The 130349-nt window shown below is 35.6% G+C and overlaps 1 protein-coding gene across 1 annotated transcript; it reads left to right on the top strand.

The window, feature by feature from the left end:
• Positions 1-25830: 25830 nt before the first annotated feature.
• Positions 25831-83134, top strand: LOC149772577 (uncharacterized). Its single transcript, XM_089947631.1, has 29 exons — positions 25831-25891; positions 29003-29138; positions 31694-31817; positions 32806-32931; positions 33543-33681; positions 37949-38056; positions 41560-42974; positions 47534-48791; positions 49276-49374; positions 50119-50322; positions 50935-51376; positions 51756-51829; positions 54898-54996; positions 57300-57829; positions 58413-58631; positions 58877-59184; positions 62225-62345; positions 66092-66899; positions 68025-68242; positions 69222-69389; positions 70171-70405; positions 71966-72147; positions 72662-72783; positions 73691-73837; positions 74783-74952; positions 75545-75663; positions 76701-76775; positions 77617-77815; positions 78723-83134. The coding sequence occupies exons 1-29, from the start codon at positions 25831-25833 to the stop codon at positions 80813-80815; spliced, it is 9999 nt and encodes a 3332-aa protein (XP_089803757.1). The 3' UTR covers positions 80816-83134.
• The last annotated feature ends 47215 nt before the right edge of the window (positions 83135-130349 follow it).

Genomic DNA, 130349 nt, shown 5'->3' with positions numbered 1-130349 from the left:
CGAAAATCTCCTGTAAAGGTAAGACCTTCACCAGATGATGGAACCGGTTGAGACAGAGAGACAGACAGACAGATGAGCTTAGCGCGTTTAAGAGTGATGGGTCACAAATGATCTTCAGTACATGACATAGTCGAAATAATAAAGTAAAAAGTGTAACAGAGGGAGCCACCATAGATTTATTAGTAGAGCATCGGATTCATAATTCATGGGTAGCGAGTTGGACACCAAATCATACCAGCCAAGATGCCCCACTATGTCATTTCAATCGGTACATATATCATATTTCCTGTGCATGATCTAGACAATAATGTGATGCAAATGACCATATAAACCAAGTAAAGGTATTACAGAATTAAATCCAACAGCAAAACAAATACACCAAACTCGGTAACCAAAACGCCAAATAGATAGGATCAAAACAAATCGCTATAGTTCAGGGTCACAACTAAAAGATGAAGAAAAACATGTACATCATTCATTTTATTATTTAATTGGCTCCTAAATGATACATTGTATTCCTTATTTTAAATTATAGCAATGGGGTTGAGTTAGTATTGAGTCTCCTCGCCATTACAGTTTCTCTGCTCTAAGGCACCATACTTCATGGCATACTTTATTACAAAATATTACTACAAATTTTGGTTGCCGGTTGATCATAATGAATATGGTTTGTTTGAGACCGAAACGCATGTAATGGAGAGAAAGTGAGAGATTAAGAAGTTTTCATTTCCTTTTATCTGTCACAGTGACGACGGACTATCATTCCATTGAGATACTCATTAGGTGTAACATTTAAGAGGTCTGAGAGGTAACCAGGTTAACAAAATCTGTTTTAAATATGTCAGCAACTCAGAATGTTGCTAGGTGTGGGTTTGCTAACCATTACGTCTTCTCTACTACGTGTAGAATAAAAACAATGCGTCTACTCGGTTTCCAAATAAGAAGACAGGTTTTGAATAAATGTCCTAGCTGACAGATCGCTACACAAAATATTCGATGCTGTAATGATAACATGTTGGGCGAAATCGAACCTATCCGGATAGAAGATGTTACTTAACTGACGGACCTTACATCGCAATTGAATCTGCTCACATGTACATATGTAGAACACAAGAAGGACAAATGATGTAATACAGATAACCATGTAAATAAAATTTATATTATGATGACAAAATCTTATTGCTATAATCATGTGACACACAGACGGACAATGCTATTAATAGTACTATTAGGTACCAAATCAACTGTATATTTTATGCAATCAAGTATTGCCTTTGTGAAAAAACTATTCGTGATCATTTGAAGACAATTCGTCTGTACAGTTTATTAAATACAAGTATCACCTGATACGGGTTGAAAAAACAAAACGATCGCAAGGACTTGATATGGGATTATGTTAACACAATTTCAATTTTGTTCAAACGTGTCTCTTCAAATAACATATTCAGTACAATAATATCATTGTCAACAATAAGTGTTTTCGTTTGTAGAAAAGATGAAACAAATCTAACACATCGATGTCGTTATTGTTCACATGAGACGATCTGTTGGAAATATATTTTGCTATTGATTGAGACCAAAAGTACACATACACATCATAACAAAATTACACGTAAAGAAATACGAGTGGAGTAAAACATTCAATACAAACAGACTTAGAACTGAATGTAGTTTTCTTTTTTGCCAAGAAATACATATATTGATGTGGAAACCTTGAATCGTAGCCTTTCTTAAATATAGCATAGTAAATTCACCATAAATTAGGTTTGTAGACATTATTTTCTTGCTTGTTTTACACTAGCTAACCTTAAATAATTACCAACAAGTATCATCGTTGCAAACTATATTTTCTGCTATTTGAGAAATATCTTTGCATCATCGAATATTTTAACTGCTGTTCTCTTTCATGAGCTTCTCTATATATTCACAGAACACACTGTTGTTCATTAATATGAAACTTTGAAAGAATCTTTGAAAGAATCGTTTGTAGCGGGTTTCGTAAATAACAAAGTACAGGGAACACTATTAACCTGACCTTGTGTTGGCTGTCTAACATTGTCAGGCAATCTTCGTTAACTACACATTTGGACAGCTTTTTGATTGGTTGCCCTTGTTGTTTATTTCCTTTGTTTGTTAAAGCCATGAGCTCTGACAGTATGCTATGTGAATTTCTCGTCGCTGTTCTGTACGATCTTCAAATCTTCGTCCGAATAGTTCTTACAAGGGTCTTGATGAGTATGTGATTATCGTAACCGGACAAGATGTTGATGAGAAATGTGTATATAATCATTATGTTTTGTGTATTATTTGCTGAAAACCTATGATGGCTATTTAGTAAAAATGACGGCAAGCGTCGGATTTAACTGCGTTTGTTTTTTGTTCTTTATTTCATTTAAAAAACAATGACATATAATAGATTACTCACACTCGTTTTTTACTTTTGTATATGAAAACATCTGGTATTGAATTTTCGTTCTTAATTATGTATTTGCTAGCTTTTCATTTTAAGTCTTCCGAATATTATTTTGTACACAAGAGTTGCACGTTGGTGTTAAGAAGTCATTTTTATACCACCTAACACACAATAACTAATTCATGCAAAAATGATGTCAAGTTCTGTATATGACAAAATACTTTGAAACAATAATGTATCGAATTCATCGATGATGATGCAAAAGTGCCTGAATGAACAAAACAAAAAAGATATCCTGCTTATTTTACATATTAATTCCTACACGTTAACCATTTTACATCATATTAATTAGAACATTTGATATATACATGAAATTGTGATCCACCCATGGCGCAATAATAAGTATGCATATACAATCTTGGAATTGTGTGCTGTCGGGTCTATTCATATGGATCAATGATGCATTTCCATTGGTATTCATTTGTGATGTATGAAAATGACGATAAAATGTAATAATAACCCCCGTTTTCTAAATGAATGGTACGCAATTTAGTCTCTATTCATTTTTTTTACCGTTTTCCCTTCCCCTCTGATGAACAAGGGACAAACTACACATAGATTTGGAGTGAGAGAGGAAAATAAATTGGGTTGGCTATACAACCTCGAAACTGAACAAGTACGAAATAACCTACAATATCGTTCTTCATAATAGTATGTTTACACTTCCCTTGGAAACTATAAAAAGTGTTTATATAATCAATGATACAACGATGCAATTGCAGGTCGACATAGTAAGGTAAATGTCTTGGTTACGGGTTACAAATATGTAATGCTTTTAAAGCTTTGCTGATCTTGTTGTTTCTTGAACATATTATAAGATTCTACAAATCGATTATTATGAATTAAATATGAAAATATCCAAAGGCCGCCCCCCCCCCCCGTTGAGTGAGAGAGAGAAGCGAATTTATGGACGGTATTAATGTTAACTAAAGCAGAATGATGACTTAAATCAACTTTAAACATATTAAATATTTTAATTACCTCTTGTTGGTTTGTCGTTTTGCCTAAATTATATTCCACGTCAATTTCCTTGCGCCAGTACGTCAATTCATTAGTGAGCGTTTAATATTCAAGAATCAGTATGTATGTAGGACTAGTGCTATACTTCCTTCATCAAAACCATCTTGAATGTATAAATCATAAGTGTAACTTATATTGATTTAATCAATGTGAATAATATTAGAAACTCAAAACTAAAAACCAGTCAACTTGCCAATATGAAAATATGAATGTTAATAGGCACAATAGGACATAACTACATTTTGAAGCGGACACAGTCGACAGGGATGTGAGTTCAATCACTCAGTCAATACACATTTCGCTCTCGTTAATCTAACTCCCTTCAAATGGCAAATATATGTATTTATATGTGATATTCATAAAATATATGTACAGTATGTACGCTGTATCAGTGATATACCACTCGTTGTATAAATGTTACATAAAATAAAATCTCGGCAATTTAAAAAAATGTATAATCTCGTGGTATATCACTGATACAGCGCACATACTATACACATATTCTCTCTCTCTCTCTCTCTCTCTCTCTCTCTCTCTCTCTCTATATATATATATATATATATATATATATATATATATATATATATATATATATATATATATATATCTGTATATATATATATATATATATATATATATATATATATATATATATATATATATATATATATATATAATGTATTTTCTTACGCTAAAATAAATTGTTATATTCACCATTTAGGAAATTATATGTATGGGATTCTTCTGAGTGATTGAGGCTAATTGATGTGCAAGGTTAAGTACTCAATGATGCCAAAACCAGAACTAATGATAGCTTTTCTAAGTATGTCCCCTTTTTTCCCGACAATGGCGTGCTTGTATATTACTTGGCAAATATTGATCTGGTCAGTAATTATTTGCGGAAGAAAATCGTAGCAGGTAAATAGGTAAATGTATTGTTAATGTAAATGTTTTATGAATTCGAAGACAAAACATTAAAACATCCATGTCAGTGGGGCTGGCTTTAAGGTGGCCTTGTGAAGTTTCAACTATGCCAAAGTCAGTGACCTCAGACGTTCAAAACATTTTAATATTATTGAGTTGATTCTGACTTTTTGTCCTTATATTTTGATCATGTTGGAGGCCTTTCCATTCAGAATGCAAGAATGGGATGCATATAAAACGAGATCTTGAGAATTCAGGAATCAAGGAAAGAAGATCTCAAGAGCATCACAAAGAATATGCAGGCAAAAAAGAAACCTTATCAGTACTATGAACAGTACAAAAGATATGAGTAGAAATGTCTCAAGCTATAAACCCTTGCCTTATATTCTTATAGTATAGTTGCATGCAGCGATACCAAAGCTTTCTAATGATAAAGAGTTTCGCTATTGCATACATAAGTAATCTACCCAGTCAAGGTCAGTCGGCATATGGACCAAGTACAATGGAAAGGCAAGGACGGAAAATATTACACAATGTTTCCAATGTTCATTGCTATGATTTATAAACTGGACTCCTTCATCAGCATACATTTTTATTCGAGTGTAAAAATTGGTATCAGCTGCATCACAACAGGTTGATACATTTCTTTAGTATGTGTTTTCGAACAGCTAACTCATTGGCATGCATGCGAACTGTGCTTCAGATGCGTTCTTGGAGGATGGTTTGCGGCTTCTTGCATCTTCATTAGCTTTCCTTACCTGTGGCGAATTTACTGTTATGTAACCACTAATATGGAGAACATGTTTATCCTTGACCTAGTCATTGCATTACTTAAGTCTAGTGGTATTTTGATTCCGAGGGCATCAAAGCCTCATCCATATCGATATGGGGTGCAGATTAGAATTTTCCCCAGTGGACTACTGTCCTTGACCTTTGAGTGCTATAAACAATTTTCTAGCTATCCGCATACGTTTGGTTTGTGTTAGGCCTTCTGATGCGCCATTCACCGCAGACGGTAGTGATTCGCCTTCAATATTGGTGTTTCTGTAGAGGTTATTTATGATTCTACATGTTCTAGGGTATACAGACATCGCACGCTGAAATTCTGCAATTGCTACAGACCATGTGTAGATCCAAATATTTAGGGTTAGCGTATGGTGGATATGCAGTGTATTTCGTTTTGATGTGATCATTGCATATTGTTTGGATATGATAACGCAGATTTGTTGCATGGTCACCGCAGAATTATTTCGGAAGTAATTATGCAGATTATGTGGATGTGACCATGCATATTTTTGCACGGTGGTCAGTGTACGCTTTTGGATGAGATCATTCAGATTTTATGGAATGATGGATTCCACTGTCGCGAGTAAGCTAATTCCGTCTACAGTACCAATTAATTCAGTGTTCTTTGGATGTTTTCATCTCTTTCGATAGAGCGATGCTATTCATTTTTATCTGGAGATGGGATGTTTTATGAGCTAGTCCTTTTTCACCCCGTCTGTGCACCATATTTTGTTCTTATTACGCAGTCATCACTCGTATGTATTAATGACGTTAAATCCTTGCTGCTGAAAGGTTTGGAGTGTATACAGTCCTCTTTATGCTCATAAAATACGCCGTTTTATGCATAGACCCGGAACATGACTAAAGTTGCGAACATTTTTGTAGTTCAGAACGTGTATGCTAATTTGTGTTGCTGTGATTTATGACTGTTTTTCAGGTTATTGAGTAACATCAGTACTTCCAATAGCTACTTAAACGCACATAGTGATTATAGTCGGCTAACACCCAAACAGCGATATGAAGTATGCGTGGACCTCGAACAATGACCGCACAGATAAAAGCGGCATCGTCCTATTAATTATTGCTGTGTGGTATAATATGTACCAGTCATGTATTTATAACATGTGTACACCTTATATTGGTTTTATTTTGTAGTTAAGCATCCGCTACTCGTATTTCTTATTGCTCATTTCTTTGATGCTCACAAAATATGCCGTTTTAGGCATAGACCCCAACTGACAGTAAACAGTGCGAACCACTTTTTAGTGCCAAATGTGCATGCGTTGCTGTCATTTATTACTCTATTAAATTATTGCGTCAAATCACTGCATCTAGCCACTACTTAATGAGATAGTGTTTATACTGTCGTTCTCACACACACACAATGTCACGAGTTATGCCTGGTCACTGAACAGTAAACACCCAGTGAATATTATGTTACGTTTCTTAATAGCACTAATATTGTAATGTCATTCGTAATTGTTCTTATTTATTCCTAAATAGGCAACTACTTCACCTTTCCAAATGTGCTTATAATGTGTGTCATTGTTCTGGTGATATTAAAGTAACTGCGAACAGGATTCCTCACATGCAAATCTTTTTTTTTCTTTTTTTTTTTTTTTTTTTTTTTGGGTGCTTACTGTAGTATACTAATGTGGTTATTTCCCCAAAATTTGTAGCATCGTTTGGGCATACTTCTTCTATTATCTCAACTTACATATATAACAAATTACGGCCACTCATCCTCAACATAGCTGCTATGCTGTCTTAACGGTTAAGACAGTCAGTGATGTAGGCGAGTCAGCCTCAAATATTGGCAATCCTGCCTTGACAAATATGTAATTTTGATCTCATAGATAGCCCATGTCACACACTCTGCCTTTACATTTACGTCATTCCATAGCACTGTCGATTCCGCCTCTAGTTCGTGTCGACTATTTATCCATGACAATTTGTCATCCAATACTAAACGTGATTCCTTCTCATAGATACTTAAGCGGAAGGTGAGATCCAATGATTGCTAAGGATACATCAGCATTGTAACAGGATGGACCTGAATGGATGCCTGGATCAAACGACAACACAACTCAAGGTGATGAATGATAATTTATATAAAATGAATTAATAAAGATAATATATAATCAATATAGCGATTATTTTATGCTTCAAATATATGTCTCATTTACATACTCTATCCAAACATTCACCAGTAGTAAAACAAAACATGATTCAAATGAAAGTGAGATTCAAATAATCTCATGTAATCAAACTAAAGATTAAAATAATCTTGTGTAAACCAAATGTACAATAGACCAATTAAAACAAACATGACTTAGTCATTTATACAGCCGTATGATTTATATATATATATATATATATATATATATATATATATATATATATATATGTATCTATCTATCTATCTATCTATCTATATATATATACAACTTTAACACATACTGTATGGCTGGAGAACGTTCTCTCCTGGACAATATCCATAGACCAGTGTGCCAGTTAGAACCGGACCTTGCCTTAAATCAACAGGAGAGTGAGTTATATTCAAGATAAAATACCCGTGCTTACCGTGCATTTAGTGAATATCGCCGCTATTTTATTTAAGACGAGGTTCATGTTAGTTGAGTTGCTTACCCAAGAAAACAATTAATCACCCTAGGTAATGTTGGATGCATGTACGACGAAACTGATCCAATCGTACTAAGGCGAAACCAAGTTATTCTTGCCTTATTCTGTGACAAATATAAAAGGTTTTATAAACGTATAAATGATGTTGAATTGAATGATTTTATATACTATTTCTCCTTTATTTCTGGATATGTACAGTTCGCATGTCCGTCAGTCCATCTAGCTGTAATGGATATTGAATAAATTGGCGGTTTTAGTTTACAGCCCACCTATTCAACACCCCATCTATTGTATATTGTATAAATAATAATAATAATAATAATAATAATGATAATGAGGACTTTGCATAGCGCCTAATCTTTAGAAGCTCTAAGCCCTTTACAAAATTAGACAACACCTATAACATAAAACACATATGTAATGATACGATTACCAAATAAAAAATCCATGAAATTAAAAAAAACAAAAAACATGCTGAAAATATTTAAGGTAGGAAACATTATTAGGTCTTTAAGTTTGTTCTTGCAGTCGAAATGAGTGAATTTTAAGAGCACTCCTGAATTTGATCACTGTACCTTTGTGTGTAAGTTCAGTGGGCGATTCATTCCAGGAATCTGGTATTCAAAAGAATGTAATCCATATGACTTCTTTTTCATAGTGGCAATGATGAGTATACGATTGTCAGAAGAGGAGAGTAAGTATCATGCTGCTGTTTACACATGGGCGAGGTCGGATAGGTATGTTGGACTAGAGTCCGACAGTCAAACGTAGCACAGAGAACAAATTTTATGTTTGATTCTGGATCGAATGGATAGCCAGTGTGGTGTACAGAGCAGCGGGGAGGTGTGCTCTGATCGTGGTACTCTAAGTATGATCCGAGCAGCTGTGTTTTCAACATTTTGAACTTTCTGGAGTAGATATTGAGATGAACCAGATATAATAGAGTTACAATAGTCCAGTCTTGAACGTACTAATGAACACACAAGTGTTTTAGTGACATCGACTGAAAGATATTTGCGAATTGAGCTGATGCATTTCAGCTCAAGATATGCAGCCTTGCATATGTTCATGACATGTTGGTGCAATGTGAGAGAACTGTCCAGAGTAACACCTAGGTTTCGTACAGATTGTGTGAATTTAATGTTGGTGTTGCTGATATTTATTGTTTGAGGTAAAGGATGTGAATGAGAAAGTCTTTGTGTTGTGATCAGAATTACCTCAGTTTTATCGTCATTCATCTGCAGCTTGTAACATGTCATCCATGACTTCAGATCAGAAATGAACCTCTCTACACCTTGGATGGTAACATCAACTTCTGTTGGGTGGCTAGATTTGTATATTTGGGTGTCATCAGCGTACATTTAGCGAGACACTGGATGAAGATCTATGACACTTGAGACGGACTGAGTGTACAGAATGAAGAGAACAGGTCTAAGAACAGACCCCTCTGGAACACCACAACATAGATCAACTGGGATGAAGTGTATTCCATTTGCAGATACAAGTTGTGTCCTGTTGACCAAGTGGGACTTGAACTACAGTAAAGCTGTATCATGAATGCCAAATACATGCTGGAGATGGCGAAGTAACATATCATGATGGCGACGAGTCAGTTGAAATTGAGTTGTCAAACTTATCTCTAATGGTTTGTACTTTGACACGGCAGAAATCTGCAGTCAGGTCCGGAAGGTCGACATGAGAGAAGGTAGATGGAAGTGGTGTACATTTGTTCCTTGACATTAGCTTGTTAGTAATCTCGAGGAGCTCTTTACAGCTGAAACTTTCCATGATCTTAGTACTGTAGTGGGCTGATTTCGCTGCATGGACTATATGTATGACATTCTTCTTAGCTGCTTCAATAATTTGCTTATGAACAGTGAGTCTGGTTAAAAGCCAAAGCCGTTCAGCTTTACGGGGGTCTCTTTAAGCAGTGCGAAGCTGGTCCCTAACACTGATATACCATGGAAAACACTTTTGAATTGATACTCTGCACTTGGTAGCTGGGAAATGTTTGTCGAGCAATGAACGCAGGCAATTATCGAGTTATTCTGCTGTAGGATGAAAGCAAGTTGTTAGGTTTGCTTGGATGTCATGCATTAGTTTGATTATATTTATCATACGGAGGTTTCTCGTAGTAGCAGATAAAGGTGGACGTTATATCACGGAATAGATCTATTCTGGCGATTATGTTGAGACTGAAATTATTTCCCATTTGAGTGTAGTATTCACGATAAGGAGACCTTAGTAGATTAAGGTAATTAGGTCCACGTATGCTGCGCTAACTTTGAAGTATTTGGAGGAGAATTGCAATGATGGTAGCCCGCTACACATGCATAACTGATGAGTCATATCACGTTACTTCTAACTGGTCGCTGGGCAGAGTCTCGTGGATGGAAGACGGTTGAGGTCGAGTGAAGAGACATTTCTTGTAAAATTAGACCCCACAATGGGCAGCGTGCGCATGAACTGTTTTGAGGCATCATGGGGGCATGCTAGATCTATGAAGGTGTCTATATAATATTTGCATCCTCCACAGGAAGTGTCTAGCAGGATTGTGTTGTTCTGCTGGTCCAAGTGTTTTTCTGAATAGATTGTGTGTCGTCCACAGTAGGTGTCAATACATTAACATCTGGACAGCACTATGCGACTTGTGAATCTGAGCAATTTCGATTTTGGCTGATACTCTATGATCACTTGTGGCTATAGTCCATTGCGATCAGAGTTTTATGGCCACGACAGGTCGCGGAGGAACATTGCTATCTTGGCTGGCACGACAATGCCCATATATTGAGATTGGGGCAGGGTTGGAGATATTGATCCACATATCCGATCTATAAATCTGATATGAATCTGTGATACTTGTTGCTGCTCTACATCTCGCTGCCTTTGCATGCAAACATATATTTTCGTCCCGCCAAGTTATGATTGAGTTATGTCCGTAATATGCACGTCAGATATATATTATAAAGGTGACAACGAGAGAAGCTGCACATGTTGATTGGTTGTTAGACATGTCCTGCGTATGGCCGAAGTCTGTAAATCAATCTCATAGGACCCTGTATATAAGTAGTGTAGTGAGTGTCCCTTCTAATGAATAATTGAGTATACGTGCAGGGTTACCTACTATGATTACTAACAGTAAAGAGGCACACATGATGTATAGCTGTGAATATTTAGAAAATGGACGCTAAATAATAAACTATTTCTACAATAGCCCGTAGGCATGTCAAGTTTCCTGCATATACAATTAGAATCAATGGAACTTCGCTCATTGGATTGCACAGCTTTTCCGTAGGATGGCCCATTTATTGCATATACAGATAAACATCACATAAACGTCGTTTATAGTAATATGCATGAGCTAGACGTTGCTATCAAAACCATGTACCAAAAACACTAACCTATACGTATCCGTGCTGAACGGAAGCTAGACAGTGTTGTAAAAAAAAGGTATTATATTGCACACACAAACTCACATGTAAAAAGGAATTGGTGCATCGTCATTACAACGGTGGTGCGCCAATATCCATTAGGATTTTTTTACGTGTACGGAAAAGCCCAATGACGTCCTATACAGGTAACATCACCGCTCCGGTGACTTAAATCGGTTAGAGCATCCTCCTCGGTACTCTTGGCGCTGAGCATTACGAAGTTATTGTTTGGACTGGTTGGCCTGGTTTCAGGATAATGTGACTCGGTGGGACAGACTGTTACATGTCTGAGGCATGATGCCCAAGTGCTAGAGATCATTATGAACTGCTGAACTGTAGACATCGTAGAGATATGATTAAATGTTTAAAGCTATAAAAAAAAAACAATCACGCACACGCATTCAGATAAAATCAATAACTTGTCACGAAGACGACCTCTAATTATATCTAGCAGACAATGTAATAAAGGCAATCAAGCGTCAATATCATATCATTCAAAATACTACCCGTATAAAGGCTTGAAAATGATATGTACAGATTAATTCGGTTTACCTGTCTTTTCTAACACAGCGTGGGTGCAAAGCAATTCCATATGATGTGTTATTTGGAATCTAGTGATAGCAGACAGTCTAATAAAGAAATTAAGCATCCCGGTATAATATAAATTACAATTCTACCCGTAGGAAGGCTCCAAGATGGCCTATACTGGACCAAATCTTCCTGCTGAGTTTGCAAATGCTAAGAATACGTTGGCATAGAAAGCTCACATATCGTAACGGTATCATACAGATACAAATAGTCTTACATAGGCATAGAGACTTGCACCCATATAAAAACATATTATTGATCAAATGTAATGTAAAGTCGCATAGACTACAGGTGTAAGTGCTGTTAAATGTGAAAAGACGACAACGTGTTAGGAAAATGTAAAGACAGACTTCTGTCAGCACAGGTAAAGGGGAAAATGGAAATATAGATGGATTTTAATTTCCTTTGAAGCGAAGAGGCTCATCCAGCTTGTAATGGTAATGGTATATCTTGCTAAAGCTGATTCTGGCTTTTGCGATGTCTTTTTTGGTGAGACCTTACTTCTTACGACAAGCGGAAGTAGTAACTGATATATTCACGAGATTCGATGTCAATCATTATTTATAATGGGATATCATTCTACCCAACGCCACCTAGGTGGACAGATAACGTTTAGCTTCTTTTAGGTGAAGGTGTTATATGTTAGGACTGTATTAGCAAGGCAGTAGTAATGCTCTTTAGGTATTGTAATTGGGTAGATTATTCAACGACGATACGGACCAGATAAATGTTTTGTTGCTGTCCGTCTGAAGTTATGTATCAACAGTGAAGCAGCATGACTGGTTAATGACGCCAGGATATTTAAATGAAAACCAGAATAATTAAAATGCACAATTATCATTTTTAAACGCGAATAGATTTAATGACAATTCTGCAGAGAAACGTAACATTTTCAAATGTGTGTGTGTGTGAGAGAGAGAGAGAGAGAGAGATTTAAAAGGTGGCTCTTTCTAATTGGGACAGATTTACAGATTCATATATTACTGAACCTCGTTTGTGTGGCGCGGGCGACCCACCTTGCGCGCGCTTAAACATTTTCTCGACTACACTCCAACTAAAACTAAAATATATAAGCTTTACCTCTATACTGATGTGTGTTTTTCATGCTCTTGGCTCAAAGTGAGCGAATTTCGCTAGAAATCATTCACTGAAATCAAACGTTTTTTAAAATTATTTTTGTCTTTGTTTTCATTTGAGGGTTTATATTGCATTTTTTGGGTGGGGAGGTATTTTGCTGTTGTTTTGGTGGTTTGTTTTCTTATTTTCTGTTATCAACGTTTGGCGAATACCTAGGCGTACGTAGATTCCAAATAGAACACGTGTGATCGCTGTTTTTACGTATAAATACACATTAAATGCCATTTAAATTTTCATATAAAATTGGTAAAGGCGCCAGTCAGGTACACTTGACTAACTAAACTCTTTACCTGGGAGACCCTGATATAAAACGATCCATGTATATGGGCGTCTCGCAAAGGAGCAATTATCGAAGATCTGTTGAGAAGTAACCAATAATGGGGATTATATGTATAATGTTTAAGGAATAAAGTAACTATATTATTTTATGTATATAAATATTCAAATTACAGGCATATAAATAAATGAAATTACACAGATTCTTTACCATATTTTCATTGACATACAAATGCCAGTACAGACACAGTTGAATCTAACGTTTGAGTCTCTCGTTATGTCTATCCCTGAGTTACTACGCTATAATAAAACAATAAAATACACTTTATATTCCCACTGAGAAAAACAAAACATCTACTTTGCGGCTACAGAACGTAACAAAATTACATTTTTCAGCCGATTCGGAATGCAAATATTTTTTTCCGGGTGCTATCTCGGTAAAAGTATAACAACACATAAGTGTATCAGTCCGGCGTGTAATACGATATAGATGCATATGTATAGTACTATACTGATACACCTCGTGCAATAATACTACGTACGCATTAGTGCTAGATTTTGTTTCTTATTTGTTCGAATAATTCCTATTCTTACTATCAATATGAACTTTTGTAAATAAAACCATCGAGCTTTACTGCGCAGGTGAATACAGATTATTTTTAATGCGATTTAGTGTTGATTTATAATGTGTTTGTTTGCTGCTGTGTTGCCTTAGTTGGACATAATTTATTAAACTATAATTATGTTGGTGTTAACGACTGGCTTCTGTGAACACGTATCTTGCTGCGCCGCATTAGTTACTCGTACATAACGAGCACAGATTCACATTATGGGAAGTTAACGCAGAGATACATTTCCCAAACATTTTAAACTATTTCATTAAGATAAGGTATTTAATATTATACGGCCTTTTTCTGGTTAATGAAAGACATATTCATTAACTTTTCAGTATCCCTAGTTCTGTCTTCTCTTGTTACAAATACGACCTACGTCCAAATGTTATTGTTCCATCTGGGTGGTTTGTACTGCTTCATTGGAAGAGACCTAGTCTTAGATCTAGCTGATTTTCCATCATCACTTCACACCACGACACACCTCCATCGCATCCACGGTTGAGGTCAAATAGGAGATAATCATCAAGGCGGTCCATAAGTGCATATTTACAACTAAGAGATTTTCTTCTTCACTAATTATTTCTTTGCTTAAAGCGGTTATTTCTCCGGAAAAAGTTTGGTTCATTATACATCTGTACCACTCGAGCGTACATTAAATCATAAGTACTTTTCACGATGAAATCTGTTAATAAATTCTGCTTAAGTTAAATCTATTTAAAATCTATTGATTTAACTTCTTAGTAGGAAACGAAATCGACATGATTTAATAAGGTAACAGTTATTATGATATTTTTACAACAATTAGAAAACTCGTGCTACGCATACATTATATAAAGGATATTTATGTATCTAATTCAATGATTATATTATATATCATACCTTTTATTCCATCACGGGGACTAAAGACAAATCCGTGGGCAATGGATCATAGATTTCACTTAGGACCATCAATAATGCCGCATTACTAACTGTATTGCCAATATATACAGAGGCAAGCACACCACACTGCTTAAATAATAAATGATGAGCAATCACGTTTAAATCAGTACTAAGGATGTGTACATTTATCTCTTTGTGTCAACATCTAAATGAGAAACGACAAAAATGCTTCAAAAATAGACCCGATCTACATTCGTGAATAATAAACCGGATGTAATAAATCAGACCCGAGTTCGTTTACCGCTACATGAGCTGAATAATACATGAGATTTAAATCTCTACACCAATCAACAAAGTGACTTAAACAGTGGCTATTTTCATTCATTGATGAAGATTACAAAATTATATTTTACCCCTCAGGTAGGCGACAAACCAGCAAAATGTAACGAACTATACACAACCTCTGTTATTAAGATATGCTTGTTGTCGTTGAATAGATTTAGAAGGTTTGATTGTGCTTCAACTGATCCATGAAAGACATACACTAAACGAAGTGTCTGCTATTTATAGTTCTTAAATGCTGCACAACCGATAAGAGGGAGAAGAGTGGTATGGCGCACAATTTACTATGTCAGAGGATCAAGACCATCTTCGTCAACAAATAACTTAAATGCAAATTCCATGTATATAATCACCCCATATAAACGGCCATTCACTTCTATCACCGTAACAAGAGGGTGAAATGTACATAGTGTACACTAGACCATTTCTAGTTACATTTATTGACATGTGCACTCACATGTATTTGACATTTCATAGCAGAGTATGAAATTATTAGAACATTTTCCGAAAAGAAAGGTGAATTTTAAACAGAAATTTTCTTCTGTGTTTGTTTTTCTTTAATATTCTAATATGTATTACTGCATGAAATTAAAGGTACCGATATTACAAAATATACAAAATCTTACTAAACAGCCGGTTTATAGAAAGCTCTATGCAAAACGTTTACATACCTCATAAATGAAAAGTAATACAAGGAGAGAAGGAATATTTCTCTCAAGATAAATAAGTGCCTGGATAACTATTTTAAACTAGAGACATATGAACATCATTGATAAGGCGAAACTGATCGTTTATACAAATTGTGTGTTTGGATTAACCTAGGTTTCCATTATTTAAAATCAGTATTTATATTAATCAATACTAGTAGCAGCATTACCGAACTGGTACATTGTGTGCGCTTATGAGGTCGGGTACCCTACCTTTACTACACTACATCGGAGAAACACTGATTCCACTGAAGATAGTTAATAGATGTGTAGACCAGTCTGGGAATAGTGACACAACCCTCAGAGGCATCCTGATAGCCTGGGTCTTCGGTTAGCACTTGGTTGTTATGTCGCCATTTCTAAAAATGATGGCGATGACAAAGAAAACAGAAAAGGATGAAGATCACGACGGAAAATGACAGTGACCACAAATTTGACGCTGACGTTGATTGCGATAACATTATTGAACAGTGAACAAAGTTGAGCTTCTCGCATACATAGGATATGTTATGGTCTTAAAGCATGACGTTTGCACAGATAAAGTTGTGGTGCTAAATACAGTTAATCTTTTCTTTTTAAATATTTTATATAATCTGCAGTGAAGAGAATAGTGTTAGGATTGGTCGGCCTGGTGTCAGGATACTGTGACTGCGTGGGACATGATACCACATGTCTGCAGCATGATGCTTAGGTGCTAGAAATCAGTATAAGCTGCCACACTGCAGACGTCGCAACGATATGACCAAAAGAGAGTTAAAGCTACGTTACAAATCCAAATCACGCACATACATTGTTTCTATGGTATTTCTTTTTGTTTCTAAATATTCTGATATATGCAGACTAAGTTGACAAAAGTCTATACAATTGTGACTAATAGTCTATACATAAATCATTTTATTTGGTGTCGGATTCACAGAAAGTGCTATGCGAAAAGCAATATCACATACGTGAAAACTAAACAAAGAAAAATAAACAATTACCCACCCCTGGTAGAAACCAGTGTCTTCCGATACTAAATATTTTAAGTGTGTAAATTTACCAGTAGAGGGAAATGCTGTGGCATTGATATTGCAGTCTTGAATACAAATTTTTATAGTGTTTATCGAATAGATTAAAATTAAGTTCTGCATTTTAATGCAACAGTTGGTAATCCCGTCTTCACACAAGGGTTGTTGGTGACATGCAGAATATTATAACGTGCTACCTTTAACATTTAAAGGGGTTTACAAAATATTGCAATCACTTTCTAGCCAGACATATTTCATGACTATAAAGTAGGTGTGGCTCTTCGGAGTTTTAATATTTAATTTTATACTATGTCCCAAGATTATGTACAGAACATTGTTATGAAGCTATAAAAAAGTCGACGCGCAACAGTGTACTTTTGATCAGGCACATATTTACAATGACTGTCACGGATATGAGACACACATTGTGCCTCATTCTTGTTAATCATCGTTCGTCGGAAACTTGGACCAATTTTCTGGTACTTATTTTAAGAGCATATACTAGAAACGTTCCTCACGTATCTGACCAGCGACCTCACCGTAGTATCTCTTGTATGTATTGTGCAAATGTCTAGCAGATAATTAATCTATATTGTTATGAAACCAAATACTATACGCACTGCTACGTTCCATTAGAGCTACTTATTATGTCGCGGTTTTATCTCCAACCTGCGTAATAGGCAAGTTCAAGTAATTTAGCATTCTACGCAGATCGACTTAGCCAGCAGTTAGTGTTAGCTTTAGTTGTATTGTTTATCACGAAATTGTCCTTGTAACTCATAACACAGCACTCTTCCAATGCTATGAGGAAGACGACATATTTATGTCTCTAATCTATTTTTCTATATCGGTTATTGAATATCCAGTGGTGACCTGTCCAGTACGAATACCCTGTAACTTTAAGTTCCAGTGAAGCATGCAATATCATGCCAGAAGATGTATGCCGAAAAGCGTCTCTGGTCTTTCTTGATCTTTACCTGGTTTTCTTGGATGTACAGTAGTAGAGCAGGTGAGTATTAAACTATTACCTTTGATATATCAATAAATAAAAAATAAACAAATAATGTATCTTTAAAAGTAGCTCTCAAAAGAAAAATCAAAACAAACATGCAAATGGAGACATTCCGACGGAGAATTTGTTTTGACGATGCGACCCTATGATTGTTTCACTACTCAGTTATTGTTCGGGTTTGATACTTACCTAGTAATGTAATGAAACCTAATTCATACTAAATATTCAGGAGACACAAGGAATCCAGAATATCGTAGTGGTGATTAAGCTTGACTTCTATTACTAAAAGAACAAAACGGCACCATTGACCTGTCATCTGTGTCTAATTTAACAGGATGACACAGCTGACAATGCAGTCTTTTCTATATCCTGGTATACGGACACGTATAAAATACGATTGCATAATTCTGTCCGTGGTGGCGTTGAATGGCCGTCACAGACGGTAGGTTCAGCCTTACCCATGCCAGATTTCAAATATAAAAATAAAAGTGTTCTACATTTTAACATTAAGAACAGTAAATGTATTTGCCTGTTTGATTCATCTCCATCGCGTTCTTCTTATATAAACAATGTTACCGAGACTAATACACATGTTTGTATACTGTCTTTGTAACGCACACATCTCATATTTCTTCGTCGAGTCAAGAAACACGCGTTAATCTTAATAAAATGATGGCTCATCGCTGATAGGGTGCAAGGGGGACTTAACAGTTGCATCCGTGATTCTTATTTTATGCATGTGATGCTTTTTTTTACCAACAAGTAGATGAGACACAAGCTATAGAAACATGCAGTGTCTATACTATGCCTAAAATATTGTGTTTTGCTTCAATTGATCCATTAGGTATTACCACAACAATTCTGATACATACCGGCTTTGCACAGTTAGACATGGACTATAATGTATCGGCGCAGATTTTGTTACAAATAATTTTGTGTTAGCTTGTTTTAAAATGTCTTTGTTTCCTGCTTAATCATCCTAACTCTAAATGCATTCAGGTTAATAGCAGGTAATTAAACTCTGTGTCTGGGCATATTCGAAGTATTTGCATCAATCAACCCAGATGAAATGTAAACATACTTCATTATTCATTGTAAACAGTCGCTCGTATCTATCATACCAACAAGATAATTCAATACTGCATCATTATTCTATATCTTTTCCATTTAGGTTAATTGACGAATGCACTGCTTATACTGCACTACATGCCTTTAGATATTTTAGTGCAGAATATGAAAATATTAAACTTTTCTTCAAGTGGGTGGTGGTGGAGGGGAGAAAATGCGTTTATCCTCGGTGCTTTTCTTTTTCATTCAATATTATATTAACTTCAAAGTATATTCGAAAACTTGTGAAGAGTTGAGACTGATCGGACGTAAGTAAACAATTTGTTTTGTAAAAGGATTTTGAGACAGTATCAAGCGAAAATTACAAATATACAAGTGAGGAATACGAAAGAGCTAAAGAAGTTTGCCCCTCCATACAAAATGAGTATCTGGATATGTATGTCACACATGAGATATGTTAAAAGCAGTTCATATGTCTATTAATGCTAAAATGGTGACGTTACAACTGTGTGGTTCTTTTTTCATACCAAGAGTGTCATTATTTACAAAATATACACTCCTTAAATTCAAGAATTATATTATGAATATTACCCGCATTATCAGACTGTTTAAGTTTGCAATATTTGTTTCAGCTGGTAAGGGTAGGAGGAAAAGCAAGCTCCCATTCAACGTTGTCTTCTCTGCTTCGTTCAAACTATTTGTGCAAGTGTGAATATGTGTGTGATTTCGAGCGCAGTGTCGTTTAACTCCTCCATTACTGTAAATGAAGACCAAACTAAATTCATTCATTTGAAGGTGGTTGACTGATATGTACACCCGTCTAGGAATAGGACAAAACCTTCAATGGTAGGGCTTTTTTGACCCTATTGATGATGGCGATGACAAAGAAAAGAATAAAACATTAAAGATAAAGACAGAACACGACGAACATGGCTGTGACAACATATGCTATGTTGTTCTTAATCATGATATTTTATTTAATCACTGTATAAGTTTATAATGTTTACATGCGCAGTATGATATTGAGTATCAAGCATAAACTTTTCATCGATAAAGCTCTGATACTAAATATTGCATTCTTATTACTTTAAAATAATTGAATCACATGCATGGACCCGATTTTTGCATTTTAATATTTACTTCACAAGAAACTATTTAGTGTCATGCGGCAAGTTGTGATAAAGTCTGGAAAGTGAGTCATGGTTTCTGATAAATTTTACGCATGCATTAGTTATAACCTGGACTGGAGTAAATGCACAGAATTTCAAAATAACGGCAAACACTTTCTTGCCAAAAATGTTTAATGATTATCCAAGGTGTGATCCTCGTCTAATAGATATAGAGTGATTTTATCTTAAACTTTGCTCCAAGAAAATTTGCAAGTATTGTTCAGCAGCGATGAAGTCTCTGGGGCCGTAAGATATTAACAATAATAGCCATATATTACATACATACATACATACATACATACATACATACATACATACATACATACATACGCTCTAACCGCTCCGGTGGCCTAGTGGTTTTAACGTCCGCCTTGGAAGCGGGAGGTAGTGGGTTCGAACCCCGGCCGAGTCATACCAAAGACTTACAAAAATGGTACTAGCAGCTGCCTCGCTATGCACTCAGCATTAAAAGGTTAGTGTTAGGTCTGGTCGGCCTGTTGTCAAGATAATGTGACTGGTTGAATCATCATGCTACATGTCTGCGGCATGATGTATCTGTGTTAGACATCACTATAAAAGGTCACACTGCATACATGGTAGCGTTAGGAATGAATCTTTTTAAAAGCTACGTTAAACGTCCTAATCACACACACACACACGATTAAAGTGAAACGGTTTATTCTTCCTTGAACATATTTTAACAACGTCTTCGCAAAATCCATTATGTTGGCCTTCACATTTCATTGTCCTGTTAGCTGTAACATTTGTTATGACAGCGTAGATGGAAGTACCGCCAGATATTTCAGATGGCTAAGCCGGATGAAATGGTCTTAAAATATATTCGTCGTGGTTATGCTCATGTACGTAGCATTCGGGATGCAATCGCAAGATAGACAGGCAGAACGACAGACATACAGACAGAGATATGGATTATAACAAAACAAGGTTACAAAGTATGGCATTCACTCCGGCATTTCCACTTACTTTATGATTTATACGCACCATCTATATTCGCAAACGCACATTCAATTGACTTCTTATGAGTCAAGTATAAAATCAATATAATAATTGGGGGTGCCGGACACTTGAAAGATTATACATAATTTTCCTCTTTCTAATTTGTTTTATAAAGAACATTTTAATATGTCCTTTTTTGAATGTATGCAATTATTAAGACAGTACACGAATACATAGTTTTGCTGGAAAATAAATTTATTGAAGGAAAAAGGAAAATGTATCTTAATATGTATAGAAAACCTGAGGGATACGAATGTTATTGTCATAATCGCAACTCAGTTATTTACAAGTTTGTGTGCCTTTATATACCCAGGTTTCTATTATCTAGCAACTAAATGTCCTTAAATCAACATTGTCTCAATTAAAAAACACCTACCCTCATTATCGAACTTACATGATTATGTTTACATGCAGATTGGCGATAAAGCAAGCCCCCTACCCACCTTACTTATGTATCTATTGTGCAAATGCAATGTGCGTACCTTCACTAGTACTAACACTTATATCCTTTGATTCCGTAATAGAAAAACGGTCCATGCAAACATTTGAGGGCGATTTCAAACATGTACGAACACGTCTTCGCAGAGAGATTAAACTTTCAGAGGCTAGCCTATTTTGTTCGGTATTTCCGACGATGATGGCGGTGATAAAGTAAACAATCACGAAATTGATTACTATGACGGAGATGAAAGCTATCATGGTGATGACAATTGCGATGTCAACTTTGATCGTGATGATTTATTTGAACACTAAACAGAGTTGAAATGTTTGAGCGCGCAGTTTAATCTTATTATCAACGTCGACTTTCGCGTCGATAAAACTTAGCAATAAATAATGTATGCGTATTACATTAAACGATGTTGCACATACTGAAGCGTTTTGAAAGCAAATCGATTAAAAGTTGGGACATATAATGTTTAAAATGTTATTAAGTCAATTTAAATGCTACGTTTTAATAAAGTTTTCTCTATTTCACTCATGCAAGTCTCCATATCCTGTACCATTCCCGCCGCTATGTACGTTTAAAATCCAAATCACACACAGATACACACAAACAGGAATTTAGTGAAATAGCCACACAAAACAAGGACTGTTAAATTTAGTCTGTCCACTTCCAACACTGCAAATTGTGTTAAAGGTGGTTTTAATTACATATTAGATTAGCTTTTAGTCTATTACCAACAACTAAATGTTTATACCACCCACATATATCATTGGAAGGAGTGGTTGCATCTTTATGTTTGGCAATGTTCTGCTAGCCGATTGCGATTTTGCATCATGTGTTTGCCCTGGGTTAGGCAACCATGCTGCATTTATGCATACTAACCTTTTAAGACTAAGTCACTATTGTATATAATAATACTTTTTTGAGTCGTAGCTTATGTGTTTATATTTTTATTCTTTCTTCCTCTCTAAATACAGTTTATTAAAATATGATCTTATATTTTAAGACTTGTACCTTGGTTGCCATTAGTTATCATTAAATAAATAACACCCTTGCTTGTATGTTCTATCCTGCAGGAGTCACATTTTCATGGTTCAAAGAGATAATCAACGTTAAACATTTGACAACATTTGAATCAGTTAGCTGTATACAAGCTCTTTAATTGGTATTATATATTTATGATTGTGCGATGTGACATCAGACTCAATATTTCCATACATATATGCGTACCGCATTTTGTACAAATTCTAGACAAGCTGACTTGTGTGTAGATTGGCTAATTTGTAATATGATTTTGTACAATTTTCCTACGTAAGTTCCTTATGATCGGTATACTTTACATGCGACATGTCATTGAGAAAGTGATGGTAGATTATATCTTATCCTCTTTGCCTCTTATGTTTGAATAGCGCTGTAGCGTCATGTGCCATACATTAGGCACTTTATTGAAGTTTACATTTGCTTATCGTATAAGTAATTGAGTGGGCGAAATCACAAAGGCATAACATACATTCTATTGAATCTAAGCATGCAATGCGCCCTTGGGGTTTGATAGCATCTGTATGACTGATATGCGTAGAACTTTGTATCTGATTGCTCGCCAACTACTTGTGATATCTTACAATATCTGATTTAATGTACAGATTACATTGGCGTGTGTTGGTGTGTTAAATATACACCCTGAGGCAAATATATGTTTACTTGGTCCAGATATGCAACATGTACTGTCTCGTCTTACAATGACACAGCAAATACATTGTGCTTGTCCATGAGATCTTGGTGGAAAACCATGTCATGAAAGTATAAATGAAAGTACGTTTAAACATTATGTTGCAGTCAAATATGTTATTTACTGATCCGTTGTCATCTGTTGGACGAACATCTTGTGGTTTTGATAGGTATGGAACATATTTAGTTTATAGGCATTATACGTTTGTAGTTAGTTTCGGCTACGTGTCAAGTACTAACTGACTAGTGACATTATTTTCAGATCGACCGATTTAATTCTTCGGATAATGGTGTAAGACATCCGTTGTTTGGTTGCTGGTTTATACACATAAGGTCATCGACACAGAAAACATTTTTCGAATATATAATTTCATAAACAAAGCATCGATCTTTACCATGTCAAAGCCATTGCCTTCCTTCATTGTTGGTAATGAATGTTCATATCATTTGGCGTATAGATAATATAATAGAAAATCAGCATTGTTTGAGATAGTAGTTTTGTCGTTCTTGTAGTGCAAACATCTGTTTGGAAACCTCTACAGCCACATACTATTCTTCCCAAATCTTTGAGAAGACTCCATATTTTCTTAATGTCGCTAACCAGTACGTATGTACTTTTCCAAGACCGGTTTCTTGTCCACGTCAGTTGCATGTATCGATAAACAATACATTTTTAAATGCCTGCTTCGTGGAAAAGTACAATTCTTAAAATATATTTTTTCCTGGAGAATTATAACCCTAACAGTGTTTAGTTGTTCGTATTCGTAAAGAACTGAAATAAGCAAAGAGACTCCATCTGTGGACATGATACTTTAGTCCAAATTCATGTTTGTTCTATCAGAACATTATACATAATTGTAGTTAGACGATGGAGCGGTCTTGTTTATATGTCATGTAAAAGATACATGATCTAAACATAGACACTGATTTCATAGTAACGAAATTGGAAAACAATCCTTACGTGAAACAATGTCCCTGAATAACCTTCAGCGTCTCATAAGTCCTTTCAACACAATGTAGTCTTTAAATAAGGATGACCTAAAAATGTATGTGGAGTACTTCTACGACGCTGGAACAAAAGTGTTAAACCCTGAATGGAAAAGAAAGAGAAAGATTAGATATGATCGAATATAGCTCCCCAGGTCGTTAATTATTATTCTGTATCAAATGGAATGCGGGTTTGTCTTCGAGGTACTTGATAATTACGTAGTAAATTCATTCTATTCGCAATTCTCTCAAGTTGGCAATCTCTGAACATTTCATGTTTATATTTGACGAGTTATATACAAAAATTGTATATGAATGTATCATAGATTAACCGGCAGATGCGCGTTGTATTAGCCGTCATAGAGATTTAGATTGTATACATATCTTTACCAACATTTGGATGCGTACACCTTGATATGGCGCACTTAACGGTTTTACTTCGTTTCAGAATTTTGCGACACTCCACTGGGATTAGAAAATGGGACTTTCAGATCTGACCAGTTCTCGGCATCATCTACATACGATAGCAATAATGTGCCTCATGCTGCTAGACTCAACGATGGAGGAGGTACTTTAATTGAGTTTTCGTTCTCTATTTTTTAATGTATCTATGTGCTATGTAACACAAGGCAAAGACAAATATCATGTAATAATTACCAAGAAATGGACTATGACAATTATTGTCCCAATGGTATTTATTAATTCGATGTGCAAATAAATGTTTTAAAGTATTTCATTATATATATATATATATATATATATATATATATATATATATATATATATATATATATATATATGCATTCACTATTAACTGCCTTATAGAGTAATGATACCATATATTAGCAGAATGTTTAAGCCAGTATAGTTATTTCTATATCTGCAACAATATATGTGATGACGATAGACCTAAAGCAGATTTTAAACTGCAGGGAGAAAATTATCAAGGGACGTAAAGAAAATATTTAAGCTGTGTAGAAGAAGAAAAAGAAGAACAATAAGAAGAAGAAGAAGAAGAAGAAGAAGAAGAAGAAGAAGATGATGATGATGATGATGATGGTGGTGATGATGATGATGATGATGATGATGATGATGATGATGATATAGGAAAAGAAAAGAAGTTCACAACTATTTTGTGCCCGGTGTGTTTCTCGGTGTAGTTTTCTTAATTCAGTCCATTATTTCTGAAATATCTGATAGTCACAATTGTAGACATATATAGCTAGTTCAAAGTGATAATATTGTTTTGTATATAAATTGTAACTGTTATATCCTTGGGACTTTTTAGTGTTATAAATATATATATCGATCATTTGCCATAATCGTTATTATGTGACACTATTTCGTTGTTTCTTTGACCAAACTTTATACACGTTTTTGTTAAATATTGTATCTTCTTTAAAACCAGCTTCGCTAGCCAAGGTTCCGATATGATAACCCTATCTACACCTTGGCGGATAGAACATATAATTTAGTGTCCTAGCTACATCTAATGGACTTAATGAACTGCATCTCTTAGTATGCTATGTCAACCGACCAACAGCGTGTAACATCAGAGAATTGTACACCGGCTGAAAATGGTGGAGGCAATTGACCTAAAAAGAATTTTTGTACGCTTAGCATCGAAAGTATTACTAGGTACCAAAGGGACGCTATTACAGATGTATTTGAGTGAAAGGTGTTTGTACAAAGACGGACTGAAAGTGGAAAAGTACTTATATATCGGTGGTTTTAAAATATGTGCTCCTCTTGTAACAATTTAATTTTGATTGGATATGGTGGCTTGCCGTCGCATCCAATAAAATTCACATACCCGAACAGCAATAGGTGTAGATAGGGTTACCATATCGTAACTATGGCTAGCTAAGATGGTTTCAACCTATCCTATTAATTTAGCGCTACATGTATTTGTTTAGTGCATTTCACAAATGTGCTATATTAATTATATTTTCTTACTTCATTAATCACGTTGAGAATGTAATTTCATACTAACCGATAATGACACGGTTACCAAAATACGAAGAGTTACCTGGAAATGGAACCACTGAAGATTAGTATATTCACAAAATTTCAGTTGCATGATAATAATCGTTTACATAGTTTGTCCTCATTTTTTAAACATTTGCCCACATTCCATTTAGTTAATGGGCTCCCATAGCTTTATGCTCACCTCTAGACAATACACGAAAGCTATTGTGCTACTCCTCAGTTATGCATTGGCGTCATCACTGTTGAGAGTTTATACGTAAGTATGTCCCCAGAAAGAACCATCGACCTACGGGAAGCTAATGGGAAGGTTTTACATTACTCGAGCCAAGACTCGACCTCACGCAGTCGGATATAAGATATGAGTCATCTGTCACGAAGGGGAGCCTTAAATCACGTGACTAGCAGGTACTAACCAGAATCATGAAACTTGGTGAATGGATTCATTTAGATAAGTACGTTTTCCTTATTTCAGACGTTATCAGTATGGTCGATATTGTTCGATTATATACACCATAACCTACATAATTCCAGTTTACATTTGACCAATTGACACTATTAATACCTTCGTAGCAGTGAGTTATGTAAATACATTTATTTTAATTAATTTTATTTGTTTAAAATTATATCGAAGTCTGGCAATAGCTCGACAAATCTACCTTACATTCCTAAGTGAGAATGTTAATCCATATCTTAGATTAACCTCAACGTTAAAACCTTTCTCTTTGCTAACTCATAATCGATTAAATATATGTCTTTCTTAATGCAGTCCTGAATATAACGGATTAATTTAACGGATTAATTTTATATGATTACCGATACTATGTTTTGTAGGTTCAGTTTTGAGAATATCCTTAAGGAATATTGACTCTCTTCAATACTTAAGATAAAATGTATTTTATCCATGTGTAACATGTTTTCTCCTTGCAGACAAATTGTTATCCAAAAATCATTTTTAAGTTTGTTTGCTAAATCTTTGACACATAACAGCAACAGGAACACCGAGAGAATTGAAAGAAAACTTCAAATGACAGGAACTACCACCTTATCGTATACAAACCACGTTATGTAACGAAATTGTCATTTAAAACGTTGACTATAGTTTATTATAGTTTCTGTTCCTCCTATCGATGATGAAAATTGTATCAAAACGGCCGAGTTTTACTGCAGTGGTCGAAACGCAATACTAGGGAGATGGTGTATAGGCCTACAAATGGGTCTCTATGCAAATAAGCAATGAAAGGCCTATCTAATGGAAAGCGCTTATGCGAGGTAATGTGTTAACTAAAGAATCAAGAAAAATACAATCTTCCGAAACGTTTGATGACTCAAAAACAGATGCTAGAAAGAAAAGAACGTATATAATTATTACATACGTTAAAGTTTATTGTGGAGAAGATAACTTCCTGATAATTGATATATGATATCGTGAAAATTGGTACTATAAATACAATTATGAGGCTGAAACCGCTGATACAGTCCATAGGTAATTGAACTCCTAAGTTTGCACGCGTTGCAATATATCAGTTTATATAACTAAATTATGCAAGATGGTTAATAATATGCATAGCAATGCGGCCCATACCAAATCTACGTATAGATGTTTGAATACAATGACAACTGTGTGCACACAATGTATGACATATACCCCATCTGGAGGGCATATAGAGTGATAAAGCATTATGCGCATGTATAATATTTGCAATTTGTGTCGAAAATCTATGTCGTTCATTTCATTACTAAAGAGAATTGTAGCAACCTTTATATATAAGATTTTGCATGTAATCATGAAACGGCGAGAGCATATCACCGTAACTGCAAAGGTAGGTCATATTAGCCATATTTCATGTTTAGCTAACTTATCTGCTTCAAGTACATGAACGCTTTATAACCGAATCACCAAACTTGACGATTTCTATGCAGTTTTGTATAGTAACACACACAAGAAAATATGACCACTGTTGCACATTTCATGTTTTGTTAGCTCAGGTTATGTTTTCACATGATTTGTACGTACTGTCCTGTTTGGAATCATAACACTTGGTGATGTGATGCATTTTGTGCTTTGAAACCTTATTTCAAACATAAGGAAATAGGGTTTTACAAACTTGGTTTATATTTTTAGTTTTATATTTATTTCTCAGGCATTAAAAATGTTAGATGCATAAAATATGAAATGGTATGCGTGTTTGGTAGCTGCTGTATCGTTGTGGGGTTTAATGTCATTTCCCATCGCAAGATAAGCTATGCCATGCATGGCGGCCAGTATAACTAGCGGAGGAATAGCCAGAAAGGCACGATACGAACAACCGACACTCCAAAAGCTGCTGGGAAGCTTTCCCACATACCCACATTGGCCAAACCAGAAAGACGAAACCCTATTGACAGAGATGAGATGGCATGTTTCGATAAATTCGAGTGCTGTATAATACTTGCCATTGTTAAGCATATATGTTAAGCCCATGACTGCACGAGTTTCTGACATCCCCCTTGCACATGATCTTATCTAGATATAATTTGTGGCGACTTGATGCGGAAGCTAAACAAAGTTTATATATATATATATATATATATATATATATATATATATATATATATATATATATATATATATATATAATCTTTAATAACAAATATTCATATTTTAATATAAAACATTTTTCAGCACCCGCTTCTAGCTGAAGTAAACTAGATGACACATAATCAATTTAAAGTTTTCATTATTGTAGAAATAGTTATCTATATATAAAGATATATCTTCAGCTGGATGGATAGCATCAGGATATGATTCCTACCAGTATCTCAAAATTGACCTGAGAGGGACATGGAACATCAGTGGATTTGCTGTACAGGGGGCTACAAATGGATGGTTTACAAGAGAATTGCGGATATCACACAGGTATATGCTTCCACGCAAACGCGGGGTTAATTTTTACGTGGGTGGGATGCATTTTTGTCTGGCATTTTTCACTAAACGTTTTCAGTTTTAGTCAATGGATTTAGGCACAAATATCAAGCAAATTAGGCATGTGAGTCTTTCTATATTTAGACATTTTTATATTCAGTCCTTTGATATACTTTCCATGCAGTAATTTTGAGGCTACTGTGAAGATGGAACAACAATGTGTCAGATAGAAACTGTGACTGTGGAACAGAGTTTAGTGGTAAATGTGGTATGCAAATTGATAATTCGTAATAATATCATACTTTGTATTTTATACAACTGCGAGTCCCGGGTATATGCTTTTCTAGATGATTACTGCTGTGAGTAACAGGTGATTTCCGCGCACTCAAAAATATACGTTTCATTGATGCTTCCAAATCGAAAGGTAAAGCACATTTGTAGATCTCGTTACACGTTTCTGCAGTCTTTGTATCATCCTTATTTTTACCTAACCTTTTTATATGTTGCCATGAAATAAAATATAATGTAATAGTATGAAATCTACGACTGGATAGTAGCAGCAGTGTTATACAAATTGATAGTTTGGATCAGAGTCTATTTGTACAAATCCTTATAAGGTATGTGTTGTGTGTTATCGTGTTCGAATAGGTGTTCAAATTCTACAATGAAATATTACAAAAACTCCCTCGAGTAGGACTTTTGAATAAATGATGTAAGCTGTGTTACGTTTTTGGTATGTTAATAAATGAATTATAAAATAACATAAATTACCTGCAGCGTCAGTAATAAATATGTTCGTTTGATAATCTGGAATGAAGATTCATCTTTCTTAAATGCAATTTAGATATATGTTTGATTTACGTATCTTCTCCAATATCATGGGTTGCTTGTTTGAACTTTGGACGATTTGAATAGCTAGAGGAGGGGAATGTATTATGAGTGTTCATAATATATGAATATCGTCTCCCAAATCAACCATATTTTGGCACTATGGCAGGACCTGAATCACCTTTCTCACATTTGAATTCGTCAGTATTGTATTGCTGTCAGGTTTGCCTCCTTAACATTTTTCTGGTCTGCTAACCTCTACTCCAAACGTTCTTCTAATCTGATTATGATTTGTTATAATGCATGATTGTCTTTGATGTTATAGTCGATTATTTGAACGAGGCCCCAGTGTGCGTGTTAAAACTGTTTGAAGTGTAAACTACATGATATTCAAACAACTAACAAATATATAAGCTCTGGTCCATTATGAAGCGGTAAAACATTACTAAAGGAAAGTAAAGGGTCTACATCAAATGTCCGCTGTGAGAAGGTGTCCTGAAACAGAATTAAACTGACGTGAAAAGTTAAGCAAAGGATCTATAAAAAGGTGGTCATGAAATGTTGTAATTTTTGGAAGGAGAAAGTTTCGGTATGCTTAAGAACATGTTATGGTGTTACAAATAAGGTCACTGCTTGCCGATGAGTGGAAACGATTAACCTCTTTTCCGCAAAATCCAGTAAATAATGTGTACAGAAAGAAAGTTTCCAAGGACAAATATTGTTGTTTTACATTTCCTTTTTTCATTTCTTGTTATAATTTATTATTTTCTTTTTATTTGCGCTGTATTGTTTCGAATATGATTAATTGATTGATAATACGACTTCTACGAGTCTTCTGGTGGATCTTTAGATTCCTATGTTACCGCTTGTTCACAAGGTAAATCAAGACTTTTCTTTGTTTGAGTTTCAACATGAGTACCACACTATTTCTCTTTAATGAATCATTCTGAAGACGATATCTATTATTTTTTTTTAAAAAAAATACCATGTTTTACACACTTAAGCTCTTCAAGCAATACAATCCACAAACAGTACAGGTAGCATGATCAACTACACGTAATGTCAAGAGGAACACTGAGGCGGGCTAAACATGAGAGATTGCAATATACAAATTGCTTCACATACGGAACATAAATTAGCAAACATTACTTTCAAGGTTCCATAACCTCGCTTGGATGGTGAAAGGGTCCTTATAACTTTACTCCCTTGCAGAGTTTTTTCGAAGTCCAGAGTTATCGGCATAATGATTATCGATATATATCTTTGAATGTGATGCATTGTCACATTTTGTATTTAAACAATAATGCAAGTTGTTATAAATACCCTTAATAGGTACACAATTTATATTAGGCAGTTTAACTGGCTTAACGTTAGAGTCAAACAAAGATTAGCAAAGGAAGGGAAAATAAAACAATGCTGACTTTAACTTAAGAAATATTTCTTTCTAAAATAAGTCTTTTCGTTTCGATCAAGTAGGTCATTTTACAAATATAGGCAAAGTTCTTATACAGATCGTCTAATTGATCGGGAACCATAAAGCTGATTTTTTCTCAAATCAATTTAGTTTGAATGACATACTTTATATACTTGAATACTTTTTATTTTTACTCCTCCAACAGCCTAGCTTTTATTAGTTGACCTTATTTCAATATGTGGATACTCTTGTTGCTACTTTACCGTTTGAGCCATCTGTCTAAATGTTATAATCATTTATAAAACAGCGACGACAACCTGGTTTGGTATCCATACAATTCCTATCTTTCTGAAGACATATTAGGCGAGGTCATGTCTACGAACGATCAATATAATGAAATAAAAAGAATTCAGCTAGATCCAACAATTACGGTAAGAACTAATATTGAAATATTTGTATCGTAAATTTACAGATGTAATTTGGCTGAAATTATTTTAGCATATCGATAAGTTGGCAACAGTTATTGACTACTGTTCAGTAGCTTTTTATTAAAAAGGAAGTTGTAATTAATACGAAAAAAATATCACTTATATTTAATCTTTCCTTCTGTTTGCTTGTTTGTTGTTTGTTTTGTTCTATCTTCTGAGGTTTTTTATTTTTTGCTTACATGACGCAAATTATAGAGTAATAAAAACTATAGTAGATTATAAACTGCCTCAAGTTAACTTCTGAAAGCGAGTAGTTGTTGTTGTAGTTGTTGTAGTGTTTAACGCCATTTTTCAGCACACGATAGGCTATACATGGCGGCCAGTATTAATGGTGGAGGAAGAACCCTGAAAAACCCAGGCAAGAACCACCGACCCACGAGAAGCTACTGGCAGGCTTTCCCACGTACCCACGCTAGCCGAGCCTTGGACTCGAACCCACGCAGACAGAGGTGAGATGGCAGTGGTCCGTAACGGAGAGCGCTTAAGACCACTCGGCCACTCGGGGCCCCTCTGAAAGCGAGTAAGAGAAATCATGTCCAGCACAACATAATTCAAGTAGCCAATGCGCTATTTATACCAATGAAACCATGATATATGTTGCGATATTATTATAATACGTCAATAAAATGTTACAGCTAAAGTCAGTATATTGCAAGCTATCAATCGCAAAGAAGACTCTACATGTCAGCTGCAATACTCTATTTGACAACAGCCTAAACCTATGCTTTTAGCAAACGTTGTGACAGATAGTTTTTTAAAAATACTTACTAATTGTGTTCACTGATGAATAAATTTACAGAAAGGTCCGAGAAGTCATGACATTGGGTTCTGTCTGGCTATATCATATATATATATATATATATATATATATATATATATATATATATATATATATATATATATATATATATATATATATATATATTTGCAGGCACGATTCATAGCTTTCAATCCAGTTTTGTTCGACGGAAGACCATCTCTGAGACTTGAGATGTACGGATGTATGATCGGAAACTACAGTAATCCCGTTTACACAACTATTGACAGGGATATCGAGGTAGTATTTCATGGAGGATTAATTAATTTAGTTCAATTCAATTCGATTCCATTCATTTCAGCTCGTTTTTGTTACGATAATGTTTAACGGATTTATCAAGTTTATGTCTCTCAAAATGTGTAGAATTGCCTTTTGAAGGATACTATTTCTCAATTAGTTATGATATAAGCAATTTCTTCCCAAAGCAAGTACTTATTTGCACAATATTGTAGTACTAGTAGACTACAAACTATTTGATTCGTAAGCTAATGTTTATTATTTTTCAAATAGGGTCAAATAATATGAGCATACCGTCTTGTCAGGTTCAACGATTGCATGTCAGACAGACACCAGTAACGACAGCAAATTAACGGTTTGAAACGTATCTCGCTGTCTGTAATTTTGACTTTTACTTGGTCATTTTCAATGTGCTGGGAAAGGATTAAAGTGGTGCGCGAAATATGATAAGCAGAATTATGAACTATTTAATATGTTGTCTCTAATTTAACTAGGCCCGTTCCAATCAACGTTATCTAAATAATGATACATACATACATACATACATACATACATACATATATATATATATATATATATATATATATATATATATATAATGAAATATCTTCTAGGACAACCGAACATGGATTCCAAGCCAAAGTCCAGTTGTCATTGATAGAAAGATAGCTATCAGACGTTCTGGAAGCTTATCAATTGAACCAGGCGTGACAGTGATATTCACTACTCCCGAAGCAGAACTTAGTGTATATGGTGAGTAGAGCTCTCTCTCTCTCTCTCTCTCTCAGTATGATGATATTCCCAATCCTAATCAGACCAACACAGGCGGTCTACCGTGTAGCGTACATGATCAAGCAATGTACTTCCCTTTATGCTTAAATACTTTACCCAGTCATAATACCTTAGAACAACTACTACCTACCAAAGTTCAGCCCTCTCTGACTCTACTTTTAGCTCAAGGAAGGTATGTACCGACATATGTTATGGTCGGACAGAGTGATATCCCCTTGGGTATAAAAATTGGTGGTGAATCATAATAACCTCTGTTACTATTTCCGCTTGTGCAAAGAAGCAGCCTCGCGTCACGAGAGCCACTTGAAAACCAGAATATACGTGGAACATTACAAGATGGAAGAATTTTTCACTTCTAAGGAAAGTATATTCCGACTATAATTCCAATATTTTTGTCTCTTCCTATGCAGACAAAACTCTGTCTGTACAATTTGCTACCACTTTGTCGTTATTATTTTGTGTGTGTGCAAGCTTCTAGCTCTCGAAATAATTATCCTGAGAATTGTGTAATTCTATTATGAACTAGTACATATCGATGAGTTTATATTCCAAAGCACTCGTTGCGTTTGGGCCCCAACATGAACGATTCTGCTGTATAGGCGGTATGTGGGCCTTTTCTCTACAGGTAATTGCCTAATAATATATATTGTCGCTCCTACTTTGTACGTATCTATAACATTCCTTCAGGTACCTTTCATGTGATTTTGTGTCTGTGTGTGTGTGTGTGTGTATTGTAAACACATGTACATTTCTGTATTGCTTTCGCTCTGGTTTGACATGGTTTGCTCTGTCGATTCTCGCTCATGCATGTTTCGATAAGCATTCAATGATATTTAAAGAGCACTTAGTCATTCGCACAGATAGCCTATCCTACTTTACAAGATAGAGTAGGACTACAATATTTATATACGTGCAGGTCTGTATGCTCTAATGAAACTATGTATGAAAACGTCCGATATATATGGTACACACAATTTAGTTACGTTTACCACGGCATCCCAAGCCCTGGAACGCCATGCTTCAGTGAATTTATCTGGTCATGCCAATGATGACTTTCCCTACTCTGTATTTAAATAACGCATGTGGAGGCCAATAGGTTGATACATCCTCTCCCTACAGGTAGTATTGTCATTATTTTTTATCTGTACACTCCATTGTTTTGTCTTACATATTAGAACTATAGGCAAAACGCAGAAATGCATAGCTAAGGTCGAAGACTGCACCAGTCTGCATGCGGACCTTACCTCAGTATGGGAATTTCAACTCTTACCCTTCATCTACGAAGTGTTGTACATCGGACATCTACACCCAAGTCACCACCACAGGACACATCATTATTGGCAACTCCCTCCACCTTACCTCTTCAGGGTTCGACTCAACTCATATTTCCTACATCGAGGAACAGTGCTAAACAAACAACCAATTTCCCTCTCACTCAGCAGACATACGGACGGTTTCAAGCGTCCCTTAACCCGTCACAAACTAATAATCCTGACAACATCCTCCCCACACAGATGGCCTATTTCCTTTGCGACCGAACTAGGCCATATATTATGGATCACGAAGGGCCAAAAAATCAATGTGACTGGCTCAATCACTAGCAGTCCAGCTTCCGGTAAATTAAACCCGACTGTTGCATACATGTGTAGGGACCAATCTAACCCACATACCGCCTCAAGACATTCATTCCGCACTATGCCAATAATAATTCCTCACGCTATAAAAGAGGTCGCGTCGCTTGGCAATCTCTCCACACTCTGCCACGAGTGATTTCTCTTTAATCGGGGACTGTATCGAGGCCTCAGTACCTAATTCAGGGCGTTTTATGAATTTAGGGAGTGGCAGACATTTTTTCTCCTCTCCAGCTAAGTCTCATTAATTTACAGGAGACTTTAGCAGCATCACCTCATGCAAACAAACCAATGTTGTTTGCTGTCAAGCGATGTCTTCACTTCTAGAGTATTTGATGACGAGGAAATATTCAGCCTTCCGAACCACAATTGAGAACGTTTTTCGCCTCGACCCTCGGAGTTCTGGCCTCCTCCTCCCACTATACCAGCAATCTGTATCCGAGCTCATGCAGCTGTTTATCTTGTGACAAAACGGAAGAGTCCAGGTTCAATTCATCAATTCGTCGGCGGTTCTAACTTGGCCATGCACCAGTCTTTAATTGGAATGGAGATCGGAGTCCACATTATCTAGCTTGTATATCCGAGATCTGGGATCGATCTGGTGGGACATATAATCCACAGCTCAATGGATCTCCCTTCCAGATCGATGGACAGCTTCTTAAGACACTGATTCAAGACTTCCGCTGGATTTGTGGGAGGACTGTTTCCCTATTTGAAACCGCGCCCGGATAGATGGAGTCGGGTTAGTTAGAATCTGCCTCACATACATCAGGAAACCGGAATAAGGGAATGTTCCTCACTCAGTGTCATACCTATTCTCCTAAATTGTTATGACTGGATACCGTATTTGAAAACGAAACAGGGTAAAGTACATATTGCTTCGAGAATACTTGCCCAATCATAATACACATACACCATTACGGACACCCGGCAATACACATACACCGTTACGGACACCCGGCAGTTATATCCATAGTGAGCAAGCCTTCATTTTTAGTAGTAATTGAGACATTCGTCGTAAACTTTAACGTCAATTCTTTTACCTAAGGGGAGACCACACTGCTCAACGGTCACTTAGGTCGGCAGACAACGTTTTGCTCCCTTTTGCTAGAAGTATTATCTAGGAGGGAAGGGCATGCGAGGTAGTAGTTGTTCTTCTAAGGTATTATGATTGGGTAAGTATTATCCAAGAAAAATATATTGCTAGGAAAAATTGGTTTCACTGCGAAATTGATAAACAGTCGTTTATGGGCTGATATCTATATAAATGTTAACAAAGCAGTATCTGAAATTATCTATTCATCAATCAGTCAATCAATATATTCCCATCTCCCCACTTATATATATATATATATATATATATATATATATATATATATATATATATATATATATATAGAGAGAGAGAGAGAGAGAGAGAGAGATAAACATTGATTAGCTGTACCAAAATGATCCATCCTTCATCTTGCCTTGAGAGATGTATGAGTGGACAACATATGAATAGTGTGAGCTGTCAAATCAATTTGCTTCACAATGAGCAATGAATTGAAATAGTTTTCTGTATCTTAAAGATTTGCACATTGTGGCATATCATTTCGTAACTTTTATTAATATGTTCTAAGATAACTGCATAAAGCAGATTAGTTTCTAATATACATCGTAGACTTTGCAGATGAGTTGTAGATTTTCGAACCGGTCAAAGTCGCATATACCATGAATGGAATATTACAGCTAGTTTGATATCAGATATGATAAAGAATGTATCATATGGGGCAAATTATGCATTTGAAGGTTCATAGAATTGGCTAAAGAGGCATATACTTTGCTCGGACACTAATATATATTTTAACGTGCTGCCCTTTCTTTAGGCTGTCACCGACTATATCATGATCACATTCTTTTTTATTTTTGCCAGACTAAATGCTTGTTGCTTTCCAAATTGTATAACACTATGATCGCAATAAAAAGACAGCAATGATTATTATATAGAGCTGAAATTAAATTGAGAAAAGCTGTATTCTTCTGTATGCATGTCTACTCATATTAAAACTGTTCTATGGGTGAAAAGTGAAATAGTACTGTAAATCAATGATCTTGCATGGCATCTCGATATACGCTCCAAATTGTAATTCGATTTAAAATAGATTTTACAATTCATTGTACAACTTGATCAAGCTCCATCAGATACACAGATGAAGCAAGTTACGGGTATTGAAACCATTCCAAGAAAAGTTATTTTCCTAATTTTTTAAAATGACTATTTTCAAAACTCATTGTTAACCTGCATTGAAAAAATTTGAAAACATTTTGCAGTCTATAATATTCGAATACTATTTAGGTAGCTCATTGTACAAAGGACACATTTCTTATTTAAAGCTTGTACACAACATTTGCTTGGTCAGAGAGCAAATGCTTTTCTTTTCGTCCATTTATAATGCAAAAATACAGGTAATTCTTTAAAAGAAAATACATTGTGCCGATCAGGTACAAATGGTGTATTTGAAAGAATTGCAATCTTATTCTGAAAATCTTTATATTCCATGTGATGCACATCAGTACAAATTTCTGTAAATTCTTGTAATATAATTTTATTACAGGCAGACTATCCTCAAATGGGGTCAATGGCGTTCCAGTTTTATTTAGTGGAAGTCATCCGGTCATGCCACCCATGCATCGATGGAGTGGAATAAAACTTCAGGCTGGAGGTAATGTATTAATTTTTTCATACAAGATAAAGTTCCTTGTATGTTAGATGAGAACTAAAAGCTCATACAATTGGCGAGGCAAATTTTCATGGTGTTTGTAACAACACCACGTTCATAAATTCATATAGCGTGCATATTCTAGAAATCATATGTGTTACTGCAAGAAGAGCCTCGATAGTCGCTGACCAGTTCTCCTAGCGAGAAGATTGTTTCTTTACTGTAACATACTTCGAATGGACGAGATTTCTACTTTAGATGGAGACCACAGAAGGTACCTCATAACATTGCTTTTTGCTATTTATCTACGTCTGTCAGAGTATGAAATAATCCTTCTTTCAAAGTAACCCTTACACAAGCATTTACCAGGGCAGGATCAAATATCCATCCATTGAATGGCTGGGCCAGTTACATCTATGACACATATACAAGATCACGTGCCCTCTCTTACTAACACACTATGTGGTCTATTTATTATGTTATTTAATAAATAAAAGCGTTCTCCTGGAATATAATACAGCTAATCCTATTTTCATCAATAATCAATGTGAAAATAAATATGTGGTCTTCTTGCGAAGGTTTCAATAACGTGCTGACATAGTCTTAATTACCTTTGTGTTATAGTGCAATTATAATAAGATAAGTATCACAATATGAAAATATTTGCCATAACGTATTGAAAATAAAATGTATTGGAAATAATTAATAAATACATGACTAGTAGCACTTTCGAAACAACATAAGCAGTATCATTGCGATGATGCGTGTTGGTTTCTTGTATTAACTTTCTGTGAATCCAGAGGGAACCTTTGGTGTCCCATCTAGAATAATTCGGTGAACGATAATATCACAAGAAACTATGTATTATCCACAACTTACATACAAACAAAACCTTTTGCATTTTCAAATGCAGCATACAAGATCCCTTGTAGTTATTTGTAGCATATTTGTACGATCAGCTACTTGAAATCTAAATAACATCTCGCAAGAGAAGTATGTAAAAAGGATCTAAATCGAAGTAATCGATTTAATGATAATATTAGTTTAACGAATATTATTCTGATAAATAAAGTAATAACCATAATTTTTGGACTGTGCAATCACTCAGATTATGAACGAAGCTTTCATTTTTACACATATGATAATATACATCTAATATTATTATGAAGTAGAAGAAGTTGAACAATAATTACCTGTACGTGGATCATTATTAACCGTGTTGTTAAAGCGCTGTATGCATGAGAACTCAGGTACAAGTAATAATTCACTTAACTGAAAATGTCTTTCTTTCTTTTCATTCTATTGTTACGTGATATTCTGTCTATATGCAGAAAATGCATCAATGCAGAATTGCTTGTTTTTGGTGCGACCCTGCTACAATAATGTAAGATTGGATTCTACAGCTATGTACCATTTTGTTTAGACATCATAAATGAATCTTATCAGATATCTTCATCAATGCGCGTTCTTTAGCGACTCTTAAGAGTAGACCTGAGCTGTAAAGTCTAATTCATATCATGACATTATGTACATGTACATATGGGGTTTATAACAAATACGGACATCAGGAAAACAAAACAACAACAACAACAACAATAATAATAATAATAATAGTCCCTGATATACTTGTTTATTTTAAAGTAAATAATACACAGAGCCCAACAGATAAAACATTTCTCTTCGATATTCTTTTAATACTAAAACTTTCTTTTAGAATGTATTTTATCGTATTTTGAACTATATCAATGTAAACAAGTGCTTTCTAAATGATAATAAAGGTTGTCAACTTATGATTAGATATATAAGCAGGTTAGCTATCAAAGTAAGTTCAAAATTGTGTAGCTTAAATAACTGCAACTACAAAAGTGGAAAAACAATAAATATCCCTGCATATTCAGTTGGCAGTAGCCCCTCCTCACGCTTTTTATCGAACGTTAATATTAAAATGCAATTCTTTTTGTCCCTTCAGGTTAAAATCAGTTTACAAATTTCAGACTGCTGTGCAATCTAATAGTGTCTGATTAACAGACAAATGTCAGTTTCAGACCCTGGAAATGTGTACATCAGCCAATTTGCAGAATAGTGGATCCTATTTGGACAAGTATCTATTCAATTTTATATTAAGATATTATTGTTTAATTGTTTTTTTATTTTATTTAAAATATTATTATATAGTCTGGTATTTTAATTTAAAATGACATTCTTGTATAGTTTATTATTACCCTGTTTATATATATATATATATATATATATATATATATATATATATATATATATATATATGTATATGTATATCGAGATTGTGAAATTCATCCACATTTGTCAACAGGAGAAAAATGTATGCATGATTTCAGTTTTAACGTTTGCTTAATATTTTATGGAAATATGTAATATCATGTTTCAAAGTGTTGTACTGTAGACCGACGTTAATTAATCATAGACACATTGCATCATGTGGTTGTAACATATAAATGATCACTGTAAACAATTGAAAATAGGACAAAAGGTGCCTTTTACCCAAGAGCCGAATTTGAAGTGCTGTAATAATGCCATGTATGAGAGCACATCACATCAATTCTAAAAGCAAAGTTACTACTGATCACAGTAATTTAAGAACTTTAAAGCGCGATTGTTCGTTGCAAACAAGGAGACGCATAGCTATGATCATGAGTATTATTAATATAACTTAGCAAATACATTGACACATCGGCCAAAAAATTTCCATAATAGAAATCCTAACCATTTCCTACTGTTATAAAAATTATGAAGATATATAGAACCAGACCGAAGTTTCTTTTGGGAGAGAGACTAGAGCATCAATGGCACAGTTACTCTCTCTCTCTCTCTCTCTTTATTCTTCCCCACATCAGGATTAAAAACCAACCTCTTTAACCGATGGATTATCGACTTGTGACTGGCTGATGGCGTGAATGACCTTACCTAGGTGGTAAAACAGACTAGATCAATATTCTAGGACAATCCCATTCCTTGAAAATACACAATACACAAATACACAAACCAGAAACAAATTCGTTATAAGTAAATAACTTCAAAAGTGTATACGATTGTACTAATACTCCTATATACATTTAGGATTGGCTTGTACAGTGCGCATTGGATATGTTTGTATTCTAAATGTTCGCAATATTGTATTATCTTATCTTCACTCTTTGAGTTTAGTTTGATTCTGTAAGTGTTCTATTAAATGAACTACCTTTTCGGTATTTATTTGCTGTCTTCAGCTAAGTCTCGATAGCGTAATTGATAAAATATAAAGATCCTTTTCCAACTCATCAGGATCAAGAACATTTCTTTTCGAAATACTTAAATACTTAACTTGAATAACAAAGTTGATATAATCACCTTCAATATCATCGTTTTCGTCGTCATCTTAATTGTTGTTGTTATCATGTTTATGTTGTCATCAGACGCGTAATTATTAATTATAATGTAGAAATGTGGAAATAAATTAAATAAAAAAGAAATGCTCACTCTTTATTTTTCAGGCTCCGTGTTAACTGTTGACACCCAAATAAGACATGCAACTGTAGGCATCGAGGGGGCTTTACAGGGGTTGACAATTGTGAATACGGTAATCCATTCATGTGGTGATGCTATTCGCCTATCTAACGGGGTGGAACATAACAACATTTCTGAAATAATTGAATCAAGGTTGGTTTTTAATGAAAGAGGGCTTGTGCTACATGGTAGTAATGCAGCTCCCTATATAACAATAGAGAAAACAGAAATTATGATGAACTCCAAAAGTGGAATTGCTGTGGAAAACTGGGACCGTACCCTGCCAGATTACGCTGCAACGACACAACTAAATATGATTAGCTGCAGACTAAACAGAAATTCACAACATGGACTTGAATCATCACAGACCATTCCAGGGCACATCTGGGTTGAAAACTGTTCTTTTGAAGAAAACTATCAGCACGGAATACATGTTTATCGGTGGAGCAGTTATGAGTATAACATGAACCTGACGGTGTCGACTTCAAACTTTTATGATAATGCTGTACGAGGAATTTATATGTATCAGTTTTACACAATTCCGATTGCCATCTCTTTAATAAACAATAGCTTCACTGGAAATGGAGTTCAAGCCGTGTATATGTATATTTATCCTGCATATGACCAAGCTGGGTTTGTTGAAATTATGGAAAATACATTTTCTTACAGCGACGGACTGAATTATCCCATTGAGTTTGAATGCACAAAAAGGATGAATTTTCAATTTCATCATAACATTTGTATGGATTCTCGTGGTTGTTTATTTCTTAAAAGCAGCTCAGGTACACAAGCATGCATCACAAGCAATACATTTAAGAACATATACGGGGTTTCTAGAAGTGTTGTAAGTTCAGATAATGCTGTATATAATTTCACTAATAATAAGGTAGAAAATTGCAGCACACCGACACTTCTTGAAATCGGAAATGGTTTCGACCATGTCATAAAGCACAATAACTTTACTTCAAACAGTGGCATATCGTGTCTTCTTAACATTCTGACCCTTTTTGATAAAGACAAGTTTATACTGGCCCCTGACAATTATTGGGGAGACAATAACATTACAACTATAAAGCAGAAAATATGTGACTTTTACTTAAACGTTGCGGTGGCACGTGTCAAATTGCAATACTATTTTGCAGACCCTTCCATGGAGAATAAGTCTTTCACATACATAGATAATGAGGATAAATTTGATGACTTCCCACGGTTGCTAGATGGTTTGTATATATATGGAGGCATACTTACAGAAACACTATCCTTGGCTGACCAAACAAATACCCCACTACTTGTAAATCGGAGTATTCTAATAGAAGAGGACGGAGTGCTATGGATACTGGGAACCAATGTATCATTTACAGAGAATAGAGGAATCGTTGTCAAAGGTTTAGAGAGTTATTTTGTATAAATAATTTTGAATTAACAGGAGCAGTTCTGAGGAAAACACTATTTCAGAATTTAGCTTCTTATCATAATAGTCAGTTATTTTTTCATGCCGGTTTTAATTTGTAACTATCATAATTGCATTTTAAGTAAAGTTTCGAGATAATATTACCTAACATTATATTTATTGTAATTTTTAAGCTATCAATGTTTTATTGACTTCAACCAGCATTGACCAGCTAAAATTAATATGCAGTAAATTCATTGTATCATCTAATCTTGTAATGTGTTTGCTTCTTCTCGTTAATCATTTTGTTAAAAATTAAAATTTTGAATACAAAGTTTTTTATCTCGTTTTACAAACCTATTTATTTATTTTCTTGTATTTATTATTATTATTATTATTATTATCTGTATTTTAGGCCAGTTATTCATTGGCAGTAACAGCAGCTTGTTCAATATTACAATTCTTCGATCAAATACATCTGGCCAAATCTGGAAGGGTATCACCTTGCACGGTGGGCGTAAGTAGAAATGGTCACATATTCGCATGCAAGATTAACGATAATACAATTCTGGCCACCTACAAATCTAACTTCTATTTGTAAAACATGCTTCAATTTTGTTCCATCTCTCAAAAGAAAACAGTATCTACTATGTGAAAAATATATGAGTCAATAATTCATTTATCATTTCAATTGTTATTCAAAAATGTTACCTTATAGTGAGTGGCTTCGTTTCGTTTTCTGAATCAATGAACGTTCTGCAGTGTTTTTGAAGCATCCACTGCCCTTCAAATAATGATTAAAGCAGCCGACATCATAATTGACTGTTGTAAAGTGTTATGTATTTAGATATAGCTGATATCTACGTTTGTAAAATGTAATATTACATGCGTTATGTACCAATATTACAGTGCTGTAATTGGCGAAGCTACGATCGAACATTCAATAGATGGTCACTTTACGAGTGAACTAGTTCCTTACATGTAGGAGAAAACGTATAATTTTTGTTATATAATTTTAAAATCAAAATCCACCGACTTTACGTCTTCTGTCCATGCTAGATACTATTACAAGATTATTTTTAGAATTAGTTTTGAAATGTTTCACCATGTTAGAAGAGTGACTTTATACAAATTCATCTCCTACATGTACTGTCTCAGACTTTGTAACTTGTTTTAGTAATGACAACAGTTAAGCGATTTCTTTTGTTTGTTTTTTTTTTTGTTTTTTGTATTGCTCTGATGGCTATAGCAATAATTGTTTTAAATGCTTTTTAAATATAATCGCAGAGCGGCAGGCCTGACACATTTTAAGGTGTAGGGTGTGTTAAATACACAGTTTAATAATTTGCGATTTTTCCTGAAATGACTTTGGTTATTGACCCTGTTTTAATCTTGAATTATATGGCATTGGAAAGCACGCAGTCTAGACCATAACAGACACTGCATGTGAACTTCAGTAGTCCCTTAATTTATGTTCGTAATAAACACTCATCCATCACTATTTCTCTATCATTTTCAAGCCATCATTATGATTGCAATTATAATACACATTGTTGAGAGAGAGAGAGAGAGAAAGAGTGCGAGACAGACAGAGACACAGCCAGACACACAGATGGGAAATAGAGAGAAGAGAGACAAGAATAATTAGTTCTAGTATATATATATATATATATATATATATATATATATATATATATATATATATATTAGAGATATTATCTCTACGATAGCAATATTTAAATGCACTTTGGAGTTATTTGTGTGTTCCCCGAATGCTGCAATTCAATGACGTTATGAAATATATTGTACATTCTTGTATTAAGAAAACATTTTAAGAACGATACGAAGAATCTGAAAGCCCTAAACCTTGGATAGTGTTTTTCTTTGGACATATATGATGATAAACTAACATATATATTTGCCGTCCCATGCTTTGGAAACAATATTTTACTAAAGTAGATGGAACTTTGAAGCAATCAGAGAGACGCGGTTTTCGATTCATTAAAGTTGTTGGAAAGAAGCTAAGCGATGGAGGTAACTTTGTATTTCATACTAGAAATATAGTATTGTTAGGTAAACCAATTGTTGTTCGTTTTCCTGTAAAGTATTAGAAATATTAGTAGATTTGCTTCCAGTTGCTATTCCCTACAGAAATTCATAATCGAAGATTGGTTTTAGTACAAAATAACGTGTGTTTATTGCAACTGTTACATAAACCAGTTAACCTCACGAATGCTGAATGAATCGTTTAGGTATAATGTGTTGAATGTGGAAGCAACATAAGTATAACCTTTGTCAAATAAAAAGTATTTGTTTATCATTCCGGGGTATAAAGATGAATTTGCATCGTTCAGATCGGAACAAAATTCAAAATTCACCAGAAAATATAAGTTGAAATGGAAGTCGAAGTACTGCTATTTCTAATGTTATGCATATATATGGCATGTACTTCATGTTTTATTCAATAGTGTAGATTGGCAGGATCATTTAATATGCAACAATGTACATAGATCGTTTTGTTAATTGTTTACATTATGGTTTGTGTTACGGGTGAGCTGATTTCTTTTGAGTCATCATACTATTGTGGCATTTTAACCTTCGAAGGTGGAGAATATATATTTTCTCAACGAATTCGAGTTCAGGTCTTAGATGTTCTTCTAGGAAAATGAAGTGACCTGTTTCTAGTTCGGTAGCTGCTAAAGGACCTGACCTTGTCGCTAGTTAGAATGACACAAAAATGGTTATTCCAACCGTATTTTGCTTCTGGAATTATATTTTTTTTATTTAATATAAGGAATGTTCATTTCTATCTTAAACACCAGGCTTCATGAAGTCTTTTAGTTATTTTAAGTCGAGAGGATTTATTTATTTATTAGAATTATTCATTGAATGTAAAGGTGTGCATACAATTTGGATTAAGTAAGTATTTTGGAAATAATGTGAATAAATTTAAATACACTAGGACTACATCATTGCGACGCGTCAAGGCTGCTGGCACATCAAACTAGTCCAGACTATTGGCACATCAGCACATTGGTTTTTGACATCTTTGGGAAAATACTTGAAATTCACTTAGTTCACATCTGAATTGTTATGTCTATTTAGGCTTATATTCACCACACTAAAAGTTACGTTTAATGTTTGTGTTGGTATTCAAGAGAAATAAATTATCTGTTGAGCTTCATATAACTTGTTTGTTTTCATTTTTTAAGACCACAGAGCCTTAAGAATATTAGTGTTACAAGTCAATGCTCTTAAAAAAAGTAATAGAAAAGGGCAAAAGTAAACACGTTTTCAAAAATGTAACAAATAATGTATTTTCCATGAACACAAACTGAAAATAATTAAACGGAATTACAGACACAAGTGATAATAATTTAAATTTCTGAATAAAATTCAGTAAAAGTAAAGAAGAAATCCAAAAACTGAAGTAGATAATGTGTCTGTGGTAGATACTAAAGTGGTCATGTGTCAACAGTTTTTCTTTGAATTAAAGATACAAATACAGTATAAATTCCAGTGAATCCCTTTATCCAAGTCATTTATAAGAGCACTTTTGTATTTAGAAAGAAAATATTCGAGCTAAAACTCTTACAGCCCAACAATACTGGCCACAACATATAATATATACCTTGAAAGTTCTAGCTATTAAAGCACAAATGACGAAGTGCTCACAATTAAAAGATTATATTGTTCTTTAATTGACCTTCGCCGACAATTAGCATTTAATAAACAAAAACATTACCTAATGGAAAATAACCTTCTAGAATGATCCAGATGTTTACAAAACAATATCCTGGGTTATATATAATTCATTAGGTAACTCCACAAATGTGGTTCTGATATCAGTCCCAGACACGGAGAGAACGATTTAGCTATGTATTAGCCGTTTACATAAAATGAGATAAAAAAAGTCAATTAGATCAAGCAGAAATGAATTCAGGTTTGGAAAAGGTCAAGCCCATCATACAATGTTACGTTACAATAGCATGTAATGAAATAAATGAATTTTAACACCTAGGAAGCAAACACTTGAATATACATAATACTGCCCCTCATAAGTAAAAACTTTTCTTACGCCTATAGAGGAAAACTCTTTCGCAATTAGAGGCATTATATGGATAAATGAATTGTTTTCTAAACAAAACTTCTAAATCATCTTTTAACAATCGAAACAACTTGACAGAATAAGTATTACTTACTGTGTTTATAAGCATGAACACGCTTTCTTTGCCAAATTATGTAATACGGTGATCTTAATTTTAACGAACATTATTATTTCAGGACTTATATTGACGAACACAAATATCAGCGGCGTAAGTGAAGCAGTCAATGTACAATCACTGAATATTCAATACCAAACAGGCATAAATGCATCAACCGATTTCATCACCACAAAATCTGTATTTCCCTCATTATCCCACTCCATAGAAGTTCGAGGGACACAATTAAGCAATTCTGGTACCTTTCTTTATGCACCGAGTCTAAATGGAGACCTATATATTCTAATAGATTCGTCAAATTTTAATTTGGAGAGACAGACAGTGCTAGTTGAGCTAAATGATTCACAGAATATTTCTATCCAACTCTGGAATAGCACATTGCAAAGTAGCACATCAAATGCCATACGCATCACTGAACTAAGACCCCAGCATAATCTGACACAAGTTAATGTAGACATACAGAATAGTAGATTAAGTTCTGGATCTAATACAACGATATATGCTTCTACCTGTTCTGGTCATTTTAGTCTTGGAACAGAAGGCAGTAGTTTCTCCAGTTTCTACTATAGCATTTACATTAATACACAGTCCTCTGACATCAATGCTACCCAGAACTCATTTACTGCTGGACAAAGAGCGTTTTCATTTCACTTCTGCAGCAGACAATTTGAAAATGTGAATGTTAGCCGTACTATAATTATTCAAAACAATACATTCGCAACATCTGCATATGGAGAGGATATTTACTATATCAACTGCAATACAAATGACGCACAATACGAATTCTATATTCTGGATAACATTTTTGCACAACCTGGAATCATTAATAAACAAGGCGTCGTGATCGACGGTTGTTATCTCTGGTACAACACAGGCGATAATTATGTCTTTAGACGCAATACATTCTATGGATATGGGACTGTTTTAAATTTTAATGGAAAGGCAAACGAAATTCAGATATCTCAGAATACGTTTGTGAATAATTCGTATGTTTTGAAACTAAACATCAGAGACTACAGTACAGGTTCTGTAAATATATATGAGAACTGTATAGGACATAACAGTGCTGAAGGAATCCTACAAATTCAGCCTTCTGTGTCTGATGAGAGCGTTCGAATTCATATCATTAACAACACATTTGAAAGTAATACTGGCTCGGTTATTACAGTGTCGGCTCCTTTTGTACTTCTTAGACATAATTTCTTTGCAAATCAAAATGCTAGTTACAACTTGAAAATCGTTCCTGACAGAGGAACATCTTTTGCAGGCAAAGTTATGAATGCGTCTTTAAATTATTGGGGAACCACTAATGTCTACTCCATTGGAAAACAAATATATGATGCAGCCTATGATGACTTGCTACTTGATGTCATTTTCCAGCCGTATCTCGGATCAATGAATCTGTCTAACATTCAAGATGAAGTCGCCGCTTTCGTAAATTCAAATGGTGAAATAGGAGGTATCGTAAATGAAAACATTTCATTGTCAATTGATAGAAGCCCTTACATGGTGACTTCAAATATTGAAATTAAAGAAGAGGGAATTCTTACACTGGATGCAGGTGTGACCTTAAAATTTCAAGCTAATCTTGGAATATATGTGTTTGGTAAGTAAACATGTCAATTATAACATTTCAGCTGCACATTGGTCACCTTAACATTCTACATGCTCCAGCATGCGATATTATTTGGTTTTCTTATCATAAGTGCAATTTCAAATTCACATTTATTTGTTCACTGTCAATAGGTTAATGTTTTGAGTGTTTACTTTAAAGGTTTAATGAATAGTCACAGTGTTACAGGGATGTGTGGGCTTTTGTTTCTATGTGGAGTTCCTTTTGATGATTTTGGCTTTGATATGGGGATATCAGAATCCGAGACCCCGCAGAAAAATGTATCAAATCATTAGCCGTGGATACTATTCTATTTTTGTATCTAAAATATGTTGTAATTACACTTGACATTAAATATAAATGTTCCGTTACATGCCTAATCCACTCAAGTTCACGCAATTTATACAATTTTTTAAGTATGTTATCGTTCTTCTCCTACTGTAAACCATCATCTTACCATGTTCAGTGTAAATTTCAGGTTCATTAATAGCTCTGGGTAATGCTTCACATCCAGTTCAGCTTTTCTCAGAAAGTCACGACCAAAAATGGCAAGGCTTGGAGTTCAAATCGAACAGAGGTATACTTACTGTTTGAATTTGTGTGGTATTTCTTCCGTGTAAGGTAACGAGATTATATGTAATATGTGGTAGATTGTTCATTGTCGTAATATGTAAGCTATGATTAGTATAACACCAACAGTTATACGTGCACAGAATGCACCTCGTTATCGAAATAAATAGTATGTCAGCTTAGAAAATGAAAAATGTCGCATAAAAAAATATATCTAAAAGGTAAAAAAGGCTTAATTATTGATTATTATTTACAGTGACGAATTAAAATAATGACAGTGACCTTTGATAAGTTTAAATGAAATTAAGATAGGTTCATGACAGCATATTGCAGCAGACCGTGTGTCTCGAACGTGCATTAAATACATCAGCATTCTAGCTGTCGTCGTTTGGTGCAAATATTATGCTCAAGTGTCATTGTAGGTACAGTTGCTGCAACACGTCGTAATTATATAGTTTTAAATACGTTCTGGGCAAAATGTCAGAAGTTGGTGGTGTACTGCATCACATGTTATATATATAGATATATATATATATATATATATATATATATATATATATATATATATATATATATATATATATATATATATATATATATATATATATGTATGTATATATATATATATATATATATGTATGTATATATATATATATCTTCTTTACATTTACAGGGAATATGATGTCAACTTTACGTAACACCCATCTGAATAATACATTAAAAGGGGTATATATCAATGGAACTTTTCCAGAGATAAATGGTGTTGTGTCCAACTTCTCACAAGAACATGGCTTTATCTTCACCATTACGAAGGATAACTCTTCTTACTATGATGTAAAGGTTGAAAATCTTATTGCTGCCAACAATACTAAAAGTGGCGTTCTCATCCGGTCAGAACAAATACCAATGAACTATCCGAAGATAGAGATTCAGACTTGTTTAGTACATGGGAACAGTGAATATGGGTTCAGTGTCGACGCAAATGCCACAGTAACAATTTCAAATTGTCATATTTTGGATAATCATATGAGTGGAGTCTACATAAACTCTGGGGGGAAAACACACGTTTTCTCATCCGTGTTGTCTCTGAACCGTCAGTATGCTTTAAATGCTTACAGGCCCTCTGAAATCCTCCTTGAATCGTGCGATGTGACTGATCATAATTATGGCAGGTACACTTACTGGGGAGGATGGAATACGCGACAATATATAGACATATATGTTGATCAATCATCCTTTTTCAACGTGACTATGAAACGCAATCGCTTCGTAAATAATACTGCGGACGGAATTCGTCTCAATAAAGATTACTATTATAACAGCGAGTACTTCTTTACTTTAGAAGACAATATATTTCAGAATGGCAATAGAACATTGTTAATTTTTGGACAATCGGATTGGAATGCAAACAACATCAGCCACTTTACGATTCGTAATAATACTTTTGAGAACATCACGGACTCTGTGTTTGAGTTAGCATATTTTGACATAGATAGAATGTCTGCGATTTTGATAATGAACAACACGTTCAAAAACACTGTTTCATCAAACTTAATTGTCTTTACAGGAAATGTTGACATTGTATCTAACGTTAATATTATGATTCACAAAAACAATTTTCTAGACAATAATGTACAGTCAACAATCGTGTTGGATACTTACTACGATAATATAACAATATCTGAAAATATTTTCAAAAATATAGGATCTGAATGTGAAGTTGTGGGACCAGACTTCAAAAGTACCTTTTCTCTTGATGCCAAATTCAACTTCTGGGGCGAATCAAAAGGGGAGAAAATTTTAGAAAAGGTGTGTGGCTTTGAAAAGAACATGACAAAATCTTTCATTTACTATATCCCATATTATATCGATGATACCCTGCAAACTAAACTTACACAGGAACAAGACACATTCAACCTCGATGGCGCCTTGGGAGGAGAAGTGACAGGAGATATTATTTTATCAAATCAGATGTCTCCGTACAGAATATCTCGATCAATTCTGTTGAGGTGAATATTTTTCACTTTCAGTACAATGTAAGGTTCAATGTATAATTTAATTTTTCTGTAGAATGATTGCATGGTGATCAGTTTATGTAACTTTGTTGTTCAAAGGGATATTATTTGAATTGCGGCATCCATGAGACATGGTGAATGTGCATTTAAAAGAAACTTTGTCTCCTAATGGTCATGATATTGTCTATTTCGTCATTTCAAAACCATATTTTGAATTGTTATTTGAGTTTTCCATCAGTGACGGTGAAAGTTAGATTGACTAGCCTTTTTCCAAGATGAAAATTTAAGAAGTTAATCAAGTCCTTCATAGATATATACCACTCCACAAAAGTGTCGCATTATATATGCTTAAAGAAGAATCTCTATATTTCAGACATGACTCAAGACTCGAAATTGAAGATGGAGTGAGGCTTCAGTTTGAACAGGATAGAGGGATTTATGCATTCGGTACTTTTCCAATCTTCTATTTGGTCGCAACTAATACGATAAATGTAACTGGATGGTTAAAGCTTCTTCTATTTCAAAAGTGTTCTAACAATGAAACAATGCATGCATGCATACATAAACATACATGTACTATATACACATGTATACATACATACATATGCATACATGCATACATACATACATATGGGTAGTCAGCCCAAGATTAAAATAAAACATTACGCTAATTTGATCCTTGTTTCTGCTCACCATTGCACACGTTGGACAATATTGGAAAAGTGGTAATGGTAGAAGTTTGCATGAAGTGTTTGAAGATAAATTAGTATCTGTAATGTCATTGGTAATGAAAGATGAGACGGTAAAATCCTGGAATTACTATACTTTAGATAAAATATGTATTTATGTCTTCATTTGCATCTCTATCTTTATCACCGCACCCCCAACCCAACTCCTCAAATGTCCCAATCAATTTTAATCGCTCATTCACTAATGCCTTAATTTTCGTATTAGTATTTCAAGATCAACAACTTTAAGATTAATCAAGGAACTTCTTTATACCTTAACAAATTGTGATTCCTTAGGAGAGTAAATACTTCCTCACAAGTCCATCCTCTAAGACTAAACCGTTCTGGATAAAAAATCTAGGTGGCAGAATAATACAATGATTTTCCCTTGTTACTGTGATTGTCGCTATATCCAGTGAATTAACCAGGTAATACATCCGCTAGTGCCGAGTGGCACTATCTCTAGAGGCAGACAGTGCTCGCAAATCCATACAAGCAGTTTCGAAGTTTTCTACCTCAACACAAGTTGGAGGAGTTTCATCTTCGAAAGGTAATATACTCTGTCTATAAATTTCCAGCGTTTCCATTCTTCCCGTCGCCGGTGACTATGTTGCCTTGCCTTCTATGTTAATACTTTGCCGACAACTCCGCTGGATTAAGTGTCTAGAGTGTCAGCCTTGCATGTAGGATGCTGCAGATTCGAACACGAGTCGAGCAATACGAAGCACATGTAAAACTGGTACTAGCATCTGCCTTGCTTGGCGTTCAGCATTAAGAGATTAGTGTTATTATTTTTCGGCCCGGTTGAAGGATGATATGACAGGGTTAGTCCTGATGCCACGTGTTTGGTGGGAAGATGCTCCAGTGATAGGTATCAATATAAGCTGCCACATTGCATCTAAGTTAAACGTCCAAACACATTCGCACACAGTAATTTGCCTTATTGACACATACAGTGTCCCCACACATTGTTAATACAGTATTATTAAGAGCATGTCTGTTGTGTGAGCTAGGAAACGCATTTAATATCGGTGCATAATTTCCGCTCAGTTTCTACACTATTTCGTCTTGGAGGGTTTAATTCATAACTTGCATGCGTGATGCTTTACTGATTTTGTCTGTGCCATTTTGGACTAACCTCATGAAACGCAGAAAATAAGCCCGTCATTCAAGATATTCCCACGTCTGCATCCAGCACTACAGAGTTACTGAAACTTTCAATATGGCTATTTGGTAATTCACTCTGAATAATAAATATTTTTCACGAAGGATATGGCCATCCATCTTAGAAGCGTACAAAGTCTTTAAAAATAATCTCAGTGGTTCGCATGAGAGCACTTTATAACAATATAACCTTTATAGCTAACTTGATAAGGATCTTCCTTGGGAAACAGCATAAACCAAAATTAAAACCACCCTTCCAACGTCACGGAAGAATGGATATCGCATAAATCAAATTACCAATATGATTTACTGTTAAATTTTGATTTTACCTGGCCAACGAAATTTATTCTGATCCAATTGGAATTTATATTGTATATTCCCCTAGATGACATTTTCAAACGTTCTCAGGTACCTAATTGTTTCACCGCTCATATACGTCCTTCCCCCTCACCTTTTGGGCGATCTGAATGCAAAATCAGCGAACACATTTCTTACTGCTGGAGCCATCTTGTGCAGTTCCGACAATACGGATCAATACCACTCAGGAAGCTCCCGGACGTCATTGCCAAGAAGAAAATAACGTCATATGTCTTCCGATATCTGTACTATTCCTGTCTATTCGGGACACTTCATCTCATGGTCATCTATTGGGCTCAGTGCGAGCTGTAAGTGTTACACAGAAAAACAGATCCCGTGATCGATGTAGATCACGCCTCAATTCTCACTGAACAAGTGGAAAGACGATATAGCAATAAGGACAACTTCAACCTGAATAATATAGAACATATATGCCGCATATCGGACTAAACGCACACTAAGGAATTTGATTCCTATATCGTCTCGCTAAGTTACAACTGTTATCACAAACATACCCTTTGAGAGAAACTGTTTTCTAGCTGTAATTATCTATGTTGTGGAATGGAATTCCTAGTACACTTCTCCAGTCTTATCAGATATATTTGACCCTAAAATACTTTTTCTAGATGTGGGGGAACGTATACCCGTTGTGCAAAAGGTTACCTTTCCGGGGTATTCGATAGTTTCAAAATGATATGACTTCAAGATTTCCTTTCGGTTTGAGGGGTAGAAACATTTTCATATTTCGTTCCCCTAAAAATAAAGTCTATTTTAGAGTTGCGTTGTCCCGATATCTTGCATACCTTACGGGAACGAAGATGGTTTCTTCGGTGTAATGGGATGTATATCCCTCCACTTCTTAAATATTCATCTAACTGGGTATTGTATTTGAGAACAAAACACTTTTTATAGTAAAATATGTTTCTTCGATAACACATACACAATCACACTGCTCATACACCTTCCCAGTCTCCACGACGTTACACCATATAATCAGCATATCTTCCGATTCAGTAGGAACTGCCAATTTCATGGGATTTGGCGCAAATTCCACTCTCCAAGGGAAACCAATATATAACTGCCGCTGAGGTGGGTAGATAACTTTCAGCTTTTTAGCCTAGAAGTTTTAATCTGTCAGGGCTTAATTTGAGAGATTGTAGCATTTCTCCTACGGAATTATTGGGCAAATAGTATCACAGAATCATATTTACTCGTAAAAAGTATTGTTTTTCAGCAAATGTTAATTACTTGTATTGTTTTATTTAGGTTCCATTCACGCAAGAGGTCTTGCCGACTCAAGTATAATACTTGAGGGAGTAAACACATCACATTGGTTTGGGATTATTTTGAATTCGACAGTGGCAGGTACATTTTATATGCCAGATTTTGCATTTAATATCATAATCCATAATATTGTCAGATTATTCAACATTGTCTTATTGTAGTCATCTCCGGTAAAAACTAATTCAGATCTTAATAGTTCATTATTCAAAGGAGTTGGTGGTTGACGATTGACTAAAGAGGTAATTCCCTCGATAGTTTTACCTTTCTTTCCTCTAAATAGGCGACACTTGATAGTTATCCCCAGTGCCCCTTCCGCTCCAAAACGTAATGCAGTAATGCTCTAGGGGAAATCGCTTTGCACTTTGTAGTTCTTCAGGGGAGAATTCGATATCACATAAAGCATATATAAATTTGTTTACCCAATGTTTTGAAACATTCGAAACTGACCGACGTTTTCTATTTCAAGAATTTAATCTGAATACTTCATACCACCTGAATCGGGAGTAGGCAATTATGTCAAAAAGAGGATGTTTCCCTCTCCACTTCCTAAATATTCTCTTAAATGGTTATGATCAGATATAATTTTGGAAGAAGAAACCAAAGTTGTCGAGTAAAACATCTTACTTAAATAACATTTACTTGATCGTACTATACAGACAACCTTCCAGATTCTCTGCCTGTTACATCTATATAGTCATATCAAACGTTACGAACCCAGATCAAAAACACACACACATATATCTACATATACAGCGTACCTTCTGCTCAAGTAGTAAATAAAATATACACGATATTTAGCAGCAATTCCGGTATCAATGATTAATTGATCTTAATGTCAACTAGGTGAGCAAATAAATTTTAAAATTTTAGGTAAAATGTTTAACCTGTGAGTGATGGATATGCGAGATTGCAGTAGTTTCCGAAAGTGATATGATCCGGCCATTATTGTTTAAGAGACATATTTTAAGTGATCTATATATATATATATATATATATATATATATATATATATATATATATATATATATATATATATATGTGTGTGTGTGTGTGTGTGTGTGTGTGTGTGTCTGAGTCTCTCTCTCTCTCTCTCTCTCTCTCTATATATATATATGTAAACACATCTATATATATATGTATGTATGCAATAATATATATATATATATATATATATATATATATATATATATATATATATATATATATATATATATATATATATATATGACTGCGATGATTATATCACAGTGGCAATTATTGTATGATCTTAAAAGTAGTTCACCTCCTGCTAATACAGATATTAATCACTTCTAAAACTTTAAACGTGCATTTAACTCCCATTCTACCATATTTGCTTCTGCAGATGAGTCAATGCTGAACTTTACACATATATTACGAACACGATTTGGAATACAGACTCAGAGTCCATATTTTGTTATATCTTCGTGCATTATCTCGGATTCATCAGGTTTTGGACTTGCTATGAGTCTCGAGCAAGGAACCACCATTCATGATTTCTCGGGAACAATTATCGAGAACACGAATGGAGATGGAATTGTTTTGAGAAACAACGGAAACATATCCATTGTGAACGTTACAGTTCGGAATGTATCGTCACGAGGAATATATTTGAACTCAGACTGGGGGCAATTCAAACTAAGCAGAAGCACTATACGTAACTGCTCCAAAGCCATCGAGGTGACTTTCGGTTCCACAAATGTTACCGGGAATTTTTACATGGAGAACTGCACCATTGACAGCAATACAGTTGGTGTATTTATTTCAACTCAGAATTACTACAGTATTAATACCATTAACTTATTTAAAAATAACTTCATGAATAACAAGGGCCTAACTTTGGATGTAAATGCTCCATCATATCAGTATTGGTACGCGTATGACAATGGATTTACAAGACAGACTGACATAGGGTATAACTACTTTGAGAATAATGGAGATATCATGTTAAAAACATGGAATCTAATGAATTTGACATTTCATGATAATATTGTGAAGAAGGGTAACATGACCAGTTCTTCTAATCTGTGCATGCTACATGCTTTTGCAAATGGAAATTCTGATCTCGCTTACAGACGATTTGATATTTCAACAAATGTATTTGAGAAAAACGATGCAGAGTGTGTTATCTATTTGGATGCGAGTGATTACGTGGTAAATGGAACGTTTATCTACAATCAGCTTTTGTCCAACAAAGATAAAGATTCTGTTGTTAAAATCAATACCCGGCATTTCACATTTTCTCAAAATATTTTTGATAACCCAGATTCACCATTTGATTTATATGTGAAATATCAAGGCAACGCTACATTTACAGCTCTAAATAACTGGTGGGGTAGTGCCGACACCAATTTTCCTTACAATAGAGTATTTGACTGCAGAAGAGATATTACTCACACCTCTTTTGACCGATTGTTCTGGTGTTAACAACTGCAGTGGACATGGAGAGTGCGTGGGTCCTAATGACTGTAAATGTATCTCCGGATGGTCGGGCCAATCTTGCTCAGACTATGACTGCGCAGGCGTGAACTTCTGTTATGGAAATGGAGAATGTGTCGGACCTGACCGGTGCAGTTGTTTGTACGGTTGGACTGGTGATCAATGCATTTATGCTGTGTGCAATGAAACATTTTATGGACCGAACTGTCTGTCATTGATCATGGCGTTAAATATCATACCAAGTCAAGGTCCTGACAAGGGAGGTAACCTAGTTCATGTCTGGGGACAAAATTTTCCCGAGACTCAAAAAAATATCTACTTTTGTAAATTTGGAACAAACATTTCCAATGGCACTTGGGTAGCTTGGAATCACGTGATTTGTACGGCTCCGGCACTTCCTTCGGGTGACATCATTCTTGAAATTTCGCCAAATGGAACGACATATACCAGCAACAAAGTAGGTAGTACTCAAGATTTTCCTATATAAAAGTACTCTTCTATCTTGAAATATATGAGTATATCTGCATTAAAACATCGCTTGTCATCAATCCGTTTCCCCTGTTCTGATACACATCATGGATTTAAAAACTTCATTTTATATCTATAGAACTACAAATTGTCAAAATGCCAAAAATAAATATGTCTCATATTTTTAAATTTGGTGAATGTTCCTGTTTTCTCCCCTTTAGGACATTGATGATAAATATAGGTCTTAGCTCCTAAGACAAAACGGTAAGAGTGAACATAGTTATCTCAGTTGCTATCGGAAGTTTACCATCCGGACCCGAACCAATGGCTTCGTGTTTGAATGTATATTTAGTAATGTGCATAGCTGTACTCAAATCATGCTTGGATTAATTATCTTCTTAAGCTGTGCTAGAGAACACAATGTCTTGAACTGAACAAATTTTAAATACAGTAACTTCTAAGTGCCAAAGATGTGTGCGTTTCCTGATATGTGATATTGTAATTATTGAGCTTTTATGGTTCAAACGTTCATATGAAATTTACTTCCGAATTTATATTACACGTAATTTCAGCTCGTATACACGTACTATGTGACATGTCCGCCAGGAGCATGCGGGAGTGGTCTAAATCCTCCACAAGGTCAATGTATTTTCGGTGGTTGCTCCTGTAACTTTCCATGGACTGGAGATGGGTGTACTGTAGAATTGCTCGCTCCCATCATACAAGCCCCTCCTGCAGAAGCAACAGTTTCGGAATCAAGTTCGTATTCCTACCAGTTGAATTTAACTCAGGTAGGCATAAATTTGCTCGTGCACTTTGATCGAAACTGCAGCTGTGATTGAGCACCTATATACAAATAAGCCTATTTTAAGTCAACCAGCCTAATATTCAGCTAGCAGATACATATTCGTGCTCGTACATGCACTGCACAACAAACTATTTCAAGTGTCAATATTTCTGTCCAATATATAACTGAGTATCCATACAATCCATTTTCTTCACAAAAACTGATGACGATTTCATCCACTTTTTCCAGGGAAGTAAACCAATAACATGGACTTTGACTAACTATCCAAGTAGCATGACAATAAATGAACGAAATGGCTTGGTGGAGTGGAGGCGCACACTGGCTGGTTCAACACCCTATCAAATTACAGCAAAAGCAAGCAATATTATTGGTTCTCATAGTATCACGTGGTCAATAATGGTTCCACGCTCATATTCCGCACAGGCGACTAGTATTGAACCTAGTGGCATTTTACCTGTACCCAAACCCGTGACAATATCAGGTGTAGTAAACTTTGCAGATGGGAGCACGCCACGGGTTGTTCCAGTTGATGTCAGGTACGTTAATTCCAGTTGAATGTTTGAAACAAAAGACAGTGAAAGCTGTTCTGTTTTTCCAAGCTAAGATGAAAATTGAGAAAAATTTCCAACTAAGTATCTAGTTAAAAAGTAGTTTGTACGAACCATGCGAAAGTTGTTATATTTTGTCTTGCAAGTACATATAAATACAACCAAACAGACAAATGCAAGAAATAGGTTTTCTGAAATTGCATTGTGTGTACTCAGCAAATTGTATTCTAACAAAGTATATATATACCAAACGAAGATTAGAAATTGTTTTTCAAATGAATTACCTGTTTGATATGGTTTAGAAAATGTCTATCACACACAACATAACCAAATAAATACTATTCCATCATTCGTAAGACAAGAATCATTGTTGTAAGACACAATGTAATGTACGTCACGGTCGTCTTTTAGCGCTTTTCTGTGTACGAAGACCGAGAGAGAGATTGTGATCAAATGTGCTGAGACAGACAGAATGACAGATAGACAGGCAGACAGGCAGACAGACAGATAGACAGACTGACGGACTGGGGGTTGGGGTGGGGAGACTTATCATAAAGGCATTCAGTATTTGCCGTTCACTATGTTTCTGTATTGGTCACACAGTATACTGCATTCCCAGCCCACACATGGAGTATAATGTTAAAGAAGCGTAGAGGGACTTTTGAACATTTTAATGTTTTAAACCCGTATTAATATTGTTTAAAAAGACAGGACGAAAGACACGAAAACAAACAAAGCAATAAATATAGTACAGTGCATCTTTTGTATTGGGAACTTTGTGTGAAAATACCATGAAACGTGTACGCCTAACAGTTAAGAAGCAACATGATATTACATATTACTTGGTGCAAGTACAGGCTTCTTTTTTTCTCTCAAACCACCTCCTTTCCCGTTTTCGATCCCGTATATAAGAAAAATGGAGGGAAAGAGAGAAATCAATTGAAAAGCAGTGATCATTTTCATGAAGTTGTGTACATATTTAATTCAGATAGAAGACCGGAATTATTAATAATTATATCGTTATTTTATAGAAAGTAAAAACGATCGTCAGTTGTTGGAATAAAACCTAATGTTGAAATAATATATTGCTTTATACTATAACTTTAAACTTTAAAAGTCATGCTATATATATACCAGACATAACGAAAAGTGCTATCTCTGGATTATATAGAAGAATACTTGATAAAAGTAGCATGAATACTATTTAATACAAATAATAATAGCATACGACTTAGATCATTTTTAATTCGTACTCTACGGAGATTCGAACCCCGGTCCGCGGGTAAACGGCACCCATCGCCTTGCCTGTACACACGAGCCCATATTCCCTCACGACTAAGCACACATCACCAACAAATGATGCCACTTAATCGGTGTCATATGTAATAGTGTGTAGCAGACACAATCGCCTGACGACTCAGTGCATATAACAAAGACTTATACAAAATGTTACTAACATCTGCCTCGCATTATCGCTCAGCATTAAGAGGTTAGTGTTAGGACTGGTCGGCCTGGTGTGAGGATGGTGTGACTAGGTAGGGTATAATGATACATGTCTGCGGCCTGACTTCCCAGTACTAGATAGCTACCACACCGACTATTAACTATCACACTGTAGACATCATAGCTATATGACTGAAAATGTGTTGAAGCTACGTTAAAAATCCAAATCACATACACAAACAGTAGTAGTTCTTTGGAACCAAACTGAAGAATGTACAAAGGATAAATAAAACGCCGATCGTCTTTATCAAACATCTGAGAAAAATACATAATTTATTTTTACATCCAAGAATGGTCCAATATCATTTTCTGACCAATGGTTATATTTTTGTTTCATATTCCTAATATCGTATTCCTCCGTTTTCTATGAATGATATGTTAGCTCTGGATACAGTTATTCGACTTACATATTACTTATTTAACTAGTGTTTACGTAACAGGTTCGTAACTTCTACTCCCGATAATGTTGATTTGGCGTAGCTCTGAGTATTAAACATTCTAAATCATGTCTTGTTGAATTTTATTTAATGTACTTATTCAATATTCTGCGACACTGGACACTATTAATATATAATACATTCTCAACTCATTGCGGCCCTTCCTCCCCGAAAACAAATATGTTCTGCATAATAATTCAAAGCCTCCCTTACAATTAGAAAGAGTGTCGCAATAGATCGAGAAAAACAAAATATTCTAGTGTATCACAAAATGCCCAAAATTCTACCCTGCACTGCACTCTGCACAATGTTAAGGCAAGGCGCTGAATGTCCGCCGTCATGTCCTTGTCCTAAAGCCGGCCAAGGCGCATATTTTCCGTACATTACGAAAATGCCACTGAACTTCAACTATAAATGTTCATCTGTGATTTATAACCAGTGGCATTTATTGTATTTCATTTTTGTCTGTAAACAAATATTATTAATATTTTTGCATGACGTTCCTGTCTACATGATGTCTTTCCCAGTATTATTTTTAAGTGGGTGATATTGAGCACATGGAATTTATATATGTATATAAATGGATGATCAACTGAATTCAGTTTATTATTATCATTATGGTATTTACTTACTTTTCCATTGTATAAACTCCAAATGCATTCAATTTAAAAGTTACATATTATGGACATTATGACTAAAGTATATTGCTTTGAAATAGAACAGTATTGTGATTAGGTCGCTATATGTGTCGCTCTCTCAATTACTGGTTCACAATATCGTTTAATATCAAACCAAACATATATAATTCCCGGATGGAAGCAACATTATTATTCATGTGAAACAACAAAAAACATAAAGTTTTGACAATGTCAGCTAAGAAGGTTTGAAGGAGATAATATTGACTCTTAAGTAACAATACTTGGGAGAGAGGTTAACCAAAAAGTGATTTGTATTGTCAGTTTGTATTACAGACTATTGGGTGAAGATGTCACACGTAAATCGTTATAAATCTCAGTCCAAACGTTTCATGTGGTTTATATGATTGCTGTACTTGAGATAAGCTACTAAACATGTAGGATAATTTGTAGAGTTAGACGTCTCTCCACGGGAAGGACATTAGTAATATCAGAGTTGACCAATCCGCTGGAACCTACTAGTTGGACTGCCACCTACTACCCAATACCGGATGATGCTGGAACGTTTGAAGTGGTAATTATTGCAGATTTGATATCTTCTACGTATATCTAGAATATTTAGAAATAATCTTGACAAAGAAAGATTACTTTATCGGATATATATATATTAAAAAAGTAGTAAAGCATATTTCCAAGCCTGAATATACCTAAGACTGTAAACATTTTTACATAATTGCATTTTTTCTTTAAGTTATTATTATATAATGCACAATAATTTAGTTGTATCTTTCTTTTACAAATATCATCCGTTATAACAATAATAGAGTTGACTTAATTTAAACTTTTCTCAGTCAAAAAATTTAATGAATTGGTGGTATTATACTAATTGCACAACATGCCCATTACAATATTAGTTTGCGGGGAACCTCTGCACAAATCGCAGCATAATGCAAGCGTCACAATCGTAAAAAAGTAGCAATATATGAATCATTACCACAGTATCACATGATCTTTGCAATGACCCATAACAATTGTTTTGCATCTAATTTCTAAATTCAGGATGCTTACCATCCCGCAGAACCTATTTCCAATTCAACCGTCAATTGGTCAGTTTTGGGCATGCGTTGTGAGCCAAGTTCAGTATCTGTTGAAAACGTAATTGAAGATGGAACCATTTTTTTCCCAGGATTATCAAAACTTATCAACGATGGTGGATATCAAATACCTGCAATCACCACTGAGGTATTTGTTTACGTCTGATTACAAATTATTTCCGTCAAAATTACAACTAAAGTGTTTGCATTGTATGTGATGTTTTTGTTGGAATGTCACATGGGTTAGAGAGATAATTTGATTGGATACTTGGAAAGTAATATACCGGGTATTTGGCAAATTATTTACAGTAGAACCTCAGAAACCTAGTAACATACGACATCAATGAGTTTGCGAAATTTGTTAAGCTGGGCACTGACTCATATGTTATCGTGATGGACTAAGGACTGCCATAGGACCAGCCTTTGTAAGATATCGTTTTTGTAAGGCTGTGCCCTAAATCACCAGCCCAAACTAAATCATACTGTACACACAGGTCTAAAAATACGTTTAAACATCACGAAAAACGGACTTAATAATTGAAAATATAATACAGCGTATATCTGTATGCTACTGATTTGCACCAATTTTTATTTGTCATTAGAAAGTTTAATATTTCTGTATAAAATTTAGCTAACATTATTGTATATTAAAGTCTTTGTCTCTTTGTGAGATAGTATATGCCGTTTAGATCTACATACATTCAATGATACGAGTTCTTTGTAGTATACATTTTAACAGTAACGTAATGGTACTATAAAAAAGGACCAAACTAGTCTTATTTTGTCAGCAGGTTCGGTAGGTCTCCACTGAATTTTATCAGCTCCGAAATTTTCCGGCATCAGCGTTAATACTTTGCTATTTCGCAAGTTTCTGGTTTTCCGTTGAGTTGAACTTTTGAAAATGGCTGGGTCGTTAGGTTTCCGTGGGCTGCAGACTCCGTGTAAATGGTCGTGCCCCCTGGACGTTCCGGAACTCGATTTGAAAAGGTCGAGCAACGTATCAAATTGCCTGGTTGAATGTTGGGTTCTCATTTTGGCTAGAGAACCAATTTGATAATATCTATTTAATAACCTACCTAATTTGACTTATTTTAGTACCGCCGTCTAAATTCTTATACTCAATTTTAAACTATGCGAGTCTCAAACTGATATAAGTCGTTCAGACTTCACTGATTGGTTCCTATTTTATATGTCATGTACACTCTGTACACTAAATTCAAACTTATTCGTCAAAATGTATTCAAAATTAATAACTTTCTTAATTTGATTAATTGCAGAGGTGGCTTACACATTATTGGTATAGATCATTGTCCATTAGTACAACTGGAATAAGTACGGGCTAGCGTTTCAGGAAGTACAAAACATCCATGGCTGGCTTGCCGAGTGTCTTTCCTCCTCTACCATGCTCGGACTACGTAAACGTGGCAAGATGTGTAACGATTTCCACTTGCCACACGATCAGGTGTCCTAATGTGACGTCATCGCAGCCTACCAATCGGAGAATGCGTCACATACTGTTTGGGTTGACACCTGGGGCAGTTTAATCCAACTTTACAAGTTTACAAACAACATTACAACTTTACAAGCATGAGTTCCCACTCATGTGAGAGCCTTACATTTAGATTGTTAAGAACAAAAATGTTCTACAACCTAACGGCTATAATCAAGAAGTAGTCTGTGAGTACATAAATGCCTGGGGGATGTGGCACCATTCCCTCCCTCAGGAGTAATCAAAAAGGTGCCTGTGGCACCATTAACCAGAGGTACATGTCTAATGCAGACGCACACCTCTATAATCCAACGCAACAACAAATTTTATTTTGTAAATCGATAAACACATTCTAAAATATATAATTGATAGAACTTTAACATATACAAGTTCAATTACACATAATATCGAGTTGATAGTAACGCATACTATCCAGCTATATCAACACTATTTAAACAGTTTTTTGTTGTTTAATCAGTCAATCTACAAGACTACAATAAACAACAGTTGTTTTATGAACTACTATAAAAGAAAGGAAACAAACGCAATCCATATCTTCCCACATAGGCAATAACGGGTGCCTCGTATCTTATAGCTGTAGTTGGTGATGATAATTACATCAAAATGCACACGTGGCCCCATGAACTAGGCCAGTGATTTAAAGCAAACGTAAATTTGAAGGATATAGGTGTAAATTATCAAACAATTCAGTCAGGTTTCATAAGAATACTCTCCATGATACCAATTGATCTCTTGTGTACAATGTGATCTGCCACATTTGGATATATCTATAACATCGTCACAGGTGACGATATTGATATATACATGCAAGAAATATTATGTCATGCTAAATTTCTTCAAAATACGTTCTCCTCAGCATTGACTGGTTTCGCTGGATACAAAGATGGAGCAACTAATATTGTATCACATCGCAAACAATTATTCGGTATGAAAAATATTAGCTGTAATATATTATTGCAAACGTACCTCAATATCACATTTTTATTAAGGGCAAACTGATCATTCTCTTTAACAGGGATAACGATTTGTAGTAAAGCAAAATCAGAAATAATGCAATTTTGTACACATGATGGCGTTATATTAGTAACCGTTCAACTGAAATTGTTCAGTTACTTTTCACTGATTTTCTCATAAAAAGGACACCATCTTAAGTAAAGAGGAAACTGAGGAAATATTATGTACGAACATGGGTCGCTTAGTGAATCAATATAATGATAATATAATATGTAGAATACGCTAAAGATTAATCATTTTGAGAGCTATGAGGTAAGTACAAACTTATTCCATATAGCCATTGTCTGTGCCAACTTTTCATTGAAGACGTAAGAAATGAATTTTATTCTATAGAGATATTTACTGATCATTTAACTTACGTGTTCAGTTCACTCGCTCTCGTGCCTACATGACACACGTTATTAATGATATGGAACAACAGGAACCAGCCTGGAAATGGGTGAACATAAAATATAGTATAAATGGGTTTGGCTTACCAGGATTGGTTAATAATGTAAGTTATGTTTTATGAAAAAGAATATTTTGAGAGCATGTCCTCGTAGTAAGTGAACAAAATATACAGACTTTGTTTTATTGATGTGATTTAATTCCTTCCTTTGATTTTGGGCAAGAAGGTATATCTCAGTAATAAATATTCATCGACTTCTGTAGCTACTATACTATTGCATTGTTTTATTCAGTACTACCAAATTTTAAACCTAGAGTGATCTAAATTCTCAGCGTCTTTCTGGTAATAAAGGTATTTTCAAATGCAGTGTTTACCATTCAGAGTCCTTTATACACGTAATACATGACATTTTTCAGGTTGACGGATTAAGCGGTGCATTTGTAAGAGTATCAGGTTCCAATTCCAATAGGTCTTCTGATCCATTCGTGTCCACTCTTAATAATGCACAAGAAATAGCCTTTGATTTAGTGGTGACTGAAGCCAAACCTTTTGCCGGGACGATATACGTAATATTCGCTTCTGATGAGGGTACAACAGCCAGACTACAAGTTTACATTCGTTTAACTATTAGAAGGCCATTGCTTATTTTCGACCCCAACTCCATATCAGAAGATATTATTCGGGGGACACAGGCGATAGTTGAGGTAAAGTTGAGTAACCAGGGAGAAGTCGCAGCCATAAATGTTGTTCCAGATCTTCTTAATGATCCACGCATTTCTCTAGTGTCATTTTCTAACGTTAATGTCAGTTCATCCACAACTTCAGACAGTATAAATATAGCTCCCGGAGAAGTTGCGACAATGTCGATTGCCGTGACGATACCACCAGACGATGTGTTGGGAGAAATGAACGGTACAATATCTGTAAATTCAGATCTAACTTCTGCCTCGTTGGGCTACAGGTTCTTTATTACATCTATTCGGCCCTTCAACTTGACCTTCACTGTCAAGGACGAGTACACATACTTCGCGTCAGGGGCACCTCTTGTCAGTGGAGCAGAAGTACGACTAAGCAATCCACAACAACAATACTCCGAAAAACATTTTACTACAAATGAAACAGGTATGGTGCATTTTAATTTGAGTATTTCTTTCAAACAGTTTATTGGTCTATGCGCAGATGCATATAGCTACGAATATAGCTCACCCCCTACGTCATCAGAATTAATATGATGAAGTATTGCAGTTGTAGAAGTAAGTATGATATATATTATTATAGAATGGAATATTGTTTTAAACATTAGATAACTTTGATATAATGACTACAACGCTGTGGCATCAGTTCAGATAATTCCCCTTTATATGTGACTGTGTGTGCGTGTGTTGTGTTCCATATAATCACGATTTTAGATACATTTCATTAGTCATTCTGGGTGATATTGATGAAATTGGCGATAATTTTAATCATTCATATTTGTTCCGTAAAGTCAGTACTATCCAGTTCAATTTAACATTTTTATACCATCTTATACTTGCATTGCCAGACCATTGAAAATTAAAATATACTGGAAGATTTCGACCAAATAATTTATGGCATTAAAATCATACGTTTCGCATTCCAGGAACGTAATAACATTTTAAATAATATATTTATATTATTATACCGACATAGTCAGTTTAATGTACTTTGATTGTTTTTAAAACACTAAACTGATATGTGTGCTTCAACATGTTAAGCTAATTGGTAGCATTAATTTCGAGTTTAACAGTTTGGAGAAATTTAATTCAGCAAACTACAAGAGAAAAAGTAAAAAAGATGTGAAATAAGAAACAACATCACAAAAGACTGCAATGTTTAGCTTCAAAACAATGAAAAATATATATCGTTACCGACATACGCATCGCTAGCTTGACTTAAATAGAAGATATGTATACTTTAGGAAGCAACGGAAATTTTCATTAATGAACTATGAGATTTAATAAATAATGTATTAAAATTACTTGCATTTCCAATGTTTTCCAAGTAGTTAACTTATGTATTTGTTGTATCAGCGAGATTGTATAGTATACTAGTTTAACGCCTTGGGATTCGTCGTTTTCGTGTCCTACCTCGATGACAAAAATCACAGGATGGATCAAGAGAATCGCATACTTTCAAAATGATAAAAGCCGTTCAAAATATAATATTTGCATTATATTATGGGTTATCTAATCTGCAGAGAATAATTATTTCATTAACAACGTACAGGTCACGTGACATTTGAAAACATATACGAGGACCAGTACACGGTCTTTGCAGGAGCTGATGGCCATTCGACATACAGTGCAGTCATGTTGGCAAAACCCGAGAATAACCAGATGGATATATTCTTACAGAGAGTAGCGGTAAAATATACCTGGACCGTGACCCCGACTACTGTTCAGGATGTTTACAACATTAAATTAGAATCTACATTTGAAACATTTGTAAGTCCTAACTTGCTTATTGGTGTGAGAGTACGAAAAATAGCTAATTTATGTGAGAGTACAAAAACTTGTGATTTTGGATGTAATTGCTATCTGAGCTTCTAACCTTGTGTGTCCTCTAATACGATATGTGTAGGAAGCAAGGATGTGAAATTGTATATGTATTGAAGATCCGTGAGGAAATATATTTCAAATATCGTGCCGTTAGTTATTTTCTTTTTAAAAAAAAGAATGATTTTAAACTTAGAAAAGAATCAGAGGTTCGTGTCAATAATACGAATATCTATCAAAAAATGTATACTCAGCTTACTTCGATATTCTACCAAATCATCGTACAAATCTAGAAACCATTCTTATCCAAGGACTGAACGGCCATGCATCTTTGTATATTAAATAGATAAAAACTAGCATAGAGTTCGTGGTGCATAAAAATACTACTTTTGCAACTTAGTCTTCGATGGGGTCTAGTTTATATTTTGAACTTCATCGCATGTTTCTCTATGAATCCATTAGGAGTACGTTACACTTGTTAGAAGTTGTATATATCCAATATAAGTATATTTCTTTTCTTATTTTAATTTTTAAGCTATATAAATAGAAGATGCAGAACCAAGCAGGATACCTAACTTCTATCGCATTCCAAATCCATTTTGCCTATTTATAAAATAGTGTGTTGCTTGATCTTTCTAAGAGTTTCCCCAAACATCAAAGAACCTGAACAGCATGCTGTGACGATTTATTTTTCTGTTTTGAAGCAAAATTGGTAGTCAATTTATTACATGCTTTCTAGAGTATTATAAATGTAGTACTAAAGAATATAAACATAATGAGACTTTTTGTTGGTTTTATCTTCTCTGCTTTAATTATTGTACAGGAAATAAAGTAAACGTATCCCAGCATCGATTATTATCGCTGAACACGAAGCTGTAATCAATTACGTAGCAGAAACATATATGAGAGGATTTCATTATATTGGCAGGTTCCTATGCCAGTAGTGACGATAGAGCCAGCAAAGGTCAACACCATTCCCTATGAACTTGGCGAGACAGATACTATTGAGTTCAAAATCACAAATCATGGACTTATTCGAGCCGATAATCTTCGCCTGTCCTTGCCAAGCAGCCACCCGTACTTAAATTTCAAATCAGTATGTATAGTGTACATAATGTACGTGCTTATTTAGACTTGTATGTACTGGTCCGTTCCTGTCTGTGGTGACTTCCTAAGAATATACGGATATAGATGTTCCTATGTATTGCTAACGACAGCTCTCAGTTCATTATTCAGTCACTGTCTTACCAAAGTCTGAATATTAAATGCGTAGAACGATACACTATGAGTTTTTGAGTAGCATAAATTTACATCATCGATGTATGTCCGTGTTTTAGTACGACTACCTTGAAAGCATGAAGATCCTCATGAGATGTAAAACACAAATGGGCTCGTGTACCGACCTACGAACGTTTATCAAACCCTAAAATATATGCATTGTTTCTATATTGCACCCGAATGGCGAGAAAGGAAACTAGACTCTAAATGCTCTGGAAACGAGAACATATATGGATTATACTAAACCTTCATATGTTTACAACACTACTTGAAATGACAGCCAATTGTGTTCATGTATTACCACGTGATATTTAAATACCTTTCCTAGCGTAATTTATATTTGTTTGACTAACGATTTGTATTTCGTCTACAACATTATAACATATTGCTCTTAACGTCTAACATCAAAAACAGTGGCATGAGAAAGAAAGGCTAATTTATTTTTATAGAACAGACACACTTTCATTTAATGACTGTCTTTAGTCATCACCTTAACAAGCTAGACAATGAGGGAGGGTAAGATTTCAAGCACGAAGCAGGTGCACAAATTGATGATTTTAATTGCCTAATTGATGTATTGTTTTGTTCTTAATTTCAAGATGATAGAGTCAATAGGAAGCATAGAAGCAAATACCACTCTAATTGTTCCGGTGACAGTCACTGTAAAAGGTACAACAATGCGCAATGTGGCTGCACTAGCATTTTGTGAACTTTTGCTTTTCTACGAATATGATTGTGCCGGGTTGAAGACACGTTATGTTGGCGTTACACTTACAAGGGAATATCCGGGACGTCCACCCTTGCCATGTGGATTCGGTGGTGAAAGTGTAAGAGGTATTGGATATGTGGTATTGGACGATGCTAGTGACTAAGTATTTGTGGATGTTTCATGAGTGTTATGTTACTAAAACTATTTTCAATATCATTGTTATATACTCAGATACGATATGAAAAAAGTCAGATTTATATTTGTTTACTTCAATAATTTTAATTATTTAGCTTTCAAGCAAATACAATAAAATTATTTTAATATGATGAAACTTTATAGTGTCGCGGGTGGGCAATCCATGACTGACGATGCAAATTGTTTCTTATTAAAGAGTACAATATTTTCGTTTATCTACTCCATCAACGTTGGTTTTCATTTTAATATACCCTTTGAAAGGCCCAATATGTCCATTTGTATAGAAGGTTTCATTTTTCACCAGCTGGAATAACCGCTGCTTTACTTCATCAATAATAAAGATTTGAATATAATTTTGGGAAATCGATGTTGTACAAATTTATATGCTACATATCATAATTCAAATTGTGGCTTTTTTTCAAAATATCTAATGAATTCGTACGACGATTAAGAAAATATTTTGCTAGTATTTTTGGTGCACGGCTGAGTACTGTTCGTGTAGAGCACCCACAAACTTACAAACGCGATTTTTTGACAGCGTTTGGAGCGTAATATACTTAAACAAAAATCTAACGATTATTAGTTCTTTGCACTGATGTTTCTTCCTCAGTTTCTTTATTTCTATATTCAAATGTAAATATCGGGTGACCTTGGCATGCTTTCAATCTAGCTTGGTGGCAAACGCTTGATCCAATATTCGATAGGCACTTCATTTCGGTTTTCTATCAATACTAATCAACGCATGACCTATCGATCATTTTTAAGCACATCAGAATTGCTACTTAGAAGAAATCATTGCTATACTGAATTATGTGTACCGCTTATTGTAGTGTTACAGGCATACAATATGTAAATGTCACAACTATATCTTCAAAGAATATCTGTATAGACAAGCGTATGGGCGTGAAAAAAAATTGTACAAATGTAATGCTGTGAAAATGTTAATTATAACCTTTCTGCTGCGCATGATGGCAGGACGTGTTATAAGCGACATTTTGTTAATTTATACTCTGTTTGGAAGCACTTACGTCCGCAAAATTATTTCTCATCCAACTACGAGATTGCCGATTTATATTGCCATAAACGCAGCCTGTTCTATTTGATGTTGCTTCTTGCAAAATCGGCATAATTTACAATATTTCCTGAATACATAATATTTAATGAATGACAAAATAAAGTAATGCTGTAGTATTCATTCACATGTAAACTATTCCCTTTTATTTAAGAGTTTCTTCTTTTTTAGCGTCGTACGAATACATTGAGCCAGTATGCTATAAGGCCACTCTTAGGATCATGTTATTCAAGTGTAGTCCATGAGTGTCCAAGGTTTCAAAATCATTCTTCACCAGAAACGAATATTCTTGAAACATAAATAGGCAACGTACAGATAAATAAAAATGAAATATTCTTTATTTACTTTCTCCAAACTTACATGTTTTACAACCATTTTCGTATTAAGATGTTAAATACTGTTTCTCGCATACATATAGTTGCAGACGTTGGTCGTGGAAGTGGCATTAGTAGTTCCGGGTCATCTGTTTCCTATAATCCCGTGACTCCATTGTCATGTGATTGTGCACAGACATTAATCAAATCATGCGCATTACCGAATCTCCCCATTGTAGGATGTGGTTATGCAGTGCCTCGCTTGGGAACTTCATATGCAGTGAGTGTTATGCTTCTTAAAGTCATCATAGCAATCGTCAGTGTCTTTCAACTTGGATTGATGTTTAAACTTCTATACATGTGCATATAACATGATTTACGCTTACGCCTGTAAGACATCCTTAATCATTGTAAAGTGTCTGAAAATATCAAGTTTAAACGTGAAAGAGAATGATTATAAGGTTTGTGCTTTCCGATAACATATGTTCAAAATTAACGATGAGGGATTGTTTTTTTTTTTTTGACGATTAGTTACATTTATTTAAAATAATTAGCATATGGTTGGTATCCTTCGAAATAATTAAATTTCGATCACGCCTTGATACAATTATTAAATATCTATTTAAGGTATACGCTTGTTTTAATTTAAATTTGTATAAACAATGACTGTAATGAAAGGTTGCTAATTTCAAAACAAATTCAGTTGAATCTTCAGTGATACATCAAGCAAACAACCGCCTAATTCTAGTTATAAAGCATAAAAGTTAATCAACTTATGACATTCCTCTTTTTTAATCCAGAGAAGTGGCGGTGATGCCATTGTTGGAACCCTGAATGCTGTTCTTGGAATTGTTGATACTGCAATGGCCTGCATTTTTGATGACGTTTATCAACTATATGGGGTGCTATACACAACAGTCAGGTAGGATAAAGTTGTACATTGCAGAAAAAATCACAATGATGGTTGGATCTCGATCTGACGCGATAATATTACAAAATAATTACAGTACATTTTTAAATTTATATGAACCTGCATAATGAACCTCGTCGCCTTAAAAAAGAACTAAATCCACTATTTTATTGTCCAGGAATTACATTTGATCTGAATAAATAAGAGGAGCAGGAATGTATATTCGTTGCTTGTTTACCTAACTTAGTCACTATCAAGGGTATACAGATCAAATAACTTGCGTACTCTGAAACGTCAAGCATTTTTCATGTAATTCAGATCTTTCATTACTGTATTCAATTATTTATATTAAGTAAATGTATTTTATTTCTAGCATATATTCCATAATGCGTGAATAGGAGCCATTAGTTTTAAATAGAAAAGGGTTGGCTTTTCTGGGTAAATTGTGTATGCATTTAATTTTTGCCTGTAACCCTGACTGTTTATTGCAACTCGTTTGACTTGCAAAGCATATTAGTAATGGTATAATATATTTACTACAGATCCAATATTTTAGTAAAACTGGTTAAAGTCTGGTGTGTCAGCAGAAAGCATTAGGTATTGAACTATTACTTTGTACAAAACATCCATACAGAACACGAGTTCAGTAAGCTTATTTAATAAACAAATCGTATAGCGTATTGACCGGGGTATATTTATAGTGAATAATCTTCTAATGAATATGAAATATTTGACACGTAAGCAATGTATATATTCTCCACCTTACTCACAGTTTTGTTTAAAATACAATATGACCATCATGATTTATACGTATCAAATAAGCTGAAAACGATAGTCTTGATGTTCTCTATTTTTGCTAATGATATTTTAATATCAACTTTTATAGATATGTTAATGTTTGCTTTCATCTTGGTTCCAGATGTGTCATTGATGTAGATAACAACTGTACGAGTGCCAGACGACGACGGGACATCAGTTCTGAAGTGGTTGAAAACATGATACAAGCCACAAAATCAGTGGATAACTTCTTGGAAATGATGACAGACATCTATGGAGATGAGGCTATGTATGTTCTTTTTATCGTTGTTATCATATTTGCTCGAATTACCCGTTTATCGGTTTAGTGCATACATTAGTCCTTTTTATCTTACTTACGTCTCAGACATTTTCATTAAATGATAGGGTGTGCCTCAAAGCAAATATTTTAGCAGCATGTACTATTTTTGTCCTTTCGTACGTCCGTCGTCCCGTTTCTTCTTTTTTTCTTCCTGTTTCATATGCAGTTGTTAGGCAGAGTTCATGGATGATCGTATTCTATTAATACATGCATCGTCTCCTTCAAACGTGGAAGATTAGCATATCCGAGATTTTCACATATACAGATGCTTCTTGACATACTTAATATTGCCAAGTCATTATTTATTTAGTTCAATCTTCGCAGTCTTTATGCGCATGTGTATACGCATATATGGTTGTTGTTGTTTGTGATGAAATGAGTCAAAACCCCGCATAACAACTGAACAAATGCGGGCTGCATTTACGTATCGTCAACGTGACATTGTTGATCTTGAACTTAATAGTAACGTTTCCTGAAATTACATATGATACAGTTCAAGAACGAGACTTTGTTATGTGCATGTGTATGTCATGTCGTGAATTAGGTAACGTCACAGTGCTGACGTTCTCATTCAAAGCCGAACGTAGTACACCCCTCCGATCAATATTTGATTGCACGTCAGTTTTCAGACAAAGTGATCTGTTGTTCATGTTCTGTGAAACATAGCTCGTGTTCACGTGAGAGTGCATGAGTTATTAATCCACTTAATTTGTTTTATTATTTCCTTACCGTCATCCCAGCTTGAAATGTCACAACATAGTGACGAAAATTACACCAACATTATATTTAGTTTAATCATACAACAGTATTTGCACATACTAAATATCAATAGATTGTCTCTCGTCACAGTTAATAAGGTCTCATAATTAGAAAAAAACAATAATATTTTCGCAGGTTCAATTTGAACAGAACCTGGTTTGATTCCTTCAAAATTGTTGTGTCTGACAATAGTCCTATAGGAAGTTTACTAACTGTAGATGAAGAAAGAAGAGTACTTGGAACTATGGGAAACCAAGATTCGAGAGCTGTTCTGAATACGTTCCTTAGTCGCTGGAATGACACTGGTAAAATTGAGAAAAAAATTAAAACATGAATAAGTGATTAACATGTACAGAACGCAAATAATCTTTAGTCTGACCATACTTCAAAATTAGGTTTTTTCCATATAAATGTTTTTTTATAGATTACTTTAAAAACAACATACTTCAGTGAATTTTTAAATTTTAGGCCTTTAGTAATCCCTCAAACAATTGTTTACCTTCCAGTCGTCATGTTCTGCACTGGCATATTAAGAGTGTTGATGTTTTGGATGGCAAATATCTTGAAAAAATGTGTCGGTATTTTTCTCTAGTATCCTTAATATACATGTTGATGTTAAAATGTTTTTCTCTTTACTTTCCTTTCTTCCTGAGTACTCATATTTCACATTTTGACATAAATCGTCGTGTTCATTTAAATGTAACAGCCTTTAAAGCGAACTAAACATGTTCTTTTTTTTAAATGGTAAAAATAATCGTTTAAAGAAAACGATTTAAACACCAGAAACTATACATTGGTTTAGAAATTTAATGAAAATTAAACGTTACTGAAATCAATCAAGAGACAAAAATACGTGTAACAAGCACCTGTGTTTTTCTGATGTATTTTATCTTTCAGCCGCCGCCTGGGAGAACGGGACCCTCCCGGAAATCACTGATGCCAGTCGTGTGATACAATTCAATAAACTTTCACCTAGAATTGCGCAATATTTAAATGATGTTAATACAGCAAAACAGGTCTGATATTCAAATATGTATTTGCATATTTCACATGATATACTATTTATTTCACTTTTGTATCGTATGACTTAAACTGTATTGCCAAAAAAAATATATAACTGACATGGCTACCTTCTTGCGTCTTAAAAGGTACTTTAGTGCTCTCAGAATGTAGCCGATTTTATCTGAAGTTTTAAAAATTTCTTTCTTCTGTGTAAAAACTAGAATCAAAAGCTAAATCATCGCAATAGCTCGCACCGTATGTAACCCAAAGTCTTTGTCGTGACGTAGAGTAATTAAGCCATTCTAAAATGCACAGTATTATCATTTTACATGCATACATCGGACCTTGTCGTGCTACACATTTGAATCGGATCCGTTTGTTTTCATCCTTTCACTTTTTTTAATTTGTTGGGGTTTCTTGTTGTGTTTTTTTGTCCGTGCCAAATATAGGTATTTGTCGTTTACTTTGTGTGTAACTCTTGTCAGTGCTTGACGCGAATATTCGCTTTACAGTATTCACTTTGTTTATAAATGTCCCAGAAATACACGATATTGCAATCAGTGAAAACTAAAGTTCAACATTAATTGCTTTTGTAGCTTTTCTTTCAGTAAGAGCTTCTCAAACTTAATCCCTCTAGCCATAAATTGCTTTTAAAGATTTTATATTTTATGTCTGGATTTATAACGGACTATTTACAGTTTACAGTTTGGTATAAAGTATCAGAGCTAAATACCTATGAACAATAGCGATGAATCAAGTTTACGACCCAAGTGACAGATAGCTACATTAACCACTTTTCTAGAAGTTTTTGAAGCCAACTGGAATCAAGTGTTTTAATAGAAGAAAAGAGGAGCGGTGCCTTCTAAGTGACTTTTTTAATTTTGTTTTTCTTACATTTAATAGCACATCATGGAATTAGTGTTCAAGTTAATTGAAATTACGTAATTCATAATAAACAAATAGTATTGTATTTTATTTGCATTCAGTGTGTTGTCTATAAATACCATTCTCAAATATATACATATGTGCAACGTTTAAATTTCTTGTTTAGAGAGGATTTGACTCAATCTTCGCCAATTTTGACCGTGCAGCAAATGCATACAAAACTGCAGAAAAGCAGAACGAGGTAATTATATTAACGGATCAGGCGCTAATATTGTTTAATGAAACTGTATTCATCCCTTCAGATGAGATAGTCCATACTTTGACTACCATGTTTTGCTCCTCTTTCCATTCCGATAAATTTATTATATTAATAGTGTATGCAATGAAGCATATATACTAACAAACACATATTACATATTTCATTTTTTAGTTATTGATATTCGGTTCAATCCACGTGTTTACATTACGTTCATGTATTATTTTAAGTTAGCTATAATCCATATATCTTGATGAAAAACATTAAGTTGTAATCATATAGTTTTTGCTCTCTTTTATTGCCCTCACCTTTATAATTTACACTTATATATATATATATATATATATATATATATATATATATATATATATATATATATATATATATATATATATATATATATATATATATATATATATATAATTTAAAAACGTGTTGTAATTTTGATACAGAAATATAAAATGGTCGCCACGGGCAGGTGTATCCACTGTCCCAGTCTATAAATGAGGCATCCATCCGCACAATATAAAATATTTTGAATCAAGCCTTTTCTAGAAATATCATATGCGAGAGTTTTTTATTCACATTCATTTTTAAAATTAATTAAGACTCACGCAGACCTGATTGCATCTATGATCCCTCAGCAGTGTTCAATCGCTGCCTAGAGCCTGACAGGCACGTTACTCAGTATGGTTTGTGTCATCTAATAATGATGATTTAAGCTTTTGCTATGATAAGGCGATTTAAATCAAATGTGCCTGACTGTAGTAATATTTTGAATGTATTGTTTCACACGTCCTGATGACTATTTAACACGTTATTGCAGAGTAGTGACAACGATGACGGAGTTTGTGCGAAAGTTAGAGTCCGTATCATCCAAGAGCTCGTTTTCACAAGAGATGCTTTTAATACGCGCCTTGAAATTGAGAATAGTGACAAGGCTCCACTAGAAAATATCAACGTTGAAATAGAAATTAGACAGACGTATGGAATTGGTGAACTTGCAAATAATAAATTTTCTACTGGTGAGAAAGGGTGCTTCTTTAACCTCCCATACTGTTCCATTTGATGTTGGTATGTTATAAGGCCTTCCAATAAGCAACGTCAGTTTGCCTTGTATATGATTCCTTAGTGAATACATATTAGTATGATCAGATGAACACGTGTTTACATCAGACTACTCACTAAAATCAAGATCATCATTGCGTTTAAACTATAACATCTATAGCATAATCATCACCACAAGCTGAATAATAAAAAGTTATATGAAACATCCCGGTTGAATAAATGAACTGATCTCAGTCAACGATAATGTTTCATGCATTAATTTATTTTGTTAATCAAGATTCAGTATTGATTTGGATGAATGCTTAGAACTGAAAGGCGTGGAATATTTTCTCTAGAATAAGCCCGCTAGCGATTTATCTTCACTAAGATGTGTATTCTTCATGTTTTATCATAACTGTCCACGATTAGACATGTATTCCTCTCTTCAGACTTTGTAATCCGCAAATGATTGCAGATGTCTACAAATTGCTCCTTGTTCGATATCACAACATTTTGGAACGCCACATTTAATAACATTATTTAAATGCTTGGAATCAGTATGTTCACATTTTTCTATTGGAAGCGGATTGGGTATATTTAACAACATTGCATTATGTGAAAACTAATATCAAATACACGTTCTGAAGAAAAGAATGCACAATTAGCCTTCATATTTAGAAACCCACAATGATAACTGTTACATACGTATAATTTAGTCCTGAGCTTTTTACTATAAATTTGTAAAAGATAAAAGAAACACGTTAACATCATATACACCAATGTTACCTGTTTAACTGATTACAGTGATACGGAGGTCAGCAAATTAAAAGATAAAATTTACATTTTTCAATTTGAGCAGTTATAGCTTTTTTCATGTGTTTGTAGGGAAACCCACACTGAATGGTATAACTGCAGTTGACAGTACTGGGCGGTTAGACATGGATATATCGGGATATGCCGAATGGCTGATGATTCCATATTCGAACGCTGCGCCTGAAGATGATACTCTATACGACGTCGGTGGACGTTTGTCATATACTGTAGGTGGTTCAAATTTTTCCGTTCCGCTTGTACCTGGCATAATAACAGTGAAACCTAATCCAAGTCTTGTTGTTCATTACTTCCACGAAAAGTACGTGAGAGGCGATGACCCTCTCACTCAAACTATTACTGAACCTGTAGTGCCCTTCAGTTTGGCTGTCATGGTAATAAATGCTGGATATGGAATTGCACGTGCTGTAAAAATATCTTCTGCCCAGCCTGAAATCATAGAAAATGAAAAGGGGCTTCTCAGCACATTTAAAATTATTAGTGCTCAACTTGGAAACAATCCCCTTCCACCCTCCCTTAAAGTTAATTTTGACGATATTAATTCGTTCGAAACCAAAACCGCAACATGGTTACTAACCTCAACGTTGGAAGGTACGTTCTATAATTACAGTGCAACGTTTGAAAATATAAATCCGCTTGGTGATCCACAGTTATCTCTACTTGAGGAACTTGGATACCATGAGCTCATATATTTAGTTCGCATTGACCTCTCTTTAAACGACGACGGTCTGGACGACTTTCTTGTGAATGACTTTGTTGACGAAAATGAAATTCCAGATAGACTTTTTAACAGCGCTAATGGAAGTGATGTCCATCCAGTAATGGAAGGTAATGTAACAATATTCAAGCTCCTGGAAACAATCACTCAGCCATCTTCGAAAATATATAAAGTCGTGCAGCTTACTGTTGAAACAAATGTGTCATCTTGGTTTTACGTTAGAGTTGAAAACAAAGTCGCCACTGATGAATATTTGTTAAAAGTTGTTAGAACCGATGGGAGAAAAATTTTGGTGGAGAAAAACGCATGGCAAACCACGCATATCAAGAAGGTTTTATTCTTTCATTTATTGGACTTTATATCGGAAGATAGCAAAAATGCGATCGCAATAAGCTACAACCTTACATTCGGACCAAAAAACATGTATGCCCCAAAATTCAGTTCTTCCGAATACATGGCATCAGTTTTAATTAACGCAACACTGGGGACCACAGTCTTGACATTGAAAGCCATTGACATGGATAATGACACATATTCATTTAAACTCAAGAATGAAAGCTATCAACAGTTTTCAGTGAAAAACAACACCGGAAAAATAACTGTGGCAAAGCCTTTTTATTATGTAGGTACTTTCACATTTGAGGTTATTGTCGAAGACTCGGGTATCCCATCCAAATCATCGTTTGCGGTTGTGACGGTGAAAGTAAATAATAGAGTCGTGACTTCATCGCCGTTGAATACTACGATGCTAATAACTACGGCAACATCACATTCAACATCATCAACTAATGGAACCTCCACAATACCATCGAATTTTGTGACAAATGGAACAATAACTACAACGAAATTTAAGCCAGTTTATACAGATTCCACCCTTTCCACGTTGGATTTGATTGAAAATGATTCAACACTATCTTCTAGTTCAGCAGTTGTGGTTGAGACATCGTCTGCTCCTACACTAACCAGCTCTACGAATAGTATAATGCAAACTACGCTACAAAATGAAACAAACCAAATTAAGCCAAATTGTACCGCTTCTACCCTTTCCACGTCAGATATGATTGTAAATGATTCAGCACCATCTTCCATTTCAGGTGTTGTGACTGAGAAGCCATCTACACCTTCACTAGCCAGCTCCGCAAACAGTATAATGCCAACTACGCAACGAAATGTAACAAACCAAGTTAAGCCAACTTATATCACTTCGACCCTGTCCACGTCAGATATTATTGTAACTCATTCAACACCATCTTCCATTCCAGCCAGCTCTGCAAATAGTATAATGCCAAATACGCCACGAAAAGTAAAAAACAAAACAAAGCAAGAAGGAAGAACATTCTACTGGGTCATTATCATTACGTTTGTTACAGCAGTTGTTGTGATAGCCATAATAGGTTTACTATCTGCATTAGGAACATGCCGTTGTTAAACTCGTGTGTCATTTGAGTTTATTTCTGTACAGTTTTATTATTAGCAACAATTGGGGAATTATTGTAAATAATAATAATAATGAAAATAATAACAATAATAATAATAATAATACTAATAAGAAGAAGAAGAAGAAGTAGAAGAAGAAGAACAATAGGTACAGATATGTAGTGCTAAAAGCCTGTAAAACGGAAATGCTTTATTTGAAGATTTAATTATTACATGCATCCTTTGCGAATTTCAAATGCCTGTATGGAGCATGCATCATCTTATAATACTGAATTTTAATGAACTCAACTTGCATTTATTATGTATACTCTTATAATATTTAGCAAAGTCACATTTGTGCATTGCTTCATTTTCTCATGCATTTCATCACAGGAAACAATGTGTGCATTCTGTTTTCCTAGTTAATGTAATGTTTAAATACTAAATTATAGATGCTGTCAGAGACATGTGCACCCCTACAGTTTAGTTACCAAATGGTACTTGTACATCATTGATGTTTCTTATTGGAGTTGAATTATCTAAAGTATCCTCGTAAACGTGATGGAAATGTGCCACATGCGATTCTACGTTTCAAAATATTTCCTTTTGGGACACATTTGGTCAGATATTAATATGACAAGAGGCTACCGGAACAACCTTAAACCTTCTTTTAGATTTGTGTCTTTGTTTTAGTCATGAATTTCATACAATCTTTTTAGACCTTATGATGGAGCAGTGTCGACTAGACTAGACTACTCAACATACCAATTGCTCTTCAAATATATAAATAAAAAGAAAAGAGCAAGAAAAAGGTATAATCCTGCTTATCTATACCAAGCGCTACATTACGTAACAATGTTTAACATACATCATTGAAACAGCTTACCATTTGCCTTCTCTACAAGATCATGTTTTGTAATTTCAAACTTATTCGCCAACATATCAGGTAGATAAAAACAGCTACATTACCTATTTGCCTCTAAATCCATAATACAAATAGTCCTAAAAACATGATTTATCATAATACCTCTTTGGTATATTTATTTATCAAACAATTTAACAAACAGTGGAATAGATCGAAATTGTAAAACCTTTTTATGTGCTAACATAAATTACACATCACCTCATAAAATGTCAATATAATCATTTAAGGAGCTTAGGAGCAAAATAAATGATAAGCTTCATCATACTACTTCATATTACGAGATTATGTTCGTATACAATGGTCAAGTAAGACACCAAGTCAAAGAGACAAATGACAAAATAAAGTTTAATGACCGATTTACATCAACCATATACTATCCATACAAATATCCATTTTAAACCCTAATGGAGTATATCAGGAGTGAGAATAACAGTACAGTTCCTAAAACGTTACTTCTCAAATATTCCTTTTCAACATCTTTTTCTGAAATCACACGGACACTTTATGCAGGAGGAAGAAAAGAAAAGGTTTGTCCATGAACATTAATAGCCTATTTACAATGCACGGTTTCAAATATACTCTAAGAATCTCAGTAATGAAAACAATATATAATGTAACCATACCGCTTTCTCCACATAATATCACATTGTCTGAAGTTTTTCGAAGCAATTTCCTCAGTATAGGCTAACGGAAACAATAGATTTAACCAGTAGTTCCCAAACATAATAGGGCCACAGTGTTACAACAATGAGGATGTATATTTACTCAATAAACTGAGCCTAGAAGTACAAATATTAGCTTATGGTGGTTCCGACAATTAGTTGAAGTTAAGACGCGGTCCTCATATTCGAAAAGGTTCGGAAAGTCTGGTGTACACTATTTACCCTGTCACACACCTACATCAACCACATAGCTTGCCTTTCATAATAATGTGTTCGAATGCAATATTGTCCATTTTTCTGTGTTTATGTGTAATACTTTACGTTCACGTCCCTGACTTTGTTCACCTTCGTGTCAGTAATGTTACCTTGAATGAAGAGCTCTCATTGTTAAAATGTTCCGTATTGCGTGATATCAAATGGATTACTATTGCACCCATTTAAGATTATATTATCGTATTCATTTTGGCATATTGCTCTTACATGTAGCCTTATATTTTTAAATTCGTTTCTCGTATTTACTCAACCATATAAATTGATCATAAGATGTAATACAGAATTTGATGAGAATGAGAAGTTGGGAATTGAACCAGTTTTTGGACTTAATTTCTCGATATGGTCTTGACGTCTCTTGAGGAGTATTCAACATATGCTTGTATGAATTCCCGAAATTTGTGATTGCATGATTATTTTTTTAATTATAATTATATTAAGCTAATATTTTAGAAAATAAAATGAGTTTCCTTTTTATGGGGTTTTGTTTCATAGACTCCCAAATGCGATAATGCATCAACTTCTGATTGCTAACACACCAGTAACCCTTTCATTCTGATCGATCAATGTCCTAAAAATGGGCATACGTAAATATAAAATACGTTTCGTGTTAAATTAATATAAAATAATGGGCATAGTATTGCAATGAAATAATTAGTATTTATGATGGACTGTGGATTACGATTTAAATACTATGATATCTCGTTACTGCTGTTGTTGGCATACACAATCAAGGATCGCATGGTTTGGTTGGATATCTTAATTGAAAATATAAGGATATATTTGAATATGTGAAAATATCGTTATGAAAACAAATATGGAAATTAGGTCTCCAATAAGTCTCTGTATTTCACACTTAATATTATAATATATAACGAGTACTGAACTTAGACTTGACATAAATAAAACGGATAAACTTATGCAATATTTCCTGGCTTTGAACGTGAACCTAGGACTTACCAACTGTGCCATTATAGACTCTGATACATTCGCATAATCCAATTTTGTGCGGTTGTTTTGATGGCTTCAGAATATACTAGTGTTGATCTATATGAAAACCTCGATGAAAAACTGTTTTCAGTGCAATAATATAAAGTTTATTATGGACAATGTAGTTTATTATAATGAAGAAAACATGGATCTATTGGACTGTCCCTAACGATTTCTTTGCAGACCCTTTCAGCTTTGGTCTTTCAGGATGGCATACAGAGCAGTCCGGACCAAGCAAATAAATTCCTCCGATTGACCAATATTGCTTCAGTCTATCAATAAAGTACCAAAGTGTTATGCCTCTTGGTCAATATACACATTTATACACCAATGGTTTCACGGCATGCTCGTTTTCGACCAGTTCGCTGCAACTCCAAAGTAAAACAGGACATCACTGTCTTTTACTAAACATGGAAGAAATGGACATGGCCACTCATCAGTGGAAGATCTAAATCAATGTGCACACAAAGTGATAAAATACAACCAGGCGGTTCATCTGCGTTGTTAGGCCCCCAGGCCATGTATTTTACGTAGTCAAGTGACCGTTTTACCAATGTTCGCACAAGTGTACACATGACAAACGATGAGCTATAACTGAATGAAAGTTAACGTATTTGACATAATAACATCTGACTGTGTAGATACGCCGGGATCTTATGTTAATGATGAAACAATAGAAAAGCAAGGACATAATTCAATAACACGTACAGTAAATAATACATATGTGCAATACAACATTGATACTTTGGACCACGTTTATACACTCCAACGAATTCGTGTGTAGAATGATAGGGGACTGAAGCAGTTTCATGCGAATATGACACATTGCTCTAATGTTATAGACCCGGTTGCTCAGTGATTATTGTAACAACTCCGCAAATGAAAATGTTTAAAATCATATCACTCGATCAGCATCTGTCAGCTTCAGTACCTTTGTCTTTGAGGACTTTTACTTCAAAGTACCTGTATTGTGATGTTGCACGTCAATCCCCAAAACTGAACTAAACAATGAGACCAAACTATCTCCTGAAGGTGTACAATGTATATATCCCATCCACAATCAAATAAACGAGATAGTGTTTATATTATATATTGGATCTTTGTATAGCATCTAACGTAGCATATATAGTATTTCAAAAAACATAAAACCATTATTAGGTATAAAAATACAATGTGCATAGCTTGCAAAACTACCAGTAGCATGTGTGTCTCCGATGTGCCAACCATCCAGGTAACCAAAACCATCCTCAGTAGATAAGAATCGCAAGGTGAGAATATAAGTGGACGTAATTATGTCTTTCATTTTTCTATAGCTGATTGTTCTACTTTGTCATCTTTTATTCTTGTTTCATTTTCGGAATCTCATCCTTTAAAGCTTTACCTTCAATCGGTGACTTATACTCACTTTTCGCGAAGAGTAGGGTGTGCTGTTTTATATGTTTTCTTGGGTTAAGGCATTACTTTTTGAAGGGATTTTCTCCAATTCTTTCCATTGACTTGTATTGAACTGTTACGTAAGGCATATCGACTAAGGTTTAGGAACTATGACAAATTTGCAAAGGGAAAATACCAACTATTTGACAGGTGGTGTTCATCGTGAAGGTTAGAGGAGACTAAGATAACCGCATAAAACTCATATTGGTTCAAGAGTTCAAAAATTGCGTCCACGGTGAATTTAAGACCTATCTTGATGAGCAAAAGGTAGAAATATTAGACGTAATTTTCGTACAAATGACTATGAGTCATTAAACCACAAGGTTTCTTTTGTCAGTAAGTTTTCCACTCAGCATTCTTTTGGTACAATTCATTTCAATATCATAAGGGCTCTTACAAAACTCAAACTAGTACAACTTTTAGAAATCAAGTGTCTTATAAAACTAATCAGAAATACTTGTCTCTTCAGACATGCACCTATTGCAAGAGAAAAGGGTCCGTTATTTCTGATTGCTACAGATTGGAGAAAGCAAAATAATACTAGAGAGCTATTCCAACGCTCTTATTTCTAAACTGTCTGGTATTATTATGGAGAATTAAAACCATTCAGGCTAAAACGTTATGCATGATTTCTTAGTAATTCTCCCAAACATATCCCTATTAAATTTTGTATGGAAACTTTAGCTTCTTGGAGTCATTTATTATCAGATATTTTGCCTTGTCTTAGAAGTCTTTTCTAATGACAAAATTTCGTATTCAGGGAGTAAAGTGCGGCTTTGTTAATGTTCCTATCCATTGTGGAAATTTAAAATCTGACGTCATCTCTGGAGACCTAGCTATAGGTTGTTTTTATCCTTTTTTGGATCATATAGTCGATACTATTAAAAAAGATCTCCCAGATTTATACCCAGATTGAGCTGTTACTAGAGCTATTCGAAGAACGCTGTAGAGAATGATGTTGATCAATAAAATAGTCATTTACCTTACACTTGTATTTGTTACACATTCGAATATATCACGTTTGCTCCGGGTATCAGTCAATCAAGATGTATAGGTCATATTTATCGTCTTTTGACAAATCATCCTCTTTATTTCAATCATGGTGATAAGCGACAATCACTTATTGTCGAACAGTTCATGCTCATTTCAAAGGACTATTATCGACAATGAATCCAAAACAGTATATATTTTGCTACTTTGGTAAACTTTGGGCCTTTAGGAGAAATTGGAGATACCAAAGTCACCCACAGGTGATGAATGATCAGCGAGGGATATCATTGTTATCCCTGACCCGTACAAGTAGAATTTGCTAAGTCTAGCCCATGTGACAATTTTGGCTGATCACTTAGGGATCAGTAATATTATCACAAGATCTTGAATACGTTTTATTGGTCGAAAATGAAGGGTTAAGTTTGTAAATAAAAAGGATCTGGTAATACCTGTCAATCCATTTATAAATCCAATCAGAATATACCATAGGCTCATCTGCAACTTATTCCGGTACTGTATTTTATTAAACATTGAGCGTAATAATAAAAGACAGGATTGGTATGTTATCTAAGAAAAAGTCATTCATCCATTGCTTGTCAACAATAATGTGTGCGTCGACGAGATTCCCCAAAGCAATTCCGTTGTGGAATATCAAAACTTAAACCATTGTAGAAGCATTTATAAGTTTCGTTTACACAATTTGACCTTCTCAGATTTGTTGAATCTTATCAGGGTTCAAATCATATATCTTTAATTTTCACATAAGTGTCGAAGGCTTCTGAAGTTGCAAGAACTAATCTGCTTTGTACTCAGTCAAACATGAAATCAAGGTATGACCGAAATGCAAAGGACAGAGGTGTTCAGCCTGGCCATACAATTAGGGTTCTCTTGCCCCTACTAGAAAATCCTTTTTAGGCGACGTACTACGGTCCTTACACAGTTGAAAATAAATTAAGTGATTTAAGTTGTGTCATTAATACTCCTAGCAGGCTAAAACTAAAACAACTTTGAACTATAAATATGTTAAAAGAGTATGTTGGGAGACAAAAGCCTTGTTAATCATGCAGTTGAATGTGTTGTGTATGTCATACAAAGTGAGGATTTCAAGGATGGAATGCAATCGGCCTTTAGTGCTTTGGTGTAACCAATCTATGTAATTAAGAAATATTGATTAATTTTGACCAGAACCTTTCGCATATAGTATCATAAGAGAATCGTGACTAAAAACCAAATTTGTAACATGAACACATGTTTCCAGAATTTCCAACACGAACACATAAAAAAAACCATGACTTTGAAATTGTAGATTCCACATCTAGGAAAAAGCATCCCTACTGGATGAACATTCTCAAATGGAATGTTTGAAAACAAATTCAGCATTTGGTGGAATATGATTTTATAGAACCAAGTAAAGGCAACCATGTATTCTTGTGCCAAAACTATTTGATACTCTTCGCATGTGCACATACTATGAACAACCGCTCGTGTAATCTAAACATTCTTATTTCCATTGCCAATGAACCATGATTGTATCGACAGTATTGGGAAACGCAAAATATGTCATCATGTTGGATCTTTACAAAGGATTCTGACAAATTGTATTGACGAAATGTGTGAAGGAAATTTGGAATTCATAACTCTAGCTTGACTTTATAAATTCAAAGTGACACTATTTAGCATAACAACATTCGCCTTTCACTTTTCAAAGTTCAATGACCATGATTATATTACGTCTAAACAATTGTGACGCTTATATTGATGACGGACTCATTTACAACGACACCCGAAAATATCGCTTGGATACGTTTTGGAAAAGTTTTGATAGACTCACAGACGCCGCTTTTCTATTAATTTAAGTAAAAGTGTGTTTTGCCGTAAATGTGTTGCCTTTTTTGTTGTTCTTGTTGTTGTAGGGTTTAACGCCATTTTGAGCACACGATAGGCTATACATGGCAGCCAATATTAATGATGGAGGAAGAACCCAGGAAAACCCCGGAAAGAACCACCGACCCATGAGAAGCTACTGGCAAGTTTTCTCACTGCATTTATGTACATGAAGTGGGACACGGTCAAGTTAAACCTATAGATGCTAAGGTTAATGAAAGCTCTGAATTGTGTGTGTCTGCCAGTGAGAATCAAATGCTGTGGTTAGGGGCTATAAATAGATAATATTGGAAATATTTCTCCAATTTTCCCGCTATTGCTGAATCCCTGGAAAAGTTATTGAGTAAGATAACAAACGTTCGTTGTCTGAAACATTTAAGGGCGTTTCTAATGCATAATGTCACAGGATACCGTGGTCAGAGAGAGGGATATCACCCTTTGAAAAGTTGGAAGCCGTTTGCCATTTTGAAAATTATGTAATTCAATTCCGAGTATCGATCTAATTAAAATGTATATTAATTATCACAAACGTTTCCTATCTCCCTTATTAGTGATCTTGAAATCTTGTTAGATTCGTACTATATCCGTGCATCTACATGTTTGTTTACTGGATTAATTTGGGTTCTCTTGTTTCACTGATACATGCAGCAAATTATTCGATCTGTCTCTCTGAAGAAAGGAGAGATAAGTACCTGCCCCAGTAGTACACCCGGGCAGCATTATTAAATTGACCTGGCCTGGAATTCATCCTGCGATCCTTCGGCTTCGCGTCTGACACTTCTTTAATCTCAGCCACGGCTGCTTCCATTATTCATCATTTAAACGTATTCGCCAGTCACTTTGGAACTCCCATATCTTCTTCATCTCTCTCTCTCTCTCTCTCTCTCTCTCTCTCTCTCTCTCTCTCTCTCGTTAACATTATATATAACAGATCCGGGGAAGAAGTGGAAGTAACGTTTAAATGTGACGCTAATACATTTGCTAATGTTAATGTCAAATGATGATATTCATCTCCACTAATTACCTCCCTTTATTCCGTTTCTGAATAATTACTTTAAACATGGTAATGCTGAATATTATTTCAGTCTATTTTATTTGGATGTACTATTAGAATATGGATTAGAATACAATCCGAAACGAAAAAATAGGTGTGATTAAGGTAAATAAGGAATAGGTCGGCAGAGCAGCAACATTAATTTCGGAAGTATCAATATTTTTATTTTTTATCATTGCTGTTTATCTGTCATCACGACCAAAAACAGCAGAAGCGTTTTCTTCAACAGCTTCGAAACGCTACTTAGAGACACACGAGTCGGTTATATCTCTTTCAAAAAATATCTTTCATTCATTGACTTATAATTTCAAACCAGATTATGACCGGAGGGAGGCCTAAACCGGTATCGCTATTTGTTTCATACCAATGTTTTCATTGTAAAAGACGACCATTTCCAGTTCCTGTGCAAATCCATTTTCAGCGAAGAAGTGTATATGCAACTACACGTGTATGTATATAGGAACAAATACTGCGTCGTTTGCTTCCCATTTGTACAATGCCGAATCAAGCAAGGGAAAATAAGGACAACTTAAAATTTGTCTCTCACATATTTTTAACAAACGGTGTGATTTATACGCACGTGTCCACAGTGATATAACTCTAAACTCTCAACTGTATGGTAAGGTACATAATTCTTCGGCTGTTATCGAATAAGATAAAAGCTATGTTGTGTGAAGAAAATAGACTCTACCATAGTGAACGCAATATTTCGCCGTGTTCGTATGGAACTTCCGTTAAGCCTGAAACGCGAAGATGATGCTGGTGTTGCTAATGTTCACAGTAGGGTTAGAATTAGGAATGAATGAATACATTGACTGATGTATGTGCACCTGTTAGTACATTATATATTTTCGTTATAGCAATTGATAGAGGCTAGGCCTACAAGTAAACGGGGATGAATGGAAAAACTGTAGTCCATGTCGTACTGAACACAAATGTTGGACATTGAGGAAATTTCATATATTTAGTGTCAAGCAGATCAATTGCGTACGCTTTAGTTCTATAATTATATTCCCCAGAAATTAGCATGACCAATGACCCATTTAGGTGCCACTCGCTGTAGATGAATGATATCCTTTTAAACGCGTACTTTGCACAGATATTATATTTATTAATGGCTAAGCTAAGTTGTTTTCATCACTGAATTTAGATTCATATGAATAGCAGCCACAAAATAAATACACATGTTGGTACATCTACATTTTATGGCGATCTATACATGGATTTGTTGTTGAACACAACTCCTTATTTATGCCCAGCAGTATGCAGTCTATTTACGCTCAACTCTGTGAATTATGCCAGATCAAATGGTTAAAAATTTATAAATGATCAACATTTTTATGAGTGAGGTTTGTGTGCTCTAGTTGTCTGCGAAATGAATGACCCATGTTTTGGCATTGTATAATCACTGAAACGTATGTTATGCAGAATTTAAAACAAGAACTTATGTGGTAACTTTCATTACTTGTTCTAACAATTATTGCCTAACATTATCTTATTATAAATTTACTCGTAAAAGCCAACGATCATATTTCTTTAGCATCCTGTCGAACCGTCAAGAAATAGGTTCCAGTCCATTGTCCTGTTCTCCCCCTTTATATTACAACAGCATTTTTTGCTAGAGGTTTGTAAAATTTGAAATATCTAGAAACAGCAAAAGGACACAGACTAATATATGTAACTATCTGTACGTCAAATCGGATTCTAAACTCTTTACCAAAAACAACAGTTCAAGTAGCATGTGCATTACCTGCCCATGGGTGCGACTTCCCAAGGTTTCGGTCATGACAATAATGAAATGATCGTCATTGGAATAATGTCCTGTCTCTCTTAAGCATCCTACGTGCATGCGATTTGTGTGCTGCATTGTTGGCATCTCAGTTAAGCTCGATGTTAATAAAAAATAAACTACATGGAATAGTTTGATATTTATGTTGGAAATACAACGTACAGTTTACTCAGTTTGAATAATGTTTGGTACTTTCGTGATACAATTAAGTAGTATTTATGATGCTAATGATAAATTAACTATAATAAAGGATGTACATGCAGACAAAAGCATCACCCATGTTTTGTCAGTCTTCCATTTAAAAAAGTTACGATTATAGACCATCATGTCCTTCAACTCTTCCTTTTTTCCAGCTACATCTGGATCAAAGAAATGACGCAAGCTGTTGCATCATCTTATGAATGTATGAAATATGAAATCACGACAAGTATGTTTGAATAGCTTGACATCCTGGATAAGCATGACATATTAAAGGAGAGGAAGTGTCATCATTATTTATTCCATCAGACATGCAAGTCCATCAACTATCTGCCATCAGATAAAGCTATAAAAAAATAACATAGTGCAAACTGATTTGGCTTTAATACTGTTTTTCTTACCTTTGTTGTTACCTCACCCACTGATATATAAAATTTTATTTGAATCGGCTAAATACAAATGAATTAAAATTATCTTGTTGAGAATATCATTAATCTTGCCATAGAGAATAAAATCATGGAATTTACTTTTTTTCTAAATGACACCAATAATTTTGTTAGACTCAGAACTTTATTGAGTTTAAATTCATACCTGGTAGCCAAAGTAATATCGTCCATGGGAAAATGTAACTCCAGTATTATTTGTAAATCACCACAGTCATTATCCATTCGTTGTTGTCCTTACCGAGATATTCGAAACTTCCGTCTTATTATTATAATTATCTTTGTCATCGACATCCTCGTTATCAATGTCGATATAATAGTTACGCCACGCCACTGAGGATGTGGCCTCTAGTTTAAGACTGGTTTATAAGCAGTGTTATCTAGTAATTTTAGTCCCGGGTTATAGTAACGAAACCGTTAAGGTACATTTAGCACGAAAAGGCGCACAATTACACATTAACATACATTGAAACTTACCAATGAAGTTGATGAATGTTTGAATAATATAGAGAATGTCAGGAGTGTGTAAATTTTAGTGTGCTGAACTTGCTTTGTCCTCCTCCGGCTTGTGAAGTTACATATAGCAGTCCGATTATTCGTGTCATTGCTTTTGTTAATAGAACCTTTGATGTTTTGAGTAATAAAATTTCAAATCAAGGTCCCCTTGATATGTAAAAGCAGACACGTAAAATAGTAGCTTAAAATCAAATTTCAACAGCATTGGTATAATTCGAATTTTTTTTATATCTTTTTTTTTTGATTTTTGATTTTTGATTTTTTTTATAGAGATCTAGATACTGTTTGTTTTATTCAAGTTGGAAATTAATCATTATCTCCATCTTTAAGTTGTCACACACATATATGCACTTTTCGCAAAAAACTTTCCACCTGAAACTGCGTTTATATGTACCTTTGGTAACAAAACTTGGCAATTATATATCCGTATGCTCGCCAACTCCATCACAAAATAGTATTTTCACGTGTTATTCATACAATGTGAAAGACCCGAGTCAGTCACGTAAAAGCAGGATATTTATCAAATATGAATAAGAATAAATGATGATGCCAATGAGATATAACAGCAGTATTAAATATGTGATTGGCTCCCCTTTTATCGTTCGCATTATTTCTAAACATTCCGCGTGCGAAGTATAATATAAAATTATCACGAATCTTCCAGAGGGCATATCATACGTCATAAAGATATCCGGCTTTGAAATATCTGATTCAATTTACTTAAAAGTATACTTTTTTTTTCTTCTAAGCCTTACCATTACAACAAAACATGACAATGAAAAGCGTTGACCAAACTGAGTGAATTTGTAAAGACTATTTAATATATATTTCCCGAGAATATATCAGCAGCCATATTTGTATTATGCTAGCAGATTCACCTTTCAGTTTATATGGTATTTGGGAAGTTTCAAAAACATTATTCTAAAGAATCTACTGAATCGCAAATCAGGCTTCTTATAGTATCTATATTTGTAATGTATATGTTGATTTTTTGCTTCAGCGTGCCTTGTTCAAAAGGTTCAGTTTTGCTGGTCTCGCATAGGAGAAACTGCCAGATTGTCAATCGTCCAGGAAAAATGGGCAGAATATTGTGTGCTAGTGACCACGGGAAGCATCTGCATTTCCTTTTAGTCAACTAGATGAACTATTTCATTTGAATCAACATACATCATTTTGCTGTTACATAAAGTCATTTCCTCTCGAATCTATACGTGTCTGTCTGGCTCTATGCATGCATGTATATGTGATCATGGCGGTATCTGTGTGTGTATTTGATACATATTATGCCATTTTGATCCAAGTGGTTCTCTATTTATATCTAGGAGGTTGCCTTAGAAGCTCAGAAAAATGTTTAAAATATATTTCTGAGTAAATTATAAAACAAAATCACCGCTCTGTTCGAAGAGCAAACATCCTGCATAAGTGTGATGAATATATAAAGGTAAAGTAGTCTCGTTATTTAAACCTCTAAACATTGTGCCTCCTTTCTGTTTTCTAAAACAAAATGTAAATATTATACACCAATTAAATGTGTTAGCCATTATGATTTATTCTTAAAAGAGTTTAGTTCTACCCGTAACATAAAAATAAACATTTTTATCTTCTAATCGAATGAACAAAAGTTATGAAACATGTCCAATCATATGTTTTTGAAGTCCGAAGATACTATTTTTGTTTTAAATAATTTAGCATTACATATATATTTAGCGACGCAAAGTTCAGGCTGGATAGCCACAATTTTACCTATTCAGTGTTAAAAAAATCAGCACTATTTTCTTCGACGTCGCAGTTGTTGTCCATTTCGTCGTCTTCATCGTTATCATTGTTATTGTCATCAACATCATCATCAAACATGCCCGCTTGTAAGGGTTTCAGTCCTTGTACTAAGGCAGGTTTATCAGTCCGCTAACAATCTACAATTGTATCTATGGATTTTAGTCTCGACTTATAATACCGAAGCAGTTAAGCGACTTTGTACACAAAATTATCCTATATCCACACTAGCACACATTGTAGGTCATCACTTAAATCAGGGAATGTCTTTACCAAGCTTCATGAGTATTTTGGTGGGAGAGATAACTTGCTTTATACCCACCCACCCTGACCCATCGTAACCTATACCATACCAGTTCACTAATGAGATTCGTACGTTTCACGAGAATGATTTTTTATTTTAAGATATATTACATTATCGAATCCTTAGTATGCATCGGCACACATATTGGCTTGAAAATCACTCTGTTTAGCTTATGAGTCACTGGGAACACTTTTTTCAGCCTGACAGTGTTATACTAGTAGTGAGAAGTGTTTTCCATTACCTGTTGTATCTTTTTTTACCTTTATGAATGATTTTATTTGCATATAATGTTATCTAAGTCCACTTACAAGCAACAGTGTGTATTTATGTAATGTCACAGACAAGTCTTTACATTTGTATTTTTCCTGTTTATATTCACATTCAATATGATTACACGGTACTTCATATGCACATTATTGTTGCTGTTGTTGTTGTTGTAGGGTTTCACGCTATTTATCAGCACAAGATAGGCTATATATACATGGCGGCCAATAAAACTGGTGGAGGAAACACCCTGGAAAACCGTGGGAAGAGCCACTGACCCACACGAGAATCTACTAGCAGGCTTGCTCACGTACCCACGTTAGCTGAGTATCAGACACAAACCCACACAGACAGAGGTGAGATGGCAGTGGTCCGGAACAGTGAACGTTTTAGACCACTGGGCGACTCGGGGCGCCTACCTGAACTTTAAAAGAGGCAGAACACTTCTTCATTCATATATAAAAGTAGGTCCAAAAGGAAGCTTTTTCTCCACAATTAAAATAATATAACTCGACATTCGATCTATAACTTGATATTCGATCTATATCATTCAAAATAGCATATTCACTTCGTAACATACTAGGAGTGTGTGCCGCCAAAACGGGATCCGATTAGATAAGACTCTAATAAATACACACAAGGATGAGAAAAGTATTTAAATTACAAATGGGCAGTTAGTCGAGGGGTAGTATGTCAATACAACTAAAATGGAGATTTTTGACACCGATACTAGTCCGTGTTACGTTGATATATCTTGTCACCAACAAAATTACAGTTTTCACATTTATGAAAATAAACAAAAGTCACTTCCAACACATAATTTATAACGGCCCATCTTTAGTGTTATTCCGGTTAAATAAAGTGGATAGACGGGGAATTCCTAAGATCGGCTGAACATCAAGCTTTATCTGCACCTGCCAGGTCAACTTATTATAAGTAAAACAAGACTTTCATCAGATTAGGTTTGACTGTGAATGGCGCGAGTTGGTGAGCTTATGTTATTTGTGAGTGTAGGAGATGGCCATAACGTTTACTTAATTGTCAGAACAGAACATACGCCTTTCGTCAGGATGGCCGACTCTTTATTCTTTCTTTAGATATAGTTAGACACGTAGAAAAAACAAATAAATATTGCATTACCGTTTATAAGGGTAAATCTAATAGAATTAGTAAGTAAGGCCGATTGATCTAGGTGCGTTGCATTGAAGTAGAGATCAAAGTGTATAAGGGTCGTAGTTTGTCATATGTAATTGTTTGCTTTATACGAAATGAGCACACTTGTTTCATTTAGATGATTTATCATTACTTATAATAGTGGAACATGGCTGAACGGCGTGAGTCAAGGAGAGCACATTAAATCGGTTCCAACAGTATGAGTTAGCGTTCATTCAGTTAAATCAGTTAACTATGCATAACCGTTTAATTGATTCCTTGTCTCATAGTCGTTTGTTTAAACCTTCAGATCCCATTACGGTAAATGTGGACATGAAATTGAAGAGATTTCGCGTCATCTTAGCCTACCATAAGAAAAGAATGTGCGGTCTGTCATTTAGGGCGTACATGTGCAGCCAAAACTACAGGGACGGTTTCCACCAGAATTTGATAGACGAAAGTCAAAAGTTTTATACTTGTATGAAGTAGAACCATGCAACGGATTTATTTTGTTTTCAGCAGTTTTTGGGCCGGGGCAATTTTTTTAAAAGATATAAATATTGACATAAAATATTAATAAAGAGTTAATGGTGATTCTATGCATCATTACCAAACTACATACAATAGAAATAACTCATTGTTATAAATGGAAATAATCCATATAATGCTAGGATATTTATGTCCTGCAACATTTTATTTATGCTACTGGTTTGTGTATGCACCATGGGAACAATATGTAGATATTCACAAAATAATTTAATGTCTAAACTAATAAAATCAAAGGAAAAATCATGTCACAAAATGTGATAAAGTTATCTAATCAATATAAGGCGTCATATAACTGAACCTTTGGATCTAGTGCAAAACTGAGGATTGTGACAATACCATCTGTGTAATTGTTTCAGATGGATTTTCAGTTTAGGCTGTCAGATCTTTATGTTTTACAATCTAATTGTTGTCGTTGTAACACAAAATTTGGAAATTAGGAAACTACAAAAATTATGTAACGCAGTCATGAAATATGTTTCAAATTATTTTATTTTCCAGTTAAATTTGGGACACAACTCAGTTTATGGAGAGAGCAAGTCAATTAACTTTTTTGAGTATCTCCCCATAATAAATGTTCTGTAATAAGCTGAGTCAAATCACATATTTCACTGATTTATAATAGTGAGGCGAAAAGGAGAAATCTGTTGCATTTCTTCCCACCAGCAAACACCCCCACCCCGGAAACGTCGAAAAATCGCCTGTAAAGGTTTAAACCTGTACCAGATGTTGGAACCGGTTGATGGACCTCAAATGATGTTCAATATATGACATCATCGAAGTAATAAAACGAATCATTTAACAGAGCGAGCCTCGGAATTCATATTCGTTGAGCATCGGACTCCTAATACATTGGTAGCGAGTTCGATAGCTACCCATGGCAGCCAAAATGCTCCAGTATGTGTTTCCAAAAGGTTCTTATATCCCATTTTTAGGGCATGATCTAGACAATAATTGATGCAAATGACTCTTTAAACCAAGAAAAGTTATTACAGGATTAAAACAACAGCAAAAGAATATGTACCTACCAGGTAAATAAACAACAAATAGATAGGGTCAAAGAACTTACGATAGTTCCGAATCACTATTAAAAGATTAAGCAAAACTTGACATGATTCGTTTATATTTTTAATTGGCTCTTGATTAATAAACTGCATTGCTCAGTTTAAAACAATTGGTTTGAGCTAGTATTGAGTCTCCTCGCCATTACATATTATCTGCACTAAAGTACCATACGGCAAACATAGATTACATTGCTATAAAATATTACTACGAATGACTTTGGTAATTGGTTGGTCATAAAGAATTTCCTTTGCTTGAGAGCGAAACGCATGTGATCGACAGAAAGTGAGAACTGAAGAAGTTTAAATTTCCTTATACCTCCCATAGTGACGACAGACTATCACTCCACTGAAATACACATTATGTGTTACAAAATTAAGGGGTATGAGAGGTAACCAGGTTCAAAAATACGATTGTAATGAAATCAACAACTCAGAACGTTGTTATATGCCGTTTAATTAACCCCTACGTCGTCGTGACTGCTTATGTACTACAAATATAATGTAGCTATCCGTTTCCACAAAACTGAATACGAGTTTTGAGTAAATAACACAGTTGAGATCGTTACACAACAGATTCTATTTTTCCCTTCCCCTCTCTCCAAGAAAAAATAATAGCAATTTGCATTTAAGGGCTCACGACCTTCTTATAGTTTTTACATGATGTACCGTAACAGACTGACGTTAAGTATCGATGAAATCAGCTCAGACAAACATATGTAGACGACACGTAGGAAACAATAGGTGTTGTAACATTACGTTACTACCTGTATTATGTTTGTTACAGCAGTTTCAGTCGCAATACAAACATCACTTAAACCATCCAATTTAGTAAATGAAATTCTTATTCTGTTGTCAGAATCGTATTGTTATCTGTATGAAAAACATATAACATAGCAGTAGCATTAAAGAGATTACTAAGTAGCAAATAAACTTCAATGTTTTCTTTAACTAATTATTTCCTTTGATTTAAAACTGTTCAGCATCCTCTGAAGACGATTCATTTGTGCATTTTATTACATACAAGCATCAGTTGGTACAGGCTGATAGAGAAACGAAATGTTCGGAAGGACTTGCTATGGCTAAATCATATCTTGGGCATTTGTTTAAAAGTAATACTATCATGTATTTTATTTTCACACTGTTTCAATCTGTTTACAAACTTTTGTTTTCAAATAAGTTATTCGTTGCAATGCCATCTTTAGAAACAATACGTGTTTTCATTTGCCTAACAGGTCCAGAAAATCTAAAACACCGTTGTCGGTATTGTTCACATGAGACGTTTTTCGATGGATGGAGACTAAATGTACACATGCGAATTACAAAACATATTTCACGTGAAGAAATACAAGTTGAGTATAAATTGAATGCATCCCAATTTAGCAATGAATTTATTTAATTTTATTTTTGTTTGCAAAGGAATACTTATATATGTGCAAACTCAGAATACTCGCCTTGCTTCAATATAGAACAGCAAATTTACCGTAAATTAGGTTTGTCAACATAATTTCTTTCTTTTCGTTTCAAAAACTAGCTATTATTAATTAATCTTTAATATGTATCCTCGCTGCAAAGAATATGTATCTGCTATGATATCTTTGCATCTACGTCATTTCATTTGAACTGTTCTCTATCATGAGATTTTCCATATAATCACCAAACAACTGTTGTTCATCAATATGAAACTTATTGTGCAAGAGGCGTTTGTTGCAGTTTTCATAAATAGCAGAAAATTTAGAACAGTAAAAACCGTGACCATGAATTCGCTATCTGACTTTCTCAGTCCATCATCTAGCTAAATATTTAGCCAGCTGTTTGATTGGCTGTCACAGTTTTCTATATTAATGGTTAGGACGTTTTTGTTTTTGTATTAAGACACCAACTCTTGAAATTAATGCTGTATTATATGTATTTCTCGCGGCTCTTCGGTATCATCTTCCACGCCTCGATGAATCATTCTTACAGTGATCTTGATGAAAATGTGACTATCGTGACCGGACAAACTAAGAATGAAAGACGTATGTATTTTGTGTATTTAAATTTCCAGTTGTATGTGTTATTTCTTAAACCTATGCATGACTATTTAATAGGCAAACATGGTATTTAACTGTTTTATTTTTGTTCTTTCTTGTTTTTAGTTTATAAAAAGGACATATAATTGATCACTGAAAATCTGCTTTATCTTGTATTTCAACACCTCTAGTTTTGATTTTTCGTTCGATATTCTGTATATGCTAGATTTTCATTTTCAGTCTTCCTAATGTGAATTTTTACAGAAATGTTGCACTTTGTTTTTAAGAAGTCTTTCATATCACATCTTACACAAAATAACGTAATTGATACAGAAAAATTATGTCAAATTCAGAATGTACCGAAATACTTTGAAATTATTATGGATCTATCTGTATAGATCCATAATGATGACTCAAAAGAGCCTGAAGAAAAAAGAGAAGAAGCAGCAGAAAAGGCGAACAACCTCTAAATGGTTCACCCGTATTTTCGCAAAATAAGCCTTCCTGGGATATCGCAAAAAAGCAACCAAAAAGATCCGCGATATCTAGCATAAGACAACTCCGTCTATGACAAATTGACTTACCCGATTATCGCCGACGGGTTTTTTCTTTGCGATACACATAAGGAAAATACGCCATCGTGTCGGTGCCAATTTGGAGGCGCGCCCTCTCTGCTGTTATTATCCAAAAATCGTATCAAGACCGACTCGATATCGTGCTCGATGAATGTGTAAATTTATTGTTATAAATTTATGCGGGGTTGACTGAGCCTGACTAAATAAATTTCTAAACTTAATTATGTCCATATCACCGCTACACCAGGTCTGATGAATATTTCGTAACGTGTGAGTATCAACTCCGTTAAACACAGCAAGAATATTACAATTCTCTCTGATCACTTTTGGTATTTGTGTATACCGTTGAGTTACATAAATCACATATGCGTTTTTTTGTCTGCCTCTGGAAAATATTCTAGCAGTGTTTGATTGTTTATCAAGCATTACGTCATCGTTAATAGATCCATCAATATCATATACAGACGGTGCTTCACTGATATCAGTGATAAACTCGTAACATCATCACCGCGCTCATTTAACGATCTTGCGTTTTCATTAAAATCTTTAAGTACATCATAATATCGTTGATCATCAACTGATGGTGCTACCTAATACAACTTATCCCATTTTAACCATCTCATTATCAAATTAAGTAACAGTTGTGTTTCACCACTTCCGGATGGTCCTATAATAATCATACGGACAGAATTTGGTATCGCTGCATGATGCTTGACCGGCTCTTGGTTTCTTTGGGCAGAAAAATCAATTACATTCATGGTATATAAAAAGAATATGGATTTATATTGTGTGAAATGCAGGACGCGTACACAAACATGTGATCTATCAACCATTACAACAAAAAATAACAAATCAGCGGTTACGGGTAAGTGTGAACGATGCGGTACAAAGAAATTTAAATTTATTCCCTCACAGTCAAAGCCAAATAATGTTATAAAAAAACCAGGAGGTGATATTGCAGCAAAATTAACAATATTACCGGGAGTTCCGTGGGCTAAATACCCAGGAGAAAAACATCTTCCAGGATATAATTACTGTGGTCCTGGAACCCGACTTGATATCAGACTTGACAGCCAAGACCAACCAAACCAGGTGAGTATCCGATAAATGCTACTGATAAAGCGTGTCATGCTCATGATGTAGCTTATAAAAGTAAAGATCTGCTGCATAGGCATATCGCAGATGTAAAATTAATTCACGCGCTAAATTCCATCACGAATAAATCCTTCAAGGAATTACTGGCTGATTGTTTAGTAAGATCCGCGATGAAAGGTAAATTAGCGCTAGGTGCTGATAATTAATTATAATGGAATCTGTTTATTAATCCCCAAGAGGATATTGGAAAGGTAACGCAGCGATTAGTAAACTCGCTGAAGCAGCGAAAGTCACATGTGTTACTGCTAAAAAATGGTTATCCCGACGGGCAATATGGCAAATGTATCTGCCGCCACCTAAGCAAATTCACTTTGCACATTTTGATGTTAGTGTTTCTAATGACGTTCATCAAGCTGATATATTATTTCTACCACATGATACCGCTAAAATTCAAAGACGTCATATAACATACAAGTACGCGCTAACTGTAGTTGATGTTGCAAATATAAAGAAGCAGAACCGCTGTCAACAAAGACAGCAACTGAAGTAGCTTCTGCGTTTAAACGAATTTATCAACGAGGACCCTTGCAATGGCCACAGCTGTTACAAGTTGATCCTGGCAAAGAATTTCAGGGTGCAGTATCATCGTTGATGAAACAACACAACGTCACCATTAGACGAGGACACACTGCAATTCAACGTGATCAGGCAATTGTTGAATGATTTCATCTAACACTTGCTGAGCGGTTATTTGGATATCAATATGCGCAGGAATTCATTCAAGACAAGAGATCTCGTGAATGGATTGCAAGATTACCAAATGTGATAACCGCGTTAAATAATGAAATAACTCGAAGAACCAACATGAAACCTATTAACGCAATTTCATCATTCATTAGCGACTCGGTCTCGAAAGACCATGCGAATAGCGCCCTTGGGGTGTTGTCTCTCTCTGTTGGCAACGTCTGCTGTGGCTGTGCAGGCCTATACGTGAGTGACAGTCCCTACTGCAGTTGGTGCAGACATACTGGGAAGTCTGCGTTACTGTGGTTGCTGTTGCGTTCTTCTTTCTCTTACCTTTCTCTGCCGCCAACTGGCCTCTCCTCGCATCAGCGACTGATATGCCATTGTTTACCATCAGTCTCCAGGTGCCTCAGTCCTCAGCCAGCTCTTCCCAGCCATCGGGTGAAATGTTGCATGCCTTCATGTCCCTCTTGCACACATCTTTGAAACGGAGTGAGGGGCGTCCGACTCTTCTCATGCCAGTGGCCAGCTGTCCATATAAGATGTCCTTTGGCAGCCTTCCATCCTCCATGCGTTGGACGTGACCCAGCCATCGAAGGCGGCGTTTAATTAGCAGGGAGTACATGCTGGGGGTACTTGCACGCTGCAGGATCTCGCTGTGTGGAACACGGTCTTGCCAGCTGATATTCAGGATGCGTTTTAGGCATCGTATATGGAAGGAGTTGAGCCGGCGTTCTTGCCTCATGTAGGTACTCCACGTCTCACTTCCATATAGAAGGGTGCTGAGAACGCAGGCCTGGTAGACTCGGACCTTGGTGTGCTCTGTCAGCGCGTTGTTTTCCCAAACCCTCTTTGTTAATCGAGCCATGATGGTGTTTGCCTTTCCAAGCCTTCTGTCCAGCTCCATATCAATCGAGAAAGTGTTGCTGATGGTTGACCCTAGGTAGGTAAAGTTGTTGACTGCTTCCAGGGTGACACCGTTGATTTTGATTGAAGGGGCAATGGTGGTATCTTGCACGCTGACATTTGTTTTTTCCAAGCTGATTGTGAGACCAAACTGCGTGCAGGCAACAGCTAAACGGTCTCCCAGTCTCTGGAGGGCTTCCTCGGTGTGGGCCACAAGAGCTGCGTCATCTGCAAAAAGCATCTCCCTGATGAGCACAGCTCTCACTTTGGTCTTTGAGCTCAGTCGTGCCAGGTTGAACAGCCTCCCATCAGACCTGGTGTGTAGATATATGCCATCCGTGGACGTGTCGAAGGCGTAGGACAGGAGCAGGGAGAAGAAGATCCCAAAAAGTGTTGTTGCCAGCACGCAGCCCTGCTTCACACCACTATTAATTGGGAAGGAAGTTGAGGATGATCCATAATACAGGACTGTTCCCTTCATATCTGCATGGAAAGAGATTATCATGCTGAGGAGTTTTGGGGGGCAACCGATCTTACTCAGAAGTTCAAAAAGGCCCTTCCTGCTGACCAAGTCAAAGGCCTTGGTGAGGTCGATGAACATCATGTAGAGTGGTTGACCTTGCTCTCTGCTCTTCTCTTGGAGTTGTCGTAGGGAGAAGATCATGTCTGTCGTCGACCTGCCTGCTCTGAAGCCGCACTGTGATTCCGGGTACACACGGTCTGCCAGCAACTGCAGCCTGTTGAGTATGATGCGGGTGTACACTTTACCAACAATACTCAAGAGCGAGATCCCTCTGTAATTATTACAGTCACTTCGGTCGCCCTTGTTTTTGTAAAGGGTCACAATTGTGGCATCACGCATGTCTTTGGGGACTACTCCTTCCTCCCAGCAGCGGCAAAGTAGCTCGTGCAGTGGTTTAATCAATGCTGGTTTTCCACGTTTGATAGCTACGGGCGGGATGCTGTCACTACCTGGTGCTTTGTCGTTTGGAAGGCAGTCGATTGCTTTGCTAAGCTCCTCTAAGGTTGGCACTTTGTCGAGCTCTTCCATGGTGGGCAGATTCTTTATGCTGCTGAGGGCTGCATCAGTGACTGACGTTTCTCGGGAGTATAGTTCTGAGTAGTGCTCCACCCATCTGGACATCTGTTGCCCACGGTCTGTGATCTTCTCTCCCGTCAGGGATTTCAGAGGAGTGACCCCTTTCACTGTAGGGCCTAGAGCCTTCTTGATGCTACTGTACATGCCTTGGATGTGTCCGGACTCGGCACTGCGCTGGATCCCTTCACACAGTTGTTGCCAGTACTCGTTCGCACACTGTCTAGCAATGCGTTGGTTGTTACTTCGGGCACTTCTGAGAGCACCAAGCGTCCGTTCATTAGGGCATTTTTTGTAAGCTATGAAGGCTTTTCGTTTCTCCTGGATTTGTGGTTCCATCCTTGATAGGTGTGCATTGAACCAGTCCTGGCTGGGTCGTTCCTTCTTGCCAAACGTTGACATAGCTGTACTGTAGATGGCACCCTTCATGGCGTTCCACTTGGCTGTAGCGTCATACTCAGGCAGGTCCTGGAGAGCCTTGTTTAGGACAGACACATACTCCTCCACCTTGGCAGGGACTGACATCTGTGCAGTGTTTATGCGAGGACGTCCTTTTGGTTTTGAGCGGTGTAGCGCGTGTGGCTGTAGTCGCACTCTGCTGCTCACAAGGGCATGGTCGGAGTCACAGTCTGCACTGTGGTAGGTTCTGGTGGAGAGGACGCTGTTAAGGGCAGAGCGCCTGGTGATGACCAAGTCGAGTTGGTGCCAGTGATGAGATCTGGGGTGTTTCGATGACACTTTGTGTTGTGGCTTACACTTGAAGAAGGTGTTTGTGATGCACAGGCCATGGTAGGTGCATAGCTCCAGCAGTCTCTGGCCGTTTTCGTTTGTCTTTCCAGTGCCATGATATCCGAGGCAGGTAGGCCAGGACTCGTGGTCCGCACCTACTCTGGCATTAAAGTCGCCGAGGAGGAATAGTGGTTCATTTTTGGGGCATCCTTTGATCTGTTCGTCCAGCTGCCCATAGAACTGATCCTTCACGTCTTCTGATGACGTGAGGGTTGGGGCGTAGACACTGATGATGTTGACAGGACCTGAAGTAGTGGTGAGGCGGATGGACAAGAGACGCTCAGTGCCCCCTGTGGGAGGTTCAACCGAGGCCAGGAGATTGTTTATGATGGCAAAGCCCACTCCGTGCTGACGGGGCTCCTCAGGTTCTCGACCCTTCCAGAAGAAGGTGTAGTTTTCCTCTCTGAGGGAGCCACTAGAGGCGAGCCTGGTTTCCTGGAGGGCAGCTATGCTGATATTTAGTCTGGTGAGTTCTCTATCGATGATGGCCGTCTTTCTGGTGTCGTCCACTTCTCTGAGGTCGTCGGAGATGCCGGTACACATGGTGCGCACATTCCAGCTTGCAAATCGAAGAGCTGGAATCTTCTTTTTTGGTTTCTCGTTTCTTTTGTCTGGTGTGGAATTACCGTCTGCTTGTCATGCTGAACAACACACTGAGCTCCAGACACCCACTGGAGCAGGCAGACGATGGCGGGTCAACACCTTATTGACCGGGGGTTGCCCGGCTTGAGGCGGGCGATAGTTGGCCAGTGGGACACGATGATCCCTCCCACCGTCAAAGCTGACCCGTGGCGCCCCCTCCCTACGCCAATCGGGTGGGACTTATAACCCGTAAACTATCAGCTTCCGTGTTGTTTCCTCACTCAGTAGCGAGACTGGAGTGTCCTCTCCAGGGCGCAAGCCTAGGCGTGGAGTATGGAGATCCTGGGCTGCCCAGACGTCAGGATCCCCCTCTCGTCCTTGCTGGTGGGGTCTAAAGGAATGCTGAGCATGACCTTTGGCACCAGTTTGGATGCAGGAACTGCCGGAAGGAGGTCGTAGTCGACCCCCAGCCACCTTAGGGGCTCCACTCCTGATTTTCTGTCTGGGTTTACTCCCGTAGCCTTTCCTTCTCCCGAAGATATCCACAAGGCAGTGGAGCCATAATCCAATGGATGGGACTTGGTTGGTTTTGAATCAGAGTTTCCTTCTCCTAGATGAGCTGCCTGACAAGGCTAACGAGCTTCATCTGCCCGGGTTTGGGGTCAGAGTTTCCCTTCTCTTAGACTGGTTGCCTGCCAAGACTAATGAGCCCAGTCTGCCCACCCAGTTATACCGCCGGGTACTCGGTCGCGCCACACAGCAGGCTCTGTTAAAACAGGGGGCACCGCGTGAAGGTGCTGCTGTGGACACAATAGTGTAGGAGAGGCCATATGCAAGTAACCTCCCGCCCCGCAGAGCGAGACAGTGGTCCTGCGGCGATCACTACACCTGGGAAGGAGAGGCTATGAGAGACGCTTCACTTTTCTTTGGCAAGCGGGACATCAGGCCCAGGCCACGCACCCCCGCGGTGATAACCGCGTTAAATAATGAAATAACTCGAAGAACCAACATGAAACCTATTAACGCAATTACCAGAAGGAATATACCCATACTACGACGTGATTTTTTAAAACAGCCTTTGCTGGGCAATGACACTGTGAGATATTTATATGAGCCCGGTGAACTTGAAGGTGGTAAAAAAGAGCAACTGATCCTATTTGGAGCATACGGCACACAAGATATCTAACATAACAAGATCCTCGGGTAGACCCGCAATCTACAGACTTTATTCAACTGCTCCTCAGCGCGGATTTACACATGAACAATTACAAGCAATTCCCGAAGACACACAATTACCGCCCAGATCACTTAACTAGCGCCCCGACGTTGATTACATTCAAAATAGGTCAGCATCACATTTTCTCGTGTATGACCGCGGCTGTTATCTTTTCTATATAGGTAAATTGTCTTGGATTATTACTCGAGTTCTGCCATCACATTATACAATTACAACTTGCACAGTGATTATTCTGCTGCTGCTTTAGCGTGCTGATAATTCAACTTCGAGATCAAAGTCGCGTTTTTTTGTCACTTTGTTTATAACCAGCCAATTTTTTTCTTATTATATCCTTGTCAATATCATCATTAATGGTTTCTGGCGAGTCCATGACGATTCTCCGCAGTTGAGACATTTTTCTAACTCGAGACACTGCAAGATAAACCAAGTTCGACTATTCGATACGATCATCAACGATCCAAACAACTGTGTCAGTGATAGTCAGTCCTTATGATGAGTGAATTGTCATCGCGTATCCTAGCGTCCACGAGGAATTACCAGCGTGCAGCGCATCTTCAACAACATTAACATCAACTGCGACAATATCATTCATCACAAGATTCTGTTTCCTTGATTCGGTCTGTCCTGGTATATCACCGTCAATATTCTGCCGTCACGTAACAGCTGGTCGATAACACAGCGGCAGTGGCAATGTTGGAAATTTTTCTTTATGTAACTGATAAAACCGCTGTTGAAGTGTGTCTCTGACTATCTTTCTACTTGCCACTATTAAATTGTTTTGTCTCCAGGTTTGTAGAAATTCGTTCATAGAAGTTTCTAAAATTGTATTAGGCGCTATTTCACACTGAATTTTGTTCGGTTGTAGTCTGATTAATTTTTTAAACTCCTTTAATTCTGCATCGAGAGATCTGTGATCATCAGTTATCTCCGAGTAATGATCAACAAAATTCTTCAACCAATCGTATGGAGATGGCCCAACAAACGGCGGTTGTTGACCATGATCGCCGCACATTATCATAGCTGTATTTTTCAATAACAACCAATTGAGAAATGTTTTTAATATTTCCAACGACACTGTGCACACTTCATCCCAAATGGTGATCTTTGGGATATATTTCTCTCCCATTCGATCTGAAGTCCATCTGCCGCAGCTGTATTCAAAAAAGCTGCGATAAGCACAATAATTAACTTCTCATTGTTTCATCTCCCAGGCGAGGCTGTGTGTTGGTGTTAGCACAATCATATAATCGCATTTCTGTCGAAATAGTTCGATTACCCGAGTTGTCTTACCAGAACTCCCGGCCCGTTCAAATAAACCGTTTTGTGTCTGGATACTGGATCATACACGGATGGCTCCGACGATAATTCTGATAATTCTGATTTGCGATAACTATCTTTAACCGAAACATCCGCGGATTCACAATAACAATGCAACGTTTCCTTTTTTATTCTCCACGAACCCCATGATTCATAATTGCTTGTGAAACGAGCCAGTAATTCTGAATATTTTTTATTCAAGTAAAATGAATCCGTTGCAACTCTAAGAGCGGTGTGAGGAAATCTATTTATCATCGATAGCAAATTTATAGAAACATAAGCGAGCATTGATGATCTTAAATGTGTATACTGAGGACTGAGGAAATTCTCCTTCAGTGTATCTAACAACTGTTCCCAACCGTGTTCCGCCAGACGAGTAAGTGTCTTCCCGATTACAAAAGATATCAGCAATTATAAAATCTAATTCAACATCATCCATAATCAATCGTGCGTGATGCCGTTTATGATTATATGCTCCACCCTGAGTAAATTTACCGATTATTCTTCTACTGAGATCTTTTGCGGTTTTTTCACTGTTGCTCAGTTTAATCCTCAGAATATTAGGAGCATCATAGACGATGACATCAATAGGAGTATTTGGACATTCCCGCGCATATTCTTGATGACCTCATCTACACTGATACGCTCCGGTGTTGGTAACTACACTGATGTCTGTTCCGATATGATATAATTACTTCACTGACCGTAAACGATATTAATACGCGGTTGTCAAGCATATATCGTAATACTATTGGTGCCCAGCGTCGCTCCGAGATGTGTCTACCAAGCCAAGCATAACAACACGGATGAAGATTCTTAGCGAATTCAAACGAGACTACACGAGCGAATCCTGTCAGGTCAAAATCGGGTAATGGACCATTAATCGCCACTGGTGTCATCTCGTTTGTAGGATGTCCAAACCGCGCAAAATATGCAGCACACTCGCCCATCCCGAGAAAACGTCCCGGATAACACGCGACCATGTCCACGGAAATGACATTCTTGTGGTCATATTCGGTATTCCACAAACCGCCATGTCCATATTCGATACAACTCGCCTGGACATCTCCGAGGAACTCAGCGCGTGTTGGTCTCCATGAATTTCTCTCTCTCTCTCTCTCTCTCTCTCTCTCTCTCTCTCGCTGCGTGGGCAGCAACTGACGGAACAGTAAAACAATTAGTTAACAATTATTCAGTATTTTCTGAATATTTTTCCAATCGTTTTCTCATTTCTACATTCAGAGATTCTTTACGATATAAATCGCCGTTGGGTCTTTCAAATTGGCCATATTCTTCACCTTCGGAGCTCTTAAATAACCAGACTGACACGGGATTGTTTTTACTTATCTGTTTAATAAAATCAAACATACTTTCCCCAGAGTTCTCTGGGGAGTAATATCTCACGACACGATCTAATGAGCGTTTTGATCAAAAATTTACATTGGTGTTCCCTTTCCTTTATTCGCTGATTCATATAAAACCTATCCGGTTAATGATTTTACTACCATTGGAAATTTTAATTTACTTGATAACTCAGCGACATCGTTTATTGACGCTCCTGTATCTTTGACCGATTCAGCCCACTTCGCTATTGTTTCACGTCGGAGATCGGTTAAACCGTTTCCACGCTTCGCATTTGTAAAATATTCCATTACTCGCGCAGCTACACAATTCAGCCTTGACGAAGTCAAGGACGAAAATCTCATCGGGGAAAAATCATTAATGTTAAGTCTATATTTAGTTGATAAATTCCATAAACAACCGCGGTCACAGGATACGGTCGAGCGTAATATGGTCTGTCAATCCCAGTTAACATTCCTGGTTTGGAATCTTTACTTAACACAGCGGTTTTTCCATTAGTCTGTCAAGATCGAATCTGAAAGCTTTCCAGGGCTTGATTCTGGATAATCTCTCAAATTCATCCATATATAATTAAGACAAACATTTAAATGCAAATATTATATGTGATGAATCAGTGTAAATGGTTTAAGGTAGGATATGTGACTCCATGTGGCAAATCATGTGTAAAGGAATTCTGCGGACAACATTCACAATGTGTTCATAATGGAAGTTTAGGAGCAATACCATGTCTGCGATGTGGTTTCAGAGCCCGGGAAAAGACACAGTTATATGCTCGTTGTGGTGATAAGCGATATAGGCAACATAAAAGATATTATGACAAGAAAAATAATAACAGTGACAGAGTTATAAAACGTGAAGAGGATTATTTAAATAAGTTCCCAGACAAATTATAATTTAAACAAATTATATTATTATATAAATGAACCAAGAGTTTGTCAGGCATCCCACCATTAAGAATTATGAAGCGTGTCGTGATGGCGTAGTTAGAAATTGTACGCTGAAGAAACCAGTTGGTGTTGTTGATAATGCTGGTTATCTTAGATTTGGCGATAAGAGAAAGAAGCATTACAATCACAGGTTTGTATTCGAATGTTTCCTTGGAGAGATCAAAGACGGTCTTGTGATCGATCACATCAACAACGACAAACGCGATAATTCTTTATCCAATCTGAGGTCTGTCACGCAAAGTAAGAATTGTAAATCCGGTAATACTGGCTGTAATGATAATAGCGCCAAAGCAGTTGTATCCATAAATTTAGAGACCAGCGAAGAAATAATATTTCAATCAATGAATTCAGCTGGCAAATATTTTGGTATTTGTATGCCCTCAGTACAAAAAGTCGCAGAAATATAACCAAATCCGCATTATCAAAGAAATGTAACCAAAATATTATTTTCAAATATCATTAAGAGAGAGCTAAGAAGTAGTATTCACTTGCTACTTATTTATTTATTTTTGGGTTAGAAAATCCTATTTACATACTACTTCTTTTTCGACCTGAAACAAGAGAGATAATTTTGCAACGTAGCTTTTTCAGTAGTTATAGTCGTAATTAAATATCTACGTCATAATTAATTAATTAACTATCTATGTCGTAATTAATATCTGTAATGTAACACAGACGTCATAATTAATTAATTAACTATCTATGTCGTAATTAATATCTGTAATGTAACACAGAAAGATATTTAGGGTTTCTAACTCAGAAAATAACGGCGGTTTCATTGTACAATACAGTAAGTTATTTTTAGATCCGCTACGAGATACAGGTATTTCAGACCCAATTTTATCAAGGCAGAGAACGCTATTATATATTTTGTTCAGAAACCGCTGGTATATCTATCCTGAGTGCAGAAATATATTTATTTAAGATGTGTTCAGAAATCAATCTGTGGGTAACTAAACAGTAATTTTTAAATCCTATATCAGTAGATTAGAGCCATGGCGCATTGGTAGAGCAGCTGATTATTGTCCTTTGACTCTGTCAAGGGGTCAGCGGTTCGATTCTCGTAACAGGCATATTGTCGACGATAACGATTTATAGGATTTTTCTATATAATTGGGGCGCCAGCAGCCCATGTACACCTCTCTCGTCACGTCACCTCGGGGTTTGATCCTGGGGGAAGTGTACATAAAATTGAAGTAAAATATTCAGACAGCCTTCTGAATATTCTAACATTTTATTTCGCTTAGAAAATTCGCTTACACCCCAAAATAAACAGTAGCATGGATGTATAACCTCTAAATCACATGGGTACCCACAAAAAAACATTCAGAAAAAATGTTTGACTAAAAGAAACGATCATGAGATGCCGAGAAGACCATAAGAAAGGTCTCAAACAAAGACAAAAAGCCTCAAACAAAGACAAGTCTCAAACAAGGATCTCATGAAAGACACACAGGCCAGTGCAGGGACCCATGAATGATAACCGCTCATCATAGCTACTGTTTATTTTTGGTCTAAAATATTTTTCTTTTAAATATATAATATTCGGTATAAATAATAATGAAATATGAAAATATTAATGATGTAATTGTTGCTATTAAAAAATTAGAACATTATGGTATAAATTTATCTGATGAATTAAATCCTGGAAATAAATCATTTCTGATTTTGAAACACTGCAGGAGGCTAAACATGAAGAAATATATATTCTGCCATCTGAATATAGATTTATAAAGAAAATTCAGACGGCTATGTGTCAAACACTAGCCACAGTAGAAGAAACGCGAATAAAGGAATGTGTTTTGTTGTCTAGTGCAATTGAACAAATTAAATCACAATTATCTCTTGAATATGAAGCGAAAATGATAAGTAATTCTCGTGTGAGACAATTAAGAAAACTTAAATCAAATCGTGAAGCGATCGAAAATGAAAGTTGATTTCCATCAAGTACGTGGATATCAAGTACGCGGAAATGAAATCGAAAGTAAAAAATAAATTTCTGATTACAGTAAAATATTATATTATTTTTTGATTTTCACTGAAAATTGTTGGATTTACACGATTTTGACTAGTAAATGCCCTATCAGAATTAGCAAATCAGTCGATGCACATGATTTTGACTAGTAAATACATTATCAGAATTGATAAATCAGTCGATTTACACGATTTTGACTACCTTATTACTTTCCGAATTAACATCGTTGACAGATTTTCAGTAAAATATAAATTTCTTATAATTCTAAGCGACAGTAAAAAAATCCATCTTGACTGGCAGGGGAATTATTTTTATTTGGCATTGTTTTCTTGAATCTGTTAACAGTTTCACGATTGAAGATCTTTGAAAATCGTAGACTTTTACGATGGAAATCCTCTGGATTTCACAAGTAAATTAATATTTATCATTTCATTCCTCAAGTCCAATAAGTGTCCTAACTGGTCTGTTAGTTTGAAAATTATTCTCGATAACAGCGGATTATGGCATCGTAGATAGACCGGATTGATTTTCTCTTACACAATCAAAAGTCCACGTGGATCTTTTAGCGTGAATGAATAAAGAACGAATCCTTGCCGGGCTTGTGTTGACATTGTTGTGTCCGTGCTGTAGCTGTTATCAATTACATCACACACAAGATTGACCGCGACAACTGGGGTTATATTTACGATTTCCGGGGATACATGTCGTCCTTGCACTGGTGGATCATTATTGTGCCGGAGGATATTTGCCGGTGGTAGTGTTTTTTTGTACCGTGTAAGTATGTCATCTATGAACTCATCAATGATTTTGGCTGTGGATTTTTTTAGTTCGTCTGCGATATTTGCAAGCCAGTATCGATATTTATATCACGCACTAGATATTTCGTCAAACGATGATATACACGTGTAACATGATTATTAGTAAAATCTAACAGTATATTCTCAGATGGTTCTTGATGTCCGTTTATTCTTAAGGAAATTTCAGAGACACCAAGTTTGTCAAATATCATATGACTCCGTGTTTGTGAGTTTATTCGTGTAACATGTTGAAGAGCAATGAAAATATGTCGCGGTGCAGAAACCCCCTGCTGTGATGCTATATGCTATGTAAATAAACCATTAATATTTCTTTGAGCACTATCTGTGGTTACTGTGAGCCATGATAACAACGATTTACCACCTTGATCCATAAAAGAAAGTAGTCGCTGTTCTTGAGCAATTGCAGGAGTCATTACCGGCATCCACAACTAAAGTTTTGTCAGCACTACTTTACCAGCGTCACTTATGGGTCGCCATAAAGCATCATTATCATCAGATTTTCTGAAAAGCACAATTGTGTGTGTTGCTCCAAAAATGACTTTTCTAACCTCTCTACAATATCCAAATATATGCGACAGCAGAATTGTACAAGAAAATGTTCTACGATGACCACTCAACATTAATTTACGCGTTGCAAATCCTAAATTAAATTCTGTATTTGCACCATGAACCACCGGCCATACATCAGCGTCAGCGTTGTTGGCATTATTTCTTGGTCGTCTAATATTGTACTGATCATTGTTAGGAAAATCATAAGTGTCCTTAGCAAACATCATTGATGGACCAGTTGATCTTGTATAATCATCGGAATATCTTGCCAAACCTATTATTGTTGTAGCCACATCAACATTGTTCTCAACTTTTTCCGTCAATCATATATGCAGCATTTTCAAACAAGGCCATAATTCCGTTATTGACAAAACAGACTTTAACGCCATCTCCGTATGCTGTATCATCTGGTTTTTTTTTTATAATTTCAGCTGCTACTTCAATAAATACTTCAGCGGGTAAGAAATATCTACTTGTATCTTGAACTTGAAAATCACGCACTAATTCATTTTTAAGAACCAGTTCGTCTATGTCAAACGCTGTATCGGATTCACGTTTAAACATTTTATTTAAATTTGTTATCGTCTAAAACGAAGACCACTTCCTGATATCAGACTTGTATTTATTTGTTCAGCCCCTTGATTTATCAGCGCTGCTAGGTTTTGATTTGCGGCTTGATTTATTACTTTACTGACATTTGTGGGCATCACTTCAGTGCTTGGTAATTTGACTGGCTGTGGTGGTCTGTGTATTAATCGTGCTAGTCTATCCTTGATTGCCAAGAATGCTTTACTGGCAACGTTACCAACAGCACCAGGAGCTTTATCACGAATAATGTCCATGGCTTTCATCGATAATTGTTTTGCAATTGGCATTGCTTTAGGGGCCATCCTCGTGAATAAACCCCGAACAACATCACCGAATCCATTTCCATAAGTCATCCTGTATACTGGCAATCGTGAATTTACCACCCTAACCATAACTGGTCTACGATGAGAATTGTGTACGATCATTTTTATTTAATTATTTATTCATCAACGATTTCATCAATAAGTTCTCGGTAAACATTAATGTCCATGATACTGCCTTGAAATAATCGTCGACAGATATCAGCTGCTTCATTAATTATTTCTGGTGAGTTATTCCCAGCTCGTGTTCCTCCTATGAGAACTTGTAACCGTGACACGTCATTGAGGATATTATCAGGACAAGCAAAATTATTTCCTCCTGATGTAGTCAGGAAACCACTACCTACAGCACTCGGAGGATCATCATCATCCTTTCCTGCCAATATATGTTCCCTTTCTCCTTTGAACTTCTCAGTTGACTCCCTCGGTGTAGTACGTGGTCTGGTATATAATCGCTGCAGGGGTGAAGGTTTTTGCTGCGGTGAAGAAGATTGTTGTTCTATATGTTGCAGAGGTGGAGGAAGTTGATATGAAGGTTCCTGCTGGGAGAGTTGTTGTTGTTCTATTTGTTCTATTTGTTTCACACTCTCTTTATAAAGTGTCTTTATTTCTTCAAAAAGACCTCTGTATTCTAAATCATCATCTCTGGCTTGTTTTTTTATTTTAGATATTCGATATATCCATTTAATAAGATTATCATCATTTACTTTTTCAAAACCGGGTTTTAAGATACTAGATTTATTAAATATACTAATTAATATTTTTCGGGTAATTTTTCTTTTTTTTAGTATTTCTAATATCTTCGACAAAATCCTCCCTAAAGTTTGCAATCAGTCCAATTTTCTCTTTTATTGGTTTAGATTCAAGTTCTTTTTTCACGTCGGCAAATTCAGTACGAATTATACCAATATATTCAAGTATTTCTTCGCCGACGGGTGGAGGTTGAGCTGCAGCTATATGCGTTGGAAGATGTCGTAAAATTTTTTTGTTTTTTTAGTTCTCGCTGCTATTTTTTAAATCTGCTCAGCGGTTTGTTTTAATACTGGAAGAATACCCTTCTTCCTCGCCTCCACATCCTTAATATCTCCCCATATAGCTCTTTCAGTAACTGCTGCAACTTTTTCAGTAGTTGTTGTAATTGGATTAAATAACTGTTCTGTACCCGTAGCAAATTCAACTTGTGCTTGCTGACGTTCTTGAAGGTTTTGTCTTACAAAATCACGAATAGGAATAAATGTTTTGATTGCTTCTAGTCGTTTTCGAGCTAATCTAGTGGTATATGCGTCTCCAATATTTGCCATTATTGATATAGCGATGATTTAATTTATAGCAGCAGAGAGGGATCGCCTCCAAATTGACACCAACACAATCGTATATTTTCCTTTGGTGTATCGAAAAGAAAAAATAACCATCGGCGATAACCGGGTAAGCCAATTTGTCATCGACGGAGTTGTCTTACCCTGGATATCGCGGGGGGGGGGGGGACGTTTGGGGGGGGGGAGGGGCGGGAGGGTTCAATCTCCCAGAAAGGCTTATTTTGGGAAAATACGGATGAACCATTTAAAGGTTGTTAGCTCTCTCTGCTGCTGAAGAAATTTTTTTATATCCTACTTAATTTGCACATTAATTCCAATACAATAACTGGCACATAACCATGTGCACCTTTGCAGATATATCTATCTCAATCTAACTGGATATATGTCTCTGTTGATATATGTATCGATTTCAGTTATTTTAACTTATATAATGTAAGGTGGTTCAATATATATATATATATATATATATATATATATATATATATATATATATATATATATATATATATATATATATGATTTTAAATATTGTAAATGTTCTCTGTTTTTACGGGTTAAATGGGATAAATTTAATGAGATTGTTTGATATAAGGGCAATTATGTATAGCTTTCTACGTTAGAATAAATTTTATTTTCCTCATTTAGGACAAGCTATGTACGATGTTCCATCTGGATGGTTATAACCAGTCGATGTGGAAGGGTACATAATCAGACATACAAGAAATGTATAGTGTAATCTCGCTTAATACCTTTATACATTTTGTGTTGAAATAACACCAACACGTTCCAAACACGATACCTTAGGATAACTACTTCTAGCTCGCACATCCAGCCCTCCCAGATAACACTTTTACCTAAAAGAATCTAAAAGTTATCTGCCCTCCCTAGGTTACGGTCGAGCAGAGTGATCTAACTTAGGTATAGAGATTGGCGCAAACTTGAGAGTATATATGAGTTACTACTGGAGCTTAAGGCACGTTCTCTATGCGGATATCACGTGTGGGATGTCGGAAGGTTGTATGTAAATTATGATTATGTAGAACATGAAAAATGTGGAAGGTGAAACATCCCTTTACCACTGAGAGACCACTTACGGTTGCCTAAAGTGTGTGAAGCAGCTTCCAGATAATCCTACTAGAACACGCTCCATCTGTTCGGGAGCGGCCTCGAAAAGGAAACAAACTTACGATTTTACGAATCAAATCCAAAATTAATCCAAGAATTAAAAAATAGAAGCCATATTATTAAAAGAATTTAAATTGATCTGCGTTCTAGTACCGACGAAATCCAAAATAGAATGCGATGATATATGTTTCAACTTTCAAAGTGCTGTTGTGTCAACAGTTCCTTGTTTAATCACAAAAAATGATCAAATTTTGAATTTCGAATAGATTTCAATGAATGTTTTCGTCTATGATTTCTGTATGAGCACTTATATATTTCCTGGGAAAAGAATCACTTGCATCCCATAAAATAACATTTCAGCTCAAAATGGTCACTCAAAAAAACCCCACACTTTTAAGTGTCAATGGTTTAAACCCCGAATGCCATAATTCTCTTGAGAAAACAATTGTACACAAGTTTGAGACACAAAACAGATTCCCGGATGTGGGTGAATCTGCTAGAAAATTTGGAAGTTTGCAATAATAGATACATGCTTGATGCCACCTGATCCAGGAATGGCCTTGACAACTTAATGAACCTTACTCTGAGAAAGAACAAAAAGAAATTTTAAAAATGTTGTTTACTACAACTGCCACTGTTTCTGAATGAATATCAGGAACTACATCATTATTAAATATAGCTGTTTACGTCAAAAGCAACAAAATCAGTCAGAACGTAACTATATTCTAGACAATATCAAATCCACTAAACAAAGATACATTACAATAGCATGTAATAGAATTTGAAAAAAATTAAAATTTACAAACAAGTAATTAAATTAAATATACATAAAAATGTATGTATGTATGTATGTATGTATGTAAACTGCGAATTTATTATATCCGGGACTTTTCACATATATACCTTTCTCTTCGAATGAATATGCGTGGTGGCAGTAGTTGACTTTATAGTTGCCGAACAAATGTTTAAAAAAAGTATTTATAAATGTGTGAAATATGATACCACGACAAGTCTATTTTAATATTTTGACATCCTGAATAATTATGACAAATTAAAGGCGAGAAAGTGTTATCATGTTTTTTTTCCATTGGACATGCAAGTCCATCAGCTACCTGCCATCAGATAAAGCTAAACAAAATAACACGAGTGCGAACTGTTTTGGCTTTAATACCTTTTTTCATACCTTTATTGTTGCTACTCTCACTGAAATATAAAATTTTATTTGAATCGACTAAATACAAATTAGTTAAAATTATCTTGTTGAGAATATAATTAATCTTGAGTTAGAAAAGAAAATCATGGAATTTACTTTTATTCAAAATTACACCAATAATTTTGTTAGACTCAGAACTTTATTGAGTTTAAATTCATACCTGGTAGCCAAAGTAATATCGCCCATGGGAAAAATGTAACTCTGTTTAGTATTTTTGTCATTCCCAACAGTCATTATCCATTCTTTATTGTCGTTACCGAGATATTCGCAATTTCCGTCTTATTATTATAATTATCTTTGTCATCGACATCATCGTTATCAATGTCGATATAATAGATACGCCACGCCTCTGAGGGTGTAGGCTCTAGTTTAAGACTGGTTAATACGCAGTGTTATCTGATTTTACATGCTCCGAGTGAGCGAACATCACTATAATTGAATGAAATGAAGAAAAAAAAATGTTATCTGATGGTTTTAGTCCCGGGTTATAGTAACGAAACAGTTAAGGCATATTTCGCACGAAAAGACGCACAACTACACATTAACATACATTGAAACTTACCAATGAAGTTGATGAATGTTTGAATAATGTAGAGAATATCAGGAGTGTGTAAGGTGGAGTGTGCTGAACTTGCTTTGTCCTCCTCCGGCTTGTGAAATTACATATAGCAGTCCCATTATTCGTGTCATTGGTTTTGTTAACAGAACCTTTGATGTTAAGAGTAACACATTTATCAATCAAGGTACCCTTGATAAGCGGACACATAAAATAGTAGCTAAAAATTAAATTTCAGCAGCATTATTATGATTCAAGTTTTATATAGATATATAGATACAGTTTGTTTTATTCAAGTTGGGAATTACTCTTTCTCTCCATCCTAAAGTTGTCACACATGTATATGCACTTTTCGCAAAGAACTTTCAACCTGAATAGTCTAATAGTTACGATAAATTATTTATTAAAACAAAAACGCTGGATATCTGTATGCTTACATACTCAATCACAAAATAGTATTTTCACGTCTTATTCATACAATGTGAAAGACCTGAGTCACGTAAAAACAGGCTATATATATATATATATATATATATATATATATATATATATATATATATATATATATATATATATATATATATATATAAATAAGAATAAATGATGATGCCAACGAGATTAAAGTTACTTCTTCCTGGTAGTATTAAATATGTGATTGGATCCCCATTTTATCGTTCGCATCGTTTCTAAACATTCCGCGTGCAAAGTATAATATAAAATTATCACGAATCTTCCAGAGGGCATATCATACGTCATAAAGATATCCGGCTTTGAAATATCTGATTGCGTTTACTTAAAAGTATACTTGTGTTCGTCCTTCTAAGCTTTACCATTACAACAAAACATGACGATGAAAGGTGTGGTCCAAACTGACTGAATTCATAAAAACTGTATATAGTTCCTGAGAGACGTCATCATCAGCCATATTTGCATTATGCAAGCAGATTTACATTTGAGTTTATATGGTGTGTGGAAGTTGCAAAATCATTCTTCTCAAGAATCTACTGAATCACAAACCAGGCTTCTGATAGTATCTATCTTTGTAATGTATAGGTTGATTTTGCTTCAGTATGCTTTGTTACAAAGGTTCAATGTTGGTGGTCTCGCATCGGAAAAACTACCAGGTTGCCCATCGTCCATGAAAAGTGGGCAGAACAATGTCTGCTAGTGACGTCGGAAAGCATCTGCATTTATTATTAGTCAACTAAATAACCTATTTCAGTTGAATCGACATATTTCCGGCGTTAAAACATCATTTTGCTGTTACATAAACTCATTTTCTGTCGAATCTATACCTGTGTGGCTAGCTCTATGTATGCATGTGATCATGGCGGTGTTTGTGTGTGTATTTGATACATATTTTGCCATTAAATATCGAGCTTTGTCGAGAGAAAAAAATATTTAGATCTATGTGGTTACCATAGAAGCTGAGAAAAAGATTTAAAATATATTTTGGAGTAAATTATTAAACAAAATCACGTTTCTGTGATAATTGTGATAAATATATAAAGGTAAAGTAGTTTCATTACTTAAACCTCTAAACATTGTGCTTCCTTTTTGTTTACTAACACAAGATGTAAATATTAGACATCAATAAAATGTGTTAAGCCACAATGATTTATTCTTAAAAGAGTTTTTTTTCTACCCGTAACATAAACGTACACATTTTTATCTTCTAATCAACTGAATAAAAGATATGAAACGTCTGGAATCATATTTTTTTTAAAGTCCGAGGATACTATTTGTGTTTTAAATTATATAGTATTACATATATATTTAGCGACGCAAATTTCATGCTGGATAACCACAATTTTACCTATCCAGTGTTAAATAAATAGCACTATCATCGTCGACGTCGCAGTTGTCGTCCATTTCGTCTTCATCATTATTATTGTTATTATCATCAACACCATCGTCAAAATGGCGATATAACATGTCCTTGTGCTGAGGCGGGTTTATCAGTCCGCTAATAATCTTCAGTTGTATCTATGGATTTTAGCCTCGACTTATAATAACGACAGAGTTAAGCAAAATTGTAGGTCATCACTTAAATCAATGAATGTTTTTACCAAGCTTCATGAGTATTTTGGTTGGAGAGAGAACTTGCTTTATCCCCCCCCCCCGACACAAAGTAAACTATACCATAATAGTTCATTAATGAGAGTCATAGGTTTCACTAGTATCATTGTTTTTAAAGATATATTTCATTATGGAATCCTTAGTATGTATCAGCACACATATTGGCTTCTAAATCACTCATTTTATCTTATGAGTCATTGGCAATATTTTGTTCAGCCTGACAGTGCTATTATAGTAGCGAGAAGGATTATCCATTCCCTGATGTATTTTTTTAACCTTTATGTATGATTTTATTTGCATATAATATTATAAAATCCAGTTACAAGCAACACTTACGAAACATCAGCCACATATTCTAATAAGTTCATGCTCTATTTTTAAAATCCTCAAGGTCTACGGTTCTTTCTATCATAAAATGTGGACATATTAAATGGAAATGCTAGATTGAATGATATATTATTTTTGTGCTAATTTATGAACGTCGTAATTGCAAACGTCTACCTCCCTCTCTCCCTCCCTCCTCCATTTCTCGTCTGGACATATTTCGTATATTAAGGGCAAAAAGTACAAAACAGTCACTAAGAATCTACTAATAACATAGTCATAATTGGTATGACTAAGAAAAATATCCGGCGATAAAATCATCCCCCGACAACTTGACAACAACACTATAAAACGTAATCAACCGTGATAGATTTTATTAGGTCTTTATTACTACCCGTAACAAATACTATTTTATTTCAATATACTCAATATACAACTGGATTTGGTTCTTACTCTATTTATATATTTCACTGGCAGTTTCTCTCAGTGTGTATGAATGCATTATGATACTGAATTGCCTTTTTGTAACACATGCGGGAATATCTTTCTTAATACTTTGCTAGTAATAATTGACTCATTGTTAGAAATACTGAAAACAAAACGCCCAGTCTCTGACAGTTTAGTGTATATTCTTAGATGAATGTACATATTTAGGAGCAAATGTCGATGTTATCGGTGGTTATTAGCTTCGATATTTTGTTATATGGATGTTGATTTTTTATCTTACTTTTTACTGTTTATATGACTGCTCCGGTGGCCTAGTGGTTAGAGCGTCCGCCTCGGATGCTGGAGGTCGTGGGTTTGATCCCCTGCCGAGTCATGCCAACGATTTACAAAACAGCTGCCTTGCTTGGCGCTTACCATTTAGAGGTCAGTCTTAACACTGGTCGGCCTGGTGTCAGGATAATTTGACTGGGTGAGACATCATGCTACATGTCTGCAGCATGATTCCCCAGTGCTAGATATCACTATAAACTGTCATACTGCAGACATCGTACTGATATTGAAAAATTGTTAAAGCTACGTTAAAAATCTAAATCACACACACACACGCACGCACACACACACACACACACATTGTTCATATTTTTTTTATACAGTTTTATTGAAGTACACTTCATGATAATATAGGATTAAAGTGCATATTCAGTTGGTAATGCAATGTATGACTATAGTATGCATACTATTGGAATATTAAAGCAACAAAAGCGTGACTGAAATAAAAATGTGTCTCCTATGACATTTTTAATGGCCTTATTCTCTAATCATGTCAACGGGCTCTCAGACAACGCAGTATAAATGATTCATATGTCAATGCGAGTGTATGAAAACTTTATGGTAAAACATATCATGTCAACGGGCTCTCAGTCAACGCAGTATAAATGATTCATATGTCAATGCGAGTGTATGGAAACTTTATGGTAAAACATATCTAGCTTTCATTCTCAATTTCCTATTACACAGAGAAGTGGCTATATAAATTAAATTATTGCAGGCACCTGCTACTCATTCTAGTCATTAAATGAAGAAAATTTCGAGTATCGCCTTGTTTCACATACTGTAACTCTTATCTTACTTTAACGAACGCAACGTCTTTGTGATTCAAACTCTAAACAAATAAATACGGTCATAAGGTTGATAAGATATGCACCATGTGATTCCTCACTAGAATAAATTCACTGTATACATTCGTAAATAATTTGAACATTCGGAGCTGCTAATAAAGATATAAAATCATCTTATCTCCCTTTCTTTTCCTTAGCCTAACATGGAATTTATTAAAACTTCTACCCTAATCCACCCATCTTTGCACGGAAACCAGTGTAAAGGCATATATTGGGCCTAACTAAATGATATTAAATAGGTCGACATAACTATCTTTTTGTTGAATGCATTATTGTTCCTGTTTATCTTCACATTCAATATGATTATACGATACTTCATATGGTCTTTCTTGTTGCTGTTGTGGTTGTTGTAGGGTTTCACGCCATATTGCAGCACAAGATAGGATCCGGAACGGTGAACGTTTTAGACCACTGGGCGACTCGGGGCGCCGACGTGCACTTTAAAAGAGGCAGTACACTTCTTCATTCGTATATAAAAGTAGGTTCAAAAGGAAGCTTTTTTCACCACAATTAAAATAATATAACTCGACATTCGATCTATAACTTGATATTCGATCTATAACATTCAAAATAGCATATGCGTAACATACCAATAGTGTGTGCCGTCAAAACAAAATCAGATTAGATAAGGCTCTAATAAATATACAACAAGTAAACGTGGTCATTTAATGATGAGAAAGTATCTAAATTACAAATGAGCAATTAGTCGAGGGGGTAATATTTCAATACAACTTTGACACCGATACGAGTCCGTGTTAAGTAGATATTTCTAGTCACCAATCAAATTACAGTTTTCACATTTAAGAAAATAAACAAAAGTCACTTCCAACACATAATTTATAACTGCCCATCCTTAAGTCGAACTTAAAGTGTTATTCTGGTTAAAGAAAGTAGACAGACGGGGAATTCCAAAGGTTGGCTGAACATAAAGCTTTATCTGCACCTGTCAGGTCAACTTATTATAAGTAAAACAAGACTTTCATCAGATAGGTTTGATTGTGAATGACGTGAGTTGGATATCTTACGTTACTTGGGAGTGTAGGAGAAAGCCAAACGTTTACTCAATTGTCAAAACAGAAAATGTGCCTTTCGTCAGGATGGCAGGCTCCTTTTTCTTTTTTTAGATATAGTAAGTCACGTAGAAAAAACAAATAAATATTGCATTACCGTTTATAAGGGTAAATCTAATAGAATTGATATTCTCATAGGTTTTAGTAAGTAAGGCCGATTGATCTAGGTGCGTTGGACTGAAGTAGAGATCAAAGGGTATATGGGTCTTAGTTTTTCAGATGTAATTGTTTTGTTTGTCAGAGGTAATTGTTTTGTTTATACGAAATGAGCACACTTGTTTCCTCTAGATGATTCACCGTTAATTATGATAGTAGAATATGGCTGAACGGCGTGAGTCAAAGAGAGCACATTAAATCGGTTCCAACAATATGAGTTAACGTTAATTCAGTTAAATCAGTTGACTATGCATAACCTATTTAATTGATTCCTTGTCTCATAGTCGTTTGTTTAAACTTGGATATCCCATTAAATGCGCCCATGAACTTGAAGAGATTTCGAGTCATCTTAGCCTACTGTAAGAAAAGAATGCGATGTCTGTCATTTAGGGCATATATGTACAGCCAAAACTACAGAGACGGCTTCCGCCAGAGTTTGACAGACGAGAGACAAAATTTTTATACCTATATGAAGTAGAGACATGCATCGGAATTATTTTGTTTTCAGCAGTTTTTGGGTCAGGGGCAATTTTTGTAAAAAATATAACTATTGTCATAAAAGTTTAATAAAGAGTTAATGGTGATTCTATGCATTACATGTATTATCAAACTACCTACAAGGGAAAAAACTCATTGATATAAATGGAAAAAATCCATATAATGCTAGGATATTTATATCCGGCAACATTTTATTTACGCTACTGGTTTGTGTATGCACAACGGAAAAAATATGTATATATTAACAAAACAATTTCCTGTCTAAACTAATAAAATCAAAGGAAAAATCATGTCACAAAATGTGATAAAGTTATCAAATCAATATAAGGCGTCATATAACTGAACCTTTGGATCTAGTGCAAAACTGAGGATTGTGACAATACCATCTTTGTAATTGTTTCAGATGGATTTTCAGTTTAGGCTGTCAGATCTTTATGTTTTGCAATCTAATTCTTGTCGTTGTAACACACACAATTTGGAAATTAGGAAACTACATGGCAGCCAAAATGCTCAAGTAAGTCTTTCCAGAAGGTACCTATATCCCATTTCCTGGTCATGATCAAGATAATAATGTGATGCAAATGACCCTTTAAATCAATAAAAGTTATTATAGGATTAACAAAACAGCAAAAGCAAATACCACCACCCGGTAAAAGAAACCCCAAATAGATAGGGTCAAAGAACTTCCGATAGTTCAGAGTCACTATTAAAAGATGAAGTAAAACTTGACATGATTCGTTTATATTTTTTTAATTGATTTTGATTAATAAACTGCATTGCTTATTTTACATTATAGCAACTGGTTTGAACTAGTTTTCAATCTACTCACCATTACAGTTTCTCTGCTCTAAGGCACCATACGGAAAACATGGATTACTTTACTACAAAATATTGCTACGAATGATTTTGGTTGCTGGTTGATCATAAAGGATATGGTTTGTTTGAGAGCGAAACGCATGTGATCGACAGAAAGTGAGAGCTTAAGAAGTTTAAATTTCCTTATACCTCCCATAGTGACGACAGACTATCTCTCCACTGAAATACACATTAGGTGTTACAATTAAGGGGTCTGACAGGTAACCAGGTTCGAAAATACGATTGTAATGAAGTCAACAACTCAGAACGTTGATATATGCCTTTTAATTAACTCCTACGTCTTCGTACCTGCTTACGTGCTATAAATAGATTGCAGCTATCAGTTTCCACAAAACTGAATACGAATTTTAAACAAGTTATACAGTGGAGATCGTTACACAACATATTCTAATTTTCCCTTCCCCTCTCTCAAAGTAAAAAATAATAGCAATGTGGGCTTAATAGCTCATGACCTTCCAAATGCTTTTGCATGATGTAACGTAACAGACGGACGTTAAGTAACGATGAAATCAGCTCAGATATACATATGTGGAACACGAGTAGGAAAAAGAAGTGTTATGGTATTAAGTTACTAGCTCTATTATATTTGTTATAGCAGTATCAGTCGTAATACAAATATCGCTTAAACGATCCAATTTAGTAAATGAAATTCATATTCTGTTGCCAGAATCGTGTCGTTATATGTATGAGAGACAGATAACAAAGTAGTAGCATTACAGAGATTAGTAAGTAGCAAATAAACTAGCAGCAGAGGGGACGAACAGACCACTTGTCTGAAACCTCATTTGCTTAAAATATAAGCTTCTTCCGAAATAAAAAATAAGGTCATGACTAACCTGACCGAGAGTTTTTATCGAAATTTGTGTTTACATACCGAAGGTCCCGCCCCCTCTGCTGATATCAATTAAAAAATTATCATATTAATAATGCCATCAGCCAAGGAATCTCACAATGATATATTAGCTCGAGAAAGACAAGAAGCAATTAAAACATTTCTTCCTGTTCGTGATTCTGTTAGACAAAAATTTCAAGAACGTCAAGAAGCCCAAGTTGAATTTGCAGAAGGCACAGAACAGTTATTTAAACCGGTTACAAAAATTACTGAAAGAGTTGCAGAGGCTACTGAAGGTCTACTTCCATCAGTAAAACAAACCGCTGAGAAAACTGAAAAAAATAGCGGCGAGAACTAAGAAAACAAAAAAGATTTTACGAGATCTTCCAACTGATATAGCTGCAGCTCAACCTCCACCCATCGGCGAAGAAATACTTGAAGGTATTGACAAAATTCGTACTGAAATAGGTGATATGAAAGATCGTGTACCAGAAACAGAAACAGAGAAAGCCAGGGCTAAAGTTGATATAAAGGATAAATTTACCGGAAAAAAGTATTAACGCCATAAAGGAAATTAATGACGTAAATGAATTAGTTAAGTTTGCCGCGCAAAGTTATGATCAACGAGGCAAAGTTTTAAAACCCGAGTATGCCAATGATGCTATAAGTCGTGAAAATTGGTTCAAATGGATATATCGCATACACTATGGAGTTGATCAAGCTAGAAGCGATGATACTAAATATACTGGATTTATGAATTATTTTACACGAATACAACAACAACAAGTGCAATTTTCCTCACCGCAACAATCTTCTTCATCTGGCAAGTCAAAAATCCTTCGACCAGCGCAACGATCTCCAGAAGAAGAATTTCATCATAATGCACCTGGAGCAACTGGAAGCGGTTTTCCTTTGGTTACTCAGGGGAGTGGTCTTATTACCTGTCCTAATAGTGTTCATTTTGACGAAGAACGACTAGAAATACTGATTGGAGGAAAACGTGCAGGAAACAATTCCACAGAAATTGTTAATGAAATATCTGATATTTGTCGACGATTATTTCAAAGCGGTATTATGGATCGCAGCATTTATCGTTCCCTTATTGATGAAATTGATGATGATTATCACAGGAAACTAAACAATTAATTAATCAGTATATAAAAATGATTATACACACTGCTCAACGTGGACCGATCATGGTCAGGGTAGTAAACTCACGACTGCCAAATTACAAAACAATTTACGCAGATGGTCTTGGTGATGTTGTTCAGGGTCTATTTAGAAGGATGGCTCCAAAAGCAATACCGATTGCAAAACAATTAGGGATGAAGGCTACTGAGGCTGTTCGTGATAAAATTCCTGGCGCTATTGGTAATCTTGCCAGTAAAGTGTTCTCGACAGTCAAGGACAGACTATCTCGATTAGAACGAAGAAAACAGCAGTGACCAATGAAACTGGCCAGCACTGAAGTTATGCCCGCAAATGTCAGTAAAATAATAAATCAAGCTGCAAATCAAAACCTAGCGGAATTATCTGAAGAAGCAGGAAAAAAATGTAGCTTCAAGTTTAATGGCAGGACGCGGTCTTCGTGTCCTTGGCAAGTCAAGGCGACCATGATTTAGATCATGGTAATTATAATAAAATGTTCAAGGGTGTATCCGATCCAACGTTTGATATAGACGCACCGGTTCTCAAAGACGAATCAATACGCGATTACCAATTTTATTCTTATGACGCACGACAAACAAATCAACGTGGTCGAATCAAATTACAAGTTCAGGATACAAGTAGATATTTCTTACCCGCCGAAGCGTTTATTGAAGTAGAAGGTGAAATTATAAAAGCAGATGATACTGAGTACGGAGGTGATGTTAGAATCGGTTTTGTTAACAACGGTATGTGGCGTTGTTTGACAGTGCCACATACATGATTGATGGAAGAAATATTGACTCGATTCAAAAAGACGCTGCTGTTGCCACAGCGATAATAGGTCTAGCAAGATATTCAGATGATCATACAAGATCAGCCGGTCCGACAATGATGTTCGCCAAAGACACTTCTGAACACTCAGATCAAAGACAGTATAGTATAAGACGACCAAGAAATTTTGCCAATAACTCTGATGCTGATGTGTGGCCAGTTGCTCATGATGCTAATTCAGAGTTCAAGTTAGGATTTTCATCACGACGATCGATGAGGTAATCGTAGAAATTTCTCATGCGCGATTCCATTATCCCATATCTTTGGATTTTGCAGAAATGTTAGAAAAGTTATATTCGGGGCTAGACACACAAATGCACTGGTAAGAAAGGGTGATGATAACGATGCAATCTGGAGACCTGCTGGTGATGCTGGTAAAGTAATACTGACAAAACTTTCATTGTGGATGCCAGTAATGACTCCATCAATTGCTGAGGAACAAAAATTACTCTCTTTTATGGATTCAGGCGGTAAATCATTGTTATCATGGTTAACAGTAACCACAGATGCTGTTCAAAGTAATATTAATGGTTTATTTACATGGCATATAGCTTCACAACAGGATGTTTCCGCACCACAACATATATTTGCTGCTTTTCAGGATTTTTCGCGAATGAGTTTACAAACACGAGGTCTTATTATATTTGACAAACTTAGAGTTAATGAAGTTTCTTTGCGGATAAATGGACATCAAGAACCAACTGAAGATATATTGTTAAATTTTGCATATCATCGTTTGACGTCATTTATGGGACGTGATCAAAATATAGATACTGGTCTGCAAATATCACAACTAGATTTTACATTATATCCGATTTATAATTTTTCGTTGGAACATCTTGATTTATCTAGACAATCTGTCGTTGATATTCCCTTTCGAGCTCAGGTAACACAACCTCATGTTGCCGTAGTTGGTCCACCAGCTATTTATGGTGCTTACAGAGCATTTGCTGTTATATTTAGCGACAAATCAATGTTGCATGAAGGTGTTGGTGGTCGAATGAGAGTCGTTGATGCACCAGTCGAAAAATATTTGATCATGGTATTTAAAAAAACGAGCACTATCATAAAATGCCATATCATCACATTAGTGTCAGTCTGACTCCTGGTCAGATTAAAAACCTTCAATCAAATTCAGCAAAAAACTGAGGACTGAAAATGTCATTAAAGCGAGATCAGATCACGGGTGGTCAAAATAAATTATCATTATCAGCATGTCAACTTAAACATTTCAACAGCTCTAAACAATCAAACACAAGCGTCAAACTTAATCTCTCTGCGGGTACGGTTAAAGACTCAATTAAAACAGGCGGTATTTTTCCACTTCTCGCGGCTATTCCAGCATTAATTTCCGCAGTCACACCTGACGTAGCAAAAGCAGCCGCATTCGGTGATGTTTGAACCGCTGCTGGAATGGCATTAAAGAAAGCAACAGGGCGAGGATTTAAAACAAAATAGGGACCGGATTAAGATTACAGGGATCTCGTTGGGGAAGAGGTCCGAGGCTTCCAGGAACACTTCTTAAATTATTCCAGCATCAAATTTTTATTTACTTGATGCTGCTAAACAACTAAAAATAAAAAAACTTCAGAGGTGTTTTTATGCGAGATAAATTGCCGGACCCACCAAACAGCGCTGACACAGGTATTATTAATTTCTATGATAATTCAGGACCTGGTACTCATTGGACAGCATACGCAATTGTGGAATCGTTTATTTCGATTCGTACGGGTTAGCTCCACCTCATGAGTTTATCAAGTATGTCGCGTCACTTCACGCAGCGGTTTGGTATTCAACGCTACCAACACAAACAATGACGGATTCGCCAATATGCGGCAGTGAAGTAATTAATGTACTCGACGCTATATCAAAGTCCTCCGCGGCACCTCATAAAGTTGTGCATGATTATACAAGTAGCCGCATCGTTTTGAATGGATCTTAAATTATAATGGTTGATCTTTACGGAAGATCTTCTACCAGTAAGAAAAAACATCTGACATTGATTTGTCGAAGTACGCGACTAAAGATGAACTCGCTGATATTATGAACCTGGCTGGATTTGACCAAGATGAAGTTGTTGTTTTTCAGGACCGATACGGAAAACCGATCCTGAAAACTAAAAACGAGCAATATCAAATGGAATGATATAGTTCGACGAGTACTCGATGCGGTCACGGATATTATTCCTGTGTTTACTGATGGCGGTAGAATCAGGGATTCAAGTATATCGTTTATAGCCATCAGAGTTGAAATTGCAAAAGGTGTTGCTAATCGTGTAAGAAACACCGGCGACACAACGACAGGTGAACTCAGCATGAACGGAAACAAGATAACAGTGTTAAGATATCCAACATTCGACGAAGATGCCGCGACGAAAAAATATGTGGACGTTAACTACAATACCGTTGACGGTAAATTATTCACGTTGCGGGCCGAGTATGACGTCGGCTACAGCACCGTAGATGGTAAATTATCCACGTTGCAGGCAGAGTATGATGTGTACGTAGGCGCTTTTGGAAGATTTCGAAGAAATTTTCAAAAAACCGATGAAGCCATAGATAAATTCTTCGGCACTCCGCACGCCGTTGACATAAAACTTTCTGATATCAAAACTAACCTAGACACAACTAAAACAACACTAGAAGATGTAGTAATTGGAATTCCTGATATCGTTAACAACATTAGTCTGATTAAAATTCCAGCCGGAATAACTCCGGGGCATATTACCAA

Source organism: Sinohyriopsis cumingii, unplaced genomic scaffold (genome assembly GCF_028554795.1).
Source record: "Sinohyriopsis cumingii isolate HCF-2022 unplaced genomic scaffold, ASM2855479v2 utg001392l, whole genome shotgun sequence".
NCBI classification, from domain to species: domain Eukaryota; kingdom Metazoa; phylum Mollusca; class Bivalvia; order Unionida; family Unionidae; genus Sinohyriopsis; species Sinohyriopsis cumingii.
Note: the sequence above shows the minus strand (reverse complement) of the source record. Positions and strands in the feature narration are given on the sequence as shown.

Bases quoted from the DNA above. Each gene is read 5' to 3' on its own strand.
- LOC149772577 (XM_089947631.1), top strand. From the start codon at position 25,831: ATGGTGGAGGCAATTGACCTAAAAAGAATTTTTGTACGCTTAGCATCG. The intron at 48,792-49,275 runs GTAAGTAAACAT...TGTAAATTTCAG, and splicing joins TCTTGGAATATATGTGTTTG to GTTCATTAATAGCTCTGGGT. The intron at 72,148-72,661 runs GTTATGCTTCTT...TTTTTAATCCAG, and splicing joins GAACTTCATATGCAGTGAGT to AGAAGTGGCGGTGATGCCAT.